The sequence below is a fragment of the Podarcis muralis genome, chromosome Z (genome assembly GCF_964188315.1).
Source record: "Podarcis muralis chromosome Z, rPodMur119.hap1.1, whole genome shotgun sequence".
Lineage (NCBI taxonomy): Eukaryota > Metazoa > Chordata > Lepidosauria > Squamata > Lacertidae > Podarcis > Podarcis muralis.
In genome coordinates this window covers 13695017-13816685 of record NC_135673.1, presented here as the reverse complement: position 1 = coordinate 13816685, position 121669 = coordinate 13695017, and the positions used below count along the sequence as shown (strand labels likewise).

Sequence of the window (121669 nt, the reverse complement as noted above, 5' to 3'; positions counted from 1 at the left end):
ACATCATACCTACATCACAGAAAAGGTGGTCTACAACAGAAATTTGAATGCTGTTGTTTTTCCTGTCTGCCAAGTTATCTGATAATGCCTTATCTGATTACCTTTCCTGGTAGTCTGCCCATTCCTTTGAGATGGTGATTACCCTCTTCCTGAGATAATGGGGAGGCTCCCCCACCCCCTCCCTCCTTGCAGATAAAACATTTGGTCAGTTTGGGAGTCAAATCGTTTCAGGGGGTCCTCCTGTGCTGCTCCAGACATGTGGTCCACACATGTATGTATGCACTTGGTTGGTACATTGATGAACATTTATCATATATATATATATATATATATATATATATATATATATATATATGTGCAGGTTTTGGTGTCCTCGGGTATCTTCCCGTGTAAAAGTTGGGGTGTCTAGGCGACGTTTCGACGAGGTCTCACTCGTCATCTTCAGGCTGGTGCTTTCGGCTTCTTGTTACTGGAACAGAGCAGGATCTCAGTGTTTGAGTTCCTATAAATACTGTTGAGGAGGTTCTGGGCAGAGAGGAAGTTCCCAGGCTAGTGTGCCTTTTCTTCTTTTGTTCCTTAATTGCTTGAGGGATATCTTGAGTGATTTCTTGAGTGATATCCTGAGTACCACTTAGGTGGGTCATTAGGTGTGGATTAGTTGCTAAAGCCTTTGTGTCTTGACCTCTTGAACTTTGTGAAGAGTTTTTCTGAGAAGATGGGTGTACTACATTTAGTTGTGCTCTGGCTTGGCTTCGTGTATAGGGGCGAGCTGTGGTTTTGTGGCCTGTGCCAGCCAGATCTGTGTAGGGATTGCAGGGGGGTGCAGCATCCGGAGGTGCCACCATGGTTTGGCTACTGGATGGTGTCTGTAATTTATCTGTGGAGAGGGTCTGGGTTTGGGTCTGGTGTGGTTGATTGGTGATGGCGTTCTGTGTGCCTCTGGATCTGGTGTCAGTTTTTGTGGGGAGGGCTAATTTCCAGATGTCTGGCAAGCGGGATGTGTCGTCACGCTTGTTCATGTTGTGAGCGTGTTTCTCTATCTCGATGGCTTCCATGATTATTCTCTTGTGGTGATGTTCCATGTTAGAGAGCAATTTGGAATCTGCAAAATTAATTTCGTGTCCTGTTTCTTTCATGTCGCCTAGACACCCCAACTTTTACACGGGAAGATACCCGAGGACACCAAAACCTGCATTCCTGTACCCGTGAAAATCTACGAAAGCATATATATATATATATATATATAAATATATATATATATATATATAATGTCAGATATATATATATATTTATATACATCTGACATTATTTTTTTATTTCAAAAGCTTCCAGTACCAAAAGGGCTATTTGTTTCCCTCAGCTGGGCCACCATTGCCCTACCCACTTCCTCCTCATGTGCCTTTGCAGGCTTGCAGGAAGTGTTATGTATTTGTGTAGCACCAAGCTGCTAGTGTGGTTAGCGCTCCTTTTCTACACAGCAATTGCAAGTAAGGGTGTAACCTTCCCCCATCACAGCCGTTTTGGTTATGATGGAAACAGGGAGGGGAGTGTGGGGAGAGAGTTCAAAACAAGACAGACTTATGGGGAAGAACTTTCTGACAGAAAGAGCTGTTTGAAAGTGGAACAGACTCCCCTGAGAGGTGGTGGACCCTGCTTCGTGGAGGTTTTTAAGCAGAGGTTGTCAGGGATTCTATAGCTGTGATTCCAGCATTGCAGGAGGTTGGACTAGATGATGCTTGTGGTCCCTTTCTAACTACAATCCTATCTTCTATGAAATTCATGTCCTTTTTTTTTGGCAATGCAATGTGCAGCTGGCCATTGTGGTGACATATAGATAGACGTATGTATGGATGTGTGAGCTTCACCTGTGGGATTTCGGCATGGGATCTGATTCCATAATCGCCAAAGAAATTGCTGACAGTTCTGCACAGGCTTACTGCTGGCATGCCAGCACAGTGTGTGGAATCTCTGGGCCGAAGGTCCTTGTCTGAGGGAGCGTCTATTTATAACTCCACGATGAGGGTGGGTGGCACACAAGAAATGGGTGACTGGAGTTACATCACGCCTTCCCCTCTTAGCAACTGTTGACAGCTGCTTGATAGCAATGGCTCCTGATAAACGTTGACTCCAGAGCTTCCTGGGAAGGAGAATAAAAGCTAAACATGAATCATTACTGCCTCTTTCCCTCTCCCCTAGAAAATGCTTCCACCTCCCTTCTTGTTCATCTTCTAAAAAACCTTTTCACTTCTGTAAGCAAAGCAAGCAAAATGAAGGCAGGGTGGGAGAAAAATGAGCCTCTGATATTTGCGTTAGCAAAATTAGAGTTGTGCACAAAGCTGTGGCTTCCCCCAAAGAATTATGGTAACTGTAGTTTGTTAAGGGTTTCTGAAAGTTGTTAGGATACCCCTTAGGTAAAGTAAAGGTATAGGGACCACTGACCATTAGGTCCAGTCGTGACCGACTCTGGGGTTGCGGCGCTCATCTCGCTTTACTGGCCTCGGGAGCCAGCATTTGTCCTCAGACAGCTTCCGGATCATGTGGCCAGCGTGACTAAGCCACTTCTGGCGAACCAGAGCAGTGCACGGAAACGCTGTTTACCTTCCCACTGGAGCGATATCTATTTATCTACTTGCACTTCATGCTTTCGAACTGCTAGGTTGGCAGGAGCTGGGACCAAACAACGGGAGCTCACCCCATCGCGGGGATTCGAATCGCCGATGTTCTGATCGGCAAGTCCTAGGCTCTGTGGTTTAACCCACAGCGCCACCCGCATCCCTAGGATACCCCTTACAGAGCTACAATTTCCATAATTCCCTGTGAAGCGGTATTTATTGTTTGGGAATTATAGCAATGGGAGGGGGAGGGGGTCTGCTAACAAAGTTGTTGCACCCTTAACAGACTACAGTTCCCATGATTCTTTGGAAGAAACCACACCTAGTTAAAGTGGTATGATATACAGTACAGTGGTACCTTCGGTTATGTACTTAATTCATTCCGGAGGTCCGTTCTTAACCTGAAACTGTTCTTTTTATATATATATATATATATATATATATATATGCTTTCGTAGATTTTCACGGGTACAGGAATGCAGGTTTTGGTGTCCTCGGGTGTCTTCCCGTGTAAAAGTTGGGGTGTCTAGGCGACGTTTCGACGAGGTCTCACTCGTCATCTTCAGGCTGGTGCTTTCGGCTTCTTGTTACTGGAACAGAGCAGGATCTCAGTGTTTGAGTTCCTATAAATACTGTTGAGGAGGTGTGGTGTATAGCCTCCAATGTTCTGGGCAGAGAGGAAGTTCCCAGGCTAGTGTGCCTTTTCTTCTTTTGTTCCTTGATTGCTTGAGGGATATCTTGAGTGATTTCTTGAGTGATATCCTGAGTACCACTTAGGTGGGTCATTAGGTGTGGATTAGTTGCTAAAGCCTTTGTGTCTTGACCTCTTGAACTTTGTGAAGAGTTTTTCTGAGAAGATGGCTGTACTGCATTTAGTTGTGCTCTGGCTTGGCTTCGTGTATAGGGGCGAGCTGTGGTTTTGTGGCCTGTGCCAGCCAGATCTGTGTAGGGATTGCAGGGGGGTGCAGCATCCGGAGGTGCCACCATGGTTTGGCTACTGGATGGTGTCTGTAATTTATCTGTGGAGAGGGTCTGGGTTTGGGTCTGGTGTGGTTGATTGGTGATGGCGTTCTGTGTGCCTCTGGATCTGGTGTCAGTTTTTGTGGGGAGGGCTAATTTCCAGATGTCTGGCAAGCGGGATGTGTCGTCACGCTTGTTCATGTTGTGAGGGTGTTTCTCTATCTCGATGGCTTCCATGATTATTCTCTTGTGGTGATGTTCCATGTTAGAGAGCAATTTGGAATCTGCAAAATTAATTTCGTGTCCTGTTTCTTTCATGTGTTGGAAAAGAGAGGAAGTTTTTTCTTCTTTTTTGACGGCATTCTTGTGTTCTGCGATACGTGCATTTATTCGTCTGTTTGTTTGTCCAATGTACGTGGCTGGGCAGACTTTGCAGGGTATTTCATAGACCCCTTGGTTTTCCAACTGGATTTTATCCTTGGGGTTTCTGAGGATATTGGCTATTTTTTGGTTGGCGCAAAAGGCTGTTTTGATATTGTGGCACCTCCGGATGCTGCACCCCCCTGCAATCCCTACACAGATCTGGCTGGCACAGGCCACAAAACCACAGCTCGCCCCTATACACGAAGCCAAGCCAGAGCACAACTAAATGCAGTACAGCCATCTTCTCAGAAAAACTCTTCACAAAGTTCAAGAGGTCAAGACACAAAGGCTTTAGCAACTAATCCACACCTAATGACCCACCTAAGTGGTACTCAGGATATCACTCAAGAAATCACTCAAGATATCCCTCAAGCAATCAAGGAACAAAAGAAGAAAAGGCACACTAGCCTGGGAACTTCCTCTCTGCCCAGAACATTGGAGGCTATACACCACACCTCCTCAACAGTATTTATAGGAACTCAAACACTGAGATCCTGCTCTGTTCCAGTAACAAGAAGCCGAAAGCACCAGCCTGAAGATGACGAGTGAGACCTCGTCGAAACGTCGCCTAGACACCCCAACTTTTACACGGGAAGACACCCGAGGACACCAAAACCTGCATATATATATATATATATATATATATATATATATATATATATATATATTATTATTTATTAGTTTTCCAACAAATTGAACACAACACTACAAAAAACCAAAAAAGAAAAAACATACAATAATACAATACAAAAAAACACACACTGCAAAACACTAACATACAACTAACAAAACAAAACAAAAACCATTTAAAACACAGTCCAATTTCAATATTTTATCCTTCTTTCACTAATTTCCACGACCACCTCACAGCTCCCTTTTTGTATTCCACTTCTATTAATTGTTTCAGCAATTCCTTTCCATCTTCCTCTATTTTCTATCCTATAATTGTCTTAACACATTCTAACCTTATTTTTCCCTTTAATGCTCTAATAATCTATTTATACTTAATTCCTTATAACATTTCTACTAAAGCCATATAACTTCATTCCAACATTTTTCTAACATTCATTAATTTTACAGTATTTCTGTAAATAGTCTTTAAACTTTTTCCAGTCTTCTTCCACCGACTCTTCTCCCTGGTCTCGGATTCTGCCCGTCATTTCCGCCAATTCCATGTAGTCCATCAACTTCATCTGCCATTCTTCCCTGGTGGGTAAATCTTGTGTCTTCCAATATTTCGCGATGAGTATTCTTGCTGCTGTTGTTTAACCTGAAACTGTTCTTAACCTGAAGCACCACTTTAGCTAATGGTGCCTCCTGCAGCCGCCGCCGCGGGATTTCTGTTCGCATCCTGAAGCAAAGTTCTTAACCCGAGGTACTATTTCTGGGTTAGCGGAGTCTGTAACCAGAAGCGTCTGTAACCTGAAGTATGTAAGTATGTAACCCGAGGTACCACTGTACAGGCAACTCTCATTTTAGAAGTGACCAATATGTGCGCAATTGCGCGCGCACCCACCCACCCACCCACCCAGCACCAAACCCAGAAGTATCCTGGAAACGTCACTAAAAGGGCAGAGTGGAGGGGGGACGGGGGTGTAACAGGGTGTTTTCAGGCTTTTTCAATGGGTTCTCGATTTCACACAAGTGTGCAATGACCTGGAACACAACCCCCGCACAAACAGGGAGTTGCCTGTAGTTTTAAGTGTACAGGATTGTATCCAATGTTATTCCAACTCAGAGCAGACCCATTGAAAAATGTTCTGCCTTATTTGCGGGCAGAAAAATTAAAGAGGACATTTCATCAAATTTATGCATAGGGTGGAGAAATTTCAAACCACCTTCTGAGGAGTGAGGCTTCTGTATCTGTTTTTCTAATGGGTTCATCTCACCTGAGGGGTTTTTTCAGCCAAAAGTCACCAGAACTCAGTTCCGACACCTCTCAGGTGGATGCCATTGCCACTCTAAGAGAAAATTATAGGAATATTATAGGAAAAAAGCACTCACCCCACCCTATTCATTTCTGAAATGGTCACAATTTTGCAGTCTCAACAATGCCCTGGTCTTAATGGTAGCTTAAAAGGAAATACAGAACAGACCTAGAGTGTAAAATACTTTTTATTTTTAAAAAACAAGTCATAATGGCCTAGAGCAGCAAGCGACTTTTGTCAGCTTGGTGCCCTCCATATTTTTTTTTTGCTGTGTATCATTCTGGAGCCAATATGAAATGAAAATAGAAGGGACTTGATGGCTATCACAGAAAAATGGAAGGGATGAAATGATGGTCACCACAAAAAAGAAAAAGGGAAATGGAAGCCACCAAAAAGGACACCACCAAAAGAAAAAGAAAATGGCAGCCAGAACAAAAGACACCACAAAAAGCATGTAGGAAAAATGGTGACCAGCACAGATAAAAGAGGGGAGGGAAACACAAACACACAAGGACACACACACACGGAGGGGGGAAATCCAGAGAACATGCTATAAAGTGGCTTTTTCTTTTAGCAGGGATGGGTTGAAAAAAATTAATACCAAAGCTCTTGCAGAAACAGTGCTTTAAACAGGGAGAAAGTGGAACCATTAAAAAGAAGCCAAACCCTGCAATATTTGGAAACCCTGGAAACTTTATAACTGTCCTGGGGGGCTGCTTTCACCTTTGGCTAATCCTCCAAGGAGATGCCGACAGTAGGTGCCTCTGCTGACCAGCATCGAGGGTCACAGCAGCTTACATGGAAATCTTCTGGCAGACAGTGTTTCATCTAGAAATTCTGGGGCTTGACAAGCCCGGGACCAAATGCATGCAAACCCTGAACATTGGTTAGAATATTGTGCCCATTTCGTGTTGCGTACCAAATATGCTAACTGGATGCTTGCTTTATCCCCCACCTCCCCACGCCCTCAAGCCAGAGCACCTGTTTGCCAAAAACTGGACACTAGCCAGCCAGACTGACTACAGAGCAGCTGTCAGATAGGAATGGCTTTTGGAGACGTCCAGCCTCTGCTACATTTGAAGCTATAAAAGCCAGAAACCCTATCCTCAATTGCCAGGCTGCCACCAACATTGCTGCATAGTTTTTAAAAAATGCAGTTCCGGACCTATAGCTCAAGGCATATTACAGCACAACTGGGAAACACAGAGAATTAAAATTAGCTGCCTTATACTGAGTCAGACCATTAGGTCCCTCTAGCTCCAGACTGTCTTCACCGACTGGCAGCGGCTCTCCAGGGTTTCAGTCAAGGTAAGTTCCCAGCCCTACCTGGAGATTCCAGGGATTGAACCTGGGACCTTCTGTGTGCAAAGCAGATACGTCACCACTGAGCCACAGTCCTGTCCTCTAAAAACAATAAAGATTTTATTCCTTGTGGTTCAGAAAAAAGCCGATTTAAGCAGGAAGCTACTTCCAGACAAATCAGGTGTATCTGGCACAGTATTGTGCATGCTTGGCAGGGTTTCAGGCAGAGGGGCATTCCCAGCACTACTTGCAGTTGCCAGGGATTGAACCTGTAACCCATTATTTATTATTATTAATTCAATTTAAATACCGCCCTATACCTGGAGGTCTCAGGGTGGTTTACAGAACAAAATCAAAATATACGTAAAACCACAAAATATATACCCCCCCCCAAAAAACCCCACATTTTAAAAGGGCATAGGCTGCCACCTGGACCAGGTGGAGATAGGCAGGAGTAGGGCCCTCAGGCTCTCAGCAGGGTGCAAAGCAGATCCTCTAACGCTGAATATGGCCATTACCTTTCAACGTGCATTTGTTTAATTGTTGGGATTTGATTAGTTTGCAACTCAATCAGAGATCAACCAGAGAAGGAAGGTGGTAGCAGGTATCTCTCTACAGAGAGGGGACAGAGGCAGCAGTGTGTGGAGGAATGCCTTATGGTTTCAGCTGTCTCTACATTAATGCACAGAGCATGGGAAACAAGCAAGAAGAACTTGAACGTATTTCGGAATGGTAAATATGACCCTAATAGGCATTACTGAATCTTGGTGGGGTGAGGCTTATGACTGGAATGTAGAATTTGAGGGGTACAGCCTGCTTAAAATAAACAGGTCAAAAAGGAAGGGAGGAGTAGCATTTTATGCAAATGTTGGTTACACTTGTGAAGAGATCCATGACTTGGAGCATGGAAGGCAGATTGAGAGTATGTGGGTAAAAACTGTAGGAGATAGAGACAACAGGGACCTTACTGTGGGAGTCTGCTATAGACTGCCAAGCCAGACTGAAGATGCCTAATATTTACAGGGAGAGTGTTCCAAAGGACAGGTGCCACTAAAGTCCCGATTCCTACATTGAGCAGAACAGATGGTATCAGTGGGAGACCCTCACCTGCAGAGTGCAATGATCAAGGGGCAAGATGATACATCAGGCATCTCGATCACAAGCTGTATATAACTTTATGCACCTAAACCAGCACCTTGAACTTAGCTCAGTAGCTCATTGCCATCTTTGGCACATCCTTCTACAATTTAACTATTGTACAGCACCTGTGGTTTTTAGGTTTTAAACAAATATGTGAAATGATTCCCTCCTCCCTTAGACTATGCCTTCTGGCATTGTTGGGTACGAAGCATCAACTTCCCATCATTTCTCACATTCGTTTACAATTAACTCAAACAGCTTTAACCCGCCAGCCAGTGTGAGTGGCATGCTTGGCATCTGAAAGAGTACAGCTGACAAGAGACCTTTTTCTAGGTTGCAGCACAGGCCAATGCGTTGGACGATCAATGCAAAGAATTTTGAGGTCAACAACTTGCGATGAGCCAACTTCTATTTATAACCAAGGGGGTGGGGGTGAAGTATAAGAAGGCCTAGTGATTTTATAAATGTAACAATGTGTGTGTGTGTGTGTGTGTGTGTGTGTGTGTGTGTGCGCGCGTGCGCATATAACCACCTGCTCTAGCTCGTCTTCATGTTTCCAGTGGCTTTTGTCCAAAGCTGAAAAAGCCACCAGTTCCATATTTGTGAATTTCCTTAAACTATTCCTCAGGTTCAGTTAAAAAAAAAAAAGGCAAGAGAAAGCAGGGGAAAGGATAAAGTTGGAAGTGGGCAGAGTTACTTCCTTTGATCAGGGCACGATGGAAACCCCCCTACTTGTATCATTGTTAAGATAAGTTACAGGTCATTCAGCAGCAGTGGAATCATATGAAAATTTACTTTTTCTAATTGTTCATTTTTTAAAGGTGTGAATTCTCTATTAAACTCTTTTGAAGATGCAAATGAAAAATGAAACAACCAATACCAATGTCTAGGGGTGAGACATTAACATAAAAGGCTGAAGTCAGCTCAACAACTATACATACTGGTAATTTTAATACTTGCTTTCTCCTTTATATTTTCTTTGCAGCCTTTTTCTTTACATGCTGTTGAGGGGTAAAGTTAACTTAAAAGGTCCCACAAGTTGACTTCCACGTAAGTGGGGCTCATTATCAGGTTAGATGGAGCTAGATAGAAACAGATTTAAGATTAAACCAAGGGTGTTTGGGTTAAAATTTATAGCTGAAAGAGAACTTTTAACATATCATGTAGGATACTTCCAGACGATATGTTTATTGAACATCGGCTCTGGTTGCACATACCGTATTTTTCGCTCTATAGGACGCACCAGACCATAGACTCTAAAACAAGGTGCGTTCAAGGTGCATTCACCCGAGCTTGTGGGGCTGGCGGTGGGGGGAAGTGCTGCTTTCCCCCACCGCCAGCCTCAAAGATCCCTTAAGCCTTTGGAGCGCAGCGCCCGCTGCCCAGGAGAGGCTTTGCGCGCAGCTATCCCCAAGCTAGAAGAGCGAGACGGAGCCCTCTGTCTCACTGTTCTGGCTTGGGAACAGCCTTGCTAGCCTCTGCAGGACAGCGGGGGGAAGGCACCCCGCTGCCCTGGAGAGGCTTTGTGCGCAGCCGTCCCCAAGCTAGAACAGGGAGACGGAGCGCTCCGCAGCGCTCCGTCTCCCTGTTCTGTCTTTGGGCTTAGCGGCGCAGCCTGCATTTGCTCTATAGGACGCACACACATTTCCCCTTAATTTTTGGAGGAGGAAAAGTGCGTCCTATAGAGCGAAAAATATGGTAGCTTGCAGGCAGGTTTGACAGTGTTGGCTGTTTATTAAGTACTCATTCCAATTTGTTTGCAGGGTTATATGACATTATGTAAAGCAATTGTTATGCCATACTTTCCAATGCATTTTCTTTGCTTTCTTTATTGCAAAGTCAGTTGATGTTTTTAAAGCAGGGAGCTGGTTTGTTGCACAAGAGTATAACATCAACTTCCATTGCACAACACAGATTTGCTGGTACGTGATTGAATCCCACTTGAAAACACAAACATTTTGGAAGAGGACCTCATTCTGCCCCTTCTTCATGCAGGAAATCCATTGCTATACAGTAACTACTAAAATTCTCTGCTGAAGGAAATCCAGCTCGCACCAATTAGGGAGGAAAAACATTCCTCCTTTGAAAGTACAAACAGCAGCAGTTTTCATTGCCAGTGAAACCTCATGTATATGGTTTTCATGTGGGGGAAAAACAACGGGTGAAAGGACTCTTTGGGACTTGTTAAGTTTTGGTGTGTGTTTTTATATGCAGGAGAGTCACAGGTTTACCACCTGTTACACAAGTTGCAGAATGGAGCTTTCTATGTTATACTGGTCTGCATCCCTGCTCCTCCTCCTCTCTCTCTCGTCTTAGTAGTCTATTGCTGCTCAGAGTGCCTGTTGCTCCCATCTATGAATGCCATCCTATTAACAGCACACAAAGTCATCCGTCCCTTGGCTTTCCTGGCCGATAAGTGTTTTAAAAACACAACCTTTGGAGCAGTTCAAATGTTCATAAACATTCTGCAATCCCTCAGTAGCAGCAGAACCAGAGATTAAGAAGGGCTAATTTCATTCAAATGAAGCCAGTCAACAGCTGTTTCAGTCAACAGCTACTGAAGATTAAAATTTGCAGGTTGTATTTACTTAAGTCCCATCCCCCTCTGTTTTTGGTTTCCCCTAATGGAGTGTGAGTGTGTGTGCGCACCCGCAAAAACTACTATTTTTATTGCAAAGCCAACAAGTTTCATTCAGTACTTCCCTTTTCTTTCTGTGACCACAGATTTTCTTAGCTGATTATCCAACAACTGGCCATGACTTCACTAGTAGATACCAAGATAAGGCGCTGATGCTGGGCGACAGGTGCGCATAACAAACATAGAAAGATCAGCTACTACCACAATAAAGCTAAAAGGGTGGGGGTGGGGGGACACCAATAGAGAATAGCAGCCTCCTTAAATATAGCACGGTGAGAACGAGGCAATAAAACCAGACACCGCTCAAGAACTATTTATGTTAATTCACAAGTTGCAATTCCTGTAATTAATGCTATTTCTAGAAGAGGAAAGAATGCAGAGAAGAGCTTCCACGACGCCACAAAAGGAAGCCTGTGAGCACATGCACAGATTTTGTGGAAACTACTGTTCCCAATGAATTGTGCACAATTATTTTAAAGAGAAAATGGGTCCTGGTCTCCATGATTTTGGAAAAACCCAGGAACAGGGGCCATTTCTGCTATATTCTGCCTCTACTGTTGGGAAGCAATATGCCTCTGAGTATCAGTGGCTGGGAATCACAAGTTGGTGAGGCAAGACAGTGACTGCCATAGGCTCAGCAAGCTGCTAGGGGAGAAAACAAAACTTCCCAGCGAATCTCAATTCCGAGACTGACCCAGCGGGGCTCAGAAACCCCGGAGAGCCGTGCCACAGGTCTTGCCCCTGTCCTGCAGTGGGGCAGACAGTGCATAGGCCTCTTCCCTCTCCTTACCTTCTCGTCCTGATTGTGAGTGCGGAATCAGTGAGTTGCAGACGTGGGGGGGGAGCACGAAGGGAGGGAAGATGGCAGTGCCCAGGAGTGAAGGCTGACCAACCTCATCTCATGGAGGGCTTCTCCCAGAAGATGCTGCCCACACCTTGGCCCCCAAGTCCAGTAGGACTCCCAGTGCAGTTTAGGCCACTCATAAATTTGTCCATTTTTGCCACTAACGGGGAGCCTCTGCTGGCCATGTGGAGGGTGCACTAGAAATAACACAACCCCCCCCCCCAAAAAAATCTGGCTCCCCTCAGCTGCAGATACGCACACATATATCAAATATATAAACAATTTTTCTCTTCTTGAAAAATTGTATTTTTGTTTTTGTTTTCTGCTCCCTGCACACCACCAGTAGAGCCAGGGAAGTTGGGAAAGACACTCTGAGGGGGCTGGAACTGCAGGCCAGGAAAAGCCGCTCACCAGCCGGCTATTCCACCCTCCCCATAAACCCCCCCCCCACTAAAATCAAACAAAATCACATACATTTAGTCTCCCCCTCTCACTGCAAGCTGCCTGCAGGGCCAAGATTTACCATTCTCATCAACCTCACCTCAATATTTTGATCCTTAAGCACCATTTTCCCTTCTCTTATTACATTTTATCTTATTTTTATACCTCCACCATATTTTTAGTTTAGTTTTTCTCTTCAGTTTTTTTCTTGTTCCAAATTATTTATTCTTTTTATTCTTTTTTATTATTGATAATGTTCTCTCTAACTTTGAAGGTTTGTCCTCACGTTTTCAGCTTGACTTGACTTATTTTTTGATAAATTATTTATTATTATTTTTTAATTGAACTCCTGGTCTTGTTCTCATTCACACAATTTTAATATCACTTTTACTTTTTACTAAGGAAATTCCCACAACACTAAACGGATGCACGCAGTCCATGTTTAAATCATGGAAGGGAAAAGTAGGGAAATTGGCCCTGACCCCACCCCCACTAATACCCCTGGCCCATCACCCACAAATTCCACCATGCATCCCAAAACATCCAAATAAAGACCTGGCAAGCTAAAGGCCTATATCGCCAAACTGACTTTTATAAAAATGACAATACCCTATCAATACAGGGAATACAAGTTATGGGACACTCCAGTAGCCCGACTGACCCATCACCAATAACAAGCCTTCTTAAAACAATCCAGCAGCAAAAGCAGCAGCCATTAGGCCATTGGCTAATTTTGAAAATCTCCTCCTAACACTGGAAGGACACAGGAAGCGGGTGGTATCTACAATATATAAAATACTACTTCAAGACACCACAGTCCCCTTCACCATGATTAAAAACCAATGGGAGCATGACATAGGATACAAAATAAACACCGCCCAATGGTAAAAAAGTGGTCTAAACCACCATTTAAATCCATTTCAGTCAAAAGAAAAGAACTTACCTTGAAACTTATCTATAGATGGTACTTAATACCACAGAAGTTGGCACTGATACACCCAGGGACCTCATCTAAATGCTGGAGAGGCTACACCTCCATAGGCAAGTACCTCCACATGTGGTGGGAATGCCCCAAAATTCATTCCTTTTGGATATCAGTGCCACAGGAAATAACCACAACAACAAAACAGGTCAGAACTAGCCCTATTAAATATCTTCCAGGACAACAACACACATGGATATGATAAGAAACTCTAAGTCACTTATTCTCAGCAGTGAGAAACATCGTAACTAGACACTGGAAGGACCTATTAGGAGTGAACATAGACCACTGGTACCAAAATGTATGGGAAGCTACCCTATTAGAAAACCTAACCAACAAATTTAAACTATCACAGGGACAAGCAACGGAGGTATGGCTCCTCCTTATCACATATACAGCACAACAAGAAAATGACTTATCCCCCCAACAGAATATGAATCAATATGGCTAATCTGACCCAACAACACTCCCCTCCCCCAACACATACAAACAAACTGCACTGCAACCAACTGAACACAACCAATCAAGCTCTGGACACCCTAATCTCTTGCAAGGCCAATACAAATTAAAAAAAAAGGACCTACCCACGTGGTGCTGACACAAACTCTACACTAACATGATGCAATAGAATGAAAGAATATTACCCCCCATCTCCCTCCCCTTTCTCCCCCCCAATCACATGATGTCTATGACAATAGTGCCTCATACTGAATGTAATCAAACTGTGAAAAAGACTATGAATCGAAAATGGATACATAAGATTATTTTCCTTTATTTGCTTTGTAACACTTAAAGTCGTTAATAAAAACCAATTTAAACATTAAAATCCTGACATTTAATTGCAATATGTTTATCTCCTCACTTCACTCCTGACCACCCAATAGAAGCACAACATGAGCAGGCATCCTTTCAGCTTCTCCAGCTGCTAAACCCAGAGGTGGATCTGAAAGAGGGAAAAGAGAAAACAAGGGTGAGAACAAGAGACCCCTCTCTCTGCCAATGCCAAAGAGGCTTAACTCTGAATATCCCATTTGCATACCAGCCATTGCTAGACCCTTTCAAGGACGGAACCTTAGGTCAAGAATGAGAACCCTTCTATGCCTCAGGGCTGCATCCCCACCTGGGCAACCTTGAGGGCCACATGGCACTGGTGGGTGTGGCCACAGTAAAACATGGGTGGGGCTATTCATGTTAATTTTTCCCTTGCACAATATGCTAGTTTCTACACAAACACATGCATCTCTATCCTTCATCCATGCAAAAAATTTAAGGACTGGCAAGGGTTGTGAACTTCCAAGGGTGAGCGAGAGGGGCCAGGAGGGTCAGATTTGGCTCCTGAGTCAGAGGTTCCCCACCCTTGCCTGAATCCAAGAATCCTGGAGAGTTTGGGGCTTTACAGAGACCTCCGACTGGTCCAGGCTAGTTGAGTGGTCTTGGACCCCCTTTCCCCCAAAAGGGAACAGACTTCTTAAGCTGCTTATTTTTTTAAAAGGGAAGAAAAACCCAAATATCTCTTTCTCACAGCCCAGTGTTACCAATTCTCATATTCCATCCCAAGTGAGTCTTCAATGCACAAGCATTTATTAGGTTTAAAAATAGCCAAACAGTGAGGACTGGAGAACAAGTGTGCCCACTGCTCCACATTCCCCTCACTGCTCCCCATGAGCCAAGGAGGAGGACATCTCCCCAAGATTCCCCCCCCCCAAAGTGTTGAGATTGCCAATCTGCCTGGGTGAAAGGCCCAGCTTATTTTTAGCTTGCTTCATGGCACCTTGCCCTCTTTTGGGTACTTCTACAAGCCTTGCACGTGAGGCAAAGTCCAGAGGCCTTCCCCCTACCCCAACCCACCCCACCAATAAATAATATTTATGTCTCAGGGACTGCTTTGTTTTAACTGCTTGTATGTAAGTTACTCTAGGAGACTTTCTGGCAGAAGAGCAGGTACAAATGCTTTTAAGAAAGAAAGAAAAAAAGAAAGAAAGAAAGAAAGAAAGAAAGAAAGAAAGAAAGAGAAATGATTCCTCTCTGTAGCTCCTGGTGTCTGGATATTTGGCCTCGCTTTGTGCTTCTTGCACCAGTTTCTTTCTTACCCTCTCAGGCTGCCTCTCCAGGCCTTCTCCTTTTGACCCTTCCCCTTTTCCAACACTCTTTTCAAAAGATCATCTGCCCCAAATCTGAGGCCTCCTCCTGCTTGTTCTATAGGGAAACCTGTGGCTCGCCAGATCTCTTGTAAGACTCCATCTCCCATCAGCCCTAACCAGACTGGCCTTAGAAGCTCATGGACCTGAGCAGCTGAGAGCTAATGGCAGGCAAGATTCTTCTTCCCGCTCTTCCTACCTCTGAAATTAAAAGGCAGCTCAGCCAATCACTGCCAGGCTGCACCACTGGCCAGTCCCATAAGCATTGACATCTCCCAGCAGCATACAAAACTTCCTTTGAACATTCTGGGCTTGATTTTTTGATAGCGCTGATAGATTAGTGTTTTTGGTTTGTCTGTTTGTTTGTTTTACTGTACTTTATAGACACCCCTTGTCTCGGCTGAGAGATGAGGGGGAGACTGTATTATGAAAATTGTGTTAATAACAAGAATAACAAAAGGCACAGCTTTTGACCACCTGTGATGCTCCATATATTTTAGACTACTGCCTGGGGCTGATGGGGAGATGGGAGTCTCACAATGCCTCTGCAGGCCAAGACTGATGGGTGCTCTACCACGATGGCAAAGCATGCTTTGGCACAGTGCTTGTGGCTCTCAGGAACTTTTCCAATGGTGGGCACACTGCTGCCTCAGTTTACTCAGGAGAGCTCTGCAACCCACAGAGCATTTACTGAGTTCCCACTTTGCGGAGCATTCCAAAAATAGTTGGTTAAAGTCCTACATTTACAAAGGAAAAAAGTACGGGGTGAAGAATAGAAGAAATGAGCTGCCTATTTCTAAGGGAGGATCAGCTCCCCGGGAGAAACACTGCCTTCTAGATCTTAAGCTTCTCATTAATGTTATTACAAGAGAGGGAACAAAGCCCACAATCATCTCTTGCTGATTCAAAATTCAAGAAGGGATTACCATATTTAATAATATATTTCACCTCAAAAGAAGCTCTCTTTCTGGCACAAAATAAACCGAAAAAACCTACCGACAACGTGGAAGGCAGCACGAGAGAGACTTACGCATTAGACGATCCAAAGCCAAAGCCTGTAAGGGGTGGGGGGGAAAGCAATGTTAAAGGGATTATTGGATGGGTTATATTACAAAACACACATTAAGGAAAGGTGTCAGGATTCCATCAGCACAGTTTCTCTCTGCCCCCTAACCAGTATCCAATCACACCAGTTCTCCAGTCTAGTGTTTAACTCTAACCCGCAACCAAAGCTCTTCTTTTAATTCATACACAGAGGAAGCTGCCTTCTAAAGAGTCAGACCATTGGTTCCATCTAGCTCAGTACTCTGCGGTGATTCCCAGCAACTGGGGACACCTTCCCTCTGACAGGAGAGGTAGAACACAGCCTAATTCCTCCTTGAATTTGTCTAACCCCCTTTTAGAGCCGCCCAAGTTAGTGGCTGTAACTACTTCTTGTGAGACCAATTTTAATTATGGGCTGTGTGAAGGAGGACTTCCATTTTCCCTGTTCTGAGAAAAAAATCCTCAAAACATCTAAGAACCAGGTGGAGGGCAAGGACAAGGGGATGGAAACTCTGCACATGCTCATGAGCAGACTTTGCAAACCCCTACTTAGAAGCCGCAGAGAGCAATAAGCCCGAGAAATGAATGGCGGCAGAAGGTTTCTGGGTTTGGGGGCTTAACATCAGCTTTGGTGTGTTTTGTAAATTGCTAAAAATATTTAAACAATTTATGTACTGCTTAACTGCAATTATCTCTAGGTGGTTAAAAAGGCTCTAACCCTTACATAAAGGTTTTAAAAGTGTGGGTTAAAATATACATCTCTTTCTTTTTTCCCACCCCCAAAGGGGAATGAAAGGAAGTACGCTGGATACAGTTATGTCGCTCAGTCTCTCCAACAGAGAGCCAGTGTGGTGTAGCCAGTTAAAAGTGTTGGACTAGGGTTTAAATCCACGTTTGGCCACAAAGTTCACTGGATGTGACCTTGAGCCAGTCATTGCCTCTCAGCATAACCTACCTCACAGGGTTGTTGTGAGTGGTTGAATGAGGGAGAGATACCATGTACACCACCCTGAGCAACTTGGAGAGAAAGGTGGGACATAAATGCAATATAAAAAAATTAAAAAGCAACCCCTGCTCCCCTTTAAGATACGATTAAGCTTGGTTTGCATCTGAAATCCAGCCTCTAACAGGTTATGACCAAGTGCTGAAGCTCCCCACGCTCCCACTTCTCCAAACTCCCTTCTATTTAGGGTCAAGAACAGCTCATACCTCCTCCTCCACTCGACCCGAAACCGGAGAAGCCAGTGCCTTGTGTGCCAAAACCCGTGGGCTGCTGAGAGAGGGATCCAAAGGTAGGGGTGTTCTGGCTTGCTAGCGTTCCGAATGACACTGTGTTGGCTGTGCCGCCAAACCTGTGGAACATAGAGCAGGAGCAAGCAGTGGGTTAAAGAGAGTGTGGCTTTTAAAAAAGATAAGTGAAGCAAAAGGAGCTAGATGAAGGCAGAAATCCACAATCAGCCAACTTGGCTGCTGTGAATGGCAAGGGAGGCCATGTTGGTACTGCTGCCTGGATTGGTGTTCTTCCCGGACAGGGTCTTCTCAATGGTGGCTCCCCGTTGGTGGAATGCCCTCCTTGGTGAGGTGCATCTGCCCTCCTTTTATTAACAGAGCCACCCACCTGCCAATCAACTGACATTGTAATGACATCGGGCAATGGGGTGCTTTGAAGTTCCCACAGTGAGGACTTCAAAGCACTGTACAAGGCTGGTAAATAGAATAGCACAGTGTGCTGTAGTACCACTGATCAGCTGATGGTCAAGGTTTCAATGCACTAAGCAGGGGCTCCCTGGGTTTGGTTCTTTGCAAGCCCCAAAGATCAGCTGGTGGCAGCAGCCCCATGGAGCTCGAAGTAAGCTGATAGGCACTGCGTGACTTCCAATCCCAGCTCACTTTGCTATCACAGTTCTCCATGGGGAACTCTGTAGTGCAGCCAATCCTAACCAGCTTGGTGATTTGCAATGAAAGCATGCTTCCCTGGCTTTAAGGTTCCTGACTGCACAATGGCAGCTGTCCCTTGCACAGGTGGGTAGGGTTTGGGGGAAATTGTATAATTCATTGCTGTTACCTGCCCCAGGACCTTCTGGCAAAGGGTAAGTAAGAAATCTGATTACAGAAATCAATATAATGAAATGTAGTGAAATGAAGGGTGGCTTGCAGAATATTTATTCAAATGAAGAAAGAAAAATGGGGCACCTGGATATCACTGCAAACCCCCCCTCCCAAGACCCTGTTGTTGTTTTGTTGTTGCTTTTGTTGTTGTGGCTTACCCGAATCCTCCAGCGTTGGCAGCCGCCGTCCCCTCTCCGAAGACTTTGCCTCCCGTCGAGCCCAGAGGGCTTGCAAAGGCTGGGGCTGAACCGAATGCTGGCACCCCTCCGAACCCGGGGGAGCCCCCAAAAGTGGGAGGGCTGCCGAACACAGGAGCAGCTCCAAAGCCACCTGAGCAAACACAGAGGCAAACAAAGAAAAAAAAAAGGGAAAGGGACATACACAAGCAAAAGAATAAATAAAAAGTCAAAATAACAGAGAGAGAGAGAAAGAGAGAGAAAGGCAAGGCAAGAAGAGCAAAAAAAAAAAGAAGAAATCAGAGTTAGGTCATTTCCCAGTGCAGAAGGCCCACAGACCACAACTTGTGGGGGAGAGGGGCTTTATTTGTGCTGCAGAAGCAATGGGACCCTGACACACTTTCAAAAGCCCCCATTTCATCCTAGAAAACATGAAGTCGGTAAATATTACAAAATACCCTCTGGCCTCCTTTTTTAAGGTGCAACTAAAAAAAGGAAATTGGGGGGGGGGGGGACAATAGTCTGATGAGTCCTCTCTGTTTTTGGCCTCTTGGGCAAAGCAAAGAACGTAGATCAGGCTCAACACCTTTTTGGATGCCAGAACTCACGATTTTGAACTCTCTCTGTAAGAGACTCTTTCTGTGTGTGTGTGTGTGTGTGTGTGTGTGTGTGTGAGAGAGAGAGAGAGAGAGAGAGAGAGAGAGAGAGAGAGAGAGAGAGAGAAGCATTGCTTAATTCAAGAGGCAAAAGTGGGAATGGGGTGGGGAGGCAGAAAGGAACAGCTTTAGGCAGAGGAAGGCCTTAGCTAGCGTTTTCCTCTTTTTCTTTTAGAGTTGCAGTCTATGTCTGCATTTACAGCACTGCATTTACAGCACTGCATTCCCCCCAACTTCCCATCTAAGGGGAACCTCAACCTCCTGCTGGCCTTCATTCGAGAGAGTCCGGATGTGCCCGAGAACTGCAAATCGGCAACCATCACCCCAACTCTCCACTCCCCCCCCCCAAGAATGCACCAAAAAGAGAGAGAGAGAAAGAGAGAGAGGGTGGGTTTGGGGATAGGGGAGTTTGTCATTAAGAGCTGCCTTCTTCACCCTCCATACAGCACTTACTGCAAAAGGGGTGGCTAGATTCTGCAGGCATGTCCTTAAGAAGAAAAACCTTGGACATGAATTAAAAGAAAAACAGGCCAAGAACGCCCGCTCTAGAGTGCCTGCATGAAAAAGCAGCAGTTGCTGCTGCCGCCAGCAGCAGCAGCTCTCAGCAAAAGATGGGGAAAAGGAGGGGGGAAGCTATAGCAGTTGCTAAGGTAGCTGTTTTCTGATGTCGCCAGCAAAACTGCAACCATTTCAGCACAGCGGTGTGTTGCACCCTAGAGGCAAGCTATCCACACACCCCTGACCTGCCACAAGCAGACCAGGAGGAAAGCAAGACATTCCCAAGTCTATGATGCCATTTCCTGTCGCCCCACTTTCATTTTAACCGATGCCAAGAATTATTTATTTATCAGTGTTTGCACATTACTCTTCCGTTCCAGCCCCTGAAAAAGGCTCCTAGAGCAGCCTGTATCTGTGAAATCAACTGAAAACAAGGCTGGCTTACAAGCTTTAAAAAGAAAAGAAACACATGACAAACGAGGAAAATGGGACAAGAAGGGAAGAGGAAAAAAGCAAATCTGGGCACCAGTTCTTAAACAGCCATTCTTATAAGGACCAGCTGGCTTGATGGAGCTGGTATTCTGGCAGAGCTGATGGGATGAGCCCTGCTTCCCATCTCTCCTACTGAGGCAGCCTAATGGGAATGACTGGTGACAGCTGAGGGAGGGGGGTCTTTATCCCCCCCCCCAAAAGGTTATTTTCTGAACTGCTTTTCAGGGCCATGCTTTCACAAAGAAACGTACGTAAAAAAGGAAGGAGAGACTAGGTGTATGGGAAATAAAAAGTATTCAAGGTCTGCTTGAAAGTCTGCTTGCAGCTTCTCTCATACAGCCAGTAACATCTCGGCCCTTTCCTAGGAATGCAAAAAAGCCCTTGGGCATGATTCACACTGGGAGTGACATCATCACACACCATCTTTTGAGCCTCTCCTGTAAAAACAAGCTCACGGCTCACACAAGAAGTGTGTGACACTGAGCCAAGAACTGAACCAATTTGTTTGCCTTCAGCTCACCAACGTGACAGCAGGTACAAATCTGGCTAGTGGGAAGGAATGTGTGATGGAGCCTTTCTGGTGGTGGCCTCTTCGCCTATGTAACTTCCTTCTCTGGGAGAGACATTTGTTTCCACCCCCATTTTCTTCAGACACACCTTTTCCAATTCACCTTTGGTTAGGAAGCTGGTGGGGCGTTAGAATACCCTCCCCTATTGTCAGCATGATGGCATCTGATGACACAGGCTGACTTGACAGTCGGTGGGGATGGGTGCTGTTTTTGTGTGTTTATGCTGCTCTTTTTTTAGCTTTTGGAAATTTCCAACTCTGTGTGGTTTTGAAGACCAGAGCCGCAATGCTGTTATTTAATTGTGTTTTGTGTTACAATTTTTATTTATTTATCTGCAACTCCCTTCGAAACGGTCTTGGTCCTGCAAAGCAGCATAAAATAATAATATTCTAAAGTAAAGGAGGAAAGCCAAAGAAAGCAGCCCTGTTGGGTCAGACCAAAAGCCCATCATCACAGGGGTGGATAACATCAGGTCTGGGGGACAAATGTAGCCCCTCCAAGGGCTCCCCTGCCTAGTCCTTGGGACTCTCCACAGACAACACACACAACCCTACTTTGCACCTTCCTTGGCCAAAATGTGCCCTTGAACTCTGACAATGCCTTTTGCTTGCCTGGATGGAGAACAGCAAGTGGATGTGAGAAGAAACCTTCCTACAGGGACAAATGTCCCTATAAAGGGACAATTGATAATCATTGCTCCACCCACTATTGCCTCTGGACCTCTCCAGCACCGGCATGCAGCCCTTGGGCTTAGAAAGTGTCCATACCCCATGCCAATCCAGTCCAAAACTCCGTTTTCCCACATAGTGGGCTGTCAAATGCATCCTGGGGGCCCATAAGTAGGATGGGAAAACCAAAGCCCACTCTTCCATTGTCTGCCCCCTAGCATGCTAACAACTGTGGACAACCTTTGCCCTCCTTCATGAATTTCTCCACTGCCCATTAAAGACCACCAAGACAGCTTGTGGCAGAAAATTCCACACATTAAATTCTCCATTGTCCAAAGAATTAATTTCTTTAGTCTGTCCTGAATCTACTGTCTAACAACTTGAGTTTGAGTATTACGGAAAAGGAAGTGGGGAATCCTATATCCCCCTCCTCCACACCATGAATAATTTGATATGCCTCTATTGTACCTATGCATCAAGTGTAGGTATGATGGAACAGTGGTGAGAAACCAGTGCCCCTTCAGACATGGCTGGACAACAACTCCCATCATTCCTGACCACTGTGCCCTGCTGGCTGATGGAAGCTGGAGTCCAATGACATCTGGAGGGCCACAGGTTCCCCATCCTTGGGATAAAAGCTGGCGGGGGGATTCAATTAAAAGAAAGCAACACCCAACCCCTAAGTTCCCTCTTAGGAAAGGTGCCACTTATGATCATTCTGGCTGACCTTCTCTTTTTTGACCTAAAAAACCCACATCTGCACAGTGGCTCTGTTAACAGGTGATGCATGACAAGTCAGAACAAGTTTTTGCCTTATTGGGAACAAGAGGCATGCTTCTGCTGAGTTGTCTGATCACTCCTCACTTTGCTCTTACCCTGGCATGAGACAGGAGAAACAAGTCAGGAAGCCACAACTAAGACTGGCTTCCTGTAACATCCAAAGCTGAGGCTGGGGTTTGCTTTTCCCACACAAGGTAGGTTTTGAAAGCAAACGAAGAACCATGGTTGAAGGCTGTGGCTTGTGAATCTGACTTGCCAGGGAAAAACAAACCACACAGGTTTGTCATAGTAAGCCAAGCTTAACTGTGCCCTCTCGGTTTGCTTCTCCTGCTTGCACCAGAGGGAGCAGCCAAGTGAGAGCAACCAGGCTGGGCAGGGTTCACTTCCTGCTAAACCACGGTTTACTGGAACACACAAGCATCACCTGCATTTCAACTGAGGCTGCCCTGCAGATGTACATAGAGGAATCATGCAGTGGCGTAGCGTGGGTTGTGAGCACCCGGGGCAAGGCAAGTAATTTGCGCCCCCTAACCCATGGATTTGCGCCTCCTAACCCGTGGATTTGTGCCCCCTAACCTGTGGATTTGCCCTAACCCCAGATGTTGCGCCCGGTGTAGCCAGCACCCCCTGCACCCCCCACGCTACGCCACTGGAATCATGATACCGGCTACTCCTATTTTCTGTCCATTTGCCAATAATCCCTGGCATGGAATTAACTCCCCTCCCCCAGTCTTCCATGCAGCTCACATTTTTTACTGTTTTACGTGCACACTTTTCAACACACACTTCCATCTTATTAACAGGCTGCCTGTCTGCTACAAGAAATGACTACCAATATAGCTCCTTGCTGACTGGAGGTGCATTTTAATACCCTGGGTGAAATTCCAGTCCCGACCAATGTAACAGATACTACCCGGTTGTAAACACAACTGTCTGGGGGGGGGGGGGAGAGAGAGAGCTGCAGCTGAATTATTTAGCGGAGATTAGAGATCCAGTGACACTTTTGTCCATGAGCCATTGGGTTTTACCAATGTCCTCCAAGTTTCGTGGGAACCAACGCATGTATTGCAAGTTAAGAACATAAGAAGAGCCTGGTTGCTGCACCATGCTATAAGTCTAGCTGGCCCAATATCCTGTTCTCACTGTGGCCAACCAGATGCCCCAGTGAGAAGCTTGCAAGCAAGACTTGAGTGCAACACTGCTCTCCCCTCTTGCAATTCTCAGCAACTAGTATTCAGAGTCAAGCTGCCTCCAATAGCACTATATATCATGTTCTACCGTAAGGGGACCTGCGGCATGCAAAGCAGGTGCTCAGCCACTGAGCTGTGGTCATTTCCTTTCTGCCATCCACCAGTACCAGTGGCACAGGGAACCAGCACCTGATCTACAGAGCTCCTGGTCTGAGCTGCAGAGCACCCTGATATGAATTTAAGAAGAGCCTGGCTGCTGGATCAGGCCAAAGGCCCATCTAAATCCACCATGCTATTCTCACAGTGGTCAACCAGATGACCCAAAAGGAAGCCTGACAGCAGGACATAAGCACAACCATTAAAAGTCACAACATACAAGGGTCACCCATCCTTTTGGGCCCTGTGGTAACACTAATATAGTATTGAGGGCACCATCCTCGATGGTTGCTTCTCCCCACCCTCCTTTTGGGTCTGTTCACTACATATCTAGAGAAATATGTGATCTACAATTTGATGACAACAGTGGTGGGGAAAGACCTATAAAAAGAAGAAGACCTGTTTTACCATAATCAACACTTGTGTACATGGTTGCCTCCTCCCTCCCTCTGTGCATGTGTCTGACTCTACTTTCTCCCCTGACTCCTGCAGCACCCCACTTTCTCTCCCCTCACTGCCTCTCAGTTGTTCTCTTTTCCTCTCAACACGCTCCGGAATCAGACCCTTTGCACCTCCTGGCTGCACAGTTTTCTGTTCGGCAGCCAATCTGAGCCTTGAAAAGAAGAAAGAAGTGAAAAGTGGAAGGGAGAACACGAGAGCATTAGAAGTGTCTGGCTGCTGTATCAGGCAAGTGGCTCATCTTGCCCTGTATCAGGTTCCCACAAGGCCCAACCGGAAGCCACAAGGGAAAACCCACAAGAAAACTCAAAGCCAGTGTCCCCTACGTGGTGATGTGTAAGTTGGCCTAGAACACAAGATCTGATGTAACTATTGTTCAAAAGGCAGGAGGATCTTCCCCATGCTAGAAGAACGAGTTCTCCCCATTTCTCCCCATAGTGGGGAAAGCTTGGTTGTAGAGCATCCACTCTACATGCAGAAGGTCCCAGGTTCAATCCCTAGCATCTCTAGGTAGAGCTGAAACCCTGGGAGAAGGGCCATTTCTGCCAGTCAGCACTGACTCTACTGGCGCAGATGGACCAAAGGGTCTGACTTGGCGGTAGGCAGCTTCCTATGTTCACAAGAAGAAACAATAGACAAACTAATACCTGCTTTAGTCGGGCTGGAGAACCCAAAGCCTTGAGATGCCACGCTCCCTCCACCAGAGCTGAATGTGCCCATCGGCTTCTGCTCGCCAAAGGAGGCGGTGGTGCCAAATCCAAAGGTCTTGGCACCGCTGTTTCCAAAAAGGCTTGATGTATCTGGGGCGGGGAGAAACGAGAGTCTTTTCTTACATACCAGAAAAAGGCCCGCCTCCCCCCAAAAGTGCCCAAAGCCCAATGGGGGGGAGACACAATGAGGATCAGGGGTTTAAGATGGCACATGTCGCTGCTTGAACAGCATATTTTCTGGAAATGTAAAGACTCCCCCCCCTTTTTTCATTGAACTTCAGGACCATTAGACTTATTATCTGAACTGCTACTGCTGCTATACCACATGCACACATATACACTCCCTGAGAAGATTGTATGGAATTCTCTTCCTGGTCAAATAGGCTAGACACACTGGGATGTTTTTCCTCCCCTCTGCACTATTTGGCTTTCTGGGCTCCCTCAAGCCATCTGCTTTTCAGAAGAGGTTGACCATCTGAACCAGCAACAACCAGTCTTGAATCAAAGAAGTGATGTCTGCAGGAGGAGGGGGGGGGCTTTGTATCAGACTGCCCATCTTAAAATGTGAATATTGAGCATCATGACACCACAGAAAAGGGCAGGGTGGCCCCTCTATGAAGAGCAAGAGAAAAGATTGTAAATGACAACAGTCTATTGATAGCCACCAATGAAAAAATTACCACCTTATCATGGATGCCAGGAACCAGTCACATGTAATAAGCAGAAAAATAGGGTTCTGAGAGCAGCCCCAATGCTATCACTTGAAGGCCCAATTGGGCCTACCTCCCTGATGGGTTGAGCAAAAGGGCTACAGATGAAGCCACACCATTCTGGATTCAGGACACTAGGGCTACTTGTTCCTGCATTTTCAGCAAAGGAGTAAGACAGATGCACTATAATGTGCACAAAGAGAGAGGATAAAGCCTGTCTTCTCAAAGTGCCTCTACATTCATGTCCAGTTATGGCTCACAGAAGTGAAAGCCTCACTGATCTTCAGAATCAGAATCCTCTTTCAAACCCCAGCAAAGTTCAAAGTGTTGTGAGTGTGTGGAAACGTCTCTTTACCACTCGAGGATAAGGCACATGCGTATGTTCCTAGACCTATTTGTCCTTAGATTTAGGGGAATGGGCTCAAGACTGCAGCTTCTTTCTGAACCCAGCCCCCTTTATTAATTTTGTGTGTGTGTGTGTGTGTGTGTGTGTGTGTGTGTGTGAGAGAGAGAGAGAGAGAGAGAGAGAGAGAGAGAGAGAGAAAATACATATATTTCTGGATTATTCACTACATTAATTTGGATTAGAAAATAATAATAATAATAATAATAATAATAATTTGTAAGAATACTAACAAATCATCAACTCATAAGAAAAATATCTTGGTGATGTACAAAAAAATTACATTATACAATCAGGTGCACCGGCTAGCCTCCCGAATTGAGGGGGCACTTTGGTGCGTGACATCATACACCCCTCTGCACGACCTGCCCCTGCCCGCCTGGCGGCAGCAGGATATAAGATGGACAGAGGGCGATTGCCCCTCTCCACACGTCCCAGCCCCACCCAGCACATGAGTGCTCTCCCGGTGGCGTCAGGTGGCAGGGAAGGGCGGCCTGCTCAACACTGGCGGGGCCCAGCCCCCTGCCCACAAATACGGAGGGGGCTGAAGCTCTTTCCGCCCCCTATAGTTGGCTGATCATAATGTAGAAAAGAATGACCACTGCTGAATCAAATTAATGCCCTAAAAGTGCTCAGTGGCAGAAAAGCATTTTCAGCAGGTGACAAAATGTCAAAACTGTAGGTACTCATCTCATTTCAATAGGAACAAGGTTCCAAAATACTGGCGCCACTACATTAAAAAGCCTTAGTATGCACTGGAGCTAAATCAGGGAGAGGAACCTCTTTCAGAACTTTCCCTTCTGGACAACCTTCCTGGGGCCGCATGCCAGGGTGGAAAGGGCCAGTGGCAAATGTGGTGGAGCAACGAATGGCAATTCTGCTTTTGTACAGTAGGCTAGTTTCTACACACCTTCACATACACAGACCCCTCTCTATCCTCCAACAGGGCAAGCAAGAGGCATGATCAGAGTTCAAGGACACATTGCAGCCAGGCAAACACACTCAAGGAGGGTGTGAAGTAGGGTTGGGGTGGGGACTTGGGAGAGTTAAGAGTGCTGAGGGTTGTTAAGTGACCCTTCTTCCCCTCCTGGAGTGGTTTCTACAATCAATCTTTCTTCCCAGGGAACTCTGGGAACTGTAGCTCTGTGAGGTGGGACAGCAGTCTGAGCACCCTGAACAAACTACAGTTCCCAGAATTCTTTGGGGGAAGCCATGACTGTTCAAAGTGGGACCATAGTGCTTTAAGTGTATGGTGAGAGTGGGGCCTTTTGCAAAGACAGAAATGGAAACACAACTTAACACAAAAGTTAAAACACCTCTAAAAGGCCTGACAAGACCTATCTCACATCCAGCAGGAGAGGGGCCCAGAGAAGGGCCTCCGGTGCAGAAATTTAATACAAAAGCAGGTTTATGTGTAAAGAGACACCTAAGTGGTACATGGGTCCTAAGCTGCTTATAGGGACACTGAACTGAGCCCATGTGAACCAAGATTTGAAATCACAAACCCAGGAGCTCTGTAACTAATAGTTGGCCGCCAAGCAGACTTGCTCTCCCTACCACTGTCACTTCCAAAATCAATTCCCATCCCCACCCTTGGCTTTGTTGCTACTGTGAAAGCCAAAAGATTCTGGTTGGCCTAGAAAAGGGGTCAGCAAAATTCTTCAGCAGGGGGCCAGTCCACTGTCCCTCAGACCTTGTGGAGGGAGAATGATGCAAGAGCACCACGAGCCCCGCTGGCTGCTTACAAGCGGCAGGGGCTGGCAGCGGCAGAGGGATGATGAGCGGAGAGCGAAAGGGCTCCAGAGAGGGGCTGCTTAAAATGGCAGCCACTCAAGCGCTGCTGCTGCTGGCAACAACAAAGCCCAGCCCCCTTCCTCCTCCAGGCAGGGCAGGGAGAAGTCAGGAGGAGGGAAGGAGGAGGCGCTGCCGCCGCCATGTGAGGGAAAGGGAGGGAGAGGAAAAGAACGCGCACGCACTGGTGATCCATGCGGTGATTCCTGGATCGTCCGCAGGCTGGATCCAGAAGGCAATTGGGCCTGATCTGGCCCGTGGACCTTTGTTTGCCAACCCATGGCCTAGAAATTAGGTCCCTGGTCCACACCAGTTGATCACTTGCTTCCTTGCTTCCACTGTCAATGCAAACAGATTCAATTCATAAAGTGCTCCACTGAGGGGGAAGTTCTACACGGCATAGGTCATTCACATAAGGTGATGACATATGGGTGATGCAGGTCTTCCAGCACTAGGGCGGCGGGGGGGGGGGGGGGGGGAGAACACCCTGTGTGAATCAGCCAGTTCTAAAGAACAAAGATGGAGTGGCTATGACAATGAACACGCAAGACTTGGCAATACTTACTCTGGGTGGCCGAGGAACCAAATCCCCCACCGGTGGCGCTGAAAGGGTTCTTATTTGCTGCCTCATGGCTTGGCTTTCCTCCTAGGCCACTGAAGAAACCACCACCTCTCCCACCACTGCTTCCAGACCCGAAGAGACCCCCGCCAGAAGAAGTCTGCTGTAAGGAGGAACAAAAAGTGGGGGAGAACTGTTTTCACTGGCTCGCAGGTACACAGGGGCCAGATTCCATGAGGACTAGAGGCATTCTACAAGCACCCCTGCAGACTTGGGCTAGGATCCAAAAAGTGTTAGTGGGCTTGCAAATTCTCCGACTCTATATTTTAGATACAGTGGTACATCTAGTTGTGAACATGATCCGTTCCAGGGTGCCATTTGCACCCCAAAAAGTCTGCAACTAGAGCGGTGCTTCTGTGGAAGAGTGAAGCATAATATACACAGAACGCTTCCGCGCATGTGGCGAAACCCGGAAGTTCCAGGTATGCCGCGTTCATAACCCGAAAATCTGCAACACAAAGCGAACGCAACTAGAGATATGACTGTACATATGACTTTTAGATATGACTTTTACATACAAAAATTTTGGTGAAATGTATATAGCATGATTTTCAAAAGTTATTTGTTAAAGTAGACTAAAATTAAAGGAAAAGAAAGTCACAATTATTATTTTTTAAATCACAACAGCAACAGAAGAAGATAAAACACCCACCCACGCATGCACATAAAAACATCCCTGAAAAGTTTTGGCATCTTATTTAAAAGGGTCAGTCTCTAGGACTGACTGTCCTGAAGCTGGAAACAGATTCCAGGGTTTAGGTACCACCACCGAAGAGTTACTGCTTGGCATTATCTGCTAACCTGACAGATGAATGGGATGGGACAGCCATGAGTTTAGAAAGCAAGTATTAAGTAGACAATGTGTTCAACTTCATCTGTACTCTGGGGAACTGTGGTGGGCTATAGACATCTGAATACTTGCAAGCTGAGAAGGACAATGTATTTCCTTCCGTCTTCTAGGCTCTTCCTCCCCCTACTCTGCTAAGAACACAGGAGCCATCTTTTCTAGGGGAAAGAATCTGAATCCTGTGTGATTAGCAAAGTGGGCGGGGGGGGGGGGGGAGGGAGGCGGGAAAGGAGCCAGCCAATCAGTTCCTGCAAGATGGGAGATTGGATTTTGGGGAACAGATTTAAGATGATAAGAAAAGCCTGCTGGATCAGGCCAGCGGCCCATCTGGTGCAGCATCCTGTTCTCACAGTGACCGCCCGGTTGCCCCAATGGGAAACCCACAAGCAGGATCAAAGCAAAAGGAGCAACTCTCTCCTTCCTGGGGTTCCCCAAAACTGGTGTTCAGCAACATCACTGCTTCAAACAGTGAAGGCAGAGCACAGGCATTTTCTCATGGTCAGGTGAGCTAGGATATAAAAGCTCATGTGGTCTTCAAGGTATCCTCGACTCATATTGCTCTGCACTGTATGAAGCACTTCCTTGCATGTCCCTGAATTGACCACAATGCAAATCTACGGCAGGATGAACCAATGTTGTTGGATTCCAGCTTCCAGCAGCCCCGGCCAGGATGGCCAGTGGTCAGGGATGATGGGAGGCAGGAGACGAGCAGCATCCAGAGGGCAACACATTGGCTATTCCTGATCTATAATCTTGGAATATATAAACCCCTAAGGGGGATTCCCATGCTCTTCCCACCAGAACCAAGCACAGGGTTTTTTTTGCGCATGAAGAAGCGTGACGATAAGTTTAGGAAAGATTACCTGGCCAAAGAGGTTCCCGCTGGTGTTGGTCGCTTGCCCGAACACAGGGCCTGGGCTGCTGGAGCCAAATGCTGGACATGGGAGAAAAAGAAAGAAAAGAGGCCAGGGAGAAAAAGTCAGCATTTAGACACAAGACAAATGAGGACTGCTGGACTAGAACCAAAGATATGAGTTTGAGGGGAGGGGTCAGTCTGGATGATGCCAGGAGTCCCTTCCAAGTACTGGGATCCTGTGTCTGGGGTAGAATGTATGAGAGCAAGCTTGCCAAGCCAGTCCCTTTGTCCAGGCTAGGGGTTGCCAAAGTGGGAAGATGTTATCAAGTTCATCAATTCTGTTGAATTAACTAACCTAAATATATTTAATTGTCTTTTGAATAACTCTGCCATTGATTAACACAGTGTTTTGAACTGCACTGTGTTTTCATTGCCCTTGGTGAATCATGCAAATTTTGAATAATGCTTTTCATAGGGTAGGGAGCACTGGAGATGAGTTTATGGAACCAAGGGGGAAGTGGCCTGAAAGACTTTGGAAACCACTGGATTGTGCTAGCTGAGGCTGATGGGAGTTGTAGTCCAAAAAGCCAGGTTAACTGGGGGATACAATCCAAAGTGTCTAGAGGAGAACAAGTCAGTGAAGGAGACCACAGAATATAGACTTGCATGTGTGGAATGAGGAGGCCTTGCTAGAAATGCCACTGCCATGTCAAGTTTGTAGGAGGTGCATTGATGTGCGGCAGGCTATGGAACATCCCCCCTTACGAGTTGAGTGTGGCCCCCTCCTTGTATAATTTTTCACAAAAATGTACCTCTTTGCCCAGGTCTTTTGAGAAGAAGTGGGGAGGAGAAAGGAGGACTGTGCCATAGCTCAGTGGGGTTGAGCACCTGCTTTGCATGCAGAAGGTTCCAGGTTCAATCCCCAGTCGTATCTCTGGGAAGGACTGGGAAAGACTCCCTTGGCCTGAGATGCGGGAGAGCTGTTGCCAGCCCATGTGGACACCACTGATCACCTGATCAATATATGGTAGCTTCCTACATTTAGTGATGTCATCTGGACGCCCCCTATTGCGGTGCTCTATCTGGCCTTGATTGCTATGCAAAATGGTTTTAATTGTGGGCTTAGTGATAAGTACAGCATGGCCTCAACATGTTACATTAAGCCAGGATAGGCAACGTGGTGCCCCCTGTACATGAATAAGCTTCAACTCCCATCACCTCTCCTTTTCTCCAAAAAAAGCAAAAATACTGAGCAATGCTGAGGTTCTAAAATCTTGAAGGAATTAAAAAGGCCTGGATTTCCATTAAACACATCTCAAAATGGCAGCAACTGCTAAATGAGTCCCAGCCGAGGACTCAGATTTCCTTTGTGCAAGAAGGATTTGGAGCTGTGTTAATCACCTGTTCCCATGAAAAGATAATGAAGTGTTTGTATTAAAAAGAATTCCCCTGCTCACTTCAAAATGCATACCCTGCCATCAAAACTAAGGCACTTTCCTGTAATTAAGGCCCCTTTCCTGTAGGCAGGGCTCACTTATGCCTTTTAAAATATTTTGTCCTGGTAATTAGCAGGGCGGGGGGGGGGGGGATGTTCTTTCTTAAATGTGCATCTTGTATATTGAAACCTAATTAGTTTTCCACCTTTGGGCACTGTGATCCATGGGGAGAGCTCCCTCCGCCCCACCCCCCTGCTGTGCTTCTGGGAAGTGGAATGTCTTGATGGATCATGCCCTGGGCTTCCCCCATCACCTTTCCTGTACATTACAGGGGCCTCCAGGCAGGAACTGCATTTCCAATTCTTTCAGTGAGAAAACTAAAAATGTCCCAGACCATTGATATTTCTTCTGAAAACTTGAGGTTTTTAAAGTCACCTTTAAAATTTGGTGGGATACCACTTAAGGTGCCACAGGACACCTCATGGGAACACAGGAAGAACACCAGAAGCTGTCTTATTTGAAGTCAGATCACTGGTCTTTCAAGCTCAGTATTGTCTACACTGACTGGCAGCGGCTCTCCGGGGTTTCAGGCAGAAAGTCTTTCTCAGCCAGCCCTGGAGATGCTGCTGGGGAATGAACCTGGGACCTTCTGCATGCAAAGCAGATGTTTCACCAATGAGTCATGGACCTTTCCCTTAAAAAATAAAGCAAGATTCTAGTCCTCATGGATCTGAATGAAGGGCTGAATTGAACAGAACCATAGGATACTGTCTTATAACTGAGCCAGGGCACTGGGTTCAACCAGCTCAGTATTGTCCACACTGAGTCTCATCGTCTCTCCTGACCCAACATGGAGATTGTAGGTACTGAAGCTGAGACCTTCTGCATGCAAGGCAGTCCCTCTGCCACTGAGCTCTGGCTCTTTCCTCTCCCGCTTAACCCATTACCCCTTGGTCCCTGCACATGCCTTCTTACCTGAAGCTTGACAGAAACTGAATCCAGCCGAGGATGTTGGGGTGGTGGCAGCGGCTGCGCTCCCAAAGATGGATGCCCCCTGCCCGAAGCTGGAGCTCTGTCCAAAAGCAGGGGTGCTGCTTTGGCCAAAGAGGCTGGTGCCTGCAGTGGCCGCAGGCTGTCCAAAACTGAAGGAGCTGGTGGTGCTTGTGCTGGATGGTGCCCCGAAGACGCTCCCACTGCTGGATGCAGGGGTGGTGGAAGAAGCCATCTGTCCAAATGCAGGAGCAGCCCCGAAGGCTGCCTGGTTGAAGGTGAACCCACTGGATGTGCTGGCTGGCTGGCCAAAGGTGGGGGCTTGGCCAAAGGCTGGCTGAGCAAAGCCTGTGGAGGTGGTGGCACCACCGAAAGCTGATGTACTGAATCCGGGAGTTGCTGCCTGTGTGGTGATGGTGGAGGTAGATGGTGGCGGGGTGGCAGGGGGTTGGTTAAATGGAGAAGGCGGCGCTGCAGAGAGCTGGCCGAAGATGGGGGGCATGGAAGGGGTCACCAATGCCTCAATTGCAGGTTGGCTGAAGGCTGAGCCAGAAGAGCAGGTGGCAGGGGGCTGTGCAAACACAGAAGGGGCTGAGACATTGGCTGTGAATGCAGAGGTGCCAGTGGCCGGGGCCTGGATGGACGCACTTGGGCTACAGCAAGCTGGAAGCGCTCTGGTCACTTCGGCAGGCTGAGAGGCCATGCTTGCTGAAGGCAAGGTTGCTGGAGTGTGCTGGTCCAGAGATGTTGCCACAGAAACCACCTCAGCCTTTGAATCAGTAGGAGAAGTGGCGGGAACAGCTTCTTTGGCAGGTGCTACTGTTCCCGCTGCTGCCACAGCAAGACTGATTGCATCCACCTCTTCCAACGAAGGTGTGGCCAGAGCAGGAGGATCTCGAGGAGGTTCTGGAGTATGGACCTGGGGTTGGGGCAGCAGCTGCATTGCTCCAAGCTTGCTGGCATCACTCTGAGGCAGCTTTTCAGGGCCTGGGGAGGTTCTGGCATCTTCCTCTCCTTTACCTGTTGGTGTGGTGCCCACAGCAGTTGGAGCTGAACTCAACAGACTTCCGAATGACAGAGTAGCGTTTGCCGCCGGTGCAGAAGAGGGTGTTGCTGCTGCGGCATTTGCTGGCTGAATCCCAAGTGCAAAAGTTGACTTGGCACCTCCTGCAGGCGCTCCAAAGAGAGCAGGAGACCCTGTGTTGACCAATTGGACATTGCTGAAGATGGTGCTGCCAGACGTTGATGTTAAGCTGGTTGTCATCACAGAGGCAGCCACCTCTGTTGATTTGCTGACCTGCAAAGAGCTTCCAAGAGTAAACCCAGAAGGTATTGTGCTCGCTTTTGCTTGCTGTCCTCCTGTGGCATTAACAGGTGGAGGCTGTTTGGTAGTGGCAGCCTTGGAATTCTCATCAGCTTGACCGACTCTTAACCCAGAGAAACTCCCAAGGGTCTCCCCAGCAGCGGTGCCCTGGAAGAGGTGATCTCCTTGTTTTAATGGAAGCCCTTCCAGTTTCCCAGAGGTTGAGAAAGGGACGGAGGCCACAGGGGCTGAGGTCACCTGGCTGTTTGCCGGGCTTGGATCTCCTGAGCCACTGCTTGTCATGGGGACTCCTGGAAGACTGGGCGGTTTTGCGGACCCAAAAGTGAAAGAGCTCTCCAGAGGGGTTCCAAATTTCACGTTCCCGCCAAGGGGAAAGGCATCAGGCTGGCTCAGCTGTTTTGGAGGAGAAGGTATTGCTGCCAAGGCACAAGAGAAAGACACAAAGCAAATAAATTTCAAAGGTAAGGTTCACTGATCACTACCACCCAGCTCCAAAGCAGCATAAACCCTAGAATTCATATCTCAGAGGTAGATCATCTGTTTTGCCTGCAGAAGGTCCTAGGTTCAATCCCAATCAGCATCACCAGGCAGGGCTGGGAGAAACTCTGCCTCAATCACTGGAGAGTCACTGCCACTCAGTGCAGACAACACCATGCTAGGTGGACCCTAACAGCTCAACTCAATCAAAGGCAGCTTTCTATGTCCCTCTGCTTAGTTTGTTGAGTTGTGTATTGTTTGGTTTAACCTCAAAAACCTTTCCCCCCTCCTCTTCCAGACCATCAGTTCCACAGTCTGTTACATAAACCACTCACCAACTTCTGGCAAACTGCAGCTATAGATCAAGTCAACCAGGTATTCCCAATCTCTTGAAACATTTGCTTCTGTTTACTCCTTTCCTGAAGACAGGAGTGCCTGGCGTGCTCTGGTCCATGGGGTCATGAAGAGTCGGACATGACTAAACGACTAAACAACACTCCTTTCCTACAGGTAGGTTTATGTTTAGTGGCAGAGCTTAGAGGTAGAGCATATTCTTTGCATGCAGAAGAGCCTAGGTTCAACCTCCAGCATACCCAGTTAAGAAAAAGGCCATCAGATGCTGTTGAGCTTTATCATCCCTGACTGCTATGGACATGCTTGCTGGGCCTGATGGGACCTGTGGTTCAGCAACATCTGGAGGGCTAAAGGTTCCTTATCCCTGGATTAGAGAAGGAAGGAGTTGTGGCTGTACCAGCAGGACTAGAGAAGTCCCCCCCCCCCCCAGCCTGAGGGCCACATTCTCTTCAAAATGCACACCCCATTTTAAAACAAAAACTCACCTTCTACTGGAGGGACAGATGTTGCAAGAGAGGTGAGGATTGCATCAAGGTTAGCTTCAGGTCTAGAAGACAAAACAAAAACATTAATGTAAAAAATTTGGCCTTTTCAAGAAGGGAAGTAGAAGGTTTGCGGGGGGTGGGGAGGGAAGACAGTACACGTGTATACACTACATATTTGTTCCATCATGGCTCTCACTAATGGGAAGCATAGTTTGGTAGGATGCCAATAGTTCACTACCTACCTGCACTATGCATTGTCTATTTAACACTGTGTTGCTTTTTGTTTTTTTGTGGCTCTATATGCCACCCAAGTATGCGTCAGTGAGTGGCCAAACAGATCTAGTCATCATAATAATTTCTTAAAAAGAGAGTCCTGTTTAACAACTGTGCCACCTTTCTCTCCATTTATTTTCAGGTTTTCATAACACAGGCTTTTCCCTAAAAGCAATGAGATGATGAGCTATTCTACCTGAACTGCATGACAAGATGAAAGTGTTCGCTGAACGACCCCTCCATATATAAATTAAACATGTGCATGGTTACTTAATTTGCAGAACACATGCACAGTGCAGAATTTCAGCTTCTCCTAATTCACACATGGGAGCCTGGGTTCCTAATCCCCCGTGACCCCTTCCCATCTGAATCAGGCATGGGAGAGGATTTTGCTGAACTATAATTCCGATCATCCCTGGCTATTGGCCATGCTGGCTGCAAAGGCTGGTGGGAATTGTAGTTCAGCAACCGCAACCCTGATCTAAATGGTTGTTCCCCAGGTCTGATTATAATGTGATTGAATGAGAATTGCCTACCCCATGGCGACCTTCTCCATGTGACTGCTTATGCAACTGAAGCCTCCAGATGGCAAAAGGACGATTTAGTCACCTCCATGAGTATAGATTACAGGCTTTCCCTCCCAAGCCATAAAAGCTACATTATGGCTAACTGGGCCACTGCATCTTTTCCAGCTTCCATGCTCTCAAATTCAGCCCCTCCATGGCTGCATTTCAGTTTCTGTGCCTGGATCTGCATGAATTTTTGATTTTATATTTTATTTTATATATCCAGTGCTGCAGGTTGCAGGGGAGACTAGCCTGGGCAAATGAGGCACTGCCCTATTGACTTCAATCAGCCCCCACCTATGTTCTGTTATTGTTGTTTATTGTTTGTAAGCCACTTTGGGATTCATTTGAATGGAAAGCGGCATAGAAATACAATAAATCAAATCAAATCAGCGTTGCCCCTTGCAGAACTCAGCTGGGAGGACTTAGCTGGCTCTGCCTGTCATTGGCTCTGGTGCCGCCTGCTGTTGGGCTCCTGACCTCCCAAACCCACCAGTCTCAACGCACACCAGTGGCTACTGGCAGGTTGACCAAAACACTGTGAGATATACAATTTCTGTCCTAGCAAAAGGACTATCGTTAGGGCTAGTGCCATTACGGAGAAATCTGCTTACAAATATTGCCAAGAATTCTGCTGGTGGCTGGTAATGAGATAGAATGTTGTGTGTTTGTCAACAAGAGCCAAGGGCAGCCAAACCAGGATAGAAGGCAGGTTGTTGTACCCTCTCCTACAACAGTTCACTTGAGCTTCATCTCCACCTCCCACGCAGTGCACATAGGCTGCAAACCTGGCCATGCCTATTTTGAAGCACTGGATTTCATTGTGCTTATTCCCAAGTGGGGTGAGGGCTCCGGTCTTGCACCCCATATTTGCTCCGTGGAGCTCAAGGTGACAGCAATGACTCTCCTGTTTTAATCTCACAACAATCCTGCAAGGTAGTCCTGAAGGTTATTCCCCGGGTCCTCAATCTAACAGTCCAGGCATGTCCAACAGGTAGATTGTGATCTACCGGTAGATCACTGGATGTTTGTGGTAGATCACTGGTAGATCATTGGCTCCCCACAAAGAAGCTGAACAACCGTGGCTCCCCTTAAAAAAGCTCAACATTTAACCTCCTCCCTGAAAAAACTCAACAACTTTGACCTGAACCCCCCAAAAAGGAGGTAGATCACTGCCAGTTTTTAACTCTGTGAGTAGATTGCAGTCTCTTGGGAGTTGGCCACCCCTGTAATAGTCAAATGCAGCCTTTTACCAACCAGGTGCTCTCCACCTGTTTTGGAATAGGACTCCTACCAGCATGGGGCTGATGGGAGCTCTAATCCCAAACAGCTAGAGGACACCACGTTGGCCACGGCTGCTCTAACCAAGACTCGAACTAAGAGGCCAGGGTGGCCTTCATCGCTCAGCCTAACACACCTCTCAGGAATATAACCACCGCATTACACCGACCCTCTGAAAAGTGATCACGTGCCTTGCTGTTCGTAACATTAGTGCTACCAAGGGACATCAAAGAAACAGAAACAGAAAGACGTCCATACATACACAGAGGTGGTAAATGTGAACGCTTTGTTGAACTGGGCAACTGTTGATGGAGTGGGCGCAGCAGCAGCAGAAGTCACGGATGCTGATATCTTCTGAGGGCCTTGCCCTGGGATTGTAAACACAGCACAGAGTTATACACACACCATAGATAGAGGGGAGGGAGAGGGGGAGAGACATGGCACTGTCAGCTTTCCCAGGACAAGTCTTTTTGAGTTACTATGTTTTATACCCCACCTTTCATCCAATTATTTTAAGATGAAGCAGGAACATTCTGCGTGCAAAGCACATGCTCTGCCACTGAGTTATGGGCTTTTCCTGGGACTTGCTGTGTTACCTCCCAAGCTGGAATGGGCCATAAGAAGCCCTCTCCCTTTCCTCAAGACAAGTAATGATAGCTAGTAACACTCTAGCCTAAGACAACAAATTCTGGGCAGAGAGCTCTGAAAACTGGCACTGAGTGGGTGGGGGTAGAGGGAGAGATTATATGACTGAGCTCCAATAAGCAGATCAAGCAGCTTTCCATAAATGTATCAGCTTAGCAAGCCTTTGCACCACTCCGACTCCATCCCCACTGGAAATATGAACATGTATTCATGTGTGAGAGACAATACTTTAGAGAAGTTATAAAGGGGGTGAATGCATGAATGGTGTGAAGTGTGTGTAAGTGTTGTGAGAAGGGGGGGGGAGGGAGAAGGAGAAGGAATGAATCAATGAATGAATCAATAAACAGTATATGGGAAACAGAATGAACGAATGTTGGCGTGGTGAGAGAAAGGATGGTGTGGCTCTGCCCCAAATTTGGCTATGGTCCTGGCCCAATACCTTCTCTCCTCCCCCCCCGCCCCCCCCCCCGCATGGAGCCCTTGATGGATTACCCCACAAACAAATGTATCCCTTGCAGGGAGGAAGGTTCATAGCTAAGGCTATCAGTGACACCAGTGACAAAACCTATGCTCTACCCTCTATTGTCAGAGTCAGCATGCTTGTGAATACCAGGTTGGCCACTGTAGGGAAAGGATGCTGGACTAGATGCCCCACCCCCACCCTTTGGCCTGATCCAGCAACCTGGCTCATATGTTCCCAACTCCTAAATTCACATAAACCGTAACCAGCCTTCAGAACTGAAAAACATGGTCTGACCATGGTTTCCAATTCCGGGTTGCTAACAGTGTTTGGCCTGAATCCCCACACACCCCACCCCAGAATCGCACCAACCCCCTTTTTCAGGGCTGTTTGCAGGTTCCTTCCTTGCACGACAAAAAAGTATTGCCAATGCCGGTAATAAAAATGATTTCAGTTTGAGTGGTTACCTAACCAAAGCAAGAATCAGTCTGGATTGCGTATGCACTGGAAGGAGGGGTGATGAACAGGGAGGCTGACAGCCACTACCTCCCAAGAGGTAATAGCACTGTGTATTTTTATTTATTTATTTAACTGCATACAAAAGCTATCGAGAGACCTTGGGCAAACATCTCTCGAAATTGTCACCATAACAACAAATGTTCAAAATGCGGCAAGAGTGGGTTCTGCAAACTCTTGCATTGGCTAAGAGACTTACACTGCAAGGCTGGAAAGATGAATAGTTTATCACTCAGCGGCTCAAGGATCTCACTGCCATGAACATATGCTTACACTTACTCATTTTCGTTTAGATACCTGTTTTGGGACTGCTTATATTGATGTGTTTATACAGCAATATTTTTCTGTTAAAATTCCAAAGAAAGGGGCATGCTGAGAGCAGACCCACTGAAATTAAGGGGCATGATTAACTTGGGTCCAGTAGTTTTAGTGGGCCTACTCTTGAGTAGGACTAGTGCTGTAAACCAGTGTTTCCCAACCTTGGGCCTCCAGCTGTTTTTGAACTACAATTCCCATCATCCCTGACCACTGTTCTTGCTAGCTAGGGATGATGGGAGTTGTAGTCCAAAAACAGCTGGAGGCCCAAGGTTGGGAAACACTGCTGTAAACAACGAAAAAATATTTTTAAAAAACAATAACCATAATTATTTTAAAAGGCAAGGAAAGTGCTGTAGGACTCAATACCCAACATTTCCAGCTTGCTCATGATTTAAATCTGTACTATTTGTTAAAATAAAAATAAAAATGTCATTTCTGATGGGGGATGAGGTCTGTTGCTTTCATGTTCCACTTGTGAGCCTCACAGAAGCACCTGACTGAGCTCCACTGGAGAAAGAAGGCTGGATGAAATTGGATACAGAAAGACTTAAAAATAAATAAATCTTCACCCCATGGTTGCCAGCATTTCAGGTTTTAAGTGTCATTACCTATTTATGTAGCCAAAAAGTCACAATCCCTGCACAGCAGACTTGAATGCCCAGAACTGTATACATGATTCCTGTTGGTGGTTGCACCACTGATTTGTATAATGACATTACAACACTGTCAGTTTCATCCCTAATCCTGTTCCTAAAGATCCTGGAACCAGCCCTTTCAATGGCTACTACACCCTGGTGGCGGATGTCTTCATTGAGCTTATGCCACTACAGCCCTAAGTTCTTGCTCCTAGTCAGTAATTGCCACTTCAGATCTTGTTAGCTGGCAGTACCCAATGTTAGTCCTACTCAGAGTGGACCCATTGAAAATGATGGGACATGACTGACTTGGGTACATTGATTTCAGAATGTCTACCCTGAGTAGAACTTAGCTGGATACTGTATCTACCTGGCTCAATTTCACTATTTGTTGCAATTGGGATACTTTTACTCCATGGTACATCATAATTGCCTTGAGCAGGCCAAGTCCCTCTTCTTTCCCCCTCTGTCTGCAATTTTCTGGCCCCGCAACAATACTCAGGGTAGACATTCTGAAATCAAGCTTCTACATTTCTGCTTAACTAAGTAGTCCTGCGAGTGTGTTGAAATTACGATTAGTTTTGGGGAAATGCCATTTCTGAACAGATAAGCACTCTATGTTAACACTGTTGGGACGGGACCTGCAATGAACCACTGGTGGGTGGAACACTTCCATTCCTTCTGCCGGCCAGCCAGCTCATACCCTTCCCCAGGTTACTCCATTCCATTCTAAACCCCCCCCCCCCATTTTTCCGGTTTTTCTCCTAAGGCACTCAGCATTGGCCTCTGTGCATGCTCAGTCCATATTGGGCTATTTTTGGTTGGTTTTCTTGTACTTCTGTAAGCTATAGAGGGCCACCCCCTCAGGTTCTTGTTTGTTGGTGGCTCTACTTTGGCTACAGTCCCATCATCTCTCAACAATCAAGTTTACTATTAGAAGCAGAGATGGCGGATCCTCTGGTGCCTTCTGCTTCTCGCTCTGGGTTGTAACCAAGCTTTACCTGTCAGAGTAGACTCACTGAAATTAATGGATCTGAATTAGTCACATCCATTAACTACAACGGGTCTACTATGAGTAGGACTAGCACTGGTTTCCTACTCTTTGGATCCCCCTCCCTTTAAATATTAAGGCAGGTGCCATCTCCAGTGTCTTTTGGAACCTACTGAAGATCATCTTCTTCCCACAAGCCTTCTGCGTACAGATCTTTCCCAGTTTGCATCTGCTTAAGAACTGTGTTTAGACAGTTTATCTTGTGATTTTGATGCTCTGGGTGCCTTTAGGAGAAGGGTAAGGATATCAATTTGAACAACAACAACAGCAGCAGCATAAACTGACCTGTGCTCTTTTTGCCAGCTGATGGCTGGCCAGTAGATGCCATGGTGACACTTGCCACGGAAGAAGAGTTGGGTGGAGACTGCATCTTAAGTGAGCTTGGTGAAGGTCCCTAAAACAAAACAAAACAAAACACAATAGTAGTTAGGCCAAGAAGCATGCAAGGAAGGATAAGGGCTTGAGAGATGGTGCACTCTAGGACAAGAAATAACTACAGGCAGCGACCATTTTGTGTATATCTGATTGACACGCGACCACCAACACCCCCTGGAAGGGACAGGGTGGAACAGGGTTGGGGAAGAATGGGCTGACACACACAGTGACCTGGAACACCCCCCACACAAATGGGGAGTTGCCTGTTTGCAGTCCCCGTGAAAAAGAGGAGGCACCATGCAAGGGCAGAAGAAACATGCCCTTAGCAGGCACACAGAGAATCTGCCCCAAGGCAAAGTTAGGAAATCCTACGCATGTTCAGCTTGGCACATCTGCTGCTTGGCCTTACCCACTTCAGACTACAAGCAGGTAAATATGCTTGAATGCAAAACAACCACCAACAACTAAACCTTATTGCACATAGAAAGCTTGTGTGTCAGGGAGAAGGCAGTAAGTAACAGCCCTTTCAGAATGCAAAGTTTGGAAGGCTTAATGTGCCATGTTCTTGGGGCACCATCAGCCATCCAGCTCAGAGGTGGATCAAGGAATAAGAGGCAGCACCCTGGTGAGGCAGTGTGCCCTCCAACCACTCCTGGACCATCCAGACCAGAAGGTGTTGTCTTGGCTGACTCCCTCAGCTAAAAGGAGTTAGCAGCCAGTCCTCATAACAGACTTGTTTTTACATCATTTTAATTCTATTGTAGCTTCATTACATTTTAACTATTATCTTACATGTTTTTAGCAATCTGTGTTTAATCCATGTTTGTTTTAACCTATGTGAGCCAGCTTGAGTCCCAGTTCTGGGGACAAGATGGGATAGAGGAGGAGGAGGAGGAGGAGGAGGAGGAGGAGAAGAAGAAGAAGCAGCAGAAGCAGCAGCAGCAGCAGCTTGAAAGAGGTAGTGGGATCCTCTGCAGTTCAATCTCCCAAAATACTACCTGCATTGTTCCCTGAATTGGTGCAATGTCCTCTGAAGTGCACCTGAAATGGTATCATGTTACCATTTATTAGGCCTCAGCAAGAAGCTATCATGCCCTAAAGCTGTGCCAATATCACCTTTGTAATTGGTAAACCAAAGTTTAGGAATCCCCTCCAGACAATGCTGAGTGAGAACTCCCATCATTCCTGGCCATTGGCCATGCGAGCTGCAGGGGCTGATGGTAGCCACAGTTTACCAACATTAGGAAGTTCATAAGTGTATTGTTTGTGGCTGTAGGTCTTGAAATCATGAAACTTGAATGACTAGTCTTCAGCAGACTGCAAAGTCCAGGTGTCTTGGTCCCCCTCCCTAACTTGTAATCATGTCTACTCTGGTCCTGGGAAAACATGGTGTTGGTCGAGGAACCTAAGCTGCTGTCTGTTACCTCTTGAGACAAACCTTGGACATAGTGGTGTGTGTGTGGTATTTGTGTTCTCTGTCATGTGTGGGACTTCTCTGAGTAATTTTTTTTTTTTTGCAGCCTGAGTCAAGGAATTTGAGAGCTTGTGTTTGCTAGAATTTGGGATACATGCATACCTAGGTTGTGCCAAAAGACACCGGTATATATTTCACCACAAGCTTTTCACAGAAAATAGATGATAGGCAAAGTGAACATGGACCACCAGCACCAAACTGTATGGGAAACACCCTTATTAGAAAAGCTAACCAACAAACCGAAAATAACACGGGGACAAATAAAAAGACGATGCCTTCACCCTGGTGTGGCTCCCCTTTATTACACACACAGCCCAAGAAGACAACAACAAGAATGCACTGATAGCATAAGAATCAATATGGCTAACTTGACCCAACAACCCCTCCCTTTCATACAGATGCCAGCAAAACTCACTGCAGCCAACTGGAGGAAACCAACCATGCCCTAGGCCCCACAACCTCTCTCAATTCCAATGAAAACTAGTAAGTGAATAAAAAGAGAACCTACCCAAGTGACACGGACACAGAAATCTTGCACAAACACTATGTAAAAGAATGAAAGCCTACCACCCCCTACTCTCTTCCCCACCTCATTTCAGATATGATGGATCTGTAGAAAGGACTTTAAGATCTGAAGATTGAGAAAATGTATGTACGTAACCAAGTAATTTTTTTAAATAAAGACACTTTGAAAAGTGGGAACGTATGTGAACTAAGGGGTTCAAAAATTACATTGTGTTACAATCTTAAAGAGAATTTTTATAAAATAATATTTGGTATTTAACTCCTGAGAAACTATTCAGAATTCATAAAGATGTTTCAAATGTTTGCTGGAAATGCCAAGAACATGAAGGGACATTTTTATCATGCCAGTGGACGTGTAAAAAAGCTAAAAAATATTGGCTGCACAAACATATATACATACATACATGCATATATACAGCAGATTTTAAAAGGCTAATATTCAATTTAAGCCAGAACTTTTCCTCTTAGAGCTAATGGATACACAATTAGAACAAGATTGTGGAAGATTACTCCAATATATGATTACAGCAGCAAGTGTGCTTTACGAATAAAGATGGGGAGATACAGCATTACCCACTATAGGAGAATGGCTGATAAAATTATTGGATCTGGCTGAGATAGCAAAGTTAACATGCTTAATTAGAGAGAGAGAGAAATGTTTTTGACATTTGTCAGAAATTTGCATGATAAGAAAATTAGGGTAGCCATATATCTGGATTTTCCTGGACATTACCAGAATTTCAAAGGTGGAATTGATGTCCGGGGGGGAGGGGGAGGATTTCTGAAATGTGGTGTTTTGTAGTTTGTCGGGGGTGGGGTGGGGAAGAGAAACTCAACAATTTTGGGGGTTTCCTTTTTTAAAAAAAAGCAACACAACTTTTGGGGTGTCCTTGTTTTTACTTTCTGAAATATGGCAACCTTAAGGAAACTGAACTTGTAATATCAGGATTTGAAGATAGAAAAAGTGGTTTACTGAACACAGAATGGTTGGATTTTAACAAATGAATATCATATGAAGCTGCAGGACAAAGAACTGGAAGTTATTTTACTCTTTTCTACATTTCTTTAGTTTTTTTTCTCTCTTTCCCTTTTCTCTTACTTTCTCTCTAAGTCTGTCCTCTTCTCTTTTCTTCTTTCTAACTTTTCTTTTTTAGACTAAGTAGCTGTTTTAGTATATTAAAGAAAGATACTTTGCGATTGGTATGTATTTTTGTTTATCTATGAATGCCAATAAATAACTTTAAAAAGAAAGAAAGAAAGAAGCTTTCTGGGAAATGATTTATAATGAGTTTTAAAAAATGATGAAGATAACTTTTGTGAAAAAAACAGCAGCTTTTATTTTAGGTATAACTGATGGAGAAGTACCCAGGGGACAGGGGGAAAAAGTTTATGTATGCTACCCAAACCGCTCGAATGATTTATGCCCGCAGATGGAAGAAGAAACAGTTCCTATAAAAGAAGATTGGCAATTAAAATTAATGGAGTATGCAGAAATAGTGAAACTCACCAGAAGAATAAGAAATCAAGAAGAAAGACTTTTAAAAATAGAGTGGGGAAATTTTATTATTTGAAGATATACTGTAAAAAACCAAAACATTAGTGGGACTGATATAAACACATGCAGTAAGAGATGATTAAGTGGAAGATAAGGGAAAATGAATATATTTGAATTGGATATGCAGTAATAAAAAGATATAGAATAAGTAACCACAGAAAGGAGGGGAGGGAAGTCAAGGGGAAGGTAAATTAGATTTGTAAATACTTTGTTTTTCTTGTTAAAAATATATGTAAAAGGTGAAAATGAAAAATTAAAATTAAAGAAAGCTTGAGTTTGTGCTGTCTGTAAGAGACTGAGCATTAAAACCCCTTGCTCATGGGGCTTACGAAAGGCAGTTGAAACAATGGGAGAAAATTGGCATATCTCCCCAAAATTATGCCACTATTCAGTCCCATTTCCCAACCTGGATTGTGACATATGGGTTGCTTTTAAGGGTTTGAAAACAGAATTAATCTGATCATGGTTATAATACACAATAAATTTAAATAAGCTCTGAGGCTTGAGTTTTCTTACTTACGTTATCCTGAAGTTTTCCTGTGCCTTTCAGTTTGAAGAAAAAAGTAGGGTTAGCAAATTGCCTCCCTTCTTCTATACCAAACTCCTCCCTGACTGCTTTATGCTAACTTGCAGCTTTTGACTTGCACTGTGCTAGGAAGCAAGCGATTGGCAGGGAGATGTCCTCTTCCTTCGTCAAAGTTTTAAACAACATTGGCAACAAGTAGCTTACTTTCATTTTGTATTATTAACCTTTGCCTTTTGCTTTGTATTTTCTTTATTATTTTATTACTTTTTAACTGTTACGACCTGCTGCTCTCGCTTATACCTTTAAAAATTGTATTAATAATAAATTATTATTATTATTATTATTATTATTATTATTATTATTATTATTATTATTATTACCTCAGCCGTCTGGCTGGGTTTCCCCATTCACAATTATAAGGTGGCGATTCTAAGCAGCAACATTAAGGATAAGTCATGCATTTGGCAACCTGCCTGTGTTTTAACTCTTTTAAATTGAAAAACTTACATTCTGCCCTTCAAAGCTCTGCAGATAAGTCTTGATTATAAGAATAGTTCAGCTTTAGCAACTGCACAGCCATCAGGACAGAAGAGCCAGAAGTTGTTTTGCTTTGTGAAATGAATAATAATAATAATAATAATAATAATAATAATAATAATAATAATATTTATACGCCACCCATCTGGCTGGGTTTCCCCAGCCACTCTGGACGGCTTCCAACAAAACACTAAAATACAATAACCTATTAAACATTGAAAGCTTCCCTAAACAGGGCTGCCTTCAGATGTCTTCTAAAAGTTTGGTAGTTATTTTTCTCTTTAGACATCTGGTGGGAGGGCGTTCCACAGGGAAGGCGCCACTACCGAGAAGGCCCTCTGCCTGGTTCCCTGTAACCTGGCTTCTCGCAGTGAGGGAACTGCCAGAAGGCTCTCGGAGCTAGACCTCAGTGTCCGGGCAGAACGATGGGGGTGGAGACGCTCCTTCAGATATACTGGACCAAGGCCGTTTAGGGCTTTCAAGGTCAGCACCAACACTTTGAACTGTGCTCGGAAACGTATTGGGAGCCAATGTAGGTCTTTCAAGACCGGTGTTATATGGTCTCGGCGGCCGCTCCCAGTCACCAGTCTAGCTGCCGCATTCTGGATTAGTTGTAGTTTCTGGGTCACCTTCAAAGGTAGCCCCACATAGAGCGCATTGCAGTAGTTCAAGCGAGAGATAACTAGAGCATGCACCACTCTGGCGAGACAGTCCGCGGGCAGGAATGGGTTTTACGCACACAAAAAGGAGGGAGGAATGAACAGCAGCAGCACCTGTGGCTGCTAAAAACTGGATTAGGTTCTCCTTGTTTTAAAGCTAATACAGAGGCAACCACTAACATATTTGTAAGAAACATTAGGCCAATAATTTTGTCAAAAAGGGACAGGGTACACAGGCTAGAAAACTGCCAGTGGTGGAAGAGGCTTTGCCACTACAAAGAGTGAAGACTAGCTTGCTGCTAATGGGCCTATTCTTGCCCTTGAAAAGTCTCATAAGCCTAATGCTAACTAGCGAGGCTTGTGGAATGAATTGGACTCTCTTGGAAGCCCCTGATGAACTCTGCTTTTAGTCTCCTGCTATGTCTTCAAACTGCAGGTGTCTGAAAAGTGGGATAGTAATGAGGGCACAGAGATTTCTCTATCCAAAGGGGGGTGGGAACCCTCCTGGAACCACTGAAGGATCTTTGTCATTGGAACCTGGAGACTGGATCTATGTTCCCTCGCACCCTGAAACTGGACTGTTGCAAGTGCTCCTCACTTCCCATGCTGCTGCCAAGCGCCACAAGCCCCAGCCTGGTGTAAAAAGGTGCGTCCTCCTAATGGCCTCGAGACAACTGTGACTTGATCCCGGAAGCCAGGGGCATAGATCCTTCAAACTCAATCCCCCAGTGGAAAAAGAAGAGGAGCAGGAGCTTAACAACACCTATCTGAACACCATAGATGTGTGTTCAGATCAACTTGTGTGGGTCATACCATTCCTACCACCTGAGCAGAAGGGGCAAGCCCATTCCTTGCATGCCTTGTTTTCTCCTTAGGATGCACAATCATATGGATTGACCCAGAGAACAAAGACTGTCATCCTTCAGACAATTTTTTTGGCCTGAAAAGAGCAATCCTTGGTACTCATTCTGTTTTGTGCGTTTCTTCTCAATCGGTTAGAGCACGGTGCTGATAACGCCAAGGCTGCAGGTTCAAACCCCATATGGGGAAGCTGCATATTCCTGCATAGCTGAATATTGCTGCATTGCAGGGGGTTGGACTAGATGATCCTCAGGGTCTCTTCCAACTCTGCAATTCTATGATTTTATGATTCTTCCTCACAGGGCTACATGCCTTCAGAAAACCTTTGGGACTGAAATATCTGATTCATGGACTCTATTCCATAGCCCCAGGTTTGAATTGCTTATAGTTCTACTGTAGTATTTTGAGTACAACATCCTAGGCTTACTTGTCATACTGTTATTATTGCTTGTTCTATGTGTGATTTCTAGAGCTACAAAGGGCACCAGCAGGATGTAACTGAGATTGTAATGTTGACAAGTAAATACGGTATTGTAGAGAAGGTGTTAAAGAATTACACTCAGGTTGCATTAAGCATGTGCCATGAATGCTGTGTGCACATATGTTGAAAGAAAAATGAAGCAGAAAGCCAAACAAGAAAGCGAAACAAATGGTTGGAAGTTTAAAGGAGAATTATGAATTCCAAAGCAAAGGTAAGGGGGCTTTTTTTCTGAACAAATGGAGGGATGGTTGGATAATTACTGTAATTACAGTGGAACCTCGTGTTATGGACGGGATCCATTCTGGAGGCCTGACTGTAACACGGAACTGACGCAAGCCGAAGCGCCACATCTGCACAAGGTGCAATTTAGCGCTTTTGCGCATGCTTGAGTGGCAAAACCCGGATGTAACCCATTCCAGTACTTCCAGGTTGCCGCGGGATGCAACACGAAAACACGTAACCTGAAGCAGACGCAACATGAAGTATGATTGTATGGAATGGAAATGTGTGTGAGAAGGGCTGAGCCCAGAGTATTGGACTTGAGCCCTAATATTTCCCTAACAATATACTATTAGTCACCTGCACAGGCCTGGTGGAATAGAATAGTTAGCAGCAGGCATTTAAAAGTTGGCACAGAAGATGTCCACTGAATCTCCAGTGGCAGAGTATTCCACAGGACTGGGCCGATGACACTAAACACTTGGTTTCTTGTTGTCATCAAACAAGCCTCACCAGCTTGGGGTATGACCAGACACACTCCTGCATATGATTCTCAGTGATCAAGCTGGCATATAAAGGATTATTAGACAGTATCTTGGATCTATGCAGTTCAGGGCTTTGTAAATGAATACATGGACCTTGAACCTGGCTTGGTAGTAGACGGACAGCTAGTGCTAATGTTTCAACAGTGGTGTCATATGGGACAGGACATAAGAAGCTAAACTTATGTACAAGACAGACGTTTAGGTCCATTTGGCTCAGTATTGCCTACACTGACTTGCAGTGGCTCTCCAAGGGTTTCAGGCTAGGGACTCTCTCCCAGCCTTAACTGGAGATGGCAGGGATTGAATTTGAGGTTTACTGCATGCAAAGTAAGTGCTCAAGTACTGAGCTACACCTCTTAGCAAAAACTCTGGCCTCTACGAAAGGAAAGGTCTATAAAGAAAGAGAAGTTTCAAGGGACGGGTGATACCTGGCTCACTTGATTGGTAGCTACAGTTGCCAGAACTTGGTGGACAGCTTGTGCAGCAGACTGAGGAACCGATGACCTGGAAAAGGAAAAGGAAAAGATTTCAGAGGCCAAACAAACCACCAAAGAATTCAACAAACAAAACACAGGAACAAAGGAGGCTGCCATTGAATGAGCCAGATTGTTGGGGTGCATATAGCTCAGTATTTCCTACAGTGAGGGGGGAAAGTATTTGATCCCCTGCTAAATTTGCCCGTTTGCCCTCTGACGAAGAAATGACCAGTCCATAATTGTAATGGTAGGTTTACTGTAGCTGTGAGAGACAGAATAACAACAGGAAAACCCCCAGAAACCCAGGAGTCTGAGATTGATGTGCATTATAATGAGTGAAATAAGTATTTGATCCCTTTGCAAATGATGACTTAGTACTTGGTGGCAAAACCCTTGTTGGCAATTACAGGGGTCAGACGTTTCTTGTAGGTGGCCACCAGGTCTGCACACATCTCAGGAGGTATTTTGTCCCACTCCTCTTTGCCCACCAAAGTAGTCAGAGGGCAAACGGGCAAATTTAGCAGGGGATCAAATACTTGCCCCCCTCACTGTACACCGAATGGCAGAGGCTCTCTCCCAGCCCTTCCTGGAGATGATGAGGATTAACTCTGTGTGACAGCATAAATGCTAAGCTGCAAGATTCTCAAAGGGCGTGTTGCCTGCTGCACCCCTTCATGAGTTACTGTTGTGCCGATTACATTCTGCCAAGATTGCATAATTCTCCTCCATCTTTGCATAGGACAAGATTGGGTCCATAACATCATTCAAGACACAGTAGAGTCACCCTTCAAGTCAGTGGCAGCTTGGGGTATGTTTGCATGAGTCTTTGCTCCATCAGTTCGGATGGGTTATGCCTAGTGCAGAGACTCAATCAAATGTACCAGAAATGGGAAATCTCTAGCCTTTTTACTGCTTTCATATTTACTCCATTTTTATCCTGTCCTTCCTCCAAGGCCTGCATTCCCTTCTGTGGGCAATAGGAGGTGGGGCCAGAGGCAAAAGTATGAGAAGCAATCATTGTAAATTTTTTACTTTCGTACAGTAGGCTAGTTTCTACAAACACACTGATCCACCCCTCGCTATCCTCCATCCAAAGAAGCAAGCTAGAGGCTTTCTCAGAGTTCACGGGCACAGCCCGGCAAGGCAAACACACTCAAGATGAGTCCCCCACCCCTACACTGCTTGTGGGCTTCTTCTTGGTTCTTGCTGATAGCAGAAGACCTGTGGTCTGGTCCAAGAGAATTCTTTTTGTGAGGGGGTGATTTGCAGAAGGCTTGCTTGCAGCAACAGCCAGGAGTGGGTAGAGGATGCACAGAGAAAGTGCTGCATTCCCCTTTGGTGTGAGTGTGTGTATACACACAAACACACTCCTCCATTTACATAGACTGGGTTCTTTTATTTTTTGTCACACCGACAATACCATGAATCAATCCCTGGCATCTCCACCCTGGTTTGAAATCCTGGAGAGCCACTGCCAGTCAGTGAAGACAGTACTGAAATAGATGGGTCAATGGTCAAACTCTGTTACAAGGCTCTCTGAGTACCTATTTGGGAAATGGTAGAGCATAAGGAAATTTTGTCCATGGTATGATTGTTTTCCACCTAGTCATTTTGATACGTTGGCATGCTATTTGCAAAATTTAACAATTCCAAAACACAGGCGCGCTTTCACTTACACAAGGTTAAATATACTGTCTTCAGCTTTACTTGAGGGTTGATTTCATTGGAAAAAAGCTTATGCCAAATGTGGAGATGGCAGTATTGAATCAGTAGCTCATGTGCTTCTAGCTTGCACCCTTTATAAATATTTGGGGAGTGAAGTTATTACCCCTCTACTATTGTCCATACCAGGTCACTTAACCATTGCTACTGTGACCTTTCTTCTAGCGGATCAAGATAACCAGGTGACAGCAAAAACTGCAAAAAAAAATTATCAGGCGCAATTAGAATAAGATCTGTTATTTGATTGTTGATGTAAACCTCCAGAATGTATTTTATATAGTTACGTTTTTACCTCTATCTTGGGTACATTGTATTTTATTTTATTGCTATGGCTAGTGGCCGATGCAAATAAAGATTCTTCTTCTTGATGGTAGAGGATACGCTTTAAATGCAGACAGTGCCAGGTTCAATCCCTTTTCCCAGGTAGGACTGGGAAGACTCCATGCCTTAAATCCTGCAGAGCTGCTGCTGGTCAGTGTAGACAGTACTGAGCTGAATGGAATCAATGGTCTGACATAGTATAAAGCATCTTTCTATGTCCTGACCAGTTCTCATTCCCGTTCTCTCTCTCTCTCTCTCTCTCTCTCTCTCTCTCTCTCTCTCTCTCTCTCTCTCTGTTCCTAGGGTAATCATGTTCCTAATTAATATTTAACCCTTGAACCAGCCATGTGCTGGGATTATGAGACGTAACCATCACCATCAGTGGCGTCAGATAAAGCATGTGCAAAATCCCAGCAGGATATATATAAAAGACAGGCTGGCAAGCACAATATGACAGAGCAGATGTTTTTCACAGTAGCAGAGGGAATAAACAGAGCAGACGGATGGCCAAAAAAGCAGGCAGATCTGATGCTAGTTTGCAAGCAGGTTAATTTTTCACATTGTAAAAATAAAAAAAAAAGGAAAGGAAAGGAAAGGAAAGGAAAGGGAAAAAAGGTGGGGTGAAAGGCAGACAATGGAAGGAGTTCGTGAATGACAAACAAAAAGAAGGGGACATAAACCAAAATGTGGCCAATTCACCTTTCAGGATGGAATACCAATCAATTGCCAACTTACATAAAGGAATGACAGGTGATGTCTTTTACACTGTAAAAAGGGGGCAATTTGCAAAGAAGCAGCAGCAGCTAAGAGGGGGGAAAGCTATGGCTCAGTTGTAGAGAATCTGGTTTTCATGCAGAATGTCCCAGACAACTCTAGGCAGGGCTGTGAGAAACCCCTGTCTAAAATCCTAAAGAACTGCTGCCAGTAAATGGAGACAATACTGAGCTACATGGACCCGTTTAACCTGGTATAAGGCACTTTGTTCCCAAGTTAGCAAGTGTATAGACAACTACGCATATTTGACCATCTGGCTGGGGATTTGTTTGGAGATGCTCTGAAGCGATAAACACGCACCAGGTGCTATCGTGCTTAATTGGGACTGGCAAGGTGGGGTGGTGGGGTGAAGGAGGTGGACATAAAAATCAGAAACTTGCATCCTCCATGTGACTTCAGGAAGGTTGAATGTACAGGCAACTCCCAATTTATGCAGGGGTTACGTCCTGGAGCCTCGTGTGCGTAAGTGAAAATCGCTTTAAGTAGGGAGCAACCTCTAAACTTCCGTTAGATGCTCTCTCTGCCGCTCTCTCTCCAATCCAGAGCAAAAATACTGTACCAGATATACAACTTCAACTGGAATTGAAGCTCTAGAGCTGGAAGGAAGCTAGAGGACGAGCGGAAAAGCAGTAGTGGTGGCTGTGCTAGCACACATCAGCTGTTAGGTGGGTCATGCACAATGTATATGGGCCATGCGCAAGTCAATCAAATGCAAGTGGGGGATGCCTGTATTTGCATTCCGATTCACTAAATCAACACGCAATTTAATTTTGGAAGGCCAGGGGACTAGAAACTTTAAAATAAGACGAAAGCCAAGGCCATGGAATACAGAGAGCCTCTTCTTTCTCAATGGCCCCTTTGCTCCTTTAAAAACAAGCCAACCAGCTTCAGGAGCTGAAGCAGTGGCTCACCACTGCCTTTCTGAAACAATTACACTGCCCTACTGACAGCTGAACCTTCCTGCAAGCATGGCTTAAACAAAAACAAGACATTTGAAAGGTGAGCAGAAAATTAAAAGGGTTTACCTACCCTATTATTGCAGAAACAGCTGGAGGAGAGGTATTACTCTTGAGTTCTCGCACATTCACCACCTGAGGGACATTCTTCAAAGTTGATTCAGTTAAGGAAGCACTCGCAGCTTTAAACATAATGATAATAAAGAGACATGCTAATGGTTAAAATAATCTGACTATGATTAACCAGATGGGGTTAAGAGGCTGCATATTCAGAGAAAGAGCACCCACTTTGCATGCAGAAGGCCCCGGGTTCAACCCATGGCAATAATGTTGTGTTCATTCTTAGACTGCCAGACTGTCTTGTTTTGAGTATATGTAAGCTGCTCTAGGAGCCTTTCTGGCCGAAGAGCAGGGCACAAATGTTCTAAATAAAAATAAATAAATATAACTGAGATTCAGAGGTGCACTGCCTGCAACAGAGGGATGGCTAGTAGCCATCAAAGGCCACAGCAAAAAAATGCTGAAGTGCACACAATTGTAATAATCTGCCCATACGTTTGGGCCCTTCAGTGACATCACCTCTTGAGACCCAGTAACCTCTTTCAGAGACTGACTTCCCCGGGGTGAGGATTGCAATCAGGGTCTTGAAATCATCTGTTATTGGCTTCTTAGAACATTCTTCAGTAAAATAATGATTTGGGACCACGTGATTCCCCTGTAAGCCTTGCCGAAATGTACTCTGCACAAGGGTAATGGTATCTGCCAGACTGCAATGTTCTTCTTATCGGTATATGATTGTTACAGTTGTGTGCCCGTCAGCAATTTTGTGTGTGGTTGTTATATGGTGCTGTGCTCTTTGCATATGATTTTTACGTAGCAGCCATTGATAGCCTCGCCCTTCATGAATTTATCTAATCTACACAAGTGGGGCAGAGCATTGTTTAGGAGTGGAAGAAGGCTGTGTGCTCTCATTCCCTTCACATGCTGAGCTGGTTTGGAAGATAACCAAGCGACCAATGAGACTCCATTGAAGTATTTTCTGAACCAACCCCTCTCTTTCAGTCATGATTAAACCGCCTCTTTTTCGTTTGCTTTCATCAATGGCATGAAAAACTTATCAAGAAAAACCGAAGTTAAAAAGTGAGGAGATGTGCAAAAAGGTAAAGATAAAGAACCCATGACCATTAAGTACAGTCACGAACAACTCTGGGGTTGCAGTGCTCATCTCGCTTTACAGGCCGAGGGAGCCGGCGTTTGTCTGCAGACAGTTTTTCCGGGTCATGTGGCTAGCATGACTAAGCCACTTCTGGTGAAACCAGAGCAGCTCACGGAAACACCATTTACCTTCCTGCCGGAAGTACCTATTTATCTACTTGCACTTTTTTTGGGGTGCTTTCGAACTGCTAGGTTGGCAGGAGCTGGGACTGAGCAACGGGAGCTCACCCAGTCGTGGGGATTTGAACCACCAACCTCTTGATCAGCATGCCCGAGAGGCTTAGTGGTTTAGACCACAGCACCACCTATGTTCCTTTGAGGATATGTGCAGAGTCTACCCAATCATTAGCAACCCCAAATCGATACCTGGTCAAAGTGTGAGGTTTACCTGGGTTCTGGGTAGCCATCTGTCTCCGCAATGCTGCCTCTGCTGCTGCCTGGGGTGCTGGGAGGCCAGTGGAGGGAGCGGGGGCTCCGTGCTTCACTGTCTTTGTTGCCAGCATTGTGCTGTCTGCCCCTTGGGGGATGATTCTGGGCATGGCTACTGGAATGGGGTGGGAGATTGATAAGTTACTATAAACATCAGAGAATCAAACATCTTGTAAACATCATGTAAGGTTCTACACTGAGGCAGGAATAATTAGCTGCCCAAATATAAGATGGGGGGCACCTAGCTTTCCAGTACTACATGTGAAATGGATCTAGGGGTCTTAGTAGATCACAAGCTTAGCATGAGCCAACAGTGCAATGCAGCAGCAAAAAAAGCTAATGCAATTCTAGGTTGCATCAACAGAAGTATAGTGTCCAGATCAAGGGAAATAACCAGTTCCACTCTGCCTTGGTCAGACCCAGCTACAGGACTGTGTCCAGTTCTTGGCCACACAGTTTAAGATGAATACTGAGAAACTGGAACATGTGCAACCAAGATGATCAAGGCTTTGGAAACCAAGCTTTTGGGATGAATGGTTTAGGGAATTGGGTATTTTTAGCCTGGATAAGAGGAGACTGATGGGAGATATGATAGCCATCTTCAAATATCTTAAAATAACTGTAAACAAGTAAAAATGCTAGCAGGATTAAGGTAAATTCAACAGTATAATGTATAATAAAGAAATATAATGGGGGGGGAGAGAGAATTAAACTAAATGGTTTTGTCAGACTATGCAGAAATTATGGGAAAATTAAAAGAACCATGGAAGGGGAAAGAAAGATGGGCTTTAGTTTCCTTTCCTCCCTTTGAAGTATCAGGCTCTGCTGTTCCATACCACAAACTGCTCTTGAAGGACCCTTTCAAAAACAGTTTGCTAGACAGCTGGGGAGGCTGCTATTTCAGAGTCTTAAGTCCACAGCACCCATATGAAATCAGTTCTGTGGTTATCCGGTTCTAGGCCAAGGGCTTTGAGGCCCTGTGTGCATTTTTTAAAAAAAAAATTGCAATGATATGAGACCAAAACAGAAAGCAAAGGGTCCTCTGAGAACCCGTACAGTAATAATCAGAATTTACACAAAAGGGTCCTATCTTCGCAACAGCTCATCACAATTTCCACTTCCATTCCCAAAGGATGTGTTAATCTGTTAACGTTATTGGTTCTGCCTCCCAAGAGGCTTTCCTCAACCATACTATCGTGTGTAGCAGCCTATTATGAATTTCCAGCGCTTTGCAACGTTTTCTGCCATAAACAGATTTTTAATAAGGGCTTCATGGCTGCGTATGTCAAAGTTGGCTAAGTATACCTGAAGGAGTGTCTCCACCCCCATTGTTCTACCTGGACATTGAGGTCCAGCGCCAAGGGCCTTCTGGCGGTTCCCTCACTGCGAGAAGCGAGGTTACAGGGAACCAGGCAGGGGGCCTTCTCAGTAGTGGCACCCGCCCTGTGGAACGCTCTCCCACCAGATGTCAAAGAGAACAACAACTACCAGACTTTTAGAAGACATCTGAAGGCAGCCTTGTTTAGGGAAGCTTTTAATGTTTGATGGACTACTGTATTTTAATATTTTGTTGGAAGCCACCCAGAGTGGTTGGGGAAACCCAGTGAGATGGGCGGGGTAGAAATAATTTAAAAATTATTATTATTATTATTATTATTATTATTATTATTATTATTATTATTATACAAACTGCACAGGAAGATCCAGTCTCAGATTAATCCCAACCATTGCAAAAATACTAGTATCTTTAATCCTGCTGCTTATGCACAGAATTAGTATAGGATGCACAAAACTTCCATTTCATTTACGGCCTACTGACTTTCTAGGGGCTATAGAGCCATCTCTCTCACATGAATATGGCTATCTAGTCCAACCACCTTCCTTGTACACATGTCTACCAAGCCACTGAAGTGTAGTGGTTAAAACAGCCTTTACCAACGTCAGGGTTACTGTGGAATGGCGTTGGACAGCAAGTGGAGTGGGGGAAGCATGAGGGCACCGTGCACCCCCAAGAAAGCCCAAAGGTCGTTTTGGGTTCTGAAGAGTCCAGCAGTGCGATTGTCAAGCTGTTTTCCCCACTCATTGCTCTGAAGAGAGTTGGGCGGGGGGTGGGGGTGGGGAGATTGAGCCAAAAGCACCAGGCTCCAACACAGCTCCACGGCAAAAAGTATCAAAGCAGTAACTTTTCCAAAAGTTTAGAGCTCTGGTTTTTTTAAATAACAAGCTGTATATTGAAATGGGAATCAATTTGGCAAATGTTGGGGGGTGTAAAAAAGAGGTCTACCCCGGACACGTTTTTTAAGAAAAATCTGCATGGGAACAATCTATAAGGTATATATTTTATTTTATTTTTCCTATTAGTAATTAACTTTCACCAGAAATATAAATCTATTTGAATAAAGTATATGGACTTTGTTGGCATTATTATTATTAACTTTGGTTTTATTATTAATTTCTATTATCATCTCCCTTTTTCTTTTTTGATCTTACTGTTATTGGCATGTTTACCCCAGTATTGGATTATTCAGATTATTAATGGATTTTCCTGACACATGCTTCTCCTTGTTGGAATAAGACATTATTATTATTATTATTATTATTATTATTATTATTATTATTATTATTGATTTCTGTGTGAGAGGGAACATTTACATGTGCTTAACTGGCAAGACCTGATTTCTGATTTCAAGCTCAATATAGAAGGTAAAGTTATAGATAATCCGAAAGATATAAGAAAACATTTTGTAAGATTTTATGCAAAACTATACTGAGCCAAGGGACAGGGATGGCGCTGCGTTCTAAACCACAGAGCGTAGGGCTTGCTGATCAGAAGGTCGGCGGTTCAAATCCCCGCGACAAGGTGAGCTCCCGTTGCTCGGTCCCTGCTCCTGCCAACCTAGCAGTTCAAAAGCACGTCAAAGTGCAAGTAGATAAATAGGTACCACTCCAGCAGGAAGGTAAACGGCGTTTCCGTGTGCTGCTCTGGTTCGCCAGAAGCGGCTTAGTCATGCTGGCCACATGACCTGGAAGCTGTACGCCGGCTCCCTCAGCCAGTAAAGTGAGATGAGCGCCGCAACCTCAGAGTCCGCGACTGGACCTAACGGTCAGGGGTCCCTTTACCTTATACTGAGCCGGCAAAGAGAACATAAATAATATTGAAGATGATCTTAAGCAGAATCATTTACCAAAAACTCTGAATGAAAAACTCCCAATTTACACCATGGGAGAAGTTACGGAATTGGGATTTGAAATTTATAGGAGGTCATACTTTGAAAGAAAATTATATGAAAATCATGTATTGTTTGTACCTAACTCCTAGCAAATTACCGTATTTTTCGCACCATAGGACGCACTTTTTCCCTCCTAAAAAGCAAGGGAAAATGTGTGTGCGTCCTATGGAGCGAATGCAGGCTTTCGCTGAAGCCTGGAGAGTGAGAGGGGTCGGTGCGCACCGCCCCCTGTCGCTCTCCAGGCTTCAGGAAGCTATCCGCTAGCCGTGGGAGACCCAGCTCTCCCACGGCTAGCGGAGCGCTGCATTAATCCCGAAGCTTGGGGCGTGCGGAGCTCAGCGCGCCCCAAGCTTCTGGGTGCCGGCAAGGTCTCCGCTAGCCGTCTAGCGGAGACCTTGCCGGCACCCAGAAGCTTGGGGCGCGCTGAGCTCCGCATGCCCCAAGCTTCGGGATTAGCGCTCCGCTAGCCGTGTCTAGGCTGCGGATAGCAGCCTGCTTCCCGGAGCGTCGGGCGCCCTGAAAGCAGAGCGCCCGGCGCTTCGGGAACACATCCGCAGCGTGGAGAGCCTTGCAGGAGTTCAGCGCAAGGCTCCCCACGCTGCGGATAGCAGCCTGCCGCCCGGCGCGAGGGGCTCCCTGAAGCAGAGCGCCCCTCGCGCCAGCCATACATCCGCAGCGTGGGGAGCCCTGCAGCAGTTCCTCGCAAGGCTCCCCAAGCTGCGGATAGCAGCCTGCCGCCCGGCGGGTGGGGCGCCCTGAAGCAGAGCGCCCCTCGCGCCAGGCATACATCCGCAGCGTGGGGAGCCCTGCAGCAGTTCCCCGCAAGGCTCCCCAAGCTGCGGATAGCAGCCTGCCGCCCGGCGGGTGGGGCGCCCTGAAGCAGAACGCCCCTCGCGCTAGGCAGACATCAGCCAGCCCCACAAGCTCGGGGGACAGCAGGGAGGCGCAGCGCCACTATCCCGCTGTTCCTCGACCTGGTTCGGTTTCCCTGACTTGCTTTTGGGGAGGAAATAAAGGGAAAATTTTTTTCCTTTATTTCCCCCCAAAAAAACTAGGTGCGTCCTATGGTCCGGTGCATCCAATCGTGCGAAAAATACGGTAGCTAAAATGTATAAAACAAGGTCAAATACATGCTGGAAATGCAAGGAAAAAGAAGGCACCTTTTACCATACATGGTGGACTTGTAAGGTAGTAAAAGAATTCTGGGAGATGATATATAATAAACTGGGGCGAAACTGTTTAAAATAACCTTTACTAAAAAAAACCCCAAAGCTTTCCTTCTAGGAATTCTAGGTGCCAAAATACCAATGGACCAGAAAAGACATATTTATGTATGCGACCACTGCTGTCCGAGATGGAAAGAAGAGTCCCTACCAGAGAAGAGTGGCAGATTAAGCTGATGGACTATGCTGAACTGACAAAAATGACCAGAAGTATCAGAAATCAGGAAGACCAAAATTTTAATAAGGAATGGGTAAAATATATAATTCATCTTAAAAATTGTCAAACAACCAAAAGGGAAAGAGGATTCCGTCGATTCCCCTGGACTTTCTTCTTCCCCTTTGTGGGTCCTTATGTTAACTTCCCCCCCTTGCATCATCTCTGTTAATCCAAATCTGCTATATCTCCATTACAAAATTAAAATTAGTAGGTTTGGAATAATACTTGTAGTTTAATGATGAATTATGGTTGTAATGGAGATATAATAGTAAAGGTAAAGGGACCCCTGACCATTAGGTCCAGTCGTGGCCAACTCTGGGGTTGCGGAGCTCATCTCGCTTTATTGGCCGAGGGAGCCGGCGTACAGCTTCCGGGTCATTTGGCCAGCATGACTAAGCCGCTTCTGGCGAACCAGAGCAGCACACGGAAACGCCGTTTACCTTCCCGCCGGAGCGGTACCTATTTATCTACTTCCACTTTGACGTGCTCTCGAACTGCTAGGTTGGCAGGAGCAGGGACCAAGCAACAGGAGCTCACCCCATCGCGGGGATTCGAACCGCCAACCTTCTGATCGGCAAGTCCTAGGCTCTGTGGTTTAACCCACAGCGCCACCCGTGTCCCTGGAGATATAATAGATTTGGAATAATAGAGAAGATTTGGAATAATAGAGAAGATGCAAGGGGGGGAAGTTAACATAAGGACCCACAAAGGGGAAGAAGGAAGTCCAGGGGAATCGACGGAATTCTCTTTCCGTTTTGGTTGTGTGACAATTGTTCGTAAATTTCAAAATCTGAATGAATGAATGAATGAATGAATAAATAAATAAATAAATAAATAAATAAAGCCTTTACCAATCAGATGTTTGAGATGACATCTCCCATTAACCCTTGCCAGAAAGGCCTGGAACTGCCATGCAAGGAACTGGGGACTCTCTGAGGTCAATACCCCAGGGCCAGTCAATTGCTATCAACCTAACCTACCACACTGGGTTTTTGTGAAGATATACAGTAGCACCTTGGTTGTCGAGCGCCTTGGTACTCGTCCAATTTGGTTCCCGAATGCTGCTGCAAACCAGGAAGTGAGTGTTCCAGTTTGCGAATGTTCTTTGGAAGCTGAGCGTTTGACGGAGCTCCCGCAGCTTCCAACTGGCTGCAGGAACTTCTTACAGCCAATTGGAAGCTACGCCTTGGTTTCCGAACATTTTCGAAGTCGAACGAATTTCCAGAACGGATTCCGCTCGACTTCCAAGGTACCACTGTAGTAGGGAGAAGGAAATCATGTTTGCTGCCCTAAGCTTGTTAGAAGAAGGGCAGCATAATAGTGAAACAACAACAAATGCTGCAGTTTGCTCCCTCCCAGACCCTGCAGCTCACAGAAACTCAGTAAGTCAGAATACTGAGGCCCAGAAGCAAAGAGGTTGAGCAATTTTCAGCAAAATGAGCAAAAGAATGTGTGAAGCATTAGGTTGAGGATGAGTCAGTGGAGAATTTAGGTTTCTTGGCATAAAGCGTCCATGTTTTCAGCAAAAGAGATTCCAATCATGAAAACATAGGAAAACTAATATACTTGATCTGACTAATGGTCCACCTTAACTCAGCTAAGCATTGAGACAACTCAATTCAGCATCTAGTCATCTCTTCTTCTTCTTCTTTAAATGCATTTTTATTAATTTTCTTTAGCATAAATCAAACAAACAAAACAAATACAATAAAGTTCCATAATCTTATACCCACTTGTTTTTTCATCGCTCTACCGAGCGCGAACTTCCCTCCCTCCCTCCCTCCAGCAGGTTTTCATTTTACACTTTACACTTTCCTTTTCTGCAGTTTATTGTAATCCTGCTACAATCTTTAGATTTTCTACAATTGTTTCCCCAGCATCTAGTCATCTCAACTCAACTCAGCACCTGGTCTCCCAACAAAACTGACAAACAAAAATCCTGCAAAATGAAACACAAAATGAGAAAGATGTGCATTCTATAGTCTACTCACTCAAAGTGCCCATTGGGATGTGGGGTTTGCCATGAGGGAGGGGCTGTATCATTAGACCAGGCTGAATTGAGGGGGTTCGGACAACGGGGGCATGCCGGGGAACTTGGATTGGGGAAACCTCCTCTTCCTCTGGATCTGCGGCTAGAACATCCTCATTCTCCAGGGACTGGGCAATGGAAGACGTGGAGCTAACATCATCCAAATCTTCATCGTATCTCAAGGACAGGAAGGCTGACTGTGAGAGGTTGGCTGAAATCATAAGGCAAAGAGGGGATGAGAGCAACAGGAAGCCTTCCTGATTTGGAAGCTTATACAGTGGCTTTGAGGGGGTGGGTGGTATTTCAGAAGGAAGAGTCATGGAACAAGATGTGACGGGATATTGGCACTCTGATATCTTGAGGTGCCTTTGCTCTGACCCAGCAACCCCAAGATTAAAATTGGCTTAGACTGCATACATTGCCAATACATTTAAAGCACATAGCTTCCCCCAAAGAATCATGGGACCTGTAGCTTAAGGTTGCCGAGAATTCTAGCTCCAAGGGGTAAACCATAGTTCCCATGCTGCGTTGAGGGAGGGTGCATGTTTAAAATATATAGTGTGAAAGCAGCTTTAGATTAATTTAAAATGGAACCAAGCACTTGGAAACAAGAGGGAGGCAACAGCATACTCGAGCAAATCCCAAGGATTGGAGAAGGACAAAAACAACAACACCCCAACAACTCCCAAAGGGGAGCCCCTCCAGAAAGCAGGCCAATGAAGACCAAGCATGGTCAGTGGAGCTACAGAATGCCAAGTTGTCAATTAAAAAAGAAATTTTGTGTTGGGTAGTGAATTGGTCTGATAGAGCCCCTTACAGCTAGTAGAGCAGGAAGGCATGGCTACCCTGAACAGAAGGACCCTTTGAAGAGGAGAGGAATATATTGCAATGCTTTGCTGCTGGCTCCACCTAATGGCAAAGGCAGGCTATTGTGTGTGTCTGTGTGTCAGGGGGAGCAGACAGTTGGAAAAACAACTTTGCCAAGTGATGAAGTTATTTTCAAGTCCCAGAGGATACCTGGTGCAGTTGTCCTTACGGGCGGCACCTTCCTCTTAGAAAGCAAATTCCTCAGCTGGGCCTGCTTCACAGGGGACAGTTTGGCTAGAAGAGAAGCAAGAAGCGTGATTATTTATCAAGCACTGCCAGTATGGACCCTTATAATCCTGCAGACATTCAGTTTCAATTGCAAATCCTTACATTCATTTAAAAAAAAAAAAAGACAAGGTTTCTAGCCAACTGAGTTCTAGAGCAGATCCATTTAAAAATAGTGGACTGAAGTAAGTCATGCCCTACTATTTCAATACATTTACTCTGAGCAGGAGTAAATTAAATGTTAGGAGATACCAACTTGCTAGTTACACATAGTGCAGCTTTTTGAACTGAGTTTCCCAGATGTACTGGGAACACTTTATCAAATTAACCTGAAAGCCAGCCCATGGATTTGAAACCAGTAGCAACCGCCATGGACTCCCTCCTCCACTGAGAACAGCTTCCCTCAACCTGGCACCCTCTGTAGGTTTTGGACTGCAAGTCCCGCCAGCACCAGCATGCTTTTGTAGTCCATAACACCCGCTGAAAAGGTGGCCATAGGTAATTCTCTATTTTAGGATTAAATAAGACTATAATATTTGATATAAAAGAATGGTTGCAAAGTGAAACAAGTTACACATGCTAGCCTTGTAGCTCTCTTCATATGAAGTATTTGTAACAGTTAATCATAAAAAATAAAATACGGATGAAAAATTATTCTTGGGGGGCGGGCCGGGTTGTATGTAATGTTAGACCTACTCAGAGTAGATCCTCAGAAATGAATGGACATGACTAACTTGGGTCCACTCCAAGTAGAATTTAGCTGCATACAATGTTTTGTTCATTTCCTCCTTTGCTTTATTACATCACCATCAAACCAGAAGAAAAACGAGTCCTCATCAGTCACCCGGCCCAGTCTTAAATATGCTGGTAGAATCTTGATGGTGGATTTCTGAAACCTTGTGAAGTTAGGGTTTTGTTTTTGGTTTTTTACTTCACACTTAGCATGCAAAAGCAGTTGTTTTATGGACAATACTGTAGCTGCTCCATCTACATTTTTATTGCTGTGACTATATTCTAACTTGCTTTATAGCTTCATATGCAGGAAAAAAACAGGGTTGAGGCTCGAAGAAGCGACTCAAGCCAGACAAAATGTTTTTATTATTTCATACAGCGTTTGGGTTCACATGTTAACACTAAGACAAACCATGGTTTAGCATGAACATGCTGGCTCCTGCAGAGCAGACCACAGTTGCTTTGCCAGTCTTTTTAGGTCAGTTTGGTAGAGCAACTAAGCCAAGGGCTGGCTCAGCTTGCATTCTGAGCCCAGGATTGTGATTTGGGATGCTCTTCCTTTACCACAATCAGTAGCCAAGGTGCCACACTATGCTGAGCTAAAAGGGGAGGAGTGGAACAGGTGTGAGCTCCTCCCTGGGATCCAGCATGCTGGTTGGGACTGATGGGAGTTGTAGTTCAACAACATCTGGAGGGCCATAAGGTTCTCCACACCCATCGTAAGTCATAGTGTGGTTTACTGTGATGTACAAAACCTTGATAAATTATTATACAGTAATCAAGACCGATTATTATCTCTGTGCAAAGAGTCCCCTAAAGTGTGCTTGTGCTTGTTACACAGAAAACAAACCCACACACATTAGCACTACACAAGGACATGACAACAGACCAATGTAGTCACTACCTGGTGATTTTGAAGTTCTGGTGGAAGGTTGAAGAGTAGCTTTTGTCAAGGCGTTACTTAGGCTCTCTAGTTCACTGTCAAGGCTGAGTTGATGAGAGTTAGAAAAGCGGCAGGGATGGAAAGGGAAAAAGAAAAAGCCAGGCATCAGTCAGACCCTATTTACTGTTTCTGAAGAACTCAAAAAGCACAACTAACGTCAGATTCTTGGCACAGCAACGAGCCATGGCAGAAACGTGGTCTCAGCAACTTAAAATTAGCTAAAGGCAAAACTAAAATATTTATGGGGATGAACCCAACATTAGTTCTACTTAGAGTATACGCATCAAAATTAATGGACATGGCTGATTTCAATAGCTCTACTTGGAAAGCAGCTTGGCTGAATACCAATTTTAGCTCAATTTTTATACACTGCAATACGATTTTAGTTCATATACAAACCAGGAGCATCTGCAGCAACGCTTATCAAAGCTCTTCCTCGGATGATGGAAAAGAAACTGAAGCAAAATATGTAATACTATGATGAGGTGCAGAGGAAGATACTAAGTTGCCAATGCATCTTACCTATATGCTTACTGACACTTAGATGAGGAAAAATATGTCCGTATTTTATTTAACAACAATATAGCACTTAATTGTAAATGGAACCTCTAAGTGGCTTACAAAAAGTAAAGGAAAAACAATAAAATCACCTGGTTCGAATCACCATATTACCACCATGATTGTAATAAATAAAACCTTAAAGCAGTTTACAATAAATAGTAAAATTAGCAATACAAAACCAGAAACAAATTTTAAAACCTTTTAAAAGAAATAACATTAGCAATTAAAAAGAGAATGAGCATCAACAATCCAAGCACATCCTTCACTCAGATCCGCCTCGCCTTGGGCTGCTGCTGCTGCGACAAGCATTTGGAGATGCTTGCCTTATGAAAGACAAGATTGTGGATTTTAAATATTTTTTTAATTCCTGTTTCTATGTGTCTGGACAAGCTTACCAAAAAAAAAAGGGGGGGCACTGAAAAGGGAATAGTGAAGGCACCTGTCTGATGTCTTTAAACAAGAAGTTCCAAAGTGATAGGACAGCATCCTCCTGTGAAGGCTCCACTGCACTTATGGGAAGCAGGTTAGGCCAGTGGTTCTCAACCAGTGTGCTGTGACACCCTGGGGTGCCTTGAATAACAGTCAGGAGAAACACTGGCCTCTGTCCTCTCTCATCTCTGCCTCCCAAAAACTTGCACAGCTGCTTGTTGCAGCAGCCCTGGCTACAAGCTCTCCAGGCAAATGGTGCCTCTGGGGCTGGCCAGGGGGTGGGGGGTGGAGCTGGTTGCCAGGAGCTGAAGTGGCCTCAGAGTAAGCAAACAAGCAGGTGAGAGAGTCCAGCCAGCCAGCCCTTGCTGTTGGGAATGGTACCATTGTACCATTGTCGTGTGTAATGTGGAGAGTGGTTTGGGAGCTGCCCGGTCAGGGGAAAAACAATGCTGTCCAGGGTTGTAAAGACTGCGGAGAGAATAATAGGGTGCAGAGTTTCTACGCAAATGTGATTTTGGTTTTAAACGCATTGTAAGGAGTCTGTATGGGAGTATATTGTATTTTAAAATGGGGCATCAGAGTTTTTAGGGGGCTAACCAGGTTGGGATAGCTGGGATAGCAGACTTGTTGGGTTTTGAATGTCTTATGTAGATTTTTCAATTTCGTCGTTCTGTATGGGACAATGACAATAAAGAGTATCGTATCGTATTGTATCTAGAGACAAGTGGGAGGCTGCGGGGGGGGGGGGGGAGTTCAGAGACTAGGGGCAGTGGTGGCAGCTGCCTGGAGGACTCCCAAGGAGAGGGGAGAGGAGAGGAGGCTGAAGGAACACTCCACAAGGAAGAGTGTTTTGGGAAAGAGGATGCTAGCCCTTCAGGCAAGGGGTGACATAACTGGGCTCCTGAGCCCCACAGGGGTGCTGCAGAAAGAACGTAGTTGGTCAAGGCAGCCGTGGACTCAAAAAGGTTGAAAACCTCTAGGTTAGGGGATACAGGGCAGGCCACATGGCATGCGCACACTGAGCTCTGTCCTTCAACAGAGGGAAATGGGGGCTGCTACCATGGCTGCCCCCACATCCAAGCATCCAAAGTCTGAAACAACCACTTCAGTTTTCCCATAAATAGAGCTGCATCTGCGAGCATTTACTGTTTTATATTTTTTTAAAAAAAACAGTAGGGAATCTTTGATCCTCAAGATGTTCTGAACAATGACTCCCACCACACCTGGGCTATTGGCCAGGGGTGGATGGTAGCTGTAGTTCAACCACATTTGGAGGGCCAAAGGTCCCCCACCATCTGTTTTATAAGAGCTCTTTATGTAGGCTGGCTTCCAGTGAACTCAGCTACTGTAAATATTGAACAGAGAGGGACCATTTTTTAGCTCACAGCTCTTAACCACTATGCTATTCTATTTAGACATTGAAGTACATATGGAGAAAGAAAAGCAAGCAACTCACTCACAGGAAACTAGTGTTTACAGGCATGTTCCTTTGAGGAAAACTAAACTGTCCAGCAGGACGAGAAGATCCACCTGCATTATCAGTTACAAGAGGTTGGATTCCAAGTTCCGTAAGTGGAATCTGCCCATGGAATTGACTTTTCCATCTCCTTCCCCTCTAACTTGAGTCCCTTACCCACCATAAAACCTGCCGTGATATGTTCTTCTTTGTGGGTAGGGGACTCCCATAGTATAGAATGTGGTACTTGGGGATGGGGAAGTTGGTGGTGAAATTTGAGCAACTCAAAGCCCCCTGGGCAAAGGTAAGCACCTTCTAGACATGTAAACACGTACGAATGTGCTCAGTATAAAGGATGGTGGGATACAGTTTCTAACAGAATCCATGGACTAAAAGTCACCGTTATTCAAACTGAACAGAGGAAAAGATTTTCAGAAAATGTTTACTCAATGATATTAAACACACACACAAAGCTGGATGGGGCTGGTGATGGGTTGGAGGAATGTGGGGATGGTGGGGGTGGAACATAGTTCAACACACGTATCTGTTTCAGTCCACAACCCCTGAAAGCTCAAAAGCCTACTTAGTTAGTCCCACTGCCAAGTTCTCTGTTATTCATAGCACCCTTTGGGGCTTTAAGCACTAGATACACGCTTTTTTAAAAAAGTATGTATACACACTCTCACACACACACACAAGCTTTCCATTCCATCTAGACCCAAACACAAGAAGGAAGGAAAATGTGGCTTACATCGAACATTAGACCCATTGAAATTAACAGACATGACCAACATAGATCCATTAATTTCAATGGATTGTGTTCAACCCAAATAGTAAACCTCTTGAAATTAATGGGCCTAACTTAGTAATCTTCATTCTTTTCAGTGTCTACACTGAGCAAAACTTAGTTTGGACACAATGCTCCTTCTTTGGCAAAGCTTTGGACCCAGCACTCAGACAAACCAATGCACTGCAGAGTGGGAAAGCAAAGCTGCTTGGGGGGTTTCTTGAGCAATGCTCACCTTTGTATGCTGCTGCTGGAAGAGGTGGTAGTAGATAGGCTCCACCGTGGCGTCTGATTGTACAAGCGGAGCTCCTGCAGGCTGCCCACCAAATTCTTCAGCCGTTTCAGCTGCTGGTCAATAATCTCCCGGTTATTGGTGAGGGCGTTGAAGAGAGTCTCGCGCTCAGGTACCAGTAAGTGCCTATTTGGAAAAGGAAAAGCCAGAAACCAAATTTCAACAGGGAAAGAAAGAGAGAGGCAAAAGAACAGAGAAAAATACAACAAAACAATGCAAACATTTAAAATATGTCATATATTAAAACAGTTAAAAGGAGTACCAACACAAATGCAGATTGTAAATGGTAGGTCAGAGAATACCGCTTCAAATCTCTGCAGATGGAGACCGCAGGAAGGGAGTGCTCGTGTCCTTGAATGCTGCTTATTGGTTTTCTACAGCCATCTGGTCGGCCACCGTGAGAACAGGATGGACCATTGGCATAAAGCAGAAGGGCTTTTCTTATAAGAACTGGGGTTTTGTTTCGTTTTATGATACCATCGAATTGTAGAACTGAGGAACTGGAAGGGACCCAGAGGGTCATCTGGTCCAGCTCCCTGCAATGCAAGAATCTCAACCCAGTCAGTCCCCTCATCCAACTTGAAACCTGAAACCGGACTCTGCTTAGCTTTGAAAATGTGCCAGCAGTTTTACTGCTGCACCAACTGGCATTTGTTATCATGCTAGATATTTGTGTTTTTATGTTGCAAACTATGATATTTGAAGACACTTGGCTTTTTGAGTATCACTTAGCTAAGAAGTAAGCTTGAAAACTCACTTCTGCTTTTTTTGCTGTTCCAGGTGCCGATCCCACTCCAAATCCAGGACATCATTCACATCCTGAACAGCAAATTTCACGTACTGGTGTAAGCGCCGGATTTCCTGCCCAGAAAAAAAGAGGGTGGGGAATTTAGAATCATTTTTAATCCACTCAGGACACTATACAAGTGTGTGTGTGTGTGTGTGGGTGGGTGGGTGTGTGGTGTGTGGTGTGTTTCAGAAATTATTAAGATTATCAAGAGTTTACAACCATACTGATTTGGTTTCCTTCTGTGGTTAATAACAGACTGTGATCTATCTAGATTTCAATGAGGCTTCCAGCACCCAGTTGAGGAAAGGTGGGGCAGGATGAATAAATAACCAAAGAATCAGTGCAAACAACCTTAGAGAAGGCATTTATTTTAAAATATTTCTATCTTCTCTGACCCGGCTTTAGCCTTATTGGTGATTGGGCAGCCTGAGGATACTAAAATAGTCCAATCGGAAACTTGTAGATTCACATCTGGAACTAGCCAATCACTGGAAGACACTGGAGCTTTTGGAGAAAGGCATGTTGGCTGGGATTTGGGGGAAAGCATTGTTAGAGGGCTTGACATACCATAGTTGAGTACAAAGCAGTTTGCAGAAATAAAGGATGAATTTGAGAAAACCAGGGTGTCTTTCTTGATTTATGTAAACCAGATCTGCCCTCCCTCAGCCTGCACCTCACTCTGCTGCATGCCTAGACCTGTCTCAAACCTAACTCACAGTGGTGCCAGGAGGGCAAAGTGAACCTTCAAGCATTTTGTATACTGAAAAGGGTTATTTAATAATGGAAGTGGTTTCAAGAAAATGGGGCCAAAGTGGAAAGGGCTGTTGCTGTTCATGGGCTCCAAAGAGGCATCTGATTGGCCACTGCGAGAAAAGGATGCTGGGCCAGACAGGCCTTCAGTCGAATCCAGCCAGATTCTGCTTATCTGTATCACGTTACAGATCTAGATTCACATGTTTATTCAAGCAACAACGACTCAATGCCCTATTTTAATTTAGATGTGGCATTTGGGGAAGATGATTATTGCCTGCAGGGGGCCTGTTGGAGCCTCAACTGGTGTGCATGAATGATTGAAAATTGTCCCCAAAAAGGCTTCTTTAGTTTAATGAATGTGCTTGTTCCACTGGCTTCAGAACTCAGCAGGGCTGCGGAAGATATTGATTTGCTGGCTGCTACACTTGTAGGGAGAGATGGCTGCTGCTTTCGGCAAGGAAGTGTTGCTATTTTGAAGAGCATTGTCAAGAGAGAGAGAGAGAAATGCTATCCACCTTTCCTCAATTTTAATTCCTTATAGCCAAAAAAAAAAAAAAAGGCAGTATGCCTCTGACTATCAGTTGCTGGGAATCGCAAGTAGGGACAGCGCAGCTGCACTCCAGGCTTTCCACTGCGGCACCTGGTTGGCACTGTAAGAACAGGAGGCTGGAGAAGGTAGGCCTTTGGCCTGATCCAGCAGGGCTCTTCTTATGGCAAGGGAGTTATCACCCAAGGGCAATAAGAGATTAACTAACACCCTGACCTTACATTCAGCCTTCTAAGGTACTGTTTTAATTATGGTTCCTGCTCAGAGGTCGCATCCCACATTATCCTCATGCATCCAAGCTGTGTCAATTACACAATACCAGCCAAGGCTCAGTTCAATATTTTACAGTTCAGCACGACAGGGGAGAAATAGCTTGTTTAACTTCTGACACCCCAGGGGAGGAGAAGCGCAAGCAGAGTGAGGTGAAGTCTCTCGTTCGAAAAAACCTTTTTGCACATTGGCAGGAACTTCCTGCGGCAGCCCAGCATTTACAAGCCCATTTGGCTTCCAGCCTCCCCATCCGTGAAATTAACTGCAGCAGCTCAAGTCCTTGTAAATCATCACATTGAGCAGCACTGCACTTTGTGGTGATAAAACAATCCCCGATGATGAACCCACTTTTTCTTTATAAAAATTGGGTTAGAATTATTAAACTGGCACTTCATTATGAAAACTTTGCCTTCCATGTTTGAAGATGGAGCAAAGAAAAATGTTGAGAAGATGACATTGGCTTAAAGAACAGCCTCTAGGCCAGCGGGCCAACAATTTGCCCTTTAGAGAATTGTACAATAGAGGCATTGCTCACCCCAGAAACGTAGGAAGCTGCCTTAAATTGAGTCAGGCCATTGGTCCATCTAGCTCAGTACGGTCTACACTGACTGGCAGTGGCTCTCAGGGGTTTCAGGCAGGGAACATTCCCAACCCTACTTGGATATGCTGGGGACTGAATCTGGGACTTTCTACATGCAAAGCAGGTGCTCTACCACTGGGCTATTGATTTCCCCCTAAAGATAAGGAAGATTCTAGTCCTCATGGTTCTGAATCAACAGCCAATGTACACAGGAAGCTGCCTTGTACTGAGTCAAACTACTGGTCCAACTAGCTCAGTACTGGCTACACTGACTGGAACACTTCGCCAGAGTTTCAGACAGGGTTCTCTCCCAACTCTACCTGGAGATGCCAGGGATTGAAGTTGGGACCTTCTGCATGCAAAGGAAATGTTCTACATCTGGGCCATGGCCACTTTAGCAAAAATAATAGGGACTGTCAACTGGTAGTCACAAAACCCAATCCAGTCTACAAATAGTTTCCATCCAATCTGGGGAATTGCACATGTATTCACAGAGAAGCAGTACAGTGTAATGGAGAACCTGTGGTTCTCCAGATGTGGTTGGACTCCAACTCCATGAGTCCCAGCCAGCCCGGACAACAGTCAGGGGTGCTGAGAGTTGTGGTTCACCAACAGCTGTAAGGACCAAAACATAGCTGCCCTGGGGTATTGGATAAAGAGACTAAGACTAAGAAAGGGACGCAAGTGGCGCTGTGGGTTAAACCACAGAGTCTAGGGCTTGCCAATCAGAAGGTCGGTGGTTCGAATCCCCGTGATGGGGTGAGCTCCCATTGCTCGGTCCCTGCTCCTGCCAGCCTTACAGTTCGAAAGCACGAAGTGCAAGTAGATAAATAGGTACCGCTCCAGTGGGAAGGTAAACGGCGTTTTGTGTGCTGCTCTGGTTCGCCAGAAGCAGCTTAATCATGCTGGCCACATGACCTGGAAGCTGTACGCCAGCTCCCTTGGCCAATAAAGCGAGATGAATGCCGCAACCCCAGAGTCGTTTGCAACTGGACCCAATGGTCAGGGGTCCCTTCACCTTTACCTTTATAAGACTAGGGAAACCCAGGTTCTAATATCCAAAGACATGAAACTCACAAGGTTGCCTTGGGCCACTCACCATATCTCAGTCTAATCTACTTGACAGGGCTCTTGGGGAAGTAAAAAGAGGAAGGGAAGAGGTAAGAGATTCATATACACTGTCCAAAGCTCTTACCAAAACATTTCCAAGCAAACACGCTTAACTTCTGAGAAGGGAGCAACTAGCAGCAGGGAATGCTTGCTAGAGATTGGAGCAGCCTATGTGACATCTCTAACTGGAACAGGTACCATTACCTGCTGGGGACCATGGGGTTTGGAACTTCCTCTGCCTCCCTAGCAGGCATTTATAATTTCCCCCTGGCTCCCAAAGCTCTGACCCCCTTGCCCTATCAAGGATCCTACCTGAAGTTGAGCTTCACTTTTGGGGTCCAAAGGCCTCTTATAGAGCAGCTGAAGATACGCAGAGTTGTGAGCACGCTTGTCCTTCTGTCTTGCTTCTTCCAGCCCTGCAAACCCCTCCAGCAGGCTTGTCTTCAGGAGGCTAAAGTCTGCATGAAGGGACTACAAGAAAGGAACAAAGGGAGAGGAAGACCCACCAGGAAGTAGGTGGAACTCTTTGTCACAAAACACATATGTGGCTTTTCCACAGACATGTTAATTCAGGTCTGGAAGAAAGCTATACTGGGGCAACAACACAGTTCAGCAGCACAAACTGTTGCCACAAGCAGGATTCTACATCTCATGGGCAGGAGTGGTGGGACCTAACAAATCACAAGGCTGTCTGCATCCCAGTTCCCTGTTCATTTCTTTTTTAAATTTTTGGCATCTGTATGCCACCCCATAACCATAACTAAACTAATTAGACAAAACAGAGCACTTAAAAAAAAACCCCAACATAAATAGAACAAAAACAGTGGCAACAATAACATTAGCAACCTGCCCCATTATATATTACTGAAATGAAGAAAGCCTTGGGTAGAAGGTAATCAGGGTGGATTTGGGTGAGAAGGACTGGTGGTGCCGTTCAGTTCTGGTACTCAACATTAAAGAAAACTAAGACCAGGGATTTGTCCTTAAGTGTGTGCCTTTTGCAACTGTTCTGTTTGAATATCAGGATTCTAGCAAAAGCAACAGCAGATCTTGGAAGCCTGCCCTCCCCTGGTCTAGAGGCTTCAACTGTGGCAAACTGTTTGCTTGATGCTGTCTTTATTTTATTTTCAGTCTTAGCTCAAAACCAGACATTTTATTCCCACTGGAATTTTTAAGTGGCTTGCTGTGGATTTTTGCTCTAAAGTCATTCTGAGAAGTTTGAACAAGAATTGGCTAAAAATCATTCAATAAATATATATGATTTGCCAAAAGAATAGAACCCAAACAGCCTTCAGACCATGGTTTCCAAGCCAGTCACAAATTATGGTTATCATTTCAGACATGGTGCTAAGCTTCTTTAACCAGAAGATGGAACTATGCTGTATGCACATTTCTGTCATCTTACTTTTGTCTCTAGCTCAAGAAAGGTTTGTGGGACAGTTCCCCAAAACCCAGCAAACCTATTTACCGGAGGCAACACAATGGAGTGAGTACGTCTCCTTCAGGAGCACCAAACCCCCTTTCAAACTTCCTCCTTAAGAGTGCAATCTGATGGGAATAGGATAAGTATGATAAATAAGGAAAATACATGAGGCGCGCAGCCAAGGGCAAAGTGGCCTATTAAGGCACAGCATATTGTTTTCAGCATATGAAAACATAAACTCAATTACGTAACAATGGAGTGAACTAACTACTGTATTTAATAAGTGGGACTTGAGTGGGGCAGGAATCAGAAGGCCATTTCAAACCACTGTGCTTTATGATACTGATTTGGCAATTGTTTCAGGCAAAGCTGAAAATAAAATATATACACCACACAATGAAGAATACAACACCCACCTTGAATTACCAGGGCTACCCAAACAGAGCAGACATGGTTAGGATTGCACAGAAAATGTCATAGCCTCAGTAATAGTAATACCACCACAATCGTCCCATGCAGTCAACAGAATGAGAAGTTCTTCAATTTGTAAAAACCAGGACCTAACAAGTAACCCACTCTCAACCCTGAGATAATTGAGCATGAAGGAAAACTTGGTTCTCAACTGGAGGCTACATCCTCCGCCAAATCCTCTTACCTCTGTTGTCTCTTTGATCTCCAAAAGGAAAGTGTGAAGGTCGTTTGACTCCATCCTCAACATCTCCTCCTCTTCCTCGGTGCCCACTTCGATGGCAGCTTTGGCTGTCCTGCCTTTCAGCTCTTCCATCTCCTTCTGGAAATGTGCAATCTACAGGAACAAGTTTAGTAGTTCATGCATGTTAAATGACGACACACCCAACCGTTGAGAGCTCAGGTTGGGGAAGAACAGTACGGACAGCAAACATGTTGCCCACCAGATCTTGTTGGACTACAACTCCCATCATCCTCTGACCATTGATGAGAGTTGAAGTCCAACTTCATATGGAGTCCAGGTTCAAAGAAAGGTGACCCGGGGAGGAAGAGTACATCATAGCTCCAGAAAGCCTCACCTCCTCTCTGATTCCTATGATGACAGGATCTGAATCATTCCACTGGTGAGTCTGTTTCTCCACCCCAGCAGTGGGTGGTTGCTGCCGGCCCTGCAAGGCACAAATGCTTTATTATTGTTTGATGGGGAATTTTAGAACTAAAATGTTCTGCTATGAGAGATAAAACAAGAAAACTTCTGAACATATTAAAGGAAGAGAGGGAGGAAGGGGGGAGCCTGTGTGTTGAAAGCAAAACACAAGTAAATAAAGTTTGTAATTTGCTTGTCTTTAAGGGTGGGTCTGACAATAATGGTACAAAAAATTAATACCAAGGACAAGAACAATTAAGCCTCCCCAAAATTAAAACCTGCCTCCCTAAAATCTCTTAAGCAACCCCCACCCCACCGCCAACAGTGTTTAGGCACCCTGAGCCACATATCCACCAGGAGTCACAGGTAAAATGTCTTCCTTCCTAAATAACCACCTAATACAGTGGTACCCCGCAAGACGAACGCCTCGCAAGACGGAAAACCCGCTAGACGAAAGGGTTTTCCGTTTTGGAGGCGCTTCGCAAAACGAATTTCCCTATGGGCTTGCTTCGCAAGACGAAAGCCCATAGGGAAATCTCCGGGACAGCGGGGAAGCGCAGCGCGTCTTCCCCACTGTCCTCGGACCTCCTCCCGCCGCCCGGCTTCGGAACGGGAACGCCTCCTCCCGCCGCCCGGCTTCGGAACGATGCTCCGAAGCCGGGCGGCGGGCGGGGACGCCTTCTCCCGCCGCCCGGCTTCGGATGGCTTTCCTGAAGACTTGGGGTGGGAGGAGGGTTTTCCTTCCCACCGCCAACATTCAGAATGCTGTTCTGAATGTTGGCGGTGGGGAGGAAAAACCCTCCTCCCACGCAAGCCCCGGGAACAGAGGGAAAGCGCTGCGCGCCTTCCCCTCTGTTCCCGTACCTGTCCTGAAGGCTTGCGGTGGGGAGAAAAGCCCTTCCCCGCACCGCCACCCTGGCAAGCGGTTTCCCTAGGAACGCATTAATTGATTTTCAATGCATTCCTATGGGAAACCGTGCTTCGCAAGACGAAAAACTCGCAAGAAGAAAAAACTTGCGGAACGAATTAATTTCGTCTTGCGAGGCACCACTGTATGCATACTCTTGGGGTTCACTCATGTAACTGAATGTCTCCCTTTCCCAAATCTGCTCAGAGACTCCTTCAATCTTCCAGAGAGAAGCTGTGTGAGATAGAAGCAGCTTTGTTCACGCAGTAAGATCTGTCGGATTTGATCCTTGTTTTTGAGATGGAACAATATGGTTCCTGTCAAGGACAGACAGGTCAGCTTCTAATTACCTGGGAAGGGCTCGCTTTTGAAACAGCTGAGGAAATCTTGGCCGTTTTCTGGAGCATGGAAGCTGGAGGAGCACTCTGAGAAGGACGCACCACTAGGAGTCCAAAAAGAAACAAAATGACTCACACTCATGAATTTCAAAGATTACAGGATTTGGTAAGTGTGCCTATCTGCTTTCAGGAAAATTAAGTTTATATGTTTTTATGTAGTTTCCATATTGCTGTTTTTAAGGTTGTGTTTTAGTTTTAATGACATGCTGTTTGTTTTTTTAGAGTGAATGCTGCTTAGGATATTTTTGAAATATTAAGCAGTAGATCAGAGCTCTCCAAACTGTGTGCTATGGTGCATTGGTGTGTCAGCTGCAGTGTGTAGGTGTGTCATGCAAATGCTCCCCACGCTTCTCCCAGGGCTGGAATAGGGTTAGTTTAACCTACAGTTTGCTAGTAAAAAAATGAATTACTGTGTTGTGAAATGATGCATGTCTAAAAAGCATGTCACCAACATGAAAAGTTTGGAAAGCTCTGCAGTAAATAAACATTTTAAATTAAACTGAATAAAGAAAGTCGTCCATCCGTCCCCCCAAGAAGCAAGAGATTCTGTAAGCGCCAATCTCCAATGCCTGATGCAACAGCGGGCAGAAATTAGCAAGAAAGAGCAGACCACCGTGGCAAAGAGAGCTCTAAGCACACATGTGACCATCCCAGAAAGGAGGGATCACAGCCAGGCAGTTAAAAATAAAATAAAATCTCTGTGGCAGCAATAGACATCTTCAGCAAAAAGAACTAATCACTGCGGGATGTTGAAATGCCAGACTTACATTTTTGTACAAAGTTAATAGTCCTCAATCCCTGTTTCTCATACTAATCCACATGTAATGCAGTCACAACTACATATGAGGTATTATCAGCAGAAAAAAGGGGAAAGGGAGAGGGGATGTACCTGCTGAAGAGACTGGGGTGGAAGCCTTGATCGGCGCTGCAGGAGGAGTGCCCAGCACAGTGGGCTGAACCTGAGTCCCAGCAGGTACAGGCTTTGCAGCAGGTGAAAAGGAGAACATACTGGAGTTTTGGCCACTATTGGCAGCCGGTGTAGAAGATTCTGCAGCAGCGAACCTGGGGAGGGAGGGAGAATAGAAGAATTCATGCTCTTGGGACTAGGAAGCTTCATGGTATGGGCCTTTTGCAGGTGACTGTTACACGTAGCTGCATGCAGGGTGCCCTTGGTCACAGCCTGTGCCATCAGCACTCTGCAAGAGCAGTGGAAAACCTCTGTCCCACAAATGTATTGAAAAATAGTTGCACTACATATTTAAAGCAGTACCAATAGTCAGGGCTTCTCCAAAAGAACGCAGGCAGCTGTTGCTTGTTAAGCCTGCTGAGATAAGTTAAAGATAAAGGTAATGGGACCCCTGACCATTAGATCCAGTCACGGAAGACTCTGGGGTTGCGGCACTCATCTCGCTTTATTGGCTGAGGGAGCCGGCATACAGCTTCTGGTTCCTGTGGCCAGCATGACTAAGCCACTTCTGGCAAACCAAAGCAGCGCACAGAAACACCGTTTACCTTCCCGCCGGAGTGGTACCTATTTATCTACATGCACTTTGACATGCTTTCGAACTGCTAGGTTAGCAGGAGCAGGGACCGAGCAATGGAAGCTCATCGCGGGGATTCAAACCGCCAACCTTCTGATCGGCAAGCCCTAGGCTCTGTGATTTAGACCACAGCGACAGGTTAGGAGACCCCTATTCCCTCTCACAGAGATATAATTTCCAGAGTGGCTTAAGAGTCAATCCTTCTTCCCAGGAACTCTGGGTCTCCTAACAGCTCTCATCCCCCTGAACAAGCAGTTCCTAAGATTCCTTGGACGGAGGACCTGTTTAAAATGGTACTGCTTTAAATGTACAATGCAGATGGGGCCCCTGGTGCAGAACCTGTGGTGCCCTTCCGGGTACTGGACTCCAATTCCCATCAGCCGCAATCAGCATGTTCCATCGGACAATGGGAACCCTGAATCCAGCAACACACGGAGAGCCCCACCAACTTTAAAACAATGTGTTTAATACATTCAAAAACTGCTTCAACACCACCACGATTACATTGGCTAAAAAGACTCAAAGGGAGACTTACTTTTCAGTGAGGTTAGTTTTGACGGAGGAAGGCGGCGAGGCAAAACCTTGCTTTAGCCCAACAGGACTCGCGAAGGGAGGGGCTCCGGCTGAGCTGTCCATGCCCGCTTTATAACTCACGGAACCAAAAGAGGAGGGAGGAGAAGCTGTAAGGGGGCTGGACAGCAGAGATGGAGCTGGAGGTGCTTTGGAGATGCTGGTGGCCGGAGAGAAGGGGAAGCCGACTGCTCCGCTCAGGTTGGAACCAAGGGGAGGCTTGGGGGTCTCCGATATGCCAGGATACTGCGGTGGGGCATCAGCGGCAGATCTGGTGGATTTCAGAGTGAAGGAAGCGAAAGACAAAGGGGCTGCCCCTTTGCTGGAAACTGCAGATGTGGCTGGGACAACGGCCAAGGAAGCTTCGACTTTTGGAGGAGCAGAAGCGGAAGCGGATGACGGGGGAGTGCTGCCTGGAAGAGAGATGAGAGGTTTTGTTAAAAGTTACTACGTGACATTAGGACCATTCCACATCAAATAAAAAAACAAGGGTTTCACTACCCACCCTCTCGGATTTTGATGAAACTTAGTGCACACCCTTCCCTTATGGTTGTAAAATTGAAAATAATGCATAATTTTAAATTCTTTAAATCTTTTTCTTGCTAGGTCTTATTTCCTTACATGCCAGCATTTAAAGTTTCTGACCAAATTTTTTTTTAGATTGATTTCATGATATAGCCAATTTTCATAGTTTTAAATACCCCAAAACTGAAAAAGTAGTCTGTACTTTTGAAAAAAACAACCAACCTGTAATAACCAATATTATTTTAGATTTTAAGAGGAACAACTTTGTTTCATTTATTTTTTCTATTACAGCTATGCATTGTAGGAAAGTTGTACCCGGTAGCCATTTTTTCCCCATGATGTCCCAAAAACATAAAATTTTGTTACAAGACATAAAAAACCATTAAATCTTATTCTCTGTTGAGAAAGAGCATGTCTTTGCAATAATTTTCACCATCAAAAACTTTTGATTACATCGTGCCCACACGCTGAAAATTTAGGTTTTCTAAACCTAGTTTTTTCACCAAAAAAACTACAGTGCATTTATACATTTTTTAAAGGCATTTATAAAAACTTCTGGGTGCTGGTGTATTTTTTCCTGAAATCCTCATCCTCTTATTGAGCTCTGTGTAAAATTTCAAAGAGATCTGATCATTGGTTGGGGGGGGGGATAAAATGTACACAAGGCCGAGGATCTCAAGAGGGGAAAAAATTAAGGGGGTTACTTTCTTTCAATCATAAGGGATGGGTGTACAGCAAGTTTCATCAAAATCGAGATGGTGGGTGGCATGACCGTGTTGAACTGAGGTGGAATGACCCATTAGGAAGAAGCCAGACAACACTCAAGGGCCACACTAGAATGGTGTTGTGTGCCAAGACAATTGAGAGCACTAACCCAGAGCAGAACAATTCCAGAACAGGGTGAGCTAGCCAGGAGGTGCAACAGGAGATGAGGAATAAGGAAATGGGCTGTGCGTCTAACTCAGCCGGGCTATAAAACCAGGCAAGGATGCTATAATTGACATCTTGGAGTTACAGTTATGCAGGCTGGTGGAAAGCTTTTAACCGTGACTGGGTGTATGCTGCAGTTGAAAGGCTAGCTGCTTCACACTAGCACATTATTTGCCCATTTGACTTAATCTTGCTTGCTTGGACTGGAAGCTGCTGTCTATGGTCTCTGGGCTTGGAAGAAAGATGTGGGGTGATCCTGATAACACACTGAGGCCGATTCACTGCAAAAGGGAGAAGACCCTTAACTGCTGCACAGCTTGGTATTGTGGAGAGACTTTCCTATACAATTGAGATGTATCTCAGAGGCCTTTGGGCTTATCTCCACAGCTCAGCAGGCCATCATACGAGATTCTCCTTCCCCCATTTATCCCCACAGGGGAGGGCCAGAGTCAGCACAGATTTTAATTCTCTATCAAGACCAGACAAGATTTGTGTACATGCGCAGATACATGCTTAAAAAGGTAAAGGGACCCCTGACCATTAGGTCCAGTTGAGACCGACTCTGGGGTTGCGGTGCTCATCTCGCTTTATTGGCCAAGGGAGCCGGTGTACAGCTTCTGGGTCATGTGGCCAGCATGACTAAGCCGCTTCTGGCGAACCAGAGCAGCACACGGAAACGCCATTTACCTTCCTGCCGGAGTGGTACCTATTTATCTACTTGCACTTTGATGTGCTTTCGAACTGCTAGGTTGGCAGGAGCAGGGACCAAGTAACGGGAGCTCACCCCGTCATGGGGATTCGAACCCCTGACCTTCTGATCGGCAAGTCCTAGGCTCTGTGGTTTAACCCACAGCGCCACCCGCGTCCCTCAGATACATGCTTAGAATACTGATATTAGCTCTGTCGTTTAAGGATATGGCAGGGTAGACATACAAAGTAATTTAATAAAAATGCACAATAGATCTTTTCAGACTCACAGATCGGACCTCCAAGATCCCTGCCCAAAGGGCTGGCCCTTAAATCAATACTACAATTTCCCAGGTCGGCTGGATTTTAATTGAGCTGGGAATTGAGAGCACAAGGCCTTCTACAATCCCCCATCGATTTTTGGCAAGGATCATGTCAGTCTGAATCAAACATCCTGCCAACAAGCATGCCAAGTGGAGCTGGAAAGAAAAGCCTTTGCCAAAACTAAGGTGTTCCGTATTGAACAGGAAATGCAATTACACAGATGAAAAGTGAACAGGGCTTTGAAGTGAACCTTCATCTCTGGCCAAAACAGATAATACACAAATAGTTCTCTTCGCCCTTTGAGTTCAATATTTACTACCAATATACTGACCATATATTGGCAGCTCAGTGAGAAAGAACCTGCATTGCATGCAGAAAGTCCCAGGTTCAATCCCTGCCATCTCCAGTAGCTCTCCAGGGTTCAGGAATAATAATAATAATAATAATAATAATAATTTATTTATACCCCGCCCATCTGGCTGGGCCTCCCCAGCCACTCTGGGCGGCTTCCATAAAAACCAAAAATACAATAAAATATCACATGTTAAAAACTTCCCTGAACAGGGCTGCCTTAAGATGTCTCTTGAATGTCAGGTAGTTATTTATCACTTTGACATCTGCTGGAAGGGCGTTCCACAGGGTGGGCGCCACTACCGAGAAGGCCCTCTGCCTGGTTCCCTGTAGCTTTGCTTCTCGCAATGAGGGAACCGCCAGAAGGCCCTCGGCGCTGGACCTCAGCGTCCGGGCAGAATGATGGGGGTGGAGACGCTCCTTCAGGTATACTGGACCGAGGCCGTTTAGGGCTTTAAAGGTCAGCACCAACACTTTGAATTGTGCTCGGAAACGTACTGGGAGCCAATGCAAGTCTTTCAAGACCGGTGTTATATGGTCTCGGCGGCCGCTCCCAGTCACCAGTCTAGCTGCCGCATTCTGGATTAGTTGTAGTTTCCGAGTCACCTTCAAAGGTAGCCCCACGTAGAGTGCATTGCAGTAGTCCAAGCGGGAGATAACCAGAGCATGTACCACTCTGGCGAGACAGTCCGCAGGCAGATAGGGTCTCAGCCTACGTACCAGATGGAGCTGGTAAACAGCTGCCCTGGACACGGATTTGACCTGTGCCTCCATGGACAGCTGTGAGTCCAAAATGACTCCCAGGCTGCGCACCTGGTCCTTCAGGGGCACAGTTACCCCATTCAGGACCAGGGAATCCTCCACACCTGCCCGCCTCCTGTCCCCCAAAAACAGTACTTCTGTCTTGTCAGGATTCAACCTCAATCTGTTAGCCGCCATCCATCCTCCAACCGCCTCCAGACACTCACACAGGACCTTCACCGCCTTCACTGGTTCTGATTTAAAAGAGAGGTAGAGCTGGGTATCATCCGCATACTGATGAACACCCAGCCCAAACCTCCTGATGATCTTTCCCAGCGGCTGCATGTAAATGTTGAAAAGCATGGGGGAGAGGACAGAACCCTGAGGCACCCCACAAGTGAGAGCCCAGGGGTCTGAACACTCATCCCCCACCACCACTTTCTGAACACGGCCCAGGAGGAAGGAGCGGAACCACTGTATAACAGTGCCCCCAGCTCCCAGGAGACATTCCCAGCCCTACCCGGAGATACCTGAGACCTTCTGCATGCAAAGCAGGTTTCTCTACCACTGAACTACACTGCTCCCCTCCACACCTATTAGGAAGATTCCTTATTTCATATCAGATTGTTGGTCTAGCTAACTGAGCACTGTCTACACTGATAGGCAGCAGCTCCCCAGGTTTCCAGACCAGGGTCTCTCCCAGCCCCATCTGGAGATGCCAAGGACTGAACACAGGTCCAACCAATCATATACACAAAGTGGGACAGTTTGGTAGCCTCTGCATTGCACGCAGAAAGACCCAGCTTCAACACCCAGCTTCTCTAGGTGGGATAGAGAGAGGCCCTTGCCTGAAACTTGGAGAGATGCTACCAGTCAGAGCAGATAACACTGATGGTCCAACCTGGCATGAGGTCTGTTTCCTACTCTCCTATGGAACACTGTGATCTATTAAGATCTATTAAGGTGGAAATGCTGATGAGCAAAACCGAAAGATTGAAAAGGGAGGGTAAGGGGCACAGGTATGCCTTTTTTGATCTCAAGTTGTGCAAGTTGCTTGCCATGCCCTCCTTATCACTCTACACCAGCCTTCTCTGGCACGGTGCCACCCATACGTTGTTGAATTCTGACTCTCATTATTCTTGGCCACTGACTGCTGGGAGTTCAGTAACACCTAGATTGCTCCAGGCTGCTCCATTTGCATTCAAAGTGTTTTAGGATAAGTGTTCTACAACCTAGGATCCCCAAAAAAGCAAGCAAGCAAGCACCTACCGGCTGATTTTGCTCCTCTGTCTCCTTCTGGAGAGAGAGGCTCCGGCACCACCATCAAAGACCTCACACCAGGGTTTTGATTAACCATGTAAAAGGGGCAGAGGACTCCATCAGTTGACAGCAGCAGCAGGACCGGTGCTGGGTCTGTCGTTTTATCCTCACCTGCAAAAATGCCACAAACACACACACACCATGAGCAGACGTGTTCAGCAGTACCTCCACTTAGTAAGCAGCCCTCAAAACAAGTCCGGGAAGGGACCAGGAAGTTACGTTAGAATGGCAAGAGTTTAAAACTTTACAAAGGGAACTAAGTGCCCAAGATGACTTCTCTTGATTAATGCAACATGTATTACAGCTCTATTCCATGCATTTCTGTTGTTGTTGTTTAGTTGTGTCCAACTCTTCGTGACCCCATGGACCAGAGCACGCCAGGCATTTCTAGTCCACCCTTTTCCCTTTTTTTAAAAAAAATTATACAGGACACATTCCAGCCAGGCAAAAAACAATGTCAGCTGGGGAGAGTCCCATGGGCCAGATGGAGGCCTGGGGGGGTCGTGTCACAATTGGCCCCGGGCTCACAGGTCTGCCCACTCTGAATAGCCTCAAGAATCACAGTTAGAAGGTGGGAAAATAGCACTTCCAGGTATATTAATAGCATCTTCTCAGGACTAATGACCAGCACTAAAGCTCCCTCTACAGCAGGCGTGAAGAAGCTTTAGCCCTCCAGATGTTGCTGAACTACAACTCTCAGCATCCCTGGCCATGCTTGCTAGGACTGATAGTTCAGCAACATCTGGAGGGCAAAAGGTTCCCCACACGTGGTATAGAGAGAGCGCTGCTGTTTGCTTTATGCTTAACCCAAGAGCAACATTCATATACTTACTAATGGTTATGGGCATGTTGCTGGTGTAATCAATCGCCACGCCTACAGGCAAAGTGTCATCACTCTTATCTGTGACCGGAAGTTCTGCTCGGCTGGAGTCTTCCAGAACCCACAGCTCCCAGTTGTTCTGTAAGAAGGGTTAGTTTAATTAGTACTAGGAATCAGGATCTTGGTCTATCTAGCACAGTATTGTCTACACTACTAACAGCAACTCCCAACGCTACCTGGAGATGCTGGGAACTGAACCTGGGGCCTTATGCTTGCTAAAGAGATGCTCTGCTACTGAGCTATGGCTGCTCCCAATTGGCTCTGTGCTTTGGCAACCTCTGGAATCGTTCCTGCCAGGGAGATCAACTTGTGGTAATAAGGGCTTTTTTTCTACTTTAAAAAATCACTGTAGCACGTGCAGTGGAGAAGAAAATTACTATTATTCCTTGGTTCATTTATAAAGATTTTTATGTACAACCAACTCATATAAAGTATCAAGGCAGCATACAGCAATATGTACAAGTACAAGTGAAACATTATGAAATAAACATTTAAACGACTGGAATAAAAAATGTTTAAGCAGTTGCATGGGCCTGTTGGTATAAGAAGGTCTTCAAGAGATGCCTTAAAGTCAAAAGGGTATATCTGGTCCACCACCATTGGTGGGGGTGAGTCCATGGTCCACAAAAGCAAGAGCCTGAGTAATATAACGGTTAGCAGGTCAGACTTGGACCTGGGAGCCCAGGGTTCAAATCAATCAAGTTCACTGGGCCAGTCCCTGCCTCTCGGTCTAAACTACTTCACAGGGTTGTTGTGAGGATTAAATGAACCATGTACACCACCTTGAGCTCCTTGGAGGGAAAAATGTGGGGTATAAGTGCAATCAATCAATCAATCAATCAATCAATCCATCAATCAATAATAAAACGATAATCAATGAAATATTCTGTCCCAGTAAGTGCATGGGTTTCAAGGTGACATGAGACTTTGCTATTTCTTGCTGCAGCTGACTGATAATAACTACAGTGGTGCCTCGCAAGACGAAATTAATTCGTTCCGCGAGTTTTGTCATCTTGCGATTTTTTTCGTCTTGCGAAGCACAGTGTCGGGAAAGTTTTGGAAAAGCTTCAAAAACCACCAAAGTCTTTAAAAACCTCAAAAAAGGCTACCACACCGTGTTCTATGAGTTGCTCCTCGAAGTCAAGTCGCAACTGTATTAACGGTGTTAAGAAAAAGGAAACAAACTTGCAAGACGTTTCTGTCTTGCGAAGCAAGCCCATAGGGAAAATCGTCTTGCGAAGCAGCTCAAAAAACAAAAAACCCTTTCGTCTAGCGGGTTTTTTGTCTTGCGAGGCATTCGTCTTGCAAGGTACCACTGTACCCCTCTGGAACTCTCACTGGGACCTCTGGTCTTCTTATAAGAGGCACTTGCTGGGGAAATAGGAAGTGGAATTACCTTGTCTCCTTGCCTTGCGAGGATGCTGACCTCTGTGGAAGCAGCAGATGCTGCAAGGACCAGATCCCTTGAGGAAGGAAACAACAACCACAAATCCATAACCCACTTCAAGCATCATAAACACCTTTCCCTGTTAGTTTCAAATAACAATCTTTAAATACACCCAGCCCTTTGCTCACCTAATTAAAAGGGAACTATTCAATGTTGTATGATCGCCATTACTCACCATTCTTCAACGTAGTTAAGGAAGTAGTGATGTTGCCTCTCAGAACAGCTGCCATAACAGGGCTCCATAAAATTCACAAACAGCTCAGGCCGCTTTTCTTCTTTTTTCTGAATGGGGAGACAGAACAGGAAACTGTGTGGGAGATGCAACATATGAGGAAAAGTGTCTTAGGGGAGGGGCAGCTCACAAATGACCCTGCAGGCGCTGGACTGTTTAAAAATATTTGCATCATTTATAACATACATAACTGTTTTATGGTTGCAACTGTTTCATAATTACAAGGAGGGGGCCTTCGTGATAGCCAGCTGCCAGATTTTATGGCTTCCTTCCTAGAGAAGCTAGACTGACTCCCTTCTTGCTGCTCTCCCCTGGCACGTGAAGGCTGCCTTGTTCCCATGCGCTTTGGGGAACTGACTGCTTTTAAGGAAAGTGATTTGAATAGGGCTTTGCTATTTTTTGCTATCAGTATTTTCATAATTTGCGTTTATATAGTTTTAATTCTATTACAGTCTAATTCTTTTTAAACTATTATCTTCTGTATGTTTTTAGCTTTCTGTATTTTATCTGTTTTGCTTTAATTTCTGAAATCTGCCTTGAGTTACAGTGTAGGGAAAAAGCAGGATATAAAGAATGCATTATTATATAACACAAACTGCCATCATTCCTGAACACAGGCCATGCTGGCTGAGGCTGATGGAAGCTGGAGTCCCTACAGTGCGTGGAAGGTCAAGGGTCCCACACCTCTGGCCAAAAGTATGATTAAATGTTTCAATAACCATAAAAAGATATGAACTCCTAAACTGTTTTGCCTGGCTGGGATGCATTCCTAGAATTCTGATCATGCCTCTTGATTGTCTGAAAGGAGGACAGCAAGGACTATTATGAGTGTCCATAGAAACTAGCCTACTATCCGGAGGCAAAATGTACATCCATTGCTCTGCTCGCTTTTGCCTGCAACCCTGCTGCTCACCACTGGCATGTGGTCCCTGGAAGGCTGCTTGGGATGGAATGTGGCCCTCAGGCAGAAAGAAAGTTCCAAACACCCAAGTTAAACCTGTGCATCTAAGAGGTAGGCATCTAACACATGTTTGTATGGGGACTTGGCAAGCAAAACTGACACTCGCAGCAGAAGTGCAGAGGCTGCTGTGGTTGGTGAATGCTTCAATTTCCATGCAAAGTTTGACTAAATGGTTTCTATGAAGTGGGATTCTACATCTCGGGTCACTACTTTTTTTTATCGTTCTGAAGCAAGAGCCTAACATGTGGGAAGACACAGCAGCACAAACCAGGGACAAAGACCTGGCAAAATTATGAGAATGACAGTAGGCAGTACAGACTTAGAAATCAAAGACAAGAGAAAAAGAAGTTGCTTCCCCAGCGCTTCCTCTCTTCACGTACAGGAAGCACAGCCATCACCACTTCCGGTGCAGCTTCCAAGATCCCATCCGCAGCCGCATATACGATACTGAAGACATAAGTGCTGACCCACAACACGTCCAAGACTGGAAAACAGAAATGTGAGTAAACTTGGGTTGTTGGGTTTTTTGCTTTTGTTTTTCTCAAGAGCCACTCATTATTATTATTATTACTACTTACACAGGAACATAGGGTTGTATGCAAGCTTGGTCCTACTCAGAGTAGGCCCACTGAAATAAATGGACCTGTGTAGAAGTCAGTTGGGTACATCCCACTGGAAGGTGCCTTATGTCAAGTCAGATCACTGGTCCATATAGCTCAGTATTGTCTGGCAATGACTTTCCAGATTTCAGGCAGGAGACATTCACAGCCCCACCTGGAGATACTGGGGGACTGAGCTTGGGACCTTCTGCATGCAAAGCAGATGCCCTTCCACTGAGTTATGCGGCTTTTCTCTCATGCTAGGAAGCTTCCCAATATCATGTCAGATCATAGATCCAGCTAACTGAGTGCTGCCTACAAAAATTGGCAGCAGCACTCCAGGGTTTCAGTCTCTCCCAACCCCACCTGAAGATGAACATGGGATTTCTGGAGTCAAAAGCATATGTCCTTCCAATGAGCTATATGGGAAGAGGGATATCTTGGTGGTATACCACCTGCTTTGCATGCAGAAAGTCCCAGGTTGAATCCCCAGCATTTCCAGGTATGGCTGGGAGGCACCCCAGCCTGAAATCCCAGACAGCTGCTGCCAGTTAGAGTAAGCAATACTAAACTTTGTGGATTAACAGTCTGACTTGGTATAATGCAGCTGGTTAGTTCCTTTATGTGTTCATTAACACTGTGTACTGCGTAAAGACAGAAGGATCTAGGACACTGGAAACCTTCCCTAGCAAAGTTCCCAGCAAAGTTCTACTCAGAGTAGACACACTGAAGTTAATCTGCCTAATTTAGTCATCTCCATCAATTTCAAAGGGGCTGCTGTGAGTACAACAGTTTTGTTGCTGTATTAATCTTAGGGAACAAGACGTATAAAGAACTTCAAGTTTCAATTACAAATATACAAATTAAAAATTTAACGTAACAGATGTGATAATATGCCCAAGGACTGCATTTTTCCCCCCAAAAGAAAGCAAGGCATTATCAAATCTTTGCACTATAATTATGTAACTGTGCTGCATTAACAACCCTGACAACTAAATTACAGGAGATTAAATATTAATCCATACTGTAAATGGGATTGGTATAAAATACTACTTAGTATTTTGAGCAAAACACCTGCCAGATTTATTTTTAAACATGGGAGATTCAACTAGTCAAAAACAAGCATCTCACATTCCACAATATGCCTGGATTTCATGGGTGGGCAAATTCTAGGCACATAAGTGAAACACTGTGATTACATGATCCATCTGTACTACTGTAATACCAACCGGTCAAAACGCCAAATTTTAGGAAACACAGTACCTTTGACAGGATTATCTGAATCATAGAATGGAGGACAGGGAATTGTTTTCTTCTCCTGCAGGTTCTGAAAAAGTAAAAGAACGAGCATGATTAGAATACCCTAAGTTTAATGATATGGGTGTGTGTGTGTTGTTGTTTTTTAAAGTATTCTATCTACAATGCAACACTTCACATCACACATGCAATAAAAAAAAAACAACACTCTGAATTTATACAAGCACTTTCAAAAAAAATGCCCAAAGCGTTTCATCTAAAGCTGCCATGGTTCAGTGATCTGATGACATGGTACATTTCACTCAGTACTGTCTGCTCTGTGGATGATGAACCTGAAGCCCTCCAGATGTTCTTGGACTATAACTCCCAGTATCCCCTGACCATGGGCCATGCTAGATGGGAGCTGATGGAATACAACAGGGGTCGGCAAACCTTTTTAGCAAGGGGCCAGTCCACTGTCCCTCAGACCTTGAGGGGGGCCGGAAATGAACAAATTCCTGTGCCCCACAAATAACCCAGAGATGCATTTTAAATAAAAGCACACATTCTACACCAGGCAGGCCCCACAAATAACCCAGAGATGCATTTTAAATAAAAGGACAGTAAAAACACGCTGATTCCTGGACCATCCGCGGGCTGGATTTAGAAGGCGATTGGGCCAGATCCGGCCCCCAGGCCTTCGTTTGCCTACCCATGGAATAAAACAACAGCTGGAGGGCTATGAGTTCCCTATCCCTAATCCGTTCTCAATGGGAGCAATGCTCCAAGATTTCAGGCACAGGCATTTTGTAGCCGAAGATCCCTCTAAGGAAAGATTGCTGGCAGTCAAATGTGGGCACTCTTTTGCATCAAAGCCATGTGACCTCCGGCTTAATTATGGGCATGATCCCAATTCACCTATATCAGAGATGATCATCATCATGGGAGAGTTGTTTCCAGGAACCCCAGCCTTTGCCCTTGGAAGCCTTATAAGCTGCTGCTACAGGAGAGGGATTGTAAGCAACATCATAGGAGTGGTGTTTCTAGGACTAAGGTGAAACTATGAAGTTTCTTTGTTGTTTTTGCTATTGCATGCTGCATGGTGCTTGTTATATTTATAGTACTGAAATGTGGGTTTTTGGTATATTATATTTTTGTAGTGCTGTGTTATTATGAAGGTTTTTGTAGTGTTCGTTCGAAACGCATTCCTGTTTCTTTGTTGTAAGCTGCTTTGAGCATGATTTTTTTTGTAGAAGAGCGGTAAACAAATAAAATGAATGAAAATTAATTAATCTTAGGCCCAGGGACCAAATGCAGTCCTACAAGCCTCTATTTTGTCCTCAGGGTTCACCCCAAGCCACACCCCTTACTAGCCCTCTTTCCCCCTTTGTGTTTTTGCCTGGCTTGAATATGACAGGTGCACAGCCATGCATTCATAGCACATGGCTTATCGCTAAGAATCCTTAGAACCACTGTTTACCCCAACAGAGCCACAGTTCCTTGGGGAAGGGGGGAAGAAATCATGTGTTTTAAATGCATGGTGCATATGCAGCCTTGTGCTCCTAAACTTCTTGATTGCCTGGATGGTGAATAGAGAGGAATGTGCAGGCATGAAAAAAACTAGCTTACTTTACAAAAGCAAAATTCTCATTCTACCTGGAGGTGCAGGTGACTGAACCTGGGGCCTACTGCATGCAAAATGGATGCTCAAGCTCCAGACTACAGCCGTTCCCAGGCATGTACTTCTGCTAGCCTTATACTTATGACTCCATCTTCTGAACTTTGAATTGGGAGAACAAAACAGGAAACAACCAAGAGGGAGAAGCAGGAGGCGGCAGATCATTACAGCCCAAATAGAACAAAACAGACTTACAGGGAGATACTGGACCACTGTGCCATTCTGCTTGCCTACAGCCAGCTGCTTTCCTTTAGGACTCCAACACACTAAAGGGGTGGGAGGGAGAAAATCAAGCAGGCATCATTAAGCAGTTGCAAAGGAAATAGCAACAAGAAAACCAGCCAGTGCAATTTGGCAAATGGCTTAAATTGCCCTCACAAGTGTTATTCAAACACGACAATCTCAAATTTGGAATGCAATAGATTGTCCATTCAGTATGAAGGTGCAGCCAACGATGGTCTCAGGAGAGCATACCCTAGAGCAGGAGAGGGGAAATGTTGGCCCTCTAGATGCTGAACAGCAGCTCCCATCAGCCTAGCAAGCACAGCCAATGGCCAGGGGTGGGTGGTAGTTGGAGTTCAGCAACATTGGGAGGGCCAAAGGTTCCTTATGAGATACCCTTGTTTGCAATTGTCCATGTGGCGCATTCAGGCTTACTTTGAGCTGTACACCTAAAATATATGTAAATCGGAACTCAAATTCAGCTTATTTATAACGGGGATTTCTGCATCAGTCTAAAAGTCATGTTACCAACCTGATGTAACAGCCACTGAAGCAGGAAGAGTTGCATAGATCTTCACAGAATCTGCCACCTGCAGGACAGAGACGCTTCCATCAGATAGACAGACGGCCAGCATAGAGGCATTCATTGGGTTCCATTTCAAGTCATTGACCATCGCCCCAGCCATCTTCTGATAGGCAAAGGGGCGTTTTTGCTGCTTAGCCTATTAGAAAGAAATGTATGTTTGTTAGACCGTATCCGTATGAGCAAAGACACTTGCTTTCAGAAGAGTCAAATCACTGGCTCACCATACTCTCCAAGACCTGAAGGAAAGCGATGCTTTCACTAACCTAAGCTCCTATCAGTGGTAGAGTTCAGAAGGAATTTTTTTGTATTTTGTACCCTTTTTATTCTTTTTTCTATGTGTGTTTTTTTTAGTTTGTTAATTGTTGTTATAATTTTAGTTTGTTAATTGTTGTTATAATTTTTTCTATTTTGTAAACTTATGTTTTCTTTTTTGTAAAATCTGAATAAATATCTTTTTAAAAAAAAACAGAAGGAATGATGAGCTGCAGATTACTGCAGGACTGCAGGACCTTTTTATACATTCTGGACAAGATTCCAGGGGGCACGTATCAGTAGTGGGCATGGCTTGAGGCAAAAGCGCACAGAATGGATATATACAGTGGGCTACATTCCAGCCATGCAAAAGTCAGAGCCTTTTACATGTGCTGCCCCCCGTATCTTCAGCCAGGCAAGCAAGAGTCATTATCACAGTTCATGGACAACTTCCAGCCAGGCAAAAGCACTCAAGGAGAATGCCGAGCAAGGCTGGTGAGGAGTGTGGCCTGGGGAGAGTTTTGAGGGTCAGATAGAGAGGATATGAGTCACAGCGAACCTCAGCCTCACACACTTCATCCCCCCTGCCGGCACAGCCACAAGAAAGAGACTGGAATCTTCTGCTCCCTTTTTGATTAACCGCAGTTTACTATCACACATGAATACTACACTATGGTAGTGTTCCTCCCAATTTTTAATTAACCATGGTTTAGCATTACATCTGAATCCTAAAGTGTGGTTATGCTTCATTAGGGCTTGCTGAAGCTCTCCAGTTTCAAAACTCATAGCAAAACACACCCTGGAGTGAGGGTTGGGGGGGGGGCGTTTCCAAATTTGCTTTTAAACCATGCAACTTACCTGATTCACAAAGGTGCGAACATCAAAAAAGCCAATGAAGGACCCAACTTCACTGGAGGCCATGCAGACAGAGAGTGTGAGGTTATCACAGCTGAGTGCCAAGTGATGCACACAGAACTTCGTGGGAACGAAAAGACTCTGGACATTCTCAACTTAAAAAAAATGAAGAGGAGCACCAGGGAGGAAAAAAAACAACAATAAATTATTTAAAAGGTAGTTGGAGGCCTGAACTAATCCAATACTGCCCTATTTGTCTATTAAGATCAGCTGGGGATGCCCTGCTTGTTATTTTAACCGGTTGGGCAGCAGAGCTGGGCGATGTCTGGTTTTCAACATCGCAATATACTGATATAACACAATGTCTGAAATAAGAAGAAAGGTGGGAAGAAGGTGGGAAGAAATAAGCAGCCACATGTTGACTCCTGGATATGGACTTCAAACTGGTTTTGGATGATACATTGCACAGCCCTAGTGTTCTAATCTGGAGGGAGGGATGAGGCAGCCCACTTGCTTGGGTGAAGGTGCAGACAGGCAGGCAAGCACCTTCTCAAGTTCCCTCTGCCAAGGCTGGCAGATGGGCTGCAGAGGAAGGAATTGGGCCTCTCACTGTGGGTGAACATCAGACAGACCTGCAAGTGTCACTTGAGAGTGAAATGTGCAGTGATGGTGGCAGCCAAGGAGTGAGCAAGGATTCGTGAGATATTGCCAGGTGAACAATTCTGAAACTGTTATCATGATCTGTACTTCAAACCAGTTTGGGGCACTGCTTTGATATATCGCCCAGCCCTACCGGACAGGCACTATTAATGCAAGACATTCTGAATGGCACCCTCATAGAATATAGAACTCCCTTGCAAATGGAAAGTGTCACAATGTGAAAACCTTTATGGTTTACTCAAGCCTTTGGAATGTAAAATACCTTATTGCCAATGCCACTACTTTATGTGTTGTTAATGTTATTTATTGTTGTGCTGTATTTGTAAACTGCATTGCCCAGCCATGCTCCTGTTGGGAAGGTTAGGATATAAGTAAAGGGAAGTAAATACAGAGATACATAATAAAGCCCTGATCCCAGCATTCTAAGACAATGCTAAACTAGGAACTACACACTCTCGCCTTTTGTGATTCCCAGCAACACAGTGATTCACAAGCATTGTCTCAGTAAGCATTACAACGACTATAGATGGTTGGCCAATGTTATTTCCCCTGCACCAGTTTCGCAGGTAAGAAAATGCAGGCTTACTTAGGGCAACCAATTAATGAATGAGGCAACAGTTGATTGAGGACTTCCAGATGTTTAGCTGTCCCCTTACCCACAATGCTACATGAGCCCAAATAGGTAAAAAAATCCACCAGAGAAGTCATGGGGGGGGGGGATATAAATTAAAAGCATATGCAGATGATCTTGTAATAACAGTGGAGGACCCTAAGAACTCTCTGCCAAAAGTCCTAGAAAAAAATACAGAACTTTGGGCAGGTGGAAGGTTTTAAGTTGAATAAAAATAAGACAAAGCTGATAGTGAAAAATGTACCAGAAAAAAAGGGGGGGGGGAATTACAGCAAAATATAGAAATAGAGATTCATAAAAAAGTTAAATATTTAGGAATTTGGTTGACAACCAAAAATATTAACATCATTAAAGATAATTATGAAAAAAATTGGAATGAAATAAAAAGGAATCTATGGGGAAGTATGGGGAAGAATGAATTTATCACTGTTAGGAAGAATTGCCGTGATCAAGATGAACGTATTGCCAAAAATGTTATTTATACCAGTCAAAACCGGTTGTAAGTAATGCAGCATGCTTCAAGAAATGATAAAGGGGTATTACAAAATTCATCTGGAAAGGGAAAAACCAAGAATAAAACATAAATTACTTACAGACAGTAAATATAGAGAAGGTTTTTCCCTTCCAGATCTTAAATTATATTACGAAGCTGTCTGTATTGGTTGGATCCGGGACTGGATCAAACTGGAAAATACAGATTTGTTAGATCTTGAAGGTCATGACAACAGATTTGGATGGCATCGTACTTGTATGAAAAAAGGGAAGTTCATAAAGCATTCAATAATCATATAATTAGGAGATCACTTTTAAAAGTCTGGGAAATGTACAAAGATTTATTAAAACAGAAGACTCCATGGTGGTTGTCTCCAATGGAAGCAACATCGATTAAAAAAATTAATAGAAAGAAAAATGGCTTACATATAGAGACAGAAGGGAAATTAAAAATAAAAGAATTTGAAGAGATCAGAGAACATGTTAATGACTGGTTACAATATTTTCAAGTAAATGAGGTGTTCAAAGTAGATAAAAAGAAAGGATTTAGTTATACTTTATTTAGATTTCAAAGATAAATTGTAGAGAAATAATACCAAATTATTGAAGAAGATGCATCATTTATTATTATAATGGGAAACCAAAGCTGAAGATGTTAAATGTGGGCACAAGATGTAGGATGTAACTTACAAGTGAAAGACTGGGGGAATTTATGGAAAGTTGATTTAAAATTCACCACATGTACAATTTTGAAAGAGAATTATATGAAAATGATGTACCGATTGTATTTAATTCCTGTCAAACTGGCAAAAATGTATAGAACAAGTGCTAATAAGTGATGGAAGTGTAAAGCGAAAGAAGGTACACTTTACCACATGTGGTGGAATTGTAAACTAATTAAAAGTTACAGTACTGTATTGGGAAATGATATATAATGAACTGAAGATGTTTAAAATAACCTTTGTTAAAAAACCAGAAGCTTTTCTGTTGGGTATAATAGGACGGGAAATACCAAGAGCGGAAGAAGTTATTTATGTATGCTACAATGGCAGCTCGGATTCTACTAGCCCAAAAATGGAAGGACGACAAGATACCAACGAAAGAAGAATGGCAAGTCAACCTTATGGAATATGCAGAAATGGCGAAACTAATGGAAAGAATCAGAGACAATGATAATGAAGAATTTATAAAAGACTGGGAACCTTTTATGTTGTATTTACAGAAATACTGTAAAGATATGGACTCACTAGCAGGGTTTGATTAAACACAAGAAAGAAAATAAGATCAAAGGTTAAGTAAGAACAACATGGAATGAAATTGACTGTAAGATGCAATCATGAAGAAAAAATTGGTATAAAACTATTAAGAAAATAAGAGTATTAAGGTATAAGATTATAACAATAATAATTAAGCAGAAGTAGTAAATATTTAAAGAACCAGAAGGGGAAGTTGAGGAAAGTCACAGGGAGGGGTGGGGTTTCTTTTTCTTATATGTGACAAATGTTATATTGTGTTGTTTGATTGAATATAAAATTGTAAAAATCCAAAAGGAAAAAAAGAAAATGGAGGCTTACTTTGGGCAACCAAGTTAATGAATGAGGCAACAGTTGAATGCAGACTTCCAGATGTTTAGCTCAGTCCCTGACCCACTATGCTATATGAGCCCAAATAGATAAAAAAAAAAATCCCAACCCTATAATTTGCAAAGGAGACTTGCCACCCCAAAGCTGATGATGGGTATTCAAAGCAGAACAAGTGAGTTTATCCTTAGTGCTAAAAACATAGCTCTATAGATAAAAATTAAGGAAGGCTGGGGATGTGGGTGGGGAAAGAGAAAAAACTTACCTATTTTATTAGGAGAATCCCCCACTGGAATCTGCATTAGAAGGTTTTTTGTCTGGAAGATCTGCAATCCAGCTGCACAGCCAGCAAATAGTAATCCATATTTGTTGGATACAGCAAGAAGACTGGAACGCTCTTTGGGGAGTTCATCAGGAGCATCAAAGATCCGTACTTTCTTCAATGCTCTGAACTTAAAATCCTGTGGCACATTCAAGATTAAAAAATCTGTGAAGGCTAAATCTAAATGCATCAGTTTATTCAAATACAGTCATACCTCGGGTTACAGACGCTTCAAGTTGTGTTTTTTGGGTTACGGACTGCAGAAACCCGGAAGTACTGGAATGGGTTACTTCTAGGTTTTGGCAGTTGCGCATGCACAGAAGCGCTAAATTGTGCTTTGCACATGCGCAGAAGCACCGAATCGCAACCCGCGCATATGCAGACGCGGGTTGCGAATGCTGCGGGTTGCGAACGTGCATCCCGCACGGACCACGTTCGCAACCCAAGCGTCCACTGTACACCACAGAACTCAACCAAAACCTTGATTATTTAATTACACAAATAATTCTCAGACTTGTTTGCTCCCCACTCCTCAGTGACCCAGCTACTAAAAGGAGACTGGAAGCATCTACTTCCAACTATGAATCTAACTGGAGCTCTTTGTTACATCTAAAGTTTGGGAAACTGTGGTTAGTTCAAGCCAGCTAGGGATCATAAATTATGATTTGAACCTGGCTTGTTTGAATTAACCATAGCTTAAATTAACAGTCCCCCCCACCAGTTCGAACACAACTGGAAACTCTGATTAGTTTAAAGGAGGAAGCGTCCTCTCTCCTTACATCACAGTAAAGGAAGAGAGAAGGGGTTTGAGTCCCAGTGTCAATTCATAGTTTAGCACCATGTCTGAAAAGATAACACAGTCTACTGAATGGCTCAGAGTTTTTGCTCATGCACCTGATTTAGCAAAACTTAGTAAATGCCTAGCCCTTTTTAGTTTGTGATGATAAACTGTTCAAAACGGTTCTAGATTTCTCTGTTTTATATTGACTGTTTCAATTTTAAAGCTTTATCCTGTGGTTTAAATTTCCTCACTACAGGCTGTGTTTTGTCAAAACAGCATCAGATAATAGCTAAAGATGAAGGGCTTTCCCCACTGCTGCAGTTTGAACATAAATAGAGGCCACTAGCCTCTTACCATGCCAACTAAACAACAGGCTAGTAACTTTTGGAAGCTCTTTTACAAGGCTGTCTTAGCCGTTGCTCCAGTCTTCTCTTGGTAGAGCACTCAGAGCAACCTATAGCACAGAAGAAATATACTGGGGTGGGTGGAAACAAAATCAACACCTGAACAAATTTCTATGGCCTTATTTACAAGGCTGCAATAATGAAACCCTTATAGCTGTCTTGTAAACAGACCCACAGAACTTACTAGCCTGCCAATTATTTTACCAGTCTCTTGGGGCCTGGGCAGAGAAGAAACGGAGTGCAGTATTTCCAGTGGAAGTGAAGGATATAAGACAAGCTGGATCAGGCCAGTGGTCCTTCAAGCCCAGCATTCTGTTCTCACAGTGGCCAACCAGATACTCCAAGAGTTAATTGGTAAGCAGCACTTGAGCACAAGAGCAACTATTGTCTCCTGTGGTTTCCAGCAACTGGTATTATGAGGCATAATGACTCCCGGCAGTAGAGGTAGAACAGACACCATGGGTACCAGGCACTGTCCCTGATGCATTAGCCTGGTCTGCTTTCAAAGCCATCTAAGCTGTTTTGGTTTCTAAGCTGGGCATGCAGGAGAGGCACTTTGGCTGGTCCACCTTCATGCCATTTCTGGTCACCTGCAGCAATGGCAGGGAGCCCCTGTTGGCCCTGCAGGTATTGCTGGGCTCCCACTCCCACCAGCCCCCAATATGCAAGGCCAGAGATGGTAGCAGTTGCAGTTCTACAAGGCACCTGTTTGGACGACCACATAAGTTCTCCATTAGTATCTGTACTGCTGAAGACATTTTCTTTTATTATTCTGCACCTAGTTGAATTACTGAATATAAATATATATATATATATATATATATATATATATATATATATATTTAAGCGCTATCCAGGAATGGATATATATATATATATATATATATATATATATATATATAATATCCATTCCTGGATAGCGCTTAAATGCATGGCTAGTTTACATAACGTGCTCTGAATTTCCTGACACAGAGACACAATTTTAAAAATTAAAAAACTGAAACAGACTAAGATTACCTATGCTTTCTAAGCATTGTGAACTTTCACAACATCCATGTAAGGTAAGCCACTTATTTTAACCTAAGTACTGCCGGCAAAAACACAACAGGGTAAAATACAATATTAACGTAACAGGTGCAATTGGAGGAAATGTTAGCCCCCCTTCCGACTCACCTTCATCTCCCTCTCGGGAATTACATCCATGTCGTCGCCCATGACAGAGCCTCGGACGAAGACTTACAACGAAGCCAACCGGTGCGGCAGGAGGACTTCGCGCGCTACCTCAAATCACATTCCCTGCCTCTTATAAACCAGGATGGGAAGCAAAGGAGAGGTAGCATCCGCTTCCGCGGAACAGAAGAAGCCCACAACGGGAACTTCCGGCGACGCTCTAGGCGTGCACCCGCCGTCTTGGTGGCTTTGCTCGAAGCCTCTATGTCAAGAACGAGAGCGGGTGGGAAGTTATGTACAGGGCGAACACGAGTCTTTGCGCCCGTTACCATGTTTTGGGAAGGCGCCCGGCCTATGGGAACTGGGGATATAAGGCGCTGATAGCCTTGTCGGAAAGTGATGCAGTTCTGTTCCCTCAATTCCGATGACGTATTAGGCCGGGTTTCAAACCTTCTCTTATTGCAGTAACCATAGAGAAAGAAATTAGGTATCTGACCATAACACTATAGACTCACACAGGTCGGACAGGACTTCTGAGGCTCTTTAGAAGTCAGCTTCATATCTAAGGCGGAACGAAGAGCTGCCCTTAGAAAGCTATGAAACCACGATTTGGTCGTTGTTGTTATAGCACCATTGAATGTGTATTCCAAGGTCCCTACCTTGAGGCACTTACAACATTTTCTGTGAAGATTGCGTTCACCTCTCCACATCCGCAAATCGTAGCAGAAAATAGAGCAATTCCTACTCCTTCCAATATCACATCCACGCTATACAGTATATTTAAAGTACATGACTCCTCCCCTAAAGAGTCCTGGGAACTGTTGTTTTCACGAATACCCCCCAGAGCTACAGTTCCCGGCACCCTTAACAAACTTTTTTTTCTTCCAAAAATAGAAGTTGAAGCTGCACTCTTTTGTGCACTTATGTGGAAATGAAGCTTCATTGAATGGAGTGGGACTTCTGAATAAAGATGGAATGAGGTTGTGCTGTAGACATAAGGATACACCAAAGCAGCAGGAGACTTCTCAACAGAAGAAACTGCCTTACCCAGATTCAGACCTTTGGTTCATCTAGCTTAGTATTGTCTACATTGACTGGCAAGCAGCTCTCTGAGGTTTCAGAAAGAGAATTGCATACCCTCCAACATCCAGGTGATGCAAATTGGGACATGACCCACCCAACCAATGCCTCTCCACCCCATCCACAGATGCATTCAGTGTCCCCCATTTCCCATCAGACACGTCAATGGAGGCCCCTCTCCTTCAGGCCCCCTCTCCCTCAGTTCCCTCCCTCTCTTGGGACTCACTACTCCCCTCACTGCACAGACAGACCCTTGTACACCTTTCTCCCCCACCCCCATCACCACTTCATTGTTGTTGTTGTTTGTCTCAACAGTGTTATAAAAATTCTAAGGTCTCAAATATGGAATAAATGTTTGTAAATGTACAAGGCAAACACACACATAAGTATATAAACCATGTGTCTGAAATAGGCTATCCAGAAAATGCAGTCAGTAAGGCATTAGGTATCCTGATGAAATAAAAAATTTAAGGTCTTATATGTGTGTGTGTATGTGGGGGGGGGGGGTTTCAGACATGTGGTTTATATATGCAGTAACTGCATATATAAACCACATGTCTGAAACTCCGCAGAAAAAGTCATGAAACCATTTTGTCCCTCCCAAATTGACCTCAAATATTTCTCTGCAAGGTCGAAGGAAAATGGAAAAGCCTCCCCATTGCCTTTTCCTTCACAAATCCTGTCTTAAGGGTATGTCTGTGTATGAATAGGGTGAGCCTGTGACCTGGCTCATGAACTAAGTATTTGTCATTACAAAAGACTGGCCAGGCTCCCCAGGGTATCCAATCAAGTGACCATCAACAGGTCTGCCAGACAGGAGATAAACAACACACTCAGATTTCTGTTGTAGTCTGCCCTTTCTGTGATGTAGGTTTGATGTATCTGGGCAGTGGTCTTGAGCTACACCCCTTCTGTGATGTAGGTATGATGTTTCTTGGGGTGGGCTTGGATTCCAAGGCGGGCAATTTAAAATGTCTATATAAGGGCGGCCACACCTTTGTTTGGGGTCCTCCTCCTTTCCTGCCTGTGAGGGAGCACCCTGCTGCAAAATAATAAAGATCAGGCTTACTAGCTGCTTTGCTTCTCAATATTCTCTGGTTGGCCTCTATTATTTTCTCCGACCGATGGAGAACCTACAAAGGACTCTATAAGGGCTCTTATGTCCCCCATAAGGGAATAAGGGCAGATTTTTTGTTTATTACACTGGCAAACAGGAGAGAAGCAACACTCTCAGATTTCTGCTAGAGACTGCCTCCTTCCATCATGTATGTATGGTGTTTTGGGGGGTGGTCTTGGAGGCTACAGGGTGGGAAATTTCAAAAGTCTATATAGGAGCTTGCCCACCATTGTTCAGGATTCTCCCTCCTGTGTGTGGTGAGTAGGGACCCTGTTGCAACAGTTTATTTCCTTGAATAAAGATCAGGCTTACTAGCCGCGTTGCTTTCAATATACAGTGGTACCTCGGGTTAAGTACTTAATTCGTTCCGGAGGTCCGTTCTTAACCTGAAACTCTTCTTAACGTGAAGCACCACTTTAGCTAATGCTGCCGCTGCACCGCCGCTGCATGCTTTCTGTTCTCATCCTGAAGCAAAGGTCTCAGCCCGAGGTAATATTTCTAGGTTAGCGGAGTCTGTAACCTGAAGCGTATGTAACCTGAGGCGTATGTAACCTGAGGTACCACTGTACTATGGTTGACCTCTGCTTTCTCTCCGACTGATAGAGATCTCCTGAGGGACTCTATACAGGCTCTGGATACCCCATAAGAGAATTAGGGGTATTTTTCTTATAACAACAGTCACTTGCTGGCCTCTTTCCCCACCCCAGCAACTTAGCCAGTGACTCCTACTTCCTTCCAGCCAAAGTTGTGAGACAGGGGTTTCTGGGAGCTGGCACCACTTGGCCCATGTGGAGGAAGAGAAGGGGGCGGTGCATGGGCCCAAGACGAGAGTGTGACACCATTAAAAAATGCATCTTTGGTCTCATGCTCTGCCAGAGCCAAAACAGGACATCCCAGGATGGAATCAGAAGCTGAGGTGGCTTCTGTAATTCTGGGATGTCCCAGGACAGTTAAGCAATATGAAGCCACTCCAACTTTACCTGGAGCTACCAGGGATTGAACCTGGGACCTTTTATGTGTCAAGCAGGTGTTCTATGACCACTAAGCTATGGCCCTTCTGGATGTAACTTATTCCCAGAGCATGCTTCTCTCCCCCCCCCCCCCAGATATGCTTAATTTTATGTTTTTTGACTAGCTATGTGAAAAGGTGAGCCCTATCATTCAAATGGCAAACTCAGGTGACAAGTGATGCTAAGCAGAGAACCAAGCAGGGCCACTGGGAAACAATAGGGAGGCATGAGCTGCTTGAGCAAATCCCACATTTTGCCGGGGGGGGCGGGCTACAGTTCCCAGGATTCTTGAGTGTGTGTGCTCTAAATACATTTTGACTCTATGATGTATACAAAGCCTCAAAATCACCCAGAGATCTAGCAGTCGGTCCCTGTTTGCTCACTTCTGCTTTATACAAACTAGAGTTTTAAGAAAATGACCAAGTTGCTGCTATTATTATTATTATTATTATTATTATTTTATAAGCATGAGATTTTAAAACAACAACTGCTGCCAAAAACTGCAGAGAAAAACACTTAAGAAAAACAGGACAAGGAACAAGTAAAGTTGTGACAACCAGGGAGACGAAATCCACCAGAGTTCAAGATGCCGCAAATGTAGGAAATGACAGCAAGGAATACTTGACTCTCAGGAATGCTGGGAGGATCCTCTTGCTGAAAATTGGCTGTTAGGCTGGAGAAGCATTAAATAAGATGTGGCGAAGAAGTTTGGGTTTTGCAAATGTAATGCAAGATTGTATTTCCACAGAAAACATGCAAAAAAAAATAAAAAAAATGAAGCCCTTTTGTGGATGTTGCTTGCCAGATCAGAGTTTTGAATTTAGGAGTATGAAGTAAGATAACTCATTCACTCTTTCGGTGGTTCTTTTGTTTTCAAGCTAAGGAAGGCTTGTCTTGGCACAAAGGTGTCTTGCTTCTGAGACAGCAAAACAGGTCCTGGTGAAGCCTAGCTGCAGAATAAGGACAAAGGCACAGCTGGGCAGGGGCAGCCTGCCCTGTTTTGCCTCCTGAGGCAAAATGGGAAGGTGGTGCTGCCTCACAACCAAAGCCTTGCTTAGCAGAATCAAATGGCACAGCTGCAGTTTCCAGATTCTTGGCAAAATTCAATGAGAGGATCTTGCCGAAACCTGGCTGCAGATGCTTCTCCAGTGGCAGTGGCAACAGAGGAAAGGCCACCCCCTCCCACTCTAGGGGAAGTGAGAAGTGGCGGCAACAGCAAGATCTCGAGAGAAGCTGTCGCTTCTCCTCAATTCTCCGTCACCTTCATGAAACACACATGGCCTCAATATCTTGGTCAGCAGTGGAGTCTTGTCCATTGAAGCAAATGGGGCACTGCTCTACAACATGGGATTCTGCTTTCACTTTTTTATTTTTCACAACTGACCTATCCTTCTGAGGGGAGGGGGAGAGGGATCCCTCCAGACTGGTGGTTTTGGGCAGGTGTATTATTAGGTAGCCATATGTCTGGGGAAACCCAGACATGTGCTCTTTTGGAGGGCCAACATGCCCACCCAGGCAGATTGTTACATTTTAAAGGAAATGTACGAGTTTTTCGGGCTCGTGCTTGCGCGGCTCTGCACACTGTAGCTGCTGCTAGCCTGAGCCAGAGAAGGAGGCGTGCAGACACGGCGGTGGCCCTGTGTGCCCACATGCCTTTCCCCCCGGGCTGGCAACAGCTCAGGCTGTTCTCTCTTTTGCTCTTCAAGATAGGGCAACCCTAGGTATTCTGCAACTTGCTATTAATGTAATGATAGTGCACCAGTAGTGGATTTATCCTGGACTCTCCATACATCATTCTGCTTTGTTAGTTATTCTGCAAGGCTTCCCTCAGCCATCTGGAGAGGTAACTCTTGTGCTATACCACAACAAAAGTGGGACAAAATAAAATAAAAAAACCAGAACATTTGTGGCATAGAAAGTTAACAGGTTTTCAACAGGAAGCTACAGGACATTTGCCAGTTGGAAACAGAGAAGGATTGCCCCATAAATTTTTGCAGGTGCAAACTGTATTCAGAATGGGATGGTGCCATGGTGTAGCATGGGTTGCCAGCACCCGGGGCAAGAGAAGTGTTGCGCCCCCTAACCCATGGGACGTTAGCAGTCCATGAGTTCCTTCCACCATTCCAGTATTGAATAAAGTAAATGAAATACTCTATCACACTGACTTCTGTATCTTCAATGTGCACATATCAAATCACTTGAGACAAGCACAGCGGAGAGCAAAAGAGGGAATTGTTTGGAAGTGAATTTCTTTCTAAAGCCTGTGCAGAGGGTGCCTTGGCCACCACCCAAATCTGCTCCTCAACCCAAAATATTGGGAGATTTTCTGTGTGAAGGGGTGGGCGTGCTGTTTAATATGTATTATTACTACTTCCACCCCTCTCTTTTTTGACAGTTTTCACCCCCTAAGAATTTTGAGCCCAGGGCAACTACCCCTGTGACCCTGCCCACACAACGCCACTGGGATGGCTTATGACCTGATATCACAGTGAACACAAATATTCATGAAATTACAATAAAAAAGGATGCCTCAGGGCCCAGAAACAAAGTGGAAAAGGCAAGGGAGGGTTTTCAGTTAAAAAATTAAAATAGAATGCATGGCTACTTAGGGACTCCTCCAGCAGAAATCCCTGGAACTTCCCTTGTCATTCCTTTTTGCTAAAGGCTGGTTAGTTTCTTGCTTTCTAACACTGTCCAGTATCAAAGCAATGCAGCAGGAAGCCCAGGTAAAACCGCTCTGGTGAGCAATATGAAAGCGTACAAGGTAGGCTCTGAGGGGCTCGTTTTCCTTTCAAGGAAGGCTGGAGATATCTCTCTCAGGAGGTGGGCCTGAAAGCTTTGGGTTGCTTTCGTTGGCTTTTCCTTCAAACATCATGACCCTGAAAGAAAAGCAAAGAAACAACAGAAGAAAACCTGTTAGGAAGAGCTGGGGTACAAATGTAATGACTAGCAACTTGTTGCTTGGGAATTCTCAGTGAGCAAAGAATCATTGCAGTTCTGGAGTCAGGGCTCCTTGATCTCGGGAACCATCATGCATTGATTACGATATCTGAAGAAGCACCCAGCTGCATAGCCAAATTTCCAAAATATAGATATAAAGGTAATAATAATAGTACAGTGGTACCTCGGGTTACATACACTTCAGGTTACAGACTCCGCTAACCCAGAAATAGTACCTCGGGTTATGAACTTTGCTTCAGGATGAGAACAGAAATCGTGCTCCGGCAGCACGGCAGCAACAGGAGGCCCCCATTAGCTAGAGTGGTGCTTCAGGTTAAGAGCAGTTTCAGGTTAAGAACGGACCTCCGGAACGAATTAAGTACGTAACCCGAGGTACCACTGTATTATGTCCTTAAATGAAACTTGTGTTTATCTAGCATTAGCCAGCAGAGGGCAATATTGTTCACTAGGAGTCACCCCAGAATCCTACACTCCAAAACTTTGGCTCAAATTCTGTTTGGGGTGTGAATGCAAAGTGATCCATCCTGCTCCCAGGGGGAGCAACGAGAGGAGGAAACAATCTTATCACTGAACCACTTGATGCAAACGAAGCAAGACAAACAGCTCTTTATCCTCTGTGTCCCGTTAGAAGTTTATGGTGTACTTTTGCTAGGCACACTCATGGTCATAAACTGCTATTTTTAATAACAGTATAAAAATGCTGCTTCTTATGAAAACAATGCATTGCATTTTAGGGTCTTAGTATGAAGTATAGATATTCAAAAGAGTGTTTAGATCTGTTCACATGGGTTATATTGGAATCCCTCCAAACAACCCTGCAAGGTAGGCCCAGCTGGGACACAGGTGGAGAATCTTCTTCAGCCTGAGGGCCACAACAACTTGGCCCCTGGGCCTGCAATTCCCCACCCTTACCCTGGAGCCACATTGCAGCAGAGGCATTGTGGGAAATCACCATGGCGATGCCAAGCCACCTCGTTCTCCTTTTACTGCTGCTGTTCTCCACCACTGCCAGATACAGGCTCACGGACACAAGATGTGGCCTGCCAGAGACTATTCTGCCAGACCCTCCCTCATACCTAGAGCTGCCCCCTCCCCAAGGAAATGCACAGTGGTGGGTCAGCCACCATCCCTTCCTAAAACAGCAACATGCCGCTTGAAAGTCTTAAGGCTGCAGCTATTGCATTTTGCCCCACCCCACTGGTCAGCTTTTGAATTAACAGGCTGAAGGGGAAACTCAGTAAATGGACGGAAATATCCCAGAAGGCTTTGCAACAGGCACCACTTCACACACTCACAGCCGTGGGCACTTCAACAGCTACCTCGGCCCTCACTGTCTATTGTTTGCAGATGGGGAGTCGGCTTCTGGAACGGGAGCGGAAACCGAGACAGGAGGCCAGAGACAATGAGTGGCTTGTTTGCGTGCTCATTTCTGAAAAAGGGACCTGTGTCTTCTGAGGGCTATTCATGTCGGTATAGGGACAGGAGTGGGGGAGAGAAAACTGGCCTCCTCTATTCCTCAGCAAACAGAGACAGAAGCCAACTTGAGAAGGAGGGTAACATGAGGAGATAAGAAAGAGCCCTGATGCACCAGGCCGAAAGGTTTTGCCGAGTCCAGGATTCAGTTTCCCACAGTGGCCAATCATATGCCTCCTGGATTCTCACAGCCTGGTTGCAAAGACTTGAGGATATAAGAAGAGCCCTTCAGGATCAGGCCAATGTCCCATCTGATCCAGCATTCTGTTCTTATAGTTGCTACCCAAATGTCTGTGGGAAACCTGCAAGCAGAATCTGAGCACAAGAGCCCACTCCCCTCCTGTGTTTTCCGGCAACTGTCATTCAGAAGCATTGCTACCTCCAGCTGTGGAGGCTGGGGGAAGAGGGGGGGGAAAAACCCTGTTCAGCCGCTGCCAGTTAGTGTAGACAGTACTGTATTGAGCTAGATGAACCAAAGGTCTGATTCTGGGTAAGGCAGCTTCCTCCGGTCCTAAGGCCAGAAAGCAGAAGATTGCAGCAGTCAAGGCCTCAGCCCTGAGCAGCAAGCAAAACTCAGTAATGGCAGAAGATGATCTGGCTAAGAGTGGGACTGATGTTCTGCTGGCTGAAGAACAGAGCCTGGTTTCAGTCACCACATTCAAAACTCTAAGCCAGGGCACTCACAGATGCCTTCCCCTGAGCCCAGTTTACATGGGTGAGGGGTCACGTACTTCCCGATCCATAGCACCTGTCTAACAGCGCAAGGAACACAGCAAGCCAGAAGCCACACAGAGAGAGGGAGACGCACTTGCCTTTAGGAGCTTATCCCTTTGAGAAGTCGTGCCTCTCAGGTGTGAGGGGCAGAGCCTAGGATGGGAGAGGTAACCTGGTCAGAGGGATTGAGAAGGCCTCAATCAACCTCCAGCTTTCCCTTCGAGCAAGCTGTGCAAACAGAGCTATTTGAGGTGCTGCCATGGATGCTTCAGCTCAGATTCCTGCATTGCAGGGGGGTTGGACTAGATGACCCTTGGATACCTTCCAGTTCTACGATTCTATGATACTATGAGTCTTGATCTCAGGGTTCCTTCCACTTCAGGGTCAGATGGTGCTGTGCCAATCATTATGCTAAGTGACCCATTTGCCCTGATGGGCCAGCCTCCACTGGAGCTCAGTCACCCCAAAACAAACCTCTATTCCTTCCCTCTTATTATGGATACTCACAACTTGAGGACTGCGGACCGTTTCCCAAGCATCAGGTTGACAAAATCTTGGTAAGAGATGGTGTCGCTGACACCTCCAGTGATTTCCGAGATCATTTTCTTCAGCTCCAGGTGGGTTTTGGGGGCTCCCAGCTTCTCCATCATCCTCTTCACTGACATCAGATCTACAAGGAATGATAACAAGGAGTGATGAGTGGTACAGACAATGAGGGACATGACTTCATAGTGCCTGATAGAGATGGATTAGGCATGGGAGACCGTTCCCCCTCCACTCTAGAAGATTCCTTAGAACCAACTGTGCCTCTAGTCAATTCTGAATGGCTATGATGGCTACTATAATAATAGCCAGGGCATATTTTTTTCCAGCCAGAACTCACTGGAACTCAGTTCCGGCACCTCTCAGGTGGGCACCATTGCCATTATAAGAGAACAAGGGAGATATTCACTGTGAGCTCCAGCACCTCTTTTTCTAGAAAAGGAGCACTGATAATAGCATTAATTTATATATTTTAGAGAATTCAAACACCTCTGCGCAAGCCACAGGGTGGCTTACAACAGGCTGACAGATTTTTAAAATCCATAAAATAACACTATCCTTAAAAATACATAACAAATCACTAAAGAACACTTGCACAATCAGGCCTCACCTCCTCGAAATGTCAACCAAAAAAACCTGCATATTAACCAGCCACTTTAAATGATGAAGAGATGGGGCCAGACACACCTCAGTAAGGAGGGAGTTTCACATACAAGGAGCTGCCACTGAAAAGGCCCTTTCCTGGGGCCCCACACCATGAACGTCACATTGAGGAGGGACTACCAGGAGGGCCTTGTCCACTGATCTTAGAAACCAGGTAAGTCAATACACACAGGTAGGTCAATAATAATTAAATGTATACAATGGATGGGATTCAGGGATCCACTGTACCAAGGGTTGTAGATAACCTCTGGCCCATAGGTCAGAATTGGCCTGCCAGGACTCGCTGTTTGGCTCACCAAGCCATTTTTCTGTGTTCCTGTGTTCAGCCCTTCTTGGTTCAGGCATGCTAGCCAATTCGTAGGTAGAATTGGCTCATGCATCCGAACCCTGCAGACAGCAAGAGTGAACACCCCATGCATCATACTTGTACAGTATCTACCCCAATCCCCAACAAGCTACCTCTGACAGGTGTTAGGAACAACCCACCTGCCAATCAACTGCCATCAGATGGTTAGCTGGTGGATTGTCTCACTTAGATGGGGGGAATGACAACCTGGTCCACTAGGTCAGAAAGGTTCCCCACCTCTGCATTCCCATTAACAAGGCTCAGAATAACCCGGGAGTGGAAGCTTTGCAAATTTTAACAGAAGCCGCTCACCAATTTCACCTTGGTTGTTCAGGTCGAACTCCATGTACTTTTCTATAAAATAAAAGGAACATGTTAGCACAATCAAAACTTCTACCTGGCACCCTGCCACCTCCACTTGTCTTCAAAACAACATCACAGTAGGGAAGGGAAATAAATTCAGTCTGGCTCTCACTTTCTGAATCTGCAATTTGCAAACTGAAACCCCGTTACCCTTCAAAATTTGCTCCTCCCTCGAATTTTGCAGTGCAGTTCTCAAAAAGAAAAGATACAGAAAAATGCATTCTATTAAGGGAAAATGCTTGCAAAAATATGTATATGAGGAGGATTGCACACATGGAACACAGGAAGCTGCCTGATACAAAGCCAGACAATTGGGTCCATCTAGCTCAGTACTGTCTTACACTGACGGGCAGCAGCTACCCGGGTTTTCATGCAGGGATTCCTAGCAAGCCCTCTTGGAGATGCTGGGGATTGAACCTGGAAATTTCTGCATATAAGGAAGATGCTGGTGTGTTTTTTGAGGCCTTCTCAAAAAAAAGAAAGAAAGAAAGAAAGTAAACTCAAACAGATGTGGGAATGTGGTGAACTGAACTTATAACTGGAGTAAATGGAAAAAGAAACTGACATATTTGTCCATCACTCCTTCAGGGTCCTGTGTACCTGTTGGAAAGAAAATATAAGGGAAGATCCCTTTCATGGACCTTTCACGCCATGTCTATTTTGGCCGATTGTAGAAGGACCCTGTGAGATCTGTAGAACTTGTGCCCAGGTTGGCATCTGTAGAGACTGCAGCCTTGCTGCCTGTTTACTTGGAGGTTGGTGCCAGTAAGTTTTCCAAAGCATACAAAACCTTGCAAGCCATCTATCTCTCTGCGTTTGCAAAATCCACATTTTTGTTTTTTGGTTAGAGGTCCAATAGAATAATCAACAGCACCACTTCCCACCCTGCTGGAAAATTCCCCTGACAGATTTTCTGCTGATGCTTTCTTTTCTCTTCTTTTCTTTTTAAGTAACTTTCCCCAACTTAGAGCCCTGTAATAATTCTTCCTTTTCTTTCTTTTTCTTTTTGGGACCTTGGTTTCAGGCTTAAAAACTAAGCCACTTGATAGCTATCATCCTCGCTGGGCACTTAGCCCATGTCACAAAAAAGGAGGCTGGCAGGCATATTCCGTGGACCAGTCAGAAAGTACCCCCTCCCTCGATGGGGTTGTATGTGTGTGCTTGCCTAGAATCACAAAGGCCCTTTAAGACAGGCCCAAATGTACTACGACAACCCAATTAGCCCATATGGCAGTTTAGAGGCTCTAATTGGGGACCCCATTCAGAGGCTTTTCTTGGAGGTGGGACAGAACTGCTCTAGGGATGTCAGAGAATTCTGACAAAGCAGGAGCAGAAATTGCCAATGTTCGCTTATTTGTACCATGTCTGGAACGGAAATAAATCCAGTGAATGCAAGTGGTATTCACTGTTGTTGCTTTTAGTCCACTAATGATATGTAATTGATTATGTTAAAAAAATAGACCCACACATGCCCCCCCCCTTGCACTGCATTCCCCCTTGCATTGAAATGAATGAGCTAGGATATTGCAAGGGCAATTGTGCAGTGAAGTTTTGTAATTTCGCCACAACAGAGCGCGAGAGGAATAGCATAGTTTTTGGGCAGGAGATGAACTGCAGCAGAACAGAAGTGCTACTGCATGTGATAAACACAGGGCAGAATTGGAAAAGATGCCTTCCTTCATCTCCACACAGTTTATTACCTGTGGCATACTCTGGGAGGACTGGGTCCTTTTCTGAAGCTGGTGGCCACACTGATGGGCAAAAGCACAATCCAGCCTTACCTAAACCAGCAGCATTTTTTTCCTAGGTCTAGCTGGGAATCCTGGAGAATCACTTCCAGAGCTTCTTGGCTTGCCTGATTCAATTGCATGGCTTCCTTCACATTAAATATACCCCACTCTCTAACACTATGGGGCACCACCAATAGAGCACATGATATGCATGCAGAAGGTCCCATGTTCTATTCTCAGAAACTCCAGGTACAGACAGGAACATGGAAAGATGCCATTGGTCCATGAAGCTCAGTATTGTCTACACTGACTGACAGCAGCTCTCTGGGGTTTAAGGCAGGGCACCCTCCTTGGAGATGCCAGGCATTGAACCCGGGACCTTAGGCATGCAGGGCAGATGCTTTGCTACTGGGCTATAGATGCTCTTGATGAGCGTAAGAAGCTGCCTTACACGGAGTCGGACCAATAGTCCATCTAGCTTAGTATTGTCTGCTCTGACTGGCAGTGGCTCACCAGGGTTTCAGGCACAGGAAATTCCCAGGCTTCCCTGGAAATGCGGGGAATCGAACCTGGGACTTTCTGCATGCAAAGGATATTCTCTATCACTGAGCTATTTCCCTTAGAAATGAAGATTCCAGTTCTGGATTAACAGCTGGTTTTAATAAGGAGTTGTCTATGGGCTTGATACCGGAGGGCTGTTCTTATAGCACCTGATCCTTGAATCTAGAAAGTTAGCATGCCCTTTAGATTGCTAGGTTAGAATGTCTCTTACTGATACTCTAGCTTTCTATGTGAAAGGGTTTTCTTTTGGTAGTACAGTGTAGAGAAGCATTCAGTTGTGTGATTCCCCACAATGCCACTCTTGATCAACTAACTGCACAGCCTGTTATTTGTGTAACCCGGTTCTAAGTTGCTCTCTGTGTGTTGTTGTCTCCCACCCCCAAATCTATTTCTGTCCATTGAGAATCCAGTTTCGGAAGCACAGCAGTGAACAAGACATGCTTTTTTTAAAAAAACAAAACAAAACCCAAACCCTCCCCCTCCTCAAGCCCCTTCTCAGCAGTCTAAGCTTTCCTGTGTAGGGTCCAAAGGTTCCGTCTTTCATCCCCCGTTCAATGGGGCAAAATCTTGCCTTAGTACGCACACGGACAGACACAAATAGCTTTGACACAAATGCCAATTCTGCAGAGGGGCTCTTGCAACTTCTCATGCCCAGCGGGGGAGAAGGAGGCCAGAACAACAGGGTGATTGTTGGGAGACCCGGAGAAGGCGTTTGGCAGCAGCCTGAGCGACTCTAGACTGAACGGGAGCTGGAATCGACATGATGAAAACATGGAAGGCCGGGGAGCAGCAGAATGAAGGCAAGTTGTGGGCTCGGGTTAGAGGAACCCACAAACTGGCGACCCACCAGCCACAATGTTTGAAGAAAGGCTTATTCAGAGGGGGAAATCTATCTGTGTATGTTTCAGGCCTTGCTTAAAAACAAACAAACGAAAATGCAAGAAATAAAAAACCCACCCACACCGCAAGGACACAGCTGTAGGGTGGGTTGAGAAATTAGAAGCAGCATTGTTAAATATATTACCCGCCCTTCACTAGCAGGTACAAGGTCAAGTTAAAACAATTAAAAATTAAAAACAGCTAAAACAGATTACAGTGACAGGAATAGGGTGGGCCCCGAACACACATATCTCAAGTGTCGAAAGCCAGGGCAAAGAAGGGGATTGAAAGTTGTATAGTGAAGAAATGACAAACAGAAATACATTGCGGGTTGTGACCAATGCTAGTCCTACTCACAGAGAAGACCCATTGAAAATGATGGACCCAGTGAACTTAGAGCCATCAATAGTCCTTGGTCCCTAAATTTTCAGACTAGATGTTGAGTGCAATGGCTCGCTATGCAATGATTGTTTTGCCAAAAGAGAAACCAGTAATTTCATAGGGATCCATGTGGAACCACAATAACCTTGTGTGGTTCTTGCAGAATCCTCCGGGCCCAGCATGGGGGGAAAGAACTAGGTCAATTTGGGCCACTGTCCCCACCTCAGACTAAATCCTAAACAGAAACATATCTGTGTACGCTCCAGAGTCCCCAGGCAAAGGAAATAAAGTGAGGCCAAAAAAACAACAACCCAAAAAACACAGATTCCTAAATCACATCTGTTTCTCAGAAACCTCCGTGTCAAAAAGAGGCAAGGAAGCAGCTGTCCCAAAGCCCTGACCCAAAGATCTGTGATCCTCTCCCACACCCTGACACTATTGCCAAAGAGCTATTGCAAGACTGTGGTGGCTTGTGGCTGAGGAACCTGCTTCCAAAGCCAGCTTTTCCATATGGACAAAGGCCACCTCTTAAGATTCTGGAGGCCCTCAAGCAGAAGCTTTCAGCGGACTGTGTCTTACATTTAAAGGTCTTCAATCAGTGCGGAGAGTGGGCAGGGCATGTAAACCTAAGAGAGACTTTCAGCTTGAGTTGCTCTCTGAAGGGCTGGGCACAAGTTTTGGGACGGAGGAGAAATCAGGTTTTGTTTGCCCAAATTCACATTTCTGAAATTAGTACTTCTCTGTATGTTGCAAAGCAGAACCAGAGGGTATGTGCAAAATGCACATATTGGGAGAGATTTGCAAAAATAAAAAATCCATTTATTTGTGAAAATAATGGATAGAAATATATTGCAGGAGGGGGAATTTATGGCAAAAAAATGTGTATAGTAGTCAAAAGTGTGCAGAAAGGTTAGGATAAATTTACACTAAAATGCTGGTGAGGGTTTTTTTAAAAAATAAAAAAAAATAAAAAAGCCAGCTACTACAGAAATTTAGAGAACTGAATTTACGACTGGACAAAAATTAGAAACTTAGAGAAACCAAAATTGACAGTGGTTAGTTACCATACACCAGCCATCTCTAACCTGGGGATCTCTGACTGTGGTTGGACTGCAACTCCTATCAGCCCCAGCTAGCATGGCCAATGGCCAGGAATGATGGCAGCTGGAGTGCTGTCTATGGCTGCCCATGCTTAGAAGGTGCAGGGGATATGTGGAGTAGCCATGGCTCAGTAGTAAAGCACCCACTTTGCTTGTAGAAATTCCCTGCTTCGGTCCCCTGCATCCTTAGTTGAAAGGGTCTCGGTATCAGTTATTGTGGAGCTGCTGCCATATTGGGATAAGGTAAAGGGACCCCTGACCATTAGGTCCAGTCGTGACCGACTCTGGGGTTGCGGTGCTCATCTCGCTTTATTGGCCGAGGGAGCCGGCGTACAGCTTCTGGGTCATGTGGCCAGCACGACTAAGCCACTTCTGGTGAATCAGAGCAACGCACAGAAACGCCGTTTACCTTCCCGCCGGAGCGGTACCTATTTATCTACTTGCACTCTGACGTGCTTTCAAACTGCTAGGTTGGCAGGAGCAGGGACTGAGAAATGGGAGCTCACCCTGTCGCGGGGATTCGAACTGCCAACCTTCTGATCGGCAAGTCCTAGGCTCTGTGGTTTAATCCACAGCACCACCCGCGTCCCCCATATTGGGATAGAAGGATTAAATAGGCTGAGTCAGAGTTGGTTCACCTAACTCTGGTTCAGCCAAGATGTAGCAGCATCAGCTGCTTTTTGTCACCCACTCTCAGTTTAAACAATGTACCTTTGAAAACTGCAAGTTTTTCCTCCAAATGCTCTTCATCGCTGAACTTAGGGTCACAGAGAAACTCCTGAGAAAGAAAGGGTGGTGGGAGAGAAATGAATTCAGCACATTTAAGAAAGTAATAACAAAGTCTTCAGATGGGTTAATACCACATAACGCTGGTACTTCTTCAGGTGGGGAGAAGATCAATTTGAATTGGAGAAGCAGCAGGGTGTAGTTCAGTGACAGAGCCTTTGCCATGCATGCAAAAGCTCACAGGTTCAATCCCTGGCCTCTCCAGGTAAGCCAGATAATGTTTCCTGCCTGAAACTCTGGAGCGCTGTGGCCAATCAGTGCAGACAGCACTCAGCTAGACGAACCAATAGTATGACTCAGGGTAAGACAGCTCTCTAGGCTCCCATTTAAAACCGGATCTTTATTCCAGGACCTTGAGGACTAGAATCCTATTTTACTTCTGGGGGAAAGGTCACAGTTCAATGACAGAGCATCTGGTTTGCATGTGGAAGGTTCCAGGTTCAACCCTCAAGGGCATCTCCAAGTTCATTTTCGCCCCCAAACTCTCATTATTTCTCTTGCTGTCTGTTGTGGTGAAGTGATGTAAATTACACAATTAACTGCTTACGTAAATGATGTTGTCATTGCTTCCCCGCCCCCCACTCGTTTCAATGTGATGCAAGTTGTGTTGGAGGTGTTGTGTTGTGTTTACAAACATAACCACTTCTTCTCACTTGCAGACTGGAAGCAGCAAACTCCGGTCATATTTGCTAGATCCGTTCTGGACGTGGCATGAATATGCGGACACTGAGAATATTCGCTCCCATTTCTGTTTGTATTACGCTGGGCGGAGAGGAGCAAGAGTGCCGTGGGGTGCAGGCCAGGCTGCTTGGGTGACCCCCACTCAGCCAGCTCCCTCTGCAGCTGCGTGCCAGAGGCTCTTGTTCCAAATTTCCTCCCAGCCCTTAGGAACCTGATGGAATGTAATGGCTCCAGTCTGTTTGTCCCCCCCACCCCACCCACCCCCAGGCACCAGCAACACATTCCACATGGCAGAAATCACCGACATCTGCTCACCATTTGGCTCTGGGTTTGTCCTCCTCTACTCACAGAACCAGGACCTTCTGATGGGATGACACCCAGCTCACAGGATGCTGCGTCTCCCCAAGAGCATGTCCTCAAACACAAGCTGCACAGCAGTCTTGTGTTTGAGAGGCAGGCGGGCAAGATGTATTTAGAAGAAATCTGAAGGCAGCCCTGCTGTGTGGGGAAGTTTTCAATGTTTGTTGTTTTATAGTGTTTTTAATATTTTTTGGGGAGCAGCCCAGAGTGGCTAGTGCAAGCCAGTCAGATGAGTGCCATATAAATAAATATTTATTTATTTATTTATTTATTTATTTATTTATTTATTTATTTATTTATTTGGAAGAAAAGGGGCCGACCTTCTGGATTAAATGGTGCCTGTTTTCCAGCTGTCCCAAATTGATGAGCACAAGTTCCTGGTAAATTCCCATTTTGGCTTCGGGAAAGATTTTGGAAATGGGGCTCAGTAGCAGAGCATCTACTTTGCATGCAAAAGGTCCAAGGTTCAGTCCCCATTGGCCTCTCCAGGTAGGGCTGGGAGAGACCCTTGTCTGAAACCATGGAGAGCTACTGCCAGTCAGTGCAGACAATATTCAACTACATGAACCAGTGATCTGACTCAGTGTGAGACAGCTTCTTCCTTTTATCGTCCCTTTATTTAGTGCCATGAGGACAGGGGTAGTATTTTAGTTTAGAGGCAGAGCATTTGTTTGCTAACATCTCTGGGTAGGGCTGGGAGAGATTCCCTGTCTGAAAACATGGAGAGCTGCTGCCAGCCAGTGCCAGATACTATGAAATTACATTGGAGGGGGTGTCTTTCTCAGTTTTCCTCGGATATGCCAGGGGTTGAACCTGCAAGCAAAACAGATGCTACAGCCCTTCTCCTAAACAACAGGAAGCTGCTTTCTACTGAGTCAGACCAGTTGCCTACACTGACTGGCAGCTACACTCCCAGTATCTCAGATGGAAAGTCTCTCCCACCAATACCCAGAGATTCTGGGGATTGAACTGGGGACATGCAACACAGGTGATCTACCACTGAGGCCCTTTCCAGGAAGATAGGAAGTCACACCAATGGTGCATTTGGCTGGCAGCAGCTCTCCAGCATCTCAGCTTGGAACCTTCTCCATTGCAAAGTAGGTACTCTGCCACAAAGCTATGGGTGCTGGAGAAATCAGTACCTGGAAATCACCCTTCCTGTCTCCATGGTTAATGCTCAGCCAGAGTCCCAAGTTTAGGGCTCTGGTTTCATGCATGGAGTCAGAGGTTGTGTGCCCCACTTTGGAATCCCTGCCTGTTGCTGTGAACCCGAGACCAGGTTAGGAGCTGGGGATTGGCAGGGCTGCCATGTGCTGTGGCCAGTGGAGCCTTGGAAGGAGCCTGAAAGAAGCTTCTTGCCTTTCCCATAAAAGGCCTTGGCTGTCTCCCAGGGGCGACCTTGCCATGCTATCCCCAACGAGGCTGGAATGTCAAATATTCCACAGTGATCTGGGAGGCTTTATGAGCAGGATCAACTGTGAGCCTCTGCACAGCTGGAGAGGTAATAACAAACATGACTCTGACTCATGCTTTCTAGCCCAGGCATGGGGAACCTTGGGGCCAGGGGGCCACATGTGGGCCTCTGGATCTCTCTACCATACCGTCTCAGCCGAACGCCCTCCTCCCAGGCCTCATCCTGCACTGGCTCTGCTTTGTAACCCCCTTTAATATTCCTGGTTGGCTGGGATGCGTCCTCAGACTCCAGTCATGTCTCTCACTGGGTGGAGGACAGAGATGGGCTTTTGTGTCCACAAATTAGCCCAACTGTACAAAGGGGGGGAAATCACAAATATTGTTCCTCCTGCTTCTGTGTCCGGCCCCAACCACCCCTGGCATGTGGCCCTTAGAGGGTTGCCCAGAACGAAATGCAGCCCCCGCGATGAAAAAACTTTCTCATCCCTGCTCCATCCCAAAAGGGAGACTGTGCATGGAGGAAAAATGGACTCAAGAGATTTGACAGCCATTTCAGATCCTCCAATATTTTCTCAGAGAAAGACAGATATTCTGGTGACTGGGAATGCCCTTGTCTACTTCTGTGTTAGTAGCTCCACTAATTTGAGATTGGAAAGGTATCTGCAGATCCTGAAGCCTTGACAAGCCTTGTGTTTTCTCTCACCCCTTCTCAACACCCCACTCCTCTAATTACGTTATCTCCATTCATTGGTTAGAGGCAGAAAGAATCTTATTTATTTATTTATTTTCAAATATTTTTTTTGCTTACAAAAGTATATGCACTGTCTCTTTTCTCAGGTTATAAAGTCTTTTCTTTATATCAGTTACATATGATGTGAGACATTGATGTTGTACAGTCGTACCTCGGAAGTCAAACAGGATCCATTCCGGAAGCCTGTTCGACTTCTGAAATGTTTGAGTTCCAAAGCACGGCTTCAGATTGGCTGCAGGAAGCTCCTGCAGCCAATCGGAAGCTGAGGAAGCCCCGTTGGATGTTCAGTTTCCAAAAGAACGTTCGAAAACTGGAGCACTCACTTCCGGTTTTTCATTGTTTGGGAGCTGAGCCGAAACATTCGACTCCCAAGGCGTTTGGGAGCCAAGGTACAACTGTATACAGAATAAGGTTGCAGAAGAATAAAAGAAGGGAGAGAAGGGGGAGAAGTGGTAAAGTCATATTGTTATACTTAGTGTGTATGTGGGTTTTTTATGTCAGTGTCGTTTGGGTAGGTTCTCTTTCTGTTTATTTATTATATTTCCTTCGTAGTGAGAGAGGTTGGGTGGGAGGCCCCAGGGCATGGCTAGTTGTGTTTAGTTGGCTGTAATGAGATTTGTTTGTGAGTGTGAAGTGGGGGGTGGGATTGTTGGGTCAAGTTAGCCGGATTGATTTGTATGTTGTCAGTGGGTTCTTGTTGTCATCTTGTTGGGCTGTGTATGTGATAAAGTGGAGCCATACTGGGGTGAAGGCGTCTTCTTCTATTTCCCTCCTTGTCAGTTTGAGTCTGTTGGTTAGCTTTTCTAGTAAGGCTGTTTCCCATACGATTTGGTACCAGTGGTCCATGTTCACTCCTGACAGGTCTCTCCAGTCTTAAGACCAAAGGATGCTTAAAGCCTGGTTGGTGGGGCAACAGGAGATGGGGGAGGATGAAGGCAGGAAGAGGTGTGTGAGCACAAGAAACCTTGCAGCACCATATGTGAGAGGACATTCCAAAAGATACAGGCTCATCTTGCATTCCTGCCAGGCAGGGAAGCTGCCCTGAACACAGAATCCCACTCAATGAAAAGGCCCCTTCTGCAATGTACATTTAAAGCAGAATCATACCACTTTTAAACAGTCTGGGTGCAAGCATCCTGGGAACTGTAGCTTATAAAGGGTGCCGAGAGGAGACCCCTGTTCCCCTCACAGAACTCAAATTTCCAGAGTGGTTTAACAATCAGTCCTTCTTCCCAGAGAACTCTGGGAAGGTCAATGTATCAAGGCATACCCACATCAATTGTTTAAAGCATATGACTTCCCCCAAATAATCCTGGTAAATGTAGTCTGTTGGGAACACTGAGAGGGAAATTACTGTTCCCAGGATTCTTTGATGGAATTCTTAATATGTACTGTATCTTAATATCATTCGGTGGCATTGCTGGCAGGGGCTGATGGAAGTTGTAGTTCAAAGCATTTGGAGGGCACCAGCTTGGGTAATGCTCCTGTGCTGACGAATCAGCCACACACAGTTTCCACTGGGAACTTCCTTTGCGCATGCACACACACACACAAAATGAACCCAGTGGTATCCTCCCAACCTAAACCAGTTGTCAAAGAGAGCTGTAAATTAGCACTTATGTGATCTTGCAAGAGGTAAACAGCAGCACATCCACATATCAACAGAGACAGACATTCCTGAAGTCCCAATGACATTGGAATCTCTTTCATTAAGGACCCCCCTCCCATATAAACAGGTGGGGAATAAGCCAGAGATTCTAAAGCAGATTTTTCCACCTCCTGCAGGCTGAAACACCAAAATCAAAGCTGATGGTTACATCACTTTGTCACTTAAAGGGGTTGTTTTGAAATCTGTTTTGTTGCATCAGCAATGAGGTGCGAGATTTTGTGAGCCAAGGATCCTCAGCGGAAAGCTTTTTAACACAAAAATGGGGAACCATTGGGATTGAACCTGGCACCTTCTGCATGCAATGGTAGGAATAAATGGCATCTTAGGATGCTGTCTTGGCTTGTACAAACTATTAGTTTGTCTAGCTCAGAACTGTCAGCACTGACTAGCAGCAGCTCTGGGCTTTCAGACAAAGGACTATCAGCCCTACTTGGAGATGCCACTGAGGACTGAACCTGCATGCAGGGCAGATGCTCTACCACTGAGCTAAGACCCTACCCTTGCATACACACCTGTGTAGCTTCCTCTCCTCTTATCCTTGCCTCTGCTGACTGCAAATGCTTTGGGGGCAGGGACCCAGCTTCTGAATACTGTACATGGGAACACTCAGCAGTTGTGCAGTAGGGCTTCTAATCTCCGCTCCACATTTCTGAATAGCTTCAGCCCACGTGCACCACCACAAACACCTGCACTTGTATACAGACAGCTTGCACGTGTGTAAAGGGATGGATGGATCTGCCAACAAGCAGACCTACATTTTGGGGGCCCTGAAGTTTGAACTGTCATGACAGCCCCTTCGCAACCAGAAACGAGGTTTAGGTAACCACTGTTAACCTCTTCAATGGGGTTGTTACATGACAGATCACCACACCTTTACAACACCTGTGCTTCTGACTCTCAAACTTTGGGATTGTTGAAATATGTACAAAAAACTAATCAATTTGAATCAAATCAAGGTGACTCAAATTAAAGTCACAAATACTTAGTTGTTTCTGGCGCCCCTCTGGGATTCGGGGGCCTAAAGCTTCAGCTTCATTAGTTTCACAGTAGATCTGCCCCTGTCTGTCAGTTTCAGGCTCCATCTCTGAAACCCTGGAGAGCTGCTGCCAGTCAGTGTATGCAATGCTGAGCTAGATGAATCAGTGGTCTGATTCAGCATAAGGCAGCTACATGTGCTCTTAGTTCTTTTAGACTGCAAGCCTGATGGTAGGCAGCTTCTTGACACTGACATTTGGAAGCTTCTCTATCAGTCTGATGGGGGGAAAGCTGGATTAGGGATTTGTGAGAAATTTGCATTTTGCATTTAAATGCACTTTGCCCTGAAATGCTGGTGAATTTCCACGAGGACTTAAAAAAGGAAATAGCAGACTGTGTGGAAATGTGGAGAACTCAAAACTTAAGAATGCAATTATTAGGAACTGAAATTGATAAGAGCCACCCATCCTAGATCAGGCAGTAATGTAAGCCATTAACTTGCGATTGAATTGCTCCCACCTTGTTGATCTCTTCCAGCCTTCCTTGCTGCTTGGCTTTGAGTAATCCAAAGGCTTTCCCTCCTGGATAAAAGAGAAGGAGCATGTAGTAAATCCAGGTGTGTCTGTAACCCTCTGGGTGTTCTTCAACTTCTGGGACTAGCGAGCAGGTGACATCCTCCCGGGCAGCGGCGCCGGTGTCTTGAGGATTTTGAAGCAGCCCTCCGGGACACCGCGCAGCAAGAGGAGGATCTCCGGTTGCTGTAGAGCTCGCTTGCCATGCTTTGAAGCAGGCAAAGTCCCATATTACCCCCATCCCCGGGCCTCCCCCCCCCCCCATCCCCGCAAGAATCACAGTTGCACGACCATGCATACCTTGATATGCGCTGTTGAGCATGAGAGACATGCTGGAGATTTCACGAGCGAGACCCCGGCTGAGGAGTTTTCAGAAAGTTTCTCCGCTGGGTGCCGCCGCCGGCACGCTGCGGGTTTCCAGCCAGGGTGGCGAGCGAAGATCTCCCCTCTGCTCAGGACGGCTACCGAGCCAGTCCAGGTACTTCCAACAGAGTCATTCATGAAGTGGGACTCGGCAGAGGCCGGCTGAGGAGGCTCACACATCCCTCTGGCGGAGGAGGCGGAGGAATGCCGCCCTCCCCGGAGTGGGGCCTCAGACCCGTTGCAAATGGGCGGCTGGCAGGGTTAACCCTTTCCTTGCACGGAGAGCAGAAAATGCAACGCCACACCATTCGGTTTGTTCGCTGGTTTGTTCGTAGCGTTGATGTCCCACTTTCCCCCGCTCCCGAGTAGCTCAAGGGGGCTGCGCTCATGGCTCCCGCCTTCCTGGTTTAATTCCCCACGCAACAACCCTGTGAGGTAGGTTAGGCTGAGACGTAGTGACCGGCTTCCAAGATCACGCAGTGAGTTTTAGGGCCAGGAAGGGGATTTGAACCCAAGTCTAAGTTTGGCACTCTAACCACTGCACCACATTGCCTGTCTCTGCTTCTCCAAAAAAAACCCCACCCAAACTACTCCAATCTGCAAACCGTGAGAGAGTCCAAGGGTTCCAGGCACCTATGCAGGATCCGAATTCTGATTTTTAATGGGGCTTCCCTGGAGGCCTAGGGGCTTCACACTGAAGTCTCCCTGAAGTGAGTAACTTGCTCAGGATCAGTTCATTTGAGAACTGTCAGGAGCATTATGGGAAACTTAAATGGTGTCTCCCTGATCCAAAGGCACAGCCCTTATCAGATCAGAGTGCTGGTTAAAGGAGAAAAGGGCCAGGTGGTACCTTAATCAAGATAACCTCCACTGTCAAAGGAGGCAATATGGTTCTGAACAGCAATCACTGCTAGGAACTGCCAGTGTGGAAAGTAGTACTGCTGCACTTGGGTCCAGAGCTGTCAACTTTCAGGTTTGAAAATAAGGGATCAGCAGCCTCACCTGTCCCGGAGACAGTCTATGGGATATCTAACAATCCAGGATAGCAGTGGAAAGCAGCAGGAAATGGTGCTGAAATAAGGGAATTTCCCGCAAAAAAAGGGAAGGTTGACAGCTATGCCTGGGTCCTGCTTTCAGGATTCCCATCGGGGCATCTGGTTAGCCATTGTGAAAAGAAGACGCTGGAGTGGTTGGGCCGCCACCTGATGCGGCTTCGGGGCTTGTATATTATTTTGTTATGTTCTTACCTCAGTTGCCCAAGGATACAAAGGATGCTGGTGCCAGAACCTGTTATATGAATGAATACAAACATAGATGGATGGATAGATAGATAACTCTATGCACGTGCAGAGTGCAGCACCCCTTGCTATGAGGCAAATTTGTGACAAATTTAAGCGGTGGCTCCCAGCTCCTCTTACCCTACTCCAGGGTTTTTTTTGGGGGGGGGGGTTTAAAGAGAGGATCCTCCCTATGTGCTATAAATAAAGGATAATAACATGGATGCTTGTATACATAACAAAAATAATAAAGAATCTGCCTAGACCAGCTCAGTCTTGTTTTTTTAATTCTCCCCTCAAGTCTCTGGGAATAGATTTTGCTTCAAATACTCGTTTGAGGTGAGGCCCTTCCAAAAGGCCGCCACCCATGTTGGCCAAGCCAAGGTTCTGAATCACCACTGGAGAGGCTCCCAAACACCCATTATGTAGTAGTGACCTT

At 45.4% G+C, this 121669-nt stretch overlaps 2 protein-coding genes across 7 annotated transcripts; both read right to left on the bottom strand.

Moving 5' to 3' along the window:
• Positions 1 to 14022: 14022 nt before the first annotated feature.
• Positions 14023 to 97626, bottom strand: NUP214 (nucleoporin 214). Of its 6 annotated transcripts, none has more exons than XM_028714313.2 (36): positions 97466 to 97626; positions 95051 to 95246; positions 91426 to 91577; positions 90262 to 90451; positions 89703 to 89773; positions 87857 to 87920; positions 86375 to 86478; positions 84977 to 85083; positions 84751 to 84817; positions 83307 to 83433; positions 82424 to 82585; positions 77562 to 78009; positions 76375 to 76547; positions 75438 to 75529; positions 74113 to 74202; positions 73722 to 73871; positions 71956 to 72114; positions 68351 to 68454; positions 67537 to 67719; positions 64030 to 64112; positions 62319 to 62402; positions 61264 to 61512; positions 54562 to 54717; positions 53032 to 53140; positions 49138 to 49213; positions 41238 to 41346; positions 37590 to 37695; positions 35208 to 35269; positions 32553 to 34307; positions 30149 to 30219; positions 28385 to 28541; positions 24853 to 25005; positions 18720 to 18891; positions 17662 to 17804; positions 16405 to 16463; positions 14023 to 14213 (listed from the first exon to the last, which is right to left on the bottom strand). In XM_028714313.2, exons 1-35 carry the CDS (start codon positions 97505 to 97507, stop codon positions 16435 to 16437), a joined length of 6195 nt encoding a protein of 2064 aa, XP_028570146.2. In that variant the 5' UTR covers positions 97508 to 97626; the 3' UTR covers positions 14023 to 14213; positions 16405 to 16434. The 6 variants fall into 6 exon arrangements, with proteins under 6 accessions (XP_028570146.2, XP_028570143.2, XP_028570144.2 ...); XM_028714310.2 differs by having other exon boundaries at positions 16439 to 16463; XM_028714311.2 differs by having other exon boundaries at positions 16439 to 16463; positions 28385 to 28538.
• Positions 97627 to 101102: 3476 nt separating this feature from the next.
• AIF1L (allograft inflammatory factor 1 like) lies at positions 101103 to 120178 on the bottom strand. The gene is made up of 6 exons (XM_028715002.2): positions 119891 to 120178; positions 119538 to 119599; positions 113095 to 113161; positions 107682 to 107723; positions 106325 to 106487; positions 101103 to 103548 (listed from the first exon to the last, which is right to left on the bottom strand). Exons 1-6 carry the CDS (start codon positions 119919 to 119921, stop codon positions 103461 to 103463), a joined length of 453 nt encoding a protein of 150 aa, XP_028570835.1. The 5' UTR covers positions 119922 to 120178; the 3' UTR covers positions 101103 to 103460.
• Positions 120179 to 121669: the final 1491 nt, after the last annotated feature.

Coding starts and splice junctions, on each gene's coding strand:
- NUP214 (XM_028714310.2), bottom strand. CDS start 97,507: ATGGGCGACGACATGGATGTAATTCCCGAGAGGGAGATGAAG. Junction 91,578..95,050: donor GGATTCTCCTAATAAAATAG/GTAAGTTTTTTC, acceptor ATTTTTTTTAAG/TTGAGAATGTCCAGAGTCTT. Junction 72,115..73,721: donor AGATCAAAGAGACAACAGAG/GTAAGAGGATTT, acceptor CCTTTCTTGTAG/TCCCTTCATGCAGACTTTAG.
- AIF1L (XM_028715002.2), bottom strand. CDS start 119,921: ATGTCTCTCATGCTCAACAGCGCATATCAAG. Junction 119,600..119,890: donor GCTCAACAGCGCATATCAAG/GTATGCATGGTC, acceptor TCTTTTATCCAG/GAGGGAAAGCCTTTGGATTA. Junction 103,549..106,324: donor CGGTCCGCAGTCCTCAAGTT/GTGAGTATCCAT, acceptor CTTTTCTTTCAG/GGTCATGATGTTTGAAGGAA.